Source organism: Megalops cyprinoides, chromosome 11, assembly GCF_013368585.1.
Source record: "Megalops cyprinoides isolate fMegCyp1 chromosome 11, fMegCyp1.pri, whole genome shotgun sequence".
Classification (NCBI taxonomy): domain Eukaryota; kingdom Metazoa; phylum Chordata; class Actinopteri; order Elopiformes; family Megalopidae; genus Megalops; species Megalops cyprinoides.
This window is the reverse complement of record NC_050593.1, coordinates 10574372-10718550: the sequence shown is the minus strand read 5'-3', so window position 1 is coordinate 10718550 and position 144179 is coordinate 10574372. Positions and strand designations below refer to the sequence as shown.

Genomic DNA, 144179 nt, shown 5'->3' with positions numbered 1-144179 from the left:
CATAAATAAATACATCTGTGTGGACATAATGACTGCTATAAAGAATGGCGGACTGTCAGTTATAGAAAAATTAACAGGAATAAAAATATCTCTCTATGTATTTTCTGTCATTGCTTCCAGCTCTGTTTACACAGGGGAGATACTGAACTTGCATTTTCCCTTTAGCACTGTTGCTAAGAATATCTTAGTGTAAAATGCTGCTGGGGGGTTACTGGCTCATGAAATCCTTTCCAACTCATAATTTGTGCCAAAAAGGCACACAGAGGTGCAAAGATAGCATGATGTTACTAAATTGGCTAAATTGACATTATAACATAACCTGTAACATTATAACATCACCCATAAACTCTGGATGAAATGGGACCTCTCTGTCCATGAATTAACTCAACATGAAAGAAGCAATTTTTATCCTGTTTGTAAAATTATGTCATCCTGACAGGAGGAACAGGGAAGTGAGAATATTTGTCTTCAAATTAAAAAAAAAACTTAATATGCTTCAAAACTTTTGACTACTTGTTAATATTAATCTATGTGTGCAGGACCCTGATGACATGAATAAACATCTGTTTACCTCTTGTTTATAATGTGCTGTTATTCCTGTTTGTTTTGATTATAGACCTTGAATATTAGCTTTGCAAGCATGGATTTACTCATTTAAGAAATTGCTTACCTGTTCTGAATTAATATTACTACTGACATTTTAATACAGATAAGAAAAGAAGAGTAAGTGTAGTGATGCTTTATTTTAAATGTAGAAATAGCAACACATGTTTTAGGAGTGTGCCTATTGTTTAAACAGGCATACATTCTACTCAGTTGTACAGTACTTTCCATTCAAAGAGGAAAACCTCTAGCTGCCTGCACCAACCTCATTACCCCCATTGAAGAGCTCAGTATTTTATGCCATGCTGTGATATAATCTTTGCACTTGTTACATGTCCAACATTGGTTGCATGCGGGAAAACATGCCATGGTGATTTATGGTTAGAACATGATGCAGATTCTTACTGGCTTCTTGATGGGCAGAGATGACCTTTACAAACAAGGCTGGGTGGACATATTCAGCAGCTGAATTTGTATATATTAACTCCCCAGCCAATTATCTGTAAAAATATGTTTGGCTGTGTTTACTTTGGGACATGTATCAATTTTTTGTTGTATCAGGAACGTGCACCTTTAGATAATAATAATTTCATTCTTGAGGCCCATCTGTTGATAATGCCATTCCACCCCTTGCAGCTTGTTTGACATTTCCTCTAATCTGAACTCTGTACTGACCTTCATGTGAATGTTATCTGTCTTTAAGTGAGGTCCGGCTTCTCTCACAGGGACGTTACGATTAAGTGTAAGGCTGGAAGGTTAAAGTTAATTGCACTAATCCTCACTAGAAATATTATGTGCAGATAATTAAGATTTGAAAAGGTCAAACTTACATACTTTCTGAAGTGCAGTGTCATTTTGTCAACCTTCAGTTTGTGGTAGACTAACAGGCTTGTATGAATGGGTCTGAACAGGCATTTATGAAACAAAAGTATAAAGCAAAGAAATTACAAAAGAAGAGTCATTTTCCTTAGTCCATCACATTTGAAAGAACTATTTTCATTGGCTATTCAGAACAAAATGGCAAACAAATCTTGATGCACATCTTAATTATAAGTTAATTAATAAAACCACATGGATGACCCTGTGATTTTTATGCATTCAGTGAATTATATCTGAACAACTAAGAACAGGTCTGCTGCATGTATTTGAGGATACGTGAATATATTTAGTGAAACCATTTTAATGCATTTATTCACAGCTCAAATATCTCTGCTCAAATAAATTTTTACAGTTAAATTGTCAAAGAGCACTTTATTGAGGAGTAATAAAAAATACATAATAATAATAAAACAGAAAACCCCACTGTGAGACTGAAAGAGAAACCCATCTCGATCAACCGCTGGAACTATGTCATAATACACATGTTACACGTATATGAGAGATTACTGAGTCACTAAATGGCAGTTGATCTGTCAGGGAGTGATGGGATAGGATGTGGAAACTATGCTCCTGTACTCAGGACAGTGTGTTGATGGTGGAAGCGATAAGGCTGGATAGCCGATTGTATCAGGCAGTCACATACTGATAATGTTTACTCTTCTATGCAAACATAATCTGAAGACTTCAAGTTCTCTCTTAAAAAATCAGCACAAGCTTGAACACACTTTAGATATACTTTGATATGGCTGGTATAAACTGATAATGAAGTGTGAAGAATAAGGCTTGCAGAGTTCACAGGCATATCTGTCTGCTTAATTGCAGTACCTACCCATGTGTTGTTTTGTTCTACTCTCAACATTGCTCTTACTGAAATAACTATCTACTGTATTTGCTAAGCAGCACATAGACTCCATTTTTCTCTTCACTGTCTCATTTAGACTTGGAAATGTATTCATCAAATTTAATTAAAAGAATACTGTTTTAAAGTAGAAAGAGATACATCCAGAGTCAAGAGCTCTGTATTTAATTTGCAAGTATGCTTTAAAAGTGTGTGCATGTGTGTGTGTGTGGTTGTCGATTTATTTTTAAATTTCTTGAAGCTTTTTCACCTGTTTGAAATTGCTAATCATACATTTGGTTTGTTTGAACCAACTCTTGGGACAAATTTTTAAAACATTCATCAAAATTGAAACATACTGTAACTTCATCACAAATCCAAAAGCCTGGGTGACTTTCCTTCTCCATCAGTACAGTGTGCTGTTTTAGTGCAGTATCACACGTAAATCATTACAGCACATGATTAATGTCAATGATTGATCTACAAGCAAACAAACAAAACCCATTTAACTTCACATCACATGTTGAGCATGTTAAAAAATACAATACCATCAGCAAAGTGTAAAGAAGCAATCTTCTCACAGCAGTCTTCTTTCCATGCCAAATCCAACCTGTCCGTAATCTCCGCAGTGGAGACCAAATCTCCAGCTTTGAATTATATTGTTCATTTCCTTCAGAGTGGATTGTTTGAAAGAGGCTGGGGTATATGGGACAGGGGGCTGGAACAGCGATTGGTTATGAGGCCAAGAAGCCTCCTGCCAGGTGCGCAGTATGTGCCAGATGGGTGCGTGCGTGAACAATGGGGACCGGATAAACACACCAGTCATCTTAATCACCCGTCTCCTCGGGTGGCACAGCAGCAGTGCCCGGTGATGACCGGCATCCAGAATGCTGCTGCTTAGCCGGTTCAGAATCTCTCCAAATACTCCCACTTCTTCCCTCTCCTGGTCTCCGTCCATCCACTGGCTACCGGTAACGGCTCACGTCCCTTTCAAAATGCTGGTTGTTAGTCTGCTGGGTGGTGAGGGGAAACACTCTTCCATATCTGTAGACTATCAGCAGGTATAACACACCGGCCAAATCACTCCACTCTGCACTTGCAGGGCACCTGGCCATCCTCCCCACATAGTTGTGTTTTCCTAGCCATTTGTTCCGTTTGTTTTGTGGCAGATGTGGTGGAATGAACTTCTCACAGTGGTCAGAGCTACTGGGCATCTTCCATCGCGGCCTGAAGATCCACCTCTTCAGGCTTCATCATAGCTCCCTTACCCAATCATAAGTCATCTTTCCTCTATTTCAGCAGTCTTTGTGTTACTTAAGGGCATATGGTATTGCTGTATTACATGTTTGAATTTATAGACCCATGTATTACACAACATACCTTTATTGCATAAAGGGACAGACACATGTTTGGGTGTGTTTGGCTGTGTTCAGTACATTCTGCCATTCCTGTCATTTTAGTAGATGCCCTTTGCACTCTCATTTTTCAGTTGCTGTGGATCAGAGCACCTGCTAAATGACTAGATCTACATGCCGCGACCTCCACAATAGTTCCTGCAATGCTGCTGCCTCCAGGCAGCTTTGTGTCCCTCTGGGGGAGGACTCTAATCACCAAAATATAAGCACCCCTGGGCTGCACCACTCCGGTGCTCCACTCCATTACACAGTGGCCAAAACTATTTATCTTTCTCTGACCAGAACAATGTCTCTGTCCATCTAGGCTGAATCAACTGGGCCATGAATATAGTCTCCAGATACTTGGAGCCACATCTTTTAAAGTTAAATCTGCACTTTCAAGTGCAGTGCCTCTTAGAGCTCAGAGAAAGAGTATCCCCAGCTATTAGGCCCTATTCATCATCAGAAATGTATGCCAGAATGACAGTCTGAGTCATTAAAAGTGAATTTCTGAACCATCTGGTCTCATGGTCCACATATCTAATTGACAGTAATGTCTCCATTAATCTTCACTTAAGCACAGGTATCATAATATTGTTTCTCCCTTATGGCCCCAGTGGATCAAGAAATATTCTCTCAATCCAGTTCAGCCCAAATAGAACTTTTCACTGACAGAGAGGAGAAATCATGCCCTTCATTCAGGTCCCTCTGAATTAATATGATGCCATTCATTTACTTTTTGGTGTGTGTGCTTGTATGTGGCTATAGCTGTGTGTGGGCGTGTGTGTGTGTGTGCGGTTGTCTGGCAGGGGGCAAGGGTTGGGGAATCTTTGATTGATCTGTATAATTGGTAGTTTGAATTCTGGTTTCTGCATTTTCACCTTTATTGAGGCTGGTATAGACAAACTATATGCATGTACATTTGCAGAAAAGTCAAAAACTGGATGAAATATTTTTGAGTGCTACCATGAATAAGTAGTGTGTAACTCTTGGAAGTGCACTTGCAGACACATCATCTTTCAGAACCCATCATCTACAGCAGCTGAATGAAAGCTTTTATAAGAATAACTGTTACTTCTGGATGAATGCATGTGTGTGTAACTCCTTTGGGGCTTTCAGCATCAGAGACATTTTTCACCATTTTCTGCAAAGAAAACATATCTGTGACTCATGTTAGAGAAATCACATTTACCCAACTCGAAATCAAACCAATGCCTCATATTCATTTAGCACAATATCCATCTGTGTGACCTAAAACTAGGGAACAACATTTGAAAGGGCAAAATTTTAGAGGCAAGACTGAAAAAGGACTGCAAAAAATGAGCACTCAAATGAGCACAAAATATTAATAGCTTTACTAAAGTTTGGATTCATTTCCCTCGTCATTCTAGCTTTTTAATATCCTCAAATCCTGAGGTGGGAGTGGATAAAGATGTAGCAATCTTCAGTATTCTTATTTACTACTCTGGAATGTTTTGCTTAAAACTCTGACTTTAGGGGGGTTATTGCTATATCTGGTTCATATGCATATAGAACCCCATAAAGCCCTATGAATTAAATTTTGTGCCAATAATTCCTTCAGCAACAGCAGCAGTAACAATAAATCATTTCAGCTACAATAAATCATGCTGTTGATTAAAATGAATCTTCTCCAATCTGTAACTGTAAAACCTAAACGTTCACTTTTAATACATCGTCTCATTCCCATCGTGTTACTGCAGCATATCAGTGGAATATACATTCCAAAAGCATAAGAAAATCTAGTAGGGTCACTGTGGAACAGGTGAGCAAGAGATTGCAGGGAAAGACAAGCTGAAGCACTAAAACCTTCTCCACGTCAAAACAAAGCAAAAAATCCCTTCATGTAAGAATGCTTAAACTGTCTCATCAAAAGGATCATTATGCATACATACACACTTAAGACAGATTAAATGTCAGTTTTTAGATTCACATTTCATTTACTTCCCACTGCAACCTGCGATAATTGACACCGCGGGGCCCAGTTTAGGTAGCAGCGGCAAACACATTGTCAAGGTGTGTGTGAGTCAATTTTGGTATTTTATTACTATTAGCAGACAAGGCACAAGTGGAAAATGACTCAGAATAAATCTTGAATGAGGTGAAGATGTAACAGTGAAAGGCCAGTCAGGATGCCTGTCAAATGACCTTTAAATGTGAATTTGGACCAGCACTGTGGTCCTGCATTATTTACATGTACAATCAAAGACTGTAGAACTAGAATGAAAGTCAGTAATGGGCAGCAGTGTAACATAATAGTAAGGAGCAGGGCTTGTAAGTAAAAAGTTGCTGGTTCGATTCCCTGCTGGTACACTGCTGCTGTAACCTTGGTACAAGGGTATTTAACCCAAAATTGCTGCAGTAAATATTCAGCTGTATAAATGTAAAAACTGTAAGTCTGGATAAGAGTATCTGCTAAATCATAGTAGTAAAATGGGGCTTAGTGCATGGCTTAGCAACAGTCAGTCTGGCAAGAAATGACATGTGTAGGACCTCCCCCATCCACGTGACTGGTGAGACCCCTATCACACCCACTCAGAGTAAGCATAAGAAAAACAAGGACAAAGATAACAACCTTGGCAAAAGTGAAATCTTTACCTGTCTGTGTTGTCCCAACAAACAATATTGTGCAAGCAACCTGTGTTTGATCATGGCACAATCTCTTTCTATGCTCCAAACAGGGCCACATGTGTTGTAAAAGAAATTCTTTATATTGAAATCGACTGATAGAGCTCTCAGTACAGTGAGCCTCATCAGTATTCTGCCTAGAACGCTGCTTTCCCCCATGCATGGAGCAGAAAGGTTGCAGAATGCTGTTGCAGTAGATGACTTGCTGCCAGACATCACTCCTTCCAGGCCTGTTCTGACCATGCTGTCATTCAGGCCAGAGTCCAGAGGTCCTCAGCAACCCTCCACGGGTGGGGGGAGGCATAAGCAGCTAGGGAGACCTGCAAGAGTGACCTCCTGACAGGCAGGATGTGGACGGGGGGGACACCCATCATCGGCAGGGTCAAGGGGGATCAGCGCTGTCAGTTTCTGCCTCCCTCTCAGCCACTGACTGTGGGTCAGAGTAGCTCTGTCTGCAGCTGTTCCTGCTTGCTTTGAGGATTTCATATAGAGCCTGCTGTCAGAAAGCAGGACTCATGGCATACTGAAGATTTTAATCAGATTTTTATTACTTATTACTTATTATTACTTACTTATTAGCTTGTGGGGAATAAAAACCTTGAGCAGTTCACAAAAATGTATTCTTCTACTGTGTGTGTCTATTGTTTTATTGGATATGATATTAATGCAATTTCCTAATACGAAGACACTATTCCACAACATAGCATATACAAACATAAGATTCAAGACAACTACACCTGGACAGAATGATTACAGTTTGAAGTTGTAATATGATTGTAAATTAAAATCAGTAAACACAGCTTCCAATATTAGATTTGATTTTCAGGTGGGACACAAAATTCAGAACTATCAAAAGTTTTCATAAAAGGAAGAGGGGACGCTATTGTTATCAAACTGATGATCCAGCTCCTCTGCATTCTGATAAAGACTGGCCAGATAAAGAAGTTATAATCATGTGGATTCAGTGTGGCTATTTTTGAAACTTATTCAAAAAATATGTCAGCTCAGCTACCTTATTCAATCTTTACATTTACAATCATATTTTGAGTATAGGGTATGGTCCACAATGTCAATAAGGAATATCTTTTACACTTAGAATTTAGAAGAATTAATATTTTCAAATGAGCAGCTTCCTCAAAGTTCCTGACTGCTCATTATCATTATCCAAAGTGTTTCCCATCTGCATCAAAATTAATTAATACAAATACAAGTTCCTCATTTTTGTTTTGGGTAAAGACAAATTCTGTACATTTGTGATTAACTGCAACACTAAGGCTATGGTATGCTGCTCTTAAGGATAAATGTTTAAAATTGTATTTACAGCTGTGTTTTGGAGATGACCGTGTTTCACTCAGTTATTTGGCATTTGTATCTGCTTATTCTCAGTAAGGCATCCTGGACAAGGGTGTTTGCCAAGTAAACAAACACAGTTAATAATGGAGAAAAAACTGATCATTATGAAAATGTAACTGACATGACAGTTGGAACACCTACTTTTAGAGTCTGGGAAAATCCTTTTGGAAAGAATTTTTTTAAATATGCACATTTTGTGTGTGTCTGTGTTTGTGAGTATCTGCGTGTGCATATCTATCAACATTACTTCTACCAACAGTAACATATCTGAGGGTAGAGTAACGATCATAGCCCTCGAAGTAGCAGCACAGCAATTCCCCTCTTAAAAACTAGTGTCACAGAAATGTAGGGCTAGTTCTGTGGAGCTGTGGAGCATATCAGCTGCTAACTCTGAGAAGTAATTAAGAGCTTGCTGGGAGACTGGGAGTTACTGCTTCAGATTAAATGTAGCTGTAGGGTCTGGGGTGGGCAGTGCACAGCTGTAATTTTATAGGGCATTATTTGATTGTGCAGACAGAAATATGAGATTGATGGGGCTGTATAGTGGTAACTGCAGTGAGCACCATGGGAGGCCCGGCAAACTACCCCCTTTTCATTAAACCAAAGGACTGGGATTGATTTGCATGGAAAGACCTTGTGTTATTAGCCGAGAGGACATTCAAGGTGACTCCCTGTCCTCATCTTTAGTTTCGAAAGTAGACTTCATTTATATCAGCTAGGTGTGCATATTATTGGACAGCCAATAGTTGCAGCCATCTGAAAAAAAAGCTGGTCCCTCCTGTGTAAATTTGACAAACACATCTGAGCAGCAGAGCTTGGTTTGTCTCCAGGAGCAGAAGAGCTGGAACTGAGTGAATGTGTCACAGAGCATCTGAGACCCAGTGATTTTGTGGTATTTTTATCTCTTGTGTGAAACCTTCTGAGATTGGCATAATAGTACTGATTGCACTCAAGTCCAGACAAACCCACTGTCCCTCCAGCCATGCATAATTGCATTCATCAGCTCTGGCTGATAGCAAACACATTCGAGGGAATGTTGGACTCCACTATGTGGTTTGTAATAACTCATCCGGCTTTTTGTTGTATTTGAATGTTGTTTACCAGAATATAGGTGTGTAAGCTGTGTAAAATTTAAATTGTGCTGCTGCCTGGTGGAATATTCTAAGCATCTACTTTTTGGAGGAGATCCATTATAGTATGAGCTGGTACAGATATCTCCTCACAAACAGGACTGCGGACATTGAAGGATAGAACCTGGTTTTTGGTCTGTTCGTTCTGCAAAACAAATGGACAAGTAACATATGGATGGCATGCACAACATCATCCTGCTTTTTCAGCTGACTACATGGTTCTATAAGGATGGTTGGCTCAAGTTCATGTGATTTCAGAGTTACAGTATTTCAAGCATAACTGTTACAGAATTACATTACATGCTTTTTAAAGTCAAGTTAGAGAAGAGTAAATCATTGTCTGGCAAATAATCATTAATCAATATGTTGTGTGGCAATTCCCTGCATGATTCTGTAAGAGCCCTTTCACATAAACCAAACCATCTTGGAGGGAGTCCCTTGCTAACCCTGGTGAAGTGGATTTGCCAATGAATTCAGCAGCCAGGGCATTCTTGGTGGGAAGTGCAGTAGTCCATCACCAGATGCAGGAGATTATCTTTCCAAATTACCATGTGGTTATCAAATCTGTGCTTGATAAGGGCTGACGTCTATGGGAAATTGGAAGGTAGGCTGAGTAATCCTTGACAGAAAGACAAAAACAAAATTCCATTACACAGCATAGATAAAATAATAAGCATGGTAGATGTTTAAAAACATGTTTTATAAAATATGTAAAAAGTACTGAGGAAAGACAACCTGAGTTCAGAAGTATACAAGAGCAGACCAGAGCAACGAAGCATCATTGTCTAGTAATGCCTGCATACTGATTTTGCTCCAAGTGCTATGAACAGACACTGAAACTATATATAAGTCATAAATCCAACCCCAGATTGATTAGGGACAACTGAAAAGTGGCCTTCGTGTGATAGGTGGCAAGTTACACCTGTGATCTTCCAATAAATCCAAAGAATAAAAAGATGCAGCTGTTTGAGGAAAATGTGCCCGGGTTCTTCTTTCTCTTCTGATTTTCCCAATACCATTGCAGTGCTGCAGCTGGCAACGTTCTCCTTCACAGGTGGGCTAGTGTCCACATCTTTGTAGTGCACTGAGTGTTGTAGATTGGCAAAGAGCTGCACCGGATTATACAGAAATATCGGAGAATTGCATCGACCCTGCTCTGCTCTCCAGAACAAGTGCTGAGCTTGTAGTGCTGGGACAAGCTTAAGCAGTAAAATTGGTGATTATCAAATTTGTGTAAAAGGAGGAAAAGAAGCTCTGCTGTTTAAAATAGGTGAAACACTGTAGATTATTCTGTATGCCATACGTTAAAAAAGGTGCAATGCACAGGTGAGTGTAATGTGTTCTAGCAGGACACTGCTGGCGGAAGAGACATAATGCAGAACATTCACAATTTTCAGAACATTTGCCTGGGATTCCTGTATACAAATTTGAATTAAACCATATAGGGCTTTGGCAGTTCCAAAAAAATCAATCTGAAATTATATAATTTAGTGCTCTTAGATATTAGTATGTGATTATATTATAGTATGTGATTCCAAGTGCATGTTGAATAGTGAACACTGAAGCGATGCAACAAATCCCTTGGACAGCAATTGAATAGCCTTAACCAAGGTGGAAGGAAATACATATTTCACAAATGTAATTGTCAATTATGAAATAACTCTTCAACTTCCTATTACCTAGGCTTTTCTTTGAATATTTAGATGACAGAAAATAATGTACTGTGTGTGAGGAAATTCAGTCCTTTTATTATATGCATGTCCTCCTAGCTGTGAAGCTCTTTAAATAAATGGACATTTTTCATGCAAGGTTAAAGTAATTCATTGACTCAGTCAATAATAGTGCGTGCACATGTAAATAAATAAATGTTCACATTTAATAGCTGGATAGCATACACGTGGTTGGTCAATAAAGTAAAGCTAAGTATATGCCTGCATATGCAGGAAATAGTGTAAACCTGAGGCAAAATATCTTACTTTTGAACTTTGAAAAATCAGGAAATGACAAAATGCCACCAAAGATGCCTCTGTTGAAGTTTCATCATCATCTTCATCAAGTCAGTCATGTATTCTAGAGACCCCTAGAGACTGTTTGGTATTGCAGCAAAGTTTTAGACATGAAGGTTAGAAACACTGATGCTTTGTCAGATGTTATGATCTACGATGTTAACATACTGTCTGCATTGCTTACTATAGACTTAAGTGCTGCAGCTTGTCTGTCCTTGGGAAGCATTATCATGCCTGGGTACAGTTTAATGTGAAAGGAGGCAATAAAACATAAAAAGTGACTTCTTTTCATTTTTTTTCCCCCAACATAACAGGGCAAAATGAATTCAAACTTTTTCTTTCAAAAATACCATCTAAAGGATGTTAGAACTACATTGATCAAATTATTATGCATGTATACATTATTGTGTATTGGTGTTTTAAATATTTGCAATGAACAGTTGACATGAGATTAACTACTGATACGCATTTCCATACAGTTTAATGTAGTCCATTTGCTCACTAACATTTACTTGTTTTCAATTGCAAGCTAGCTGTGGATCTAGTTGTTTTGGTATGAAGTATCTAAAGTGCTTTACAGAGCTCTGTCTGGAATGTATTTATTTTGAATTGAGTTTAGGGTGTCAGGATGTTGACCAATATACATTCTGCATATATTTTAATTAGATAAACACATATGCATAATGAACAGTGTTACAGTATGGTTCCCATCAGGAGAATTTCAACAAAAAGATCAACCATACAGGAAAGTAGAATAACTTGTCTTGAACATAGTTTCAGTGAGAATTATGACCTGTAACAACTTTCCTTCTTTTTGTTACAGATGGATTGCCGACGCAACTGCTAATGAATTTAAAAGGTTTCGGTCCCAGGGGTTTCATTTTTTTCCGAGGTGGGATCATTTTCGTTCTATAATTAATTTGCCATTCTTCCTGTGACAATTAGGATATATTAAATACATGTGTTGATTAACTGAAAAAAACGTTTCCAGTGATAACCTGACTGAAGTTGGGGTGGAAAAACAATTAGTAACATAACTCCTGCTAATTGCTATACTACTTTTTCTAGCATAAGAAGTGTACTGTACATGGGATGTTAGCCTTCTCTGAGAATTTTGGAAAATTTTCATTGACATATGTGTTCCCTCAGAACAGAGAAATGTGGATAATAATATCTCATGAATTCAAGAAGCACTGATTTATACATCTGTATTGTGTATTGCTTCACATAAGTATACAATTTGTGTTCACTTCCTTACTGGTTACCAAGTACTGTACAATATATTGAATATTGCTCATACTTTCAGGTATTTGATTGAAAACAAGTCCTCATCTACTTATTCCTTCTCTATAAACATGTCATCTGCATGTTACCGACATTTCAGAGAACACAGCACCATCTCTCCCTCCAAGCACAGTACATCAATACCCATCATAGGAAGATTGTTGTAGGGATCATGAGATTGTTTTGCCTCAGGATTAAGTCATTCGGGTGTATAAAAATACTAATGTAGTAGGAGGGGATTAAGCAAATGATAAAATGTATTTGAGTTTATGTGATTACGATCTTGCCAACGCCCTTTTCAACTCATCTGATGTGTAGCTTCCCTGAAAGAACATGAAGAAAAAAACATACTTAGTTAATGTTATTCCAATATACATCAAACTCAATTAAAAATGTAAAGCAAAAGATAAAGGAGCATATTTTATTACCTTGCAAAATCTATTAGATATTTTGCAGAGCACCAATACTCTGAACTCGCACTCTGTGGCAGCTTGGCGTGTAGCTCTTGGAGTCAGGCTGCCTCACTTAGGAACAGTGGCTGATGCAATCATGGTCATGTGTCACCCGGGAGAAGCTGCTCATGTTATGTAGGGGCCTTGGTTACGATGGAAGAATGTCAGCGCTCTGCTCCTCCGCTGCCTGCCAGGTTCTGCATACTGAACAGCGTATGAGGTGATTAGTGCTGGCAGCTCTTATGTACACCACGCAGTCACTATTCTCCAATTTGCTCCCTCTAATGTCAACGTATCTTTGATCTTTGTTGCATGTGTTAGTTTATGATGCAGAATAGATTGGATGTCTGAAGGCCAGCAAAATCCATGCTATCAGGCTGACTGGTTCAGAATTCGTCTACCGTCTACAGACCAACGGTTGCACAGTAAATGAAAAAAGTGACACTTTAGAAACAGGGGGCAGGGAGGGGTCGGGGGGAAACTGAGGCACATAGAGATATGGCTAATATTTACAGATGAATTTTTGATCTCAGATTCCTGGTATCATTAAAGATAAAATGTTCAGCACTACCTGGGGGAAATGGAAGTGGTAGAGTCAAATAATATATTGTATTATTAAAGCAAACAATGCATTTCAGCTAAAAAGCCTTCAAGGTGAACGTCTACACCAGACAACAACAGAATCTCATGTTGTTGAGAGCAACCAAAGGGTATACACAAAACTGGTATGTTGGTATCATTTCCCTGAGCACTGCAGCATAGGCACACTGTAACTGCCTTGCTTATCATTTATCATCCCACACTCATATCACAGTTGTACACTGCCATGCTGCGGATCTGCCCTGATACAGGAAGAGAAAATGATAAATGATAATGTGTTTACAAATATGTCTAATAGCAAGACCCCATAGTGAGGCATGTTAGTTTATATCCAAGAAATCAGAAAAAAAGAAAAAGAAAATGGAGAGGGTATGTTTATGCAAATGTATTAGTGTGGGCACACTGAGCTTGAATACAGCACAGTACCACAAGACAATTGAAACAAAGCACAGCCAATTGTCATGGCTGCATCTGCACAAAACAGCACTTTGACCTATGCCATCAGCTTCACGCTTAGAAGGATGATCTCTGACATTTATTTCATTCTTGGTTTTCTGTAAACCCCTCAGTTTTTCTTGATTTTTTTTGTGCATTACCTTGCTTCAATGTACTTGTTAAACAATTATCTAATTGCACCTCCTCACTCACCTAAGCTGATGAATGAATTACAACTAATTAAACGCAAAATGAAAGTGACTTTTTAGATGTGACACTGTGACGTGTTGAATTCGGCCTGACTATTTAGAACCACACCCATATGTGAAATTGTATAGGTTTTGCAAGGTCGTGTTAGTTTTTCATTCTTTGAAAAGCAATGGGAAAATTATAAAAAAGAAAAAAAAATCATAAATGATTCAATCATATTTTACGTGCACTATTAAAACAGTTAAGAAAACAACAGCAGCAAGAATATGTGAAGTAAACAAATACTCTGGTAGGAGCTGAATGACATGAGATTGGTGAATCCTGTATACACTCTGTAATGTCCCTCTATACAAGGATCCAGGACAAAAAAACTGAAAAATATAATTGATATTTAATAATATTTTGCAGAGAGTATGGGATTTTTCTCAACATTAATGTCATCATTTTATTCTATAAAGCTTTTCATAACGTGAAACTGAGTAGCGTGTAAAAAAAGATAAATGGTACAATTAAAATGAGATGTGTCTCTAATTGTCATTCAAATAGAGTTTATCCATGTTAGGTTTTTCAAGCCTCTTCTTGTTGCTTGTCTTCTAAAGAGGCTTCTTCTTTGCAACCCAGGTGTGACTACAACATTAATTAACATTGAAGATGTCTTTTTGACACTTTGTAACCTGAAAATGAAAGGAGGTTGTTTGCTGTTGCCTGTGGATTTACCATTGGCTCCTGAGCTACATCTCACGACATGTGAACATGTGCAACTTCCTAACAGTGTTGCAACTTTTAACAGTAGCCTAAAATTTCTTAATAATAGACACTACAGTGGAGAGTCAAATTCTCTATAGCCCTCTTCCAACTTGTGGAGGTCATTGACCTTTTACTCACAGTCTTCATTTAAACCATAAGGAAAGAGGAAGCTTTAGGATCTTCCAGATTCTTCCATTGAACTGTAAATGTTAATAAATGTGAGGTGACAGTCTGGGCCCTTGGAATCTCACGCGATCAAATTATAAACACATCTTTTTAGCGCGTCCTATAGCCAATGTCAGCATTAAGATGGATAACATTCTGGAGCTGAGAACTCTGGTTGGCTTTCCCTTTATCATTATAGTGGGCCTCCATCCAGTTCTGGTCATTGTCCTGCTCTGGGTATAGGGGGTGGGGGGTGGGGGGGGGTCAGGCTTGAATCTGTTTCCTTTGGAACACAGCAAGGCCATAATGCTCAGACAGCTCTTCTCATGCACATCCCAAAAGATCCGCTTATGTGCTGCATGTGCTACAGTATTTCAGTGTGCAGAAATTGCGTTTCCCTGTTGTTTCCCTACTGGGACTCCTTTCTAAAGGACTCTGCTGCTGCACTATGCCTGGAATATCTCAGAAGATCTATGACACTCTGAAGGTTCAGTCCAGAATATTCATTATTTGGAAAAAATACTAATGAATAGTGATCTTCGTACAGCATGCCAATGCAGGAACAAAAAGGTAAAAACAACAAAAAAAAAGTTCCATCAGAAAGAGTTTTGAGAATTTTGAAAATTATTCCAAGAGGTTTTTTGTTAGAACTTCACTTTTACCAGCACCAGGCTTATTACTAATGTATAGCCTTAACTTTGCAGTAGTCTTGAGTTTCAGTGCATTGAGTAAAAGATGTGAAATCACCACAGGGTGGGTACAGAAAGGGAGGAAAGGAAAGTCTGAAACATGTCAAACGCCTCCGACGCCGAGCAATCGCAAAGGACCTGCCTGCCAAAATCAAATTTCCCGGGCATGTTGCCATGCACCTTATTAGTATTTGTTAATCTGGTAAATGAGTTGTAAGATTGCCATCATAGCCACCTTGCCACAGATTAATATGGTAAATGTTTATCACTACAATATTTTTCCCCATATGCATAAAACAATTGCCATGGTTACATACCTGTCAGCATTGAGATAAAGCAGGCAGAGCTAAGATATCCAAAAAGTGTTTCCTCCATTCTGTCTCAGTAATTACAGTGGCACAATTCATTGTTAACCGAACATTTCCTATGAATTAAACAATATGGGTGTTCCATACTAAAGTAACTTTCAAGGTTTGTAAATATACCCCACCAGGCATCCCTGATGTTTATAGCCAAGGTCAACTGGTACTGTCTTTCTCAAGACTTCTTGCTAGGTTTATGTAGCTCAGCAATGGAGAACTCTATGGTGTACTCTGAGGTTTCTGGAGTCAGTTCTGATGCCTGATGGCATAAACATGAGGAGGAACATATTTTATTTTATCAAATCTGGCGAATCTTGTGCTGTCAGGGAAAGAGTGGGGTGTCAGTCAGCCAGTTTGAGATATGTCTGTGATGTACTTCCTGCTAGAGAGGGGACATGTAGGCTTTGACCACAAATCCTGTCCCATCTTATTCTCCTATGCAAGAATGTAAGAGCATACATTGTAATTAAGTGGCAAGGTATTCAGCCTAATTAGGTGTGACATGAGGGAGTGCTTGAAGTACACCAAGTCAGCTAAAGAATTGTAGCCAGCTATGCCACCCTGGGAATTTCACCCAGAGAGTTTCAATCTAGTACTTGCACACAGAACACGGGTTCGTTGATACCAAGAAGCAAGAGACGTGATTTCAGGTATAAAATTGAATTTTATTGACTGAGGAGGTAGTGGAATTACTACAAAGCTGAAAGCGTGCAAAAGTACTCCAGCAACAAAACCCAATTTGATAGCAAAAAGTTTACTGTAGGTGAGATCAACCCTAGGTATTACAAACTCAGAGTAATAATTAGGGATTTTCTTATTACATTTTTAAAAAACTATTTTTGTATCTGTACAAAAATATAATAAAATATTTCCACTATCACACAGACAAACAATTTCCCACCATTGTAGCTACGGGAAAAGAGGTTCAGCAGCAGGACTAAGGCTTACCTTGGGGAGGCAGACTAATTGGGAGGTGTGCCCAGGTCCCAAGCCACATGCACACGTACACACACACTGCAAACAGTAATGGGTGAATCAAACCAGGGTGCTCCTAGAAACTCCACACTGTGAGGGGAAAGCTGCAGCTTTAAATAAAGAGAAAATTGTGTTAGCTGGGCAATAGGCACACTAAACCAAATATTATATACCAGTTGGTACCAGGCTATACTTTCAACTAAGCAAAAATTCCAAATATCCACAAACCTGTACAAAAGACAAATAAAGTAGAAAAAGAAAAGACAAAGTTAACTAAACACGGTCACCAAAAGTTATGAACAACATAACCCTGCGCTACATAAATCACAATGCCCGCGCATACACCTCGCACACTGGGCAATATTGAGTATGAGCTCAAGTGAGATACAATGCACGGTAAAGACTGACCAACTAACGGTGCGAACGATATTCAATATGCTGTTCAAGTCGACACATACCTTTCTAACAATGGAGGAGCAGGTGGCGGAAGGGGCAGATATACCGGAAGCAAACATTCACGTAGCGTTTACCTGGGCCTTTCATGCACGGAGAGCTTATCAAATATGCTAATTAGCTACTGACAAACTGAACAAAAATAGATATGAAAAAGCGAAGATGACGCTACCCAGCTGCATAGGCCCATCTTTCTGTCAATAGTATAGAGTGCTTTGATACATTGTGTCAAGCCTGGTCCTGAAACACAGTTTTTTTGCAGCCACTGCAAATCCTACTAAACTATTTCATGTATTTCTGAGTGAAAAAATACTTCCTGATGTCAATGTAAAATTTACCTTTAACTAATTTGCACCCGTGCCCACGTATTCTGCTGACATAACTCCTCAACTATTAGTCTCTGGGGGACAATTTATGAAGCTCTTTAGCGCTGAATTGGAACTCTCATATTGTGCATTTCAGAGGGTTTTCATTGTTTCCCAATTTCTCATTTTCAATCCGTGTTAAGTCTCACTGTATATATCAGGAGCAGAGGTGAGGAAAGTGGAGGAGTACTGGGTCAATAGGAGGTCTTGAACATCCTGATCACTCTGTGGACTTACAATGAAAGACAGTAATACTGTTGGCCATGCTGTCTACACCACTGTTCCTCCTCTCCATAGGTTCTGCCTGATTTTGCCTTTTCAGGCATTCCTGTCTGTTTGCCAGCATTTCTAGGCATCATAACTAATGTTAGCAGATGATACATTAATCAATGTCAGTTTTTCCTTTTCAAACTCTCTTTCCTTTTGCTTTTGATATCCTTGTCATAACAGCAATGTATAACTGTCAGTGACAGTTCAACCTTCACCACTGTAGATCATAGATATCAAGTGAAGGATACTTGCTTGCTATTTATGCTAGCCAGTCGGCCAGAAAGCCACATTATCAAAAGTACATTTTTGTCTGACTTTTATATATCTATACTTCATAAAAATAGGATAAACCAATCTTTAAGCATTTAATTGTGTTACTCATTTTAAATTGTACTTCCCAGACCTCTCAGAATATGGCAATACATTACGATCTCTAGTCATTTTTTCCACACAATGACGTTTTAGATGAACTGCCATTTTTCAGACCTGTAATTTTAGTGCTTCAAGACTTGCAGAGGTAGTCACTCCTTGGTCAGGTGTTGAAATGCCCCCAGTCAACATAAGCAATCTTTTCAAATGGTGAATTCTTCTGAATGTATTTTAATGTATCATTTGCCCATCAATTGCTGCCATTCTTGGATAAAGCATACCGTAATGTTGAGGACTCATCCTTTTTGAGTAAGTCCAAACTCTATAATAGTTTTTAATGAACTCGTTTTGTCGCGGTGGACCTTGTATCTGTGCTTGGGCATTTAGCCAGGACTTGTCATTGTAACCTCAGCACTTAATCACCTACAACAGAGCAACTGATTAGGAATGCCACACAGAATTTGACCTTTATGTGATGCGGTTCCAAAGCACTTAAAAAGAATATAATTAAGGGTGAATTTCAGATTAAATATAAGACCACGAAGCACACATTAATTCAATAGTTGTCAAGAAATCTGATGTTTTTGGTTTAAACTTTCAAAGGTCAGACATGTTTGGGGGGGTTTCATCTTGACTCTCCAGGGACTGTACTTAAGTACAGAGAAAAACCATTGCTGGACACTGACAAGAATTTTTGGCTCATCTGTTTTGGGAAGTACGGGCAGAGAACCAACCTATCTGCTTTGAATTCATGACATGCCTCCCTAATGTCATTGAGCTGGTGGGACAGATTTTGGTTTAATCCTCTGCCTCACAACCCAGCACAAAACATAAATTTCTTCTCTTACATACATTGTTGCTTTGATAGAGGGTATATACATCTTTCATTGGTCCCATACCAGCAGGTCTTACAGCTCTCAAAGCAAGAAATCCCAGCCACCCAGCCACATCAATTACTCACAAATCCCAGCTTTGTAAGCAGCTTCAGCAGCGCACCTCCACTGATTTGTATAACTCACTGCACAGTGTGGTGCCCTTGTTGGTCTGATGGAGGGCACAACACAGCCTGCAGCCAGGCAAAGGAAATCATTGGGTTTCATGCCAGCTCATCATCTGTTGCCATCTAATAACCAGTGACCCCAAAACCAGGTGCGCCCTTTGCTTCACGGATGCTTTAATGGTGAACGGACACAGGTGCGAGGCCGATTCCATAGCGGGAGCCAGTCAGTGCCCTGTGGGTGCAGAACTCTGTAGGAAACACGCCCCCCCCCCCCCCCCCCACCCATACCTGCCAACATTTAGGTTTGAAAATATGGGAGGTTCTTCTTCTTTTGGGGGGGGACTGGGAGGGGTGATGTGGATAGTAAATAAATAATTGTATGTAATGTGTGGATTGTGTGTGTAGAATGTGCTTTATTTTATGGAAACCTGCGCACATCAACAAATATGTGACTATCATCATTACAAAGCTCCGATTCCCCACTTTCTTGTGATATGTGTTCCATATCTATGCAATGACGAGTTCATGAGTAATTCAAACAGGAGTAATAGGTGTCGAGATGGACGCAGAGACGTATGCAGATTGTAACTGATTAAATTTGATGTTGATTCAAAATCATTTTTCTTGCCAACACTTTGTCGCATAGACAAGCAACTAGCATTATTAGCGATGAATACTTTGTAAGCAATTCAACTGAGAAGAAAGGATGTGAATTTGGATGCAGGCTGCATCTGTCAGGCTTTAAGGGTTAAAAGACATTTTTAGTGACAATTGCAAATGACAAATAATTTTTTAAAGATTTTTCCAGAGAGCCCCAAAATTTTGGTGTTGAGGCTTTCAGGGGGTTGCAAGTGTCAATCAAGGGGTCTCAGACCCCCCAAGACCCCCCGTATTTCACACCCTGGTTAAAATGCTAACAGAATGGCGATGCTTAGAGATGCTTTGATTGCCTAGATGTCATTTAGATGTGTGTCAGAGTTGGAGCTTGACCACACAAATATTTTTCCTCTTGTTTGGGTGATTTTAATGTTTTCTTTTCTGCTCTGTGCAACTCTATTTTGGAATCGCCATTGGTATGATGGGCTCATTTCACCACAACACCTCTGCACTTGCGCAGGGGCACTGAGGCAAGCCGAATGCAGTTCTGCAGAACTCTCGCACTGCAAGTCTCACAGCACACTACAGTGGAGTGGAGTGCCCTCGGAGTGCCTGAGCATGCTGAGACGAGGGGACCCAGGCTGCTCAGGAAGACCTTCATGTTTTCCCAGAAGAATGAAACAGTGTCCATAGACTCACATGAACCAGCAGTTATGTTTGGACAACGTATTCATTTCTCACTTTCTGTGCAGATATTCCTCACTGGATTCACTGGTGGGGCAGCCTACGAATACAGAATAGTATCAACCCTTTACTTCTTGCTTGCCGGGGGAGCAGACCAGTTTTATGGGCCTTTGTCATGTCACTTGACAGGGCATATAATGGTCTTATTGACAAGCTGTCTGCATTACCCTCTCGGCTGTCTGGGCTGTTTGAGATGTGTCTGACAGACCTCTGTGTTGGTCTCCTTGAGGAAGGCCTCTGTGACACAGTAGGTGATCACGTTTGAACTGCTCTGCTTCAGCAGTGATCCAGGTCGGACGCCAAAGTTACGTCAAACCAATGCACAAACCAAGGGTACTGTTTTCTATACATAAGCTTCAAGGCACTTTTTAAAGGAAATTTTTCCAATTCAAACTGTGTGGTGGCCACTTCCTTTTTTGTTTTAGTATGTTCCAAAAGTCTTTGTCTTTTTGCCACATAAATTGACATTGGGAGTCATATCAACTTATTTAGAAACTACTAAACTAGACATAGAACACTTCCCAGAAATTCCCTTTACAATTTAAATGACCATGAAATTATTCTATATGCCTTTAAGAAACATAAACATACATTACTTGACTTCTATCTTGCAGCTTTATGGTCCACCCAAGCACTGACTTTACCTAAAATAATATCTCCCTCTACCCCACCCTAATGTACCTAACTTCGATCAGCATCATCCAGACAAGGCATGAGTTGGCAGTGTCCTTAAAGCTTCTTTTCCTCTCACACAGATGCTAATTACTCATCAAGCCTCTCTCAGCCCTGTCCACCCATTACCTTGCCACTGAGAAGGTGAATCATTAGTTCTACATTCCACTGGGTTATCATAATCAAAAATGACTTCTTATTACACCAGTGACAGAGAGGCTGCTTTGAGAAAGTCAAGTTCATCATTAATAATTATGCTAGTCAGCAGAAATGTACAATGCTGTGACTTTGATGCAAAAGTCCCTCTATGACATTTTTGCTAGTTTCTGATACTGCTGGGGTTTGGATATTAATTTCTTACTTCAACAGATTTTTTTTATTACAATGAAACATTTCAGCTGAGGATTACACTACTCCACTACTCAAATATTACTCTGTAATGTGCAATATATAGAAAAATGTATCCATGAAAAATGTATACAGCTTAATAAAGTCAGTTCAGACAGGGGAAAGAGTTGGGAAAAACAGCATATAGGCCAACCTTCTAGGAACTGACTTTTCATATCCATGATTTTCCCAGCAAACATCAGTGATTTGTTTTAAGACACTTATTAATTAGCATATCAGCCAAGAGTAGGGGTGAATTTTAATATGCTGCACCTGTATGCCTCAGATCTTTTAAAAAATAAAAAAAAATGTGACCTGTACAGCATGTTTTGCAACTTGTTGCAGCTGTGATGATTTTAGGTCACTAGTAATCACCCAACTTGTGTCAAGCAAGGATTTACTGAAAGCTTTATGGCTAAAATAAGAATGAACTTTCATGTAAATGGTACAGCTGAGCCCTGGACTTGTATTAGAGAGATTGCAACGGCAACAGCAGCTTCAAGCCAAAACTTTCTCGGAAATTCCTCTAAAGTGTACACTCCTAACATGCAACAAATAAGCATTTTATCTGTAGTAAACATTACAAGCTGTGTTATCGGCCTTGTCACAACAGGGAATAGAAAGCAAATCTGGAGAAGCAACATGCAGAAATGAGAATTTAGGTAGGATGAGCAGATGCAGAGACAGCTAGCAAGCCATTAGGCAAACTCAAGCTGTGAGCTGTATTACCAATTATAGTTTCCATGGCACATACTGAAACACAGCATGCATTAAGCACATTAAACATACCCTAGGAAAATTCAGCTGTCAGAGTTCTGTTTCTCACATATAACAGTAGTGGTGTTGACTTATTTTAGCATTTTATTTTCTTTTGGGCCCCACTTCAACTCCCCCTCTTCTGAGATCTATTTCGTTCAACATAGTGTCCTGCCGTTATATGTTTCAAGTCCCCTGGTGCTCTTCCCTCAGACTCAATTCAGATGTATGTCATTGGTTTTGTCTGTAGGATCTTTCTGTGAGATATTAATCATCAGCAGAATTACAGTATTCTTCCCCTCCAGCTCACTCATCGCCGCCTTTCAAAGGAGGACCTCCAGATTCCACATTTGCTGGATCAGGGGATGGTTTTCCAAGCAATTAAACAAGCGCAATACATCATGCAGACAACATGCGAGAGATGGGCCTTTATTCTAGACAGGTGGCAGTTCATTCAGATCTGACTCCCAGAGATGTGTAGTGCTATCAACGACAGATGGAGTTCCGTCCTGGCACATTCTGTTCTGCTGGAGACAGACGAATAGCAGTTTAAATTTAACAGAGGAGGGTAATACATTGCGTGGGCAAATGTGCAATCTTTTTATGAGCTAGAAAAAAAGCCCTGAATTGCCAGATTAAGAAAATCTTGTTTAATGTTTAATGTTAAAACCTTTCTGCGATTTCCTGTAATCGTGTTGATAAGCCTTCATTTATTTAAATGTGTGTTGATTTTGTTTGCCATTGGAGTTCTGTTTCATTTTTTTTATTTATCAAGCACGCACTTTTAACCAAAAATAAAAAATCATAATATTAATATTCTGAATGCATATTTGGGTCAAATAATTTCCCTCAGGAGGGGAAATTATTGTAAAATAATTGATTGGATTGATTATCTAGGGCACTGATTCTCAATCCTGCTCCTGAGGCCCCCCTGCTCCGCATGTTTTCCATCTTTCCCTGTTCTACCTACCTGACTGAACTCATCATGGCACTTTTGGTTAGCTGAGCACACCTGATTTCATCAAGAGCATGTTTGGAGCAAGGATAGATAAAAGATATGCAGGACAGGGGGGGCTCCAGGAGTAGGATTGAGAAACACTGATCTAGGGTCAAAGTGCAAAGTGCAGTCCATGCCACCGCTGTTGAAACAAAAAGTTACTTCTTGGATTCCTGAAGTTTACAAAATGTTGCCACACCTGGTATCAGAAACTCAGGCCATTTCGGGACGGGCAAAGCCTTACCACCACATGGTGCTGACTTCAGCAGACTTCATGGTTCTCCTTTGAGTCAGGGGAGAAAGCATGAGGTGCTAACTGATTGTTGAGGAACCACAAAGGCACCGCTGGGATTCGAACCCAGGATCTCCTGTTTACTAGACAGGCACTTTAACCAACTAAGCCACGGCGCCCTGTTTTGGCTAGCTCTTACATTTGGGGCCACGAATGATGGTGAGCAACTGCAGCGTAAAGCTTTGACATGGACCTGCAATTTTGACAAAGCATGAAGAGGGCGCTGCGGAAACGTCAGTGAACTCTGTTATGATTAAAGTATGAAGGTAACAATCATGCAAAACCTAATTCCCACTCAAACATTATCCAGGCTGTCTATAACCAATTTAGTTTTCTCAGTGCAGGTGTGACATCAGTTCATCATTATCAAAGGATGTAACCAGAGCTCCAGGGCTTCATTAATGTGAAGTAGACAGAGGTGCAGAGCTGCAAAATAGGAACAGAATAGGATAATGATCTGATAAACAAGGACTGGCCACCATTAAAGGTGTCGATTTGTGTCAGATGTGAGCAACATGCACCACTATCTCAGATCCATAGAGAAATGAAGTCATTGCACACTGTGCTCCATGCAAGAATACAGAGAAAGGGGAGACAAATAATAGAAAGAATCAGGTGTTGTCATTGTCATTTTCTTTGACAGCCATGTGTCACTATTGATGTTTAATAGTGTTTAATGAATGAAAGAATTTGAATAAAAAGATTTTAATTGTAAAAAATCTGTTCATAAAGGCTTACTCATTACACCAGGAGGGACAGACATTGAACGGTAAACCTTGTTTACTCCCTGGAGATGCTCTGGAGTGGCCAGGAGACATTATGAGGAGTCTCAACCCAGCAAAGCACATACAGAATCAGAGAATCTCTCCTGAGAGAAAGAGAGAGAGAGAGAAAGAGAGAGAGAGAGAGAGAGAGATATCCAGCATCTATATGTACTGGAGAAACCAAAGCTGGCTTTGAAACATCACTCAAATTATGAATCAAAAGTGTAGCTGTTACATTTTGATTAAAGTCTATCTCTAAGCAGATCCAATTTTGTGTTTTTCTACACTTTGATTTTGCTAATAATATCAAGTTTCACTTCTTTGATATTATAAAGATATAAACCCTCCATACCTTCCACTCATATCGCCAAAAAAGAAACCTTGAGGGATGCATTGACATTTAGTCATACTCTCTGGAATAATGCTGAAAATAATAATTCAGTATAACTGGCAAATCAAAGTAACACTATTGAATTTAAGATCTGACAGCACAACCCTAAGCAAGATCTCACTGTAAGGCAGTGATGTTGAAGACTTCAGTTGTTCTTTAATGAGATACTTCAGTAATATTAAATTTCTGACAAAAAGAAATGCTAAACAAACTGTGGATATTTGTGAATCAAATATCCAGACCCACAAGATATCGCTGCCCTTTTGCAATGCATGTTTTTTTTTTCTGAATTTTTTTCTTTGCTTTTAGTCAGCACTCTTTCCACTGGCATCTGGGATTTAATTAAACTGCCCTTGTTCTAAGTACTGCTAAATACAACTGTGAACAGTCACCCTCCATTTGTTGTTTTATTAAAAGTGCGTCTCATTGGGGAAGGGAACCTGTGATGTGTGCTACATTAAGTCGATAGTGTAATTTGCCAGTGGTGGTACAGGGGGACACAGCCAACTATTTTAAGCCACTGATTTCACCCCACAGCAAAGAGCCTATACTAGTCAAGTCAAGTTGATTTGTTATAGTGCATTTTTACATGATTATCATGAAGCACTTTACAAGCAGCATGGTGGATTTTGCAGAGGGAATCAAAAGATCTGAGAAAACCCAAGCCAGTTTGGAAAAAAAATGGAAAATTATTCCCTGACCCTGGATTCCCCAGACAGCTGTAGATGAGTTCCAATATACTGGATGGGATATGCATGTGACACATGATGTTGTGCATGCGTGAATACACCCACACTAACACCCACACCCACATTCTAAACAGGGCATATATTCAGTCACATATTTATATGTTCTCACCTTCCAAGATGTAAGTTATTTCTGGGAGGCAGGTTATGAAATGGCAGACAAAGTCTGTGCTCGTCTGTGCATCACACACACACACTCAAATGAAAAATTAACATTATTGCGTGGGGCAAAGCCTGACAACACCCCTCCATTTCACACCTCTGCCAAACACACAAAATAAGCAGAAAGTAGGAAACACCATGATATCCCCAATGGACCTGAAAAATTCAAATTTATATGGGTGATTTCAGAGTCCTAAAATGGAATGTGTTCCCAAAGACATATACACACTATATCCATTGCATGTAAATAAAATATTTTAAATATTGCATGTTTGTTTGGTCATAATCCTCCAGACTGCACAACTTGCCAGGTCTGGCAAAGCTGAATACATGTATTTGTCTGTGGGAAAATTCTATTTATTGTCACATTGCATTGGAAATTGCATTGGTATATTTCTGTTAATGAAGAAGTCAAAAGGTGTGATTGAAAGTATATTCCTCCTGTTTTTCTATCAATGCTTAAGTTGTGTTTCTACAGAGCTATCTCTGTGTCCAGGCATCTACAGCATATATTCTGAGCACTGCAGTACAGCCTGGCAGCACAAGGCTTCCACTGCTTTTGAAGAGTGATGAATATTCATCCTTGTGTGCCTGAGTAAGACATTTGCCCTGGAGAACAAATGTGACTCCAGTCCGGCTAATTCCGCTACTTGACACGCTCTCCAGCCTTGTAACCCCCTCTTGGGGATTCAGCAGCTACAGCCCTGTGGTCTTTCAAAGTCCAATGGAGTTTACTGCACAGTGTGGAGTAGAGGGTGGGGGGGGGGGGGGGGAGGCAGAACTCAGCAACAGGAAACAGTGCCAACTGATAACTATCAAATTCATCCACACTCAATGTTAAATTGACCGTTTCACAGCATGAACAGTATATCTGAACATTGTAAATCATTTGGCTGAATATTGCAATTCCATATTGTCAATTGCTTTTGCTTTGTTGTTTATCTATCTGATGACTAACATAAGACAGAACTTTGAACCAAGTATGCTGTGGTTTTTGTCCCATTAAAAATAAAAAAATAATTGATAATGACATAATTTTTGCTATTGTGTGCTGAAGTATTGCAAAGGTTGATCTCAGCTCCAGAGCCGCTTTAATTCCTAGAAAGTATCTACCCAGCTTTCATATTTAAAGGTGTTAATAAGAGTATCGTACGGCTGAATTCAACAATGAGGACAAATGATATCATGAGAAAATACTGTCCAGCCTGCTTTTGGAAGGGAGAGGTTTTGCAGTACAGTGTACATTTATTCACGGTGTAAAACTTTCTACTGCCCAAGAGATACACACGTGTGCACCTTATGTCTGAATCCTGAAAACTGAAAACATGTGAAGAGTACAAAAAACAAAACAAACACAGTGCTCTAAAGGTGAAATTGGCCCCCAAGTCTCTGTTATAACCCATGTAACTTTTTTCATAACATTTTTTAACCATTAGAATTAGATACCCAGTTGAATTTTTCCCTTTTTCCAACTTACAAATGCTGAAGCAGTTGTGGTTGCTCAATTCATAATGACTGATGGCAACCTGGCTGCACAGTCTTACATTGATGAGACTGATTGATTGCTTTGAGCTGGTTATGTTTGATTCAGTGGAAATGATAGTGTGAAAACCACAAAGAAGTCTTGATCTCGGTGAAGTGTTGAGGTTTTGCAGATCAGGGACTACATCACCATAATTGACGGACTGTGCTTGGTGGTGAAGTCTTGCAAGGTTAGAGCTTTCTGGCAGTGAAGACCCCTGACAGCAAGTGACAAGATGCAGCTTGCAACATACTGATGGCATGAAGCGATTGCGCTCCCTGATAAGGGGAACATATTGGTTCCTGTCTGCGTGTCTCTCTTGATTTTCTCCAGGCTTGACATTCAACAGATTAAATCAGTGCATCATGTGTGCCCCATCATCTCCCTGACAAATAAGTTGATGTCTCGCTTACAAAATGCAACAGTCAAAGTTCACTTGAGCATATCACGGCCAGTCGGGAATGATCAATTCATCAAACTGACACTTACAGCATTTAATCAATAGCCCGAATCTGTATACATTATCTTCATAAAAACATACTTGCATAAACAGCGCGATATGTTTCTTTCAGCGCTCGGTATATGTTGACAGTGCATTTTTAGAGCCAGCCTTGTATCCGGGTGGATAAAGAGGTGATTTAATTTTATCATTACAATTCACACATTAAAAAGGCAATTTGTCACCCTGCTGACTCTGAGTCTCTAGTGTGGCATGCAAAGCAGAGAGCTTTTTCAAGGTGTTTAAATCCTACATCTGGCCTGCCTGGGGGGAGATCTCTGCACAGGGGAAACAGCTATATTCCTCAAAGCAGCATAAAGCTCATTCCTCACTGAGTTTGAGGGTGAGTACAGAACAAGATAAACACATCCTGAAGAGACAAACCTGACAATAACAATATAAATACAAAGCATTTATTGTTTACAATTAGTGTAAGTGGTTTATTCAGCTTAACTTCTGACCAAGTGTAATTTAAACTTCAAAACCAAGGCACCCAACCATTGATGACTAAAAGTGTCTGTCCAAATGCAACAGTCTATTGATCATTTCAGTGTTTCTGCCTTCTTATCATTATCACTTGCAGACATAACGTTAGACTTCCTTCTCAAATAAATATTAAATGTTTATCCTGGCCATGGGAAGATAGTTTACTGTGGTTAAATAGGCGATCGGTGCAGATGCTTGATGAGGAAAATGGCTTCAGGAGCTCATGCAGCACTTGGGAAAATGTATCCTAATCATGTCTGTAAGTATTTGGCCCAAAGTCTGAAAGATTAACATCCAATTTCTCCTTCAACAGTAGAGGGTAGTAGAGAGTATTTGACCCACAAATAAAGAACATGATATCCATTTCACTGTGTATCACTTAAAACTGAGCAAATGAGTAAATGAAATGCACATCATCACAAAAACGTACTCATTTGTAATTTCACCACCACTACACTATCCTTCCTGACCTTCCTCAAAATGATGTGCTCTAGCACTGCAAGGTGATTCACTTTCCAGCCGCTTCAAATTAATTCACAAAAATATGCATGGGAACAAGCCACCGGTCAATTGTGATGGTTTCCTTAACAAACCCTTCTGGGGATCTCCCACAGTGAATGAGTGAGTGTCTGGGATATGAGGTCAAGTAGAGGACGACCCACTCCTCCGGTGGCTGTGCTGTGGGAAGTGAATCTCTCTGATCCCCTGCTGCTGACGGATCTCCCGCGCTGCATTTTGAGCTGGTTTTTCCTCCCGCGGAGTTGGCGAGTACGTTGGATAAACTGCCAGACAGAGTCGCAGGTGTTCACAGCTGCATGTTGGCCAGTCAGCTTTGAGCCAGACCTCATCCCTGCAGTACTGTGAACCTTTAGACCCCAGCTTAAAAGAAACAGTACAAGCAAACACAGGCACACACACACACACACACACACACACAAACACCTGCTACCAACTTTCACGCAAAATGAAAAAATGAAACAAAATATCATGCAACAATTACCAAAAATTGTTGTTTATATATTACTGCATGTTCTAACATCAGGCAGACAGCAGATAAGGACACTGTCCGGCTAATAGGGGGCTCTGCATGCATCCACAACTATTCGCAACCTTGAGGATGGGAATATCTGTTGTGAATGAATAACAGCTGGTTAAAAGGTGGCCTGGATAATCTTCTGTTGCTGGTACAATTTGGGAAACCAAAAGGAAATGAAACTAATAAATTCTACGGAGGTTTCTTTTCATTTTTGCTGTAAATTACTCATTTATTAAAAAAATTGTCTGGTCCCATGAGTTTGTCCCCCCACAGAATTCCTCCCAATTCTCCAGGCTGCTATGCTGGATTATATTTACTACACACATACATGCATGCAGACATGCTTGATGCACAGCCTGTGAAACTGCAAAAGGAAGCAAGCATGTCTAATGTGGCCTGTGAAATATATGACAGAGCCACGGGCTCCATAAAGCATGGCTGTAAAGCTGTGAGGACACTGCATATACAGTATATCCATAAAGGAATTCACCCCCTCTCCTGTAAAAATTGTGCAGCACAATGGATTGAGATTTTTTTTCCCTGCTGTAGCTCTATCCAACCCTAAATCCTCCACACACTCAGCGTGAAATACCCGTCCCTGAATTTAAAATGGCAGACTGAAAACTCATCTGGTCAAACAGCATCCTGCTTCATCTAACTGCAAAACTTTAACATTCATACAATATCACAAATATATTTGCTAAGTAAAAGTACAATATCCTCAAACTCTCTCTCACACCAGCTGTGGTACTTAGCTGAATGCTGTTTTACATGACTCCTCCTATCGGTTGGGACACTGCTGATTTGGTGTCATCTCCGCTCTTAGCCTTACCTTTCTGTATGTATTTTTTTTAAGTCACTCTGGATAAGAGTGCCTGCTATAGGGCTAATTGAAAATGTACAAAGCCAGCAAGTGTTAATCTGAAGGTGATACAGTGTAGTCTTCAGTCCAATTTCCTCAGGGAGGTCACTATTGCTTCTTTTTGCTTCTACTGGCCCAGGTGTCTATACTTACCATCCACAGCTGAATGCATGTCCAAAGCCCACGAATGTTTCCCCTGTTCTCAGAGCTACCTGCCAAAACACAAAGCATAATGATGAGTGTTTATTCAGCCCAGTATTAATAAGTGATGGGATGCTGATTTTTAACATTTTTATTTGATATATATTTTTATTTTTATATTGAATAGTTGTTATACTATTTGTAGGATCTCATTACTCATTAAGGTAAAGATGGAGTTAACATCTTTTTCAAAATATCTCATTTCTGTAAACCTCCTCTAGTTGTTTGAGAAGCGAACATGTTTTGGTGTAATTATAAGTTCTCTATCCGTCCAAGTATCCATCATTATACCCATCTATCTGTGTATGAGATTTGCAGGTACAAGCTATTCTAGGAATGCATGTAGACAAAGAACACCAACTGTTCTTCAGAGCTGACACAGCCAAGGGTGACATCAAGTATATTCACAGACAGTGCAATGTGACGTTTTGAAGTAATGAGGCAGTGAGACACTACTGCTGCGCTGTAAGCTTTGGTAGTGCGACATCTCATTAAATGACTTCATCATTACTGTAAGTAGTGCAGCAATATCTATTCATTTGCACAATCTCCCCATGTTCACCAACACATAGGATTTAACGATAAACTCTAACCCTGTAAACATTTGAAACAGCTTGTGGATGATTGCAGTAAGGAACGCTATATTCCAGGATTTAATTTTTAACCAGCAGAATGAAAATGAACAAAAAAGTAGACAAAAACGTTAATATTAAACTCAATAAAGTAGTATAATTTTGTGGTGTTCTTTTGCCTTTTCTTTGCTGTGATTTGGCTTCAGTTTTCTGAAAGAGCACAATTTCAATATTATGTCAAGGCTGTTGCTTCTGCCTCCTTCTGTCCTCTTAAAACTCATGGTGGTAGCCACAAAGGTACTTCCCTCACTGTCTGCCTCAGCATTCTTTTCTTGGTGGGGATCAATGCGCTAAATAATGTCAAACATGAATGTGCCATCACTTCATGTTCCCGGAACCCCCTGATTGTCCTTTAGTCACATTTTATACCTTTCATTATTCTACTTATTGATTAAAATTTGTGGTATTAACTAACCAGCCAACTAGGTTCCTAGCAAAGAAGGTGAAGTTGAAAAAAAAATGCAGGAGTCAGAAAGGAGGGAGACTTTCATTTCAATTTTGATATTTAATTTGTTTTTTTTATTGAATCCATTCGCAGTTTTCACCCTTCAGACTTCACGCTTCTTAACAGCTAGAAGTGCTGGGTTGCTAGATAGATAATGTGATTAATAAGACAAACCACTGGAGAATCCATTTACAAGGTACATCAACAGCAGAAGCTAATTAGCTTGTTATCTAGATTGACTACCAATGCTTGTGATTTCTGCATCATAACCCATTAATTGCTTTGTTTTTCAGTGGCTTGTAAACTAATGTTAACTATTCTTAGAGGGGCATTTTTAGCAGGATATCAGAACCGCTGTCTGCTCGCAGCTTCCAAAGCTTCCAGGGAGCAATTCCAATGTCTCACATAATCACTTCAATTACTTGCAGTGATACCACTGCTGCTTTCTAGATTGCTGCATTTTTACACAAGTGCATTGTCTTTGAGAGTGATGAAAGAGTGGCCTCATTCCCTCGTGTAATGTGAAATGAAGAGACTAGGTGGAATCTCAGCTAGAACATTATGTATCTGTCCCAGTCATCTCTTACCTGATGGGGTGAGAAGCGGCTTCAGACCCATTCCATGGGAGAAGACAGCTGTGACAATGGAGTTTACAAGAAAATTACCTTAATGACTCCATTTCACTTTCAGTTACAATAGGTGTGCAGAGTACAATTAAAGATATTGCTAGCAAGCAGTGCTGGCAACAAATGAACACCTGTAAAAATGGGCCCCCTTCTTATTTTACACCTGAAATAAGTGGCTTAATCATCAATGTGTCAAATGTCTCTGTCAAATCTGTCAAAATGATTCTGAGCAGGCAATTGTTTTCCTGACTTTGTTCTTGGTTAGAGAAAATTAGAGCCTAATCACTCGCAACATTTTAAAATAGCTCTCACTGTATCTGCTACATGTCTCTCTGAGAAATTGAGCAGTAGCCTACCACCCATCCCTAAATAAGATACAACAAAAAAAGTATTTAAAGTGAAGTGTGTTGCTCAAATGACAGAATGGTTGATGTTAACATGTGAAAACAGTGCCTGCCAAAGCCACATATTCACAGACAACAGTACCACAATAGCTGCCCTTGAAAGATGATATACTTTGCGCTGTAAAGCTGTGAATTGCCATTTTTCCTGCTTTCTGCTCAGCGGCACATTAGTCTTAGACCTTCAGATTAGATTAGATCCTCAGATGCAGCTACTACGGAGAGTTTGATTTGGGGGACCAAGCAGCCAGCCTAAAACTGCAGTCATAGGGAAGATGGATGAGAGGGAGCGCTCAGAGGCAGAGAACTTTCACGTTTAGGCCTGGGTGATAATAATAACGAAGCCCTGGGATTATGCACGATCCATCAAGCTCAGAGCTGCGGCATCTGCAGTATCTCCGCTGTCATGCTGTGACTCAAGAAACTCCCAGGAACACATTGCCTGAGCTGCTGCAGTTTTTTTCCACCCTGATTTTAATTGCCATGAATATCAACAACCTGAGGTTTTATGGGTCCCTGATTAAAAAAAAAAAAAAAAACATTTTAAGTCATGTCTTACAGTAGTAATAAGGCATGAATGTACATGTATAATATGATTCCTTTAATGATAAGAGTTCAAGATAAATCTGATTCTGTACAGGGAACCAAATCACATGAACATGAATATGGGCATTGAGGATAGACTCCTTATCTGAGTAAAAATAAATGTGATTCATGATTACATAACAAATGTTCAATCAATAATAAAGGGGCTACCTAAACTTGCTACCTGTGGATGAATGATCATTATTGATGTCAGTCCTGGCCAGCCCAATATTTATGATTTTTTACACCAAACACAGACTACAGTTGTATTTTTAGATCATGAACTACATTAAAATAATGAAGTGACAACAGGATCCATTTAAATTTAAATTACACTCTTACCAAGGCACCTTTCAAAACATTTCAGAATTCTGTATATTTCAATATTCAGGGAGCTATGGGTATGTGAAGAATTGTGGTTACAAAGCATGCTCCTCTGTTCCATTTTTTAATGAATAATTGGCATTTCTTATGGTTGAATGAATACCTGTCAGACATTACTTCATCATCAGTACATCAGTTATGCATTGGCTGCCTGTGTAATTCTTAGCTAATTTGTAAATAGCACAGAGGACTTTGTTAATTTTACTGGCCACTGTGATAAATGGAAGCATCCTGTTGGGGACAATGAAGAGACACTGCTGTCTTTAACTGACATGTTTCTTTTGCATCTCAAATACCCTTTAAGATGAAACTTAACCTTTTTTCGGGGTGATGTAATCCACTTGGATCAGAACAAGACAGAGAGTCAGAGGAACATGAAGCACGTGAGAATAATACACGGACACTACCAGCACAGCACAGGCATGTGATATTAAGCGGTCTCTCACAAGACACAGCAGCGTGGATGTGTCTCGTTCAATATTTCATTTTGTTGCCTGTTTTATATATTTATTTATTTTTGGGTAGCCAAAATTTACTGTGAAAGCAGTTAAAGGGCTGCTGCTGGAACTTATATATTTCTGTGTCTCAGCAAAGATATTTGTGTATGATCTGAATTACAATGGCTGCAAAGTGCCCTTAATGTGCTCATGTATCACCAAGGGCAAAACTTGCTTTCTCACCAAATGGCATTTGTTTTAGTCACACCACAGCAAGTTTCTGTCTTCTGGACCCTCCACATTTGGAGGGCCAGTGTGACATTTACTCGTGCCTGCATTAGCCTGTGTTTTACTAGTTTGTGCTTTCTCCAAGGACTGATATAATATGCTACAGAGGGAATAAGTGACAGCGTTTGTGGGTGTGTGTTTCAATAACCTCTGCTTTGCTAAGCCAGACTTGTTCCCTGGCAATCAGAGACCTGGTGTATTCTAATTAGACATGAAATTCCTTCTCACTAGCGCACTGTTTATGTCACCTCTAGTTCCTTTCCATTTATTTTGCATGGCATTAATCAAATCATCCAAAGCTCCTTTATGTTAGCATTTAAGAGTTACCTTGCCACCCGTCTCAAATGGATATACAAGAGAAGTTTTTCACCTGTCAGGTTTATCCCAGCAGAAACGAAAGCAGCTGTTTCATTACCTGCTCCTGTCTGTTCTGCAGAGACTAAAAGGGATGCGTGTTTCTTAGTGAATGATACTTCAGTTTTCTTGGAATGTGCATTTGTCTGGAAAACACTATAAGGTAATGTTGTATTGATTGATCATTGTTCAGCTCTGCTGTGAATTCAGTCTTGTATGTTGTAATTATAATGGTTTTAATGATAATTGCCAGTAAAAATGTTTTTATCTTTTTACAATAAAAGAGCTCTTCACCTTAAGGCCTGATTACTGTAATTTTGAGTGCTGGGCACCTGTATTTAGTATTTATCTGTAGTTATTGTAGTCTGTAACAATGTAATTTATATAATTTTCCATTTTCCATTAACTTTATAATAATTTTCCAGGGGGACTCCATTTTGCAGTCCCTGATTTCTCTTTCAACCCCACACTTTAATCAAAGCTGTGGCTCACAATGGATACCCTGAATTCTAAGGAATGATACAAACAAACACTTAGACTAAAATCCAATCTGCACAGTTGTTTCTCTGAAGCACAGGACTGTAAAGTCAGTGAAATACTGGGAATGTGATTTGTGGCCATCCTAATAAGAATGTGACTGCACACAATTTCAGATTAAAACAACTGTACCTTACTTTTTATGCAATTTGTTAAAGCAATTTGTTGAAATGAACAGAAGAGCCATTTGAAGATTTCATTGCTCAGCATAATTTCAATTTCAGCAATTTGGAAAGGAGGCAATGAGAAACAGATGAATTCCATGGTGAAATAAAGAGGTCAAGCTGTTACTGCACATTTAAAGGGAACGCCTCATCTCTCCTGGCCTTGTTGATCTTCAGGGAAGACACATAACAGAGTCCTCGCCAGCTTGTGAAGGACAGTCTTATTTCTGGAGTTTATCCTGGGGTAGTGGATTGAATCTTCCGCCTCTGTCCCTCAAGTCTCTTGCTTCCTCAGTCTCTCTAAGATCTTCCCTCTCCTCTTTGTCTTCTGTATGCTTCTGTATTTTCTACATACAAAAGTAATAACAGTATACAGTATGCAGTATACAGCCATCAGGGGAAAAATAAAACATAAGCAGTGCATTAAGTCAGAACAAACGCAGAGAGGCTTTCAACACCATTGATCAAACAAATGCATTTCTATAAGGTTTTTTTAAATTGGACACCTGTTGGCACCTACAAGTGATGCTGGAGAATGCATATATAACGACCCCTGAATACACATAGTGTAATTGAAGATACAGCACAAAATAACTGTTATATTGACTTACAAGTTGGAAATAAATTAAAACAAAGTGAAACTGAATAAAAAGCATTTCTTATTTTACTTTTTTATCATTGAAGTCATTTACATTTTTAATTAATTGCTTGTTTTGAGTATTGCTTGTATTTTATTTCATTTTATTGCCGTTCGTCAATGTGCATAAGAGACTACATATGCCTTCAGGTAGATGGGTCTTTTATTAATGCTCTTAAATTTCTCACCAACCCACAAAGCTGACAGATAAGATTACCCCCCCCAAGGGATGTTCCATTTTCTGTCAGATATCCCCACAGACAAAAAGGATTAAGAGCCTTTTATAGGATCTTGACTCATAAAATCACAACTAAGGTATTTCCCAGTGAAATCTGAGAGCAGTGTCCTTTTCTTTAAATTTCACACATTTAAGAGAGGTGATAGAAAAACAAAGTTTCACTGTACTCTCAGTTTGGCATACAGAGCAACATTTACAACAATATCCATGTTTACAATATACAGTACAAAATAAATATACAACTTTGAGGGCACCCAAATCTATAGAGACTTAGACAAGAGATTAAACTGCTTTGTCATTGGTGCCAATAGAAATGGTGTCTCTAAGCAGGGGCGTAGGAACCGGAGGGGACAATATTTGTGTGGGCTGTTTTTGTCCCCCCCATCCAACTAGTTCCCCAATAAATTAATTTCTCTAAATGAGTAAAAACATTTGTAGTCATGTCACAACAACCGGCAAATTTAGAATAAAAGTTTAATTTGGAAACGGAATATCATTCTCCCTGATCACGTTGTGTAAGCATGTCGCTTTTACTGACTGGATCATTATCAAAAAACACACAAGAACAATCAACTTGAACACTATTTTCAGTATCAAATTCTCTATAGCCTACTACTGAACAGTATTCTGTTTGAGTATGTTGTAAATTTTCATATATAACGCTAGCTTGTTACTTATTTCGTTGATCGTTAATGAACAAGCTAACGTTAGCTAGCCAGCTGTTTTGTCACTGACATAGGCCTATCACTGAGGTAAAGTTAGTATCAGCTAGCAAGCTAGTAATAGCGGTGGGAGAATTATGTGACCAACTTTGTGAAGAAAACTTCACCACAGTATTCAGTCGGCATTTTAAGTTTTAGAAACTGCAGACGAATAAATGTTTTAATTAAGTTAAACAAAAAAACATAGTGTGTACTGTGCTGTATTTCCCATTATTTCCTGTTGTTCAAGGCCACAGATTTTCATCAATGTTGCACCTGTTTTCCCTGGCTGTACAGTGAGGGAAAACCTGTCTGCTGTGTGTAGTCTATAATTGGCAGTCTTCTGCTGTGATCGGATGGCATGCCATCATTACATCAAAGTGTGACATTTGGTTATGTGGATTAGTGTCATACACTTTCCATCTCCACAAGGAAAATAATTCTCTGACATATAGGCCTAATGAGACACATCCTACTGTTGGGTGACACACCTTCATGTTGGGCAAACTCTGCCCCAGATGTGCATCTCCTATGTCCAGATGAGCTTAGTAGTAACAGAGGTGTGCACCTCTTCTTGAAAGCACTTAAGTGGTGTTTACACGTGCATACCTTCTTATTTCAAGCCATCCTGATATTGTTTTATTCTTCAATCAAGACATATGCTCCTTTAAGGACTTGGATTATGTGTACAGACATAAAATTCATAGCAAGTTATGTCCCCCCCAATATCAAACTCTCTCCTACACCCTTGTCTCTAAGTGCTGTGAAGATCTGACGGCAAACTGTAAAGGTGTACAGTGCTGGCCAAAAGTATTGGCACCCCTGCAATTCTGTCAGATAATGCTCAATTTCTCCCAGAAAATGATTGCAATTACAAATGTTTTGGTAGTAATATCTTCATTTATTTTGCTTGCAATGAAAAAACACAAAAGACAATGAAAAAAAAATTAAATCAATTATCATTTTACACAAAACTCCAAAAATGGACCGGACAAAAGTATTGGCACCCTCAGCCTAATACTTGGTAGCACAACCTTTGGACAAAATAACTGCGAACAACCGCTTCCGGTATCCATCAATGAGTTTCTTACAATGCTCTGCTGGAATTTTAGACCATTCTTCTTTGGCAAACTGCTCCAGCTCCCTGAGATTTGAAGGGTGCCTTCTCCAAACTGCCATTTTCAGATCTCTCCACAAGTGTTCTATGGGATTCAGGTCTGGACTCATTGCTGGCCACTTTAGAAGTCTCCAGTGCTTTCCCTCAAACCATTTTCTAGTGCTTTTTGAAGTGTGCTTTGGGTCATTGTCCTGCTGGAAGACCCATGACCTCTGAGGGAGACCCAGCTTTCTCACACTGGGCCCTACATTACACTGCAAAATTTGTTGGTAGTCTTCAGACTTCATAATGCCATGCACACGGTCAAGCAGTCCAGTGCCAGAGGCAGCAAAGCAACCCCAAAACATCAGGGAACCTCCGCCATGTTTGACTTTGGGGACCGTGTTCTTTTCTTTGAAGGCCTCGTTTTTTTTCCTGTAAACTCTATGTTGATGCCTTTTCCCAAAAAGCTCTACTTTTGTCTCATCTGACCAGAGAACATTCTTCCAAAATGTTTTTGGCTTTCTCAGGTAAGTTTTAGCAAACTCCAGCCTGGCTTTTTTATGTCTCTGGGTCAGAAGTGGAGTCTTCCTGGGTATCCTACCATAGAGTCCCTTTTCATTCAGACACCGACGGATAGTACGGGTTGACACTGTTGTACCCTCGGACTGCAGGACAGCTTGAACTTGTCTGGATGTTAGTCGAGGTTCTTTATCCACCATCCGCACAATCTTTCGTTGAAATCTCTCGTCAATTTTTCTTTTCCGTCCACATCTAGGGAGGTTAGCCACAGTGCCATGGGCTTTAAACCTATTGATGACACTGCGCACGGTAGACACAGGAACATTCAGGTCTTTGGAGATGGACTTGTAGCCTTGAGATTGCCCATGCTTCCTCACAATTTTGCTTCTCAAGTCCTCAGACAGTTCTTTGGTCTTCTTTCTTTTCTCCATACTCAATGTGGTACACACAAGGACACAGGACAGAGGTTGAGTCAACTTTAATCCATTTTAACTGGCTGCAAGTGTGATTTAGTGATTGTCACCACCTGTTATGTGTCACAGGTAAGTAACAGGTGCTGTTAATTACACAAATTAGAGAAGCATCACATGATTTTTCAAAGGGTGCCAATACTTTTGTCCGGCCCATTTTTGGAGTTTTGTGTAAATTGATACTTGATTTGACTTTTTTTTCTTTCTCTTTTGTGTTTTTTTATTGCAAGCAAAATAAATGAAGATATTACTACCAAAACATTTGTAATTGCAATCATTTTCTGGGAGAAATTGAGCATTATCTGACAGAATTGCAGGGGTGCCAATACTTTTGGCCAGCACTGTACGTCACATTACATATATATTGTATATATATATTTGACTCAAGAACAGGCCAAAGTTTACTGTAATTATTCAATACGACACATACTGTACTGAATAATTTTACCTCTGAGATTACAAAGAAGAATATGCACAGTTCACATTTTCAATGACATGTTCCATAAATAAATAAAAGGATTTTTTTAAAAGCAAAGCAAAGGTCCACTGACACATTTAATGCATTTCAAATATTTTATGTAATATAAATTAATAAATTGGCCAAATCATGACCCAAATCCAATGAATAAAAGATTCCATAAACTAAAAATTCCAGAATCGTTTCAGATTGTAAAAATTTGATAGAGACACACTGAAATATTGTGCATAGTAATTTGTAGGACATTATGCCTGAAAATACAACCTTCATATCTCACCTTACTATGAACCTATTCTTCAAACACTGACTGATTGCCACCTGAAGTGGGTGATGATGGAAAAAAAACAACCTACTTTCAACCACAGAATTGTTGAACAGCTCAAGGCACAGAGTATGCAAGGACTTCTTTATATACTCAGATGAAAAAAAGAACCAAATGTGTAATTTAGTGAAACACTGAATAATAAATATGCTTAACCTACTTTAGAACAGTTTGCGAAGACACATCACATTCAGATTATGACAGTCTTTACACCAAAATATTATTCACCAAATGATTGATGAATGATTGATGCAGATGAACAGATTGACGGATCAAACAGAATGCTACATCTATTTCAGTCTGAAACTTGCATCTAAGTGAAGTTGACAACGGTGCATCTCTGTTCGTGCACAGCAATATTGGCATGTACCACGGCAATTTATTGTCATTATTATATTTTAATACATTTTACTAACCCATTCTTAGCTATGTTATCAACAGGTTATAAATAATAAGGTGCGTGTGATGATTTTCCACAATGTGCGCTTGGAAAAGCCAATGGCCATTTGAATTCCAAGCAAAATTTATGATTATCACTATGGCGTTTGACTCAACATGCAAAGTTAATTTAATTTAATGTGTTGAAACTGAGTTGGCCCTAATCGCTGAAAGCACCCCTCTAAAACAATAAGGCATTTCTGTCTACAATGTTACGGTTAATCAACGTTGTGGTTAGTCGGTGCGCAGCACAGCACGTAGCTGTTCATTTTCCTGGTCCTGAAAGAGCATGGTATTGTGGAAAGCAGGTGGGAGAGACTGTGCGCAGCCAGGTAATTGTGACTGATACACCAGTCTGGGGACCGTCGAGTGCCCGTTCGTATGCTGTGCGCATTGAAATGTTGTGTGAAGTGCAATTCACAGTGGAATACGTGATAAACATTCGCAAAACACATCTGCCGAGTCACGCCCTTTAAGAAGAAACAAATTTAACTGCGCGCTCATAGACGTCAATACGTCAATACAACTCTTCGTGTAGAGAATGTATTATCCTATTTTATATGATTCAAAATTCTCTTGAACTGACCTGAGGGAGAGAGAGAGAGCGAGCGAACGAGCGAGAGAGAGAGAGAGAGAGAGAGAGAGAGAGAGAGAGAGAGAGAGAGAGAGAGATGCCTTTAAGAGGATCTTTGGGGGAGTGGTGCCGTTTCATATGTGGCTACCCTTTGTGCAGGGCACAGTGCATGAGCCAGTGGAACTATTTGGAGACATAAATCCTGGAAATATTTTCTTACACACTGAGGATATTACGCAGTCCGGATAGCCCATCTGAGGCGAAGAGATGGAATCGCAAATCCAGTCCTGGTCCTGTGTCTTCAGCATCATTGTGCTGAGTTTATGTAGTACTGTACTGGCAGCTAACACTTGTAAGTAAGTTTGTTACCTCATAATATGCAACCGTCCAAGAGACGTAAAGCTGTGTATAACTAAATACAACTAAGTTGTCCGAATGCGTATTCATATTTCAAAGGTGACTCAAAGGTATACGGTCGTTGGTTGCTACAACCCTGTGCACGTAAATGCCTGTTACTAATAAATGGAATCTACATTGCATCCTCTGCAGTTTTAACAGCAGCAAATGAAAATGATTTGCATGCTGCCACAGTATGAAATAAGTGCTCATTTTCCATCTTTTTATCTCATGCACTGATCCGACTTTCGCGTTCCGCAGAGATAGTAGCCGTTCATAGAGTTCATAGCATTCAACGCACCAAACATCTGAAAGTTTGTTTCTTGAACATACTGCAGTCTGAATGTGTAGAACTATGCGTGATCTAAGAAATGTTCTGTGACCGTCTGAACTTTAGATAGAAAGAACACACTGGGGTATGAACGTACATCCTAAACCATGGCAAGATTGTTATTCTTAAGGTTTCTACTTGGTGAAGGCTGTCGTAATTGCTCGGATGCATCTTCTTGAAAAATACTCATACCAGTAAAATGAGGGGTTTCAATAATTCATTTCGTTAAAACGCTTAGGTTTTGTGTGGGCCATTGACAATCCAAAACAGTTGATCACTTATTTCGTATACGGTACCCTCTAAATAATGGGTGTTTTTTCCCCATAATTTGATGTAATGATATGGAAAATGTATCGCTAGTTAGCAAAGAACACACAGGACGTGTTCATTTCATAAAATTTTATATCTGGTGTCGCCGTCACAAGAGGTCAGTATTCCTCTGTTCTGACAGTTTATATGTTGCATTTATTGATAGCGCTTAGAAGTGAGGAGGAAACAGCACAGTATATATATATATATATATATATATATATATATATATATATATATATACTGTACATATACTATACTATGCTATACTATGCTGCAATGACTAAAAGTAATTTAAAATATACAGAACCTGCCTTTAACGCAATTATATTTGAGTGTAATTGTACAAATGCAGTAAGAACATAAATCTTCTTGGTATAAATTATGGGAGCACTGCTTGCACAGTATATCCAGAGGTCATTTTAACCGATCAGGTCTGAAAAACTTCATGGTATCCTGAGTTGTAAAACAAACATAAGTGCCTGTCAATATTCATAGCCTCTCTGTACACAATAATAGCCCATGAGTGTTTGTACACTCTAACATTTGGTCGTTTTAATTAACCTGTCCATGTGGAGCACCGATTCAATGTTGAATGTTGTCTTTTGTCCACTAATAGTTGTGATCCACTCAGAATGCCCTCCCACTGTAGCCTGAGTTGTTTTCACCTAATCTGTGTGTGGCAGGCATTTATGGTCTTTATCTGGCTGGAACAATGGGAAATGAAAGGGATGTTATTGGTTAATATGGCCGCAGCGACAAGTTGATCCCATCATCAGAGAACGTCCTTATCTGGCACTTAGTCTAACCTTAAGAACATAGGTTACTATAAAGTTTCTATGTACCCAGTGTTTGTTTGCAAGGAATGACATTAAAAGCATTATATTACACACTGTAGCTGCCAAATTCTATTTACAGTTTAACTACACGTAGCTGTATAAGACAATTTATCATAGGTTGTGAAAGTTTAAAAAGACGTTAAGAGAATGAGTGACATATTTCAAAATGCAGCATAAGAGCTTGTATAATGTGTGTGGGTGTATCATGCATGTGTAGTTGGACTTGGCTGCAGGTGTTTAGGAATGATACACTAATGACTAATGCTAAGCAGACAGTGTTTAGTGGCAGTACAATTCTGATCCTGTCTCCAAAATCAAAAAGCGCTTCATTTGCATTTAAGAAGCCTGGAGCATCTGTGCATTCTCCATTGTGAATTGATTACATCTTTAGAGAGGGGAAAAAGACTTCCCACAAGGGAATGAAACATTTCATGCAATTTCATGTCCATCAGTTGAATTATGGTGCATTATTGGCAATCAGTACTTCCATGAGTAATACATGGTTAGGTTTAATTATTGCTCCTGAATACATCTGCATATATCATGAGCATAGGCTTATCCATTACGAGCATCAAAAGATGATTCCTTATAAGCATGATTGATGAATTTGTGCAGCATTTTAATATGATACAAATATGGTGAAAAGTAAATTCATTAGATTGTTTTACAAGGGCAAGCAACCTAACGATTATGTGATAAGCCTTGTCATTCCTGCATCCAAATCACTTACTCTTATAGAACCGACAGTTTATTTGATGTCTTGTGCTTAATTAACAGGGTCAGAATTTCTTCTTTAGTGAAGTAGTACACTTCCAGAGTGCATGCATAGTCATTCTTTTGGCAGGCCTTATCATTCTCTCATCTGGTACACCTGTTTATCTACAGTGAAATGGCTCACAAGTGGAATTAACACTGAATAGTCCAAATCTTCCTGAGAGAACATGGTCTAATTACTCACATACACTTACAGACATACATATATATAGTGCGCACACACACACACACACACACACACACACGATACGATACAAAGATCTGTATCGTTCAGTAATGGAGCAGAATGTCATTCCCCCACCACGGCAAGATCACAAGACCACTGTTTGTAAGAGTGTATGAAAAACAAAACACATACGTGTACTTTGGCTGCTTTATGAAGCAACAAAAACAAAACGAACCCAACTCTAAGGTTTGCCAATCATATAAAACCCCTAAGGGAGTCGGCCGCCCTGCCATTCCAATTTTGTGGAGCTCAGAAATGAGGCTTTCTGATTCCAGAATGCGGGCGGTTCATAGAAAAATTGGATTAGGTCTCTGTTCACCAGCAGTCCCACAATATTGCTTGTTGATTTGTACATTATAACCAGTCAAACAGAAAGGCTAGCGCAAGAACATTTAGATGAAGAACATGATGATGGATAAAACAGTTTGCATGCTAACCCTTTTTATCCCAATGTACTGTTTTGCCAAAGCAACAAATGTCTTGGATGCAAAAATAAATAAATTAATCAGCTGGGACAGTTCTTCATAGGGGCAGTTGCTTAAACACAGTGTAAGAATAGGTGCTTTCAATATACTATCATTCCCTCATGTTTTATTTCAAGTGTGACTGTCTTTTTTCCAAATGCCAATTCAGATATTTCGATTTATGTGCATTTCTCTGTTGTTCTACCTGATAGCTAAGACCCATTAGTTTTTTATCTTTCAGAAGATTATGCTGGAATTTATCATAGTTCCTTTGCAATCAGTAAATTGGAGAACATTAAGTGTAAAAGATGGAAAGTGTTAAGAGGCAATTCAATAAAGAGAGGAGTCTGTCTGTGCAGCAAGCCTGTGCCATCTGGGTGGCTTGCAAAGTAATGTTCAGCCTATTGTACAAGTAACCACCATTAAATTAGCTATGAAAAGTAAAGCCTGTTTCAGACTAAAGTATCCTATGGAGCAGAAAGAGAGTGAAATACAGCTTGCTGGTGCTAACACACTGGGGTCTGATAACTCACCATCATAAGTTTAGATTTATGTGCAAAATTGAAGTCTGAGAGTTATAGTTTATGAATATGATCATTAACTGTCAGGTGAAACTACATTAAGAACCTACTGCATTTATCAGTCTTGCACACATGCACACACAGCATATGCAGGAATGAAATTAAAATTGCATGTTAGTCGTTTAAATTTACATTAGAGGGCTGCCAGTTGGAATTATGCTAGCATTGGCAGCTTATTACCCACCTCGCTGTGATGAAGCCATATTTATGCTCATGGATAAACTGTTTTGAGGACTAATAGAGGCAAGAATGCACATGGCACTTACACTGTTTGTTGAAAAGTGGAGGCTATATAACAGTAAAGGGCTATTCATTTTCATGTTTTTCTAGTGTACTACTTGTGTAAACTGTAATCAAGAAGGACATACTGTTAGGATCTTGAAGGATTCTTCTGGAGGGCAAACAAATGCATGTTCAAAGACTTACCTCCAAGTAACAATAGGAGTATCAAGAAACCCATCCCTGGTGGCCGTGTCATCTTTGTCAGGTGACAAAGGCAATGTGAGCCACATTGTCTCTTAGGAGCTCATCCACAGGCATTTCATCTCAACAAAAGAGATAACAATGGATGTGCTTTTATCTCCTTCCAGTGAGCACAGCTGTCTGTCTCCTGCATTGCATATCGGAATGAAAAATTCCCTTCAAAAAGTAGTCGCAAGAGAGAGGATTTTTTTTTTTTTTTTTTTTTTTTTTTTTGCTTGACATGGAGCAGACTATAAAATGTATCCCATATTTGCATTCAATTCATTCAATATATTGTATTGTCCAGTTCACAGATCTATGCATCAGTGGAAATTTCTAGCATTTTGACCAGAACATTCTCAACAAATATATTTCCTTCAGATTTTTTAAGGGCAGAACTTTCATGATTTAATAGGATGATAACCCACTGAGAAGGAATTATAATTCTGAAGGCTGTCTTGAGCAGAAACAGCAGGATGTTTCATTATAGAAGCTCCCACCTGAAAGACACACTATGACACAGTCTTGTACATGCTATAAATACTATACAAGAAGCTGTGCTTATGGAGAACTTACATGTTAAGCTGCATAGGTAAAACCACACAGCATTGCAGTGTTTCTGTATTGCGCCAAATTCTAAAAAAGTAGGATACACATCTTTACTAACCAAAGAAGTAAACACAGTCACTTAAAATATATGATATGTTGGAAATGCTGTAATGTCCTATTTAGGTAAAATACTTTTACACTTTGTGTTTTACCAGTGAAGTGAGTTACTTTTTGTGCTTTCCTTGTCTTAATGCCTTTTGAATCCAAGGATCTATGCCACAAAGTATTGGACAAAAACTCTTTCAGTGTGCAAAGTTACCCAATGATACAAATAATATACTCTTTGTGTGTACAGTATATACAGTAAATGTATTTGCAACGCTAGCTCTGGCACTGCAAGTATAATTTTCGACTTGTCACTGACAAATTTGTCCCATTGCCTTACACGTACTAAAGAGTTATTATTCCAAGATAATGCTACATAATGTTTCCTTCATTCATTTGATAAATCTAGCCCTCCTGTAGGAGAGCAAATTTAGTATTCATTTACAGATAGTGGAACAGTTTCTGTATAATAAGAGGAATCAGTAGATGTAGAAGAACAATAAAAGTAGTGGGAGGTCAGGACAGTATGCGGAATTGTTGATGGTTAAGTACATCACACAATCTGACGCTAAAGGAAAGACGCTGATGTAGCACCATTATCGTCCGTTTAATTGACAGCGTTTGTACCTCCGCCAGGTTTAGAGATAATGTACATTATTAGATGCCTAAGCAAGACTGCAATCACAGCAGTATTGCATTAAGCACTTGGTTTATCCTATAGCTGCACAGCAAATTACACACAACACATGCATAGCCTCTCCATATTACACTAAAGTGCTAAGTCCCATGACGATCTGGGGCTTTTATTGGAGTATAACATTCTCCACTCTGCTTTCCGGACCACACTCTAAATGCATAGAGTGAAGCTGTTCAGTGTCCAGGTTGTTGATAGTATTCAGTGATTTAATTATACAAGTTGTTGCAGGCATCTGTTCTCCTACACCTTCATCTTAATCATAAATTAGTATGATCTGTAGTATGATTTAACATTGCCTATACCATTGATTTGGTTATGTGATGTACTGTGTGTGATTCTTATAAAGAGGCTGAGCAGACATCAGGAAAAGTCTGTAGGTCCAGTACTCTGATAAAACTATTAAGGGATTGTGCAGTTTGAGGGCATTGCAGTTGTGGGTTTGTTTAGTGTCCACAGAAATCAATCAACCTGAGTTCATTTTCACTGATAACCTGAACTTTCCATCAAATCAAGCTGTTTTTGTGTTAGTTTACTGTGATGAATGACCACAGTGACATAGGTACTGCAGTGAATATATGAAAGGTAGAATTTTTATTCTCTGCATAAAATATAACAAAAGACAAGACAAGTATTGTAGCCTTTTAAAACAGCATATGGAAATCTCATGGAAATAGTAATCAGATGACTAGAATATATTGTTCATTGTCCTGGGTTTAGGCTATACAAAACGCTATATAAATATGACACCAGGTATTCTCGATCCCAAGCTTCTCTCACATTGTGAATCAGTGGCATCAAACAATTGAAGATGACATCTGTGTATCTTTGAACGGTATCATCGTTTGTGTGAATGCTTTGCATAGGATCATCATGAGTGGGATTGTGGTCGTGACAAAATAGCAACACATGGACACTGCGTTCTTGCATTGGAACAAGGTTAGTAATACCCCAGTGAAGCTGTTTTTGCTGACCAGCAATTGTGCCTAATTGATTCAGCGAACACATCCTCTAGGTGATGAGCAGCGCCGTGTTAACATGCACAATCAGCATTGCTGAACTCTGGATCATCACCAGCATCATCTGTATGTGAAGTATTATACACAATAGCTAGAACTGTGCCTCCTATTCACCAGTGTATAATATTGTACACTTTTTGAAATCAATGTGTGCTTATATTTTCAGCAAGCAATGTTTGGTTCTCAAGGCTGAAGTGAGCAATCACAGGCGATGACCCCTTAAAATACATCCAGTATTATGTGTTCATATATGGATTAGCCAGAGGGCACAGGAAGATTACCTTGTGAACTACACTGGTGTACCTCAGGCTTTGATCAATACTCAGGCAGTAGAAGATAGATAGCACAGGTTGCATTCTGGAATGTCCTTTGCAATGATATGTTTTATGACTGAGTTTCAGAGAGCAGAGAAGCTAGCGCACCCTTATTACTGTGTTTTGTGCTTTATTTATTACAGTTGTTTCCTGTGTGGGGTAAGCATCTTTTTTATAACTTACAAACTGAATTTTTACTTGGTCATCATTAGGATCAAGATAACATACAGGGCCCCAGTTATACAGATGCAATGCCCAAACGCTAGATGCAAGTGGATGCAAAACAGTTTTGGGGTGGAAGAATCTAAAATTTTGTAATTTGACAGCATTAGCATTATGTGTTATCCAGGTGCAAACCTGACACTATTACTAAATGGGCTGGGTGAAATGACATATTTTGTCTAGGTTTGGGCTGGATGTTGTAATGTGACCAATTTTCTCTCCTATTTTCCCCTTTGCTTTTTTCAGCATGGAAGAGGTGTACTGAGACAGACTGAATTCCCTCAGTTAGATTCATTCATAGCAGAGGAGGAGGAGGTGCTCATGAGAGAGGTCACGGTTACGGCCATTTTCTGAATAAGGCGTTTGCAAGTATGACAACCGATCAATGTTTCTTTATTCGTGGTACTCAGAGTATCCCAAATAAACCCTGTATGGCAGTGTTTCTCAGCCATCAGTCTGTGCACTGGTGCCCCTTCTTAGGGCGTTGCTGACTACACTCTCAGTGCCCCTTTCTAAGCATGTAACCAGCTAGCAAGGAAGCTAATATTAACCAGCTGTATGTTATTAATGTATACAGTACAAACAAGACTTCAATTTAGGTTTAACAAACAGCCTCGCAGACAGTGGTATTCTGGTTGTCATGGCAATGCAAGCCAGTGAGGGATGCTTGGTTCGTATGAGAGGCAAAGCTCAGTCACATCATAACATGTGATAGTTGACAGCTAGATTGTGAGCCAGCTAGCCAACTTTACTTCCCTTTCCCAGCAACGATCACTTCAGCTACAGATTGATTCAAAAGGCCTGATAAGCAAAGGGAAAGCATTCCAGATTCTGAAAAAAAAAGAAAAAAAAGAGCCACTGTCACTTGAATATATCACCCATCATACATCAAATATAGTTTTATTTCTAAAAGTTCACCGGGTGGGTAGAGCCACAGGGTGAGAGAGAGAGAGAGGGAGAGAGGGGAAGAGAGAGAGAGAGAGGTAGAACCAGGGAAAAAGACAGGCGTGAATTTCACCATGACAGGGAGAGCAAGGACCTTGTGTACCAGCCTCTGAATCTACCGCGATCAAACGACAGATGTCAGCCACAGCCTGGCAGGGAAGATACAGTGTCCAAAGGCGATGGCCGAGGAAAGAGGGTCTTGGCATGCAACACGCTGCTGCCAGCCTCGCCTGTGACAGCCCATCAGGATATTTTCCATATTAATGTTTAAGAAAATGTTGAACGATCTAAGGGTTTACAGACCAAGTAATGAGCATGACACATACATATGTAACAACGTGCGGAAAAACATACTGAATGGTTATCTTAGGAGATGTTGACAATGTTGATGCATTCTCATTCAGGCTAATGCCGTGCCCTGATGTGACTCTCTTATAAGTCTTACTTTACCACAGTACAGCATTGATGTTGTTGTTTGCTCCCTTAATCAGTTGGGAGATGAAATACAAAACACAACTGTTGTCAGTGCATCAGTTTGTTGCCTACCATTACGATGTGTGAATGTCATTTTCACAAAAATGCTGCATGCTGTTGTTTTTGCATTAAAATGTCTTGCACTTGCGCGAAGAGGTAGGTGAGGGTGTTATGCCCTAAGCACGAAGCTGGCACTAAAATATCACTTTTCACCAGGCTGCACTCTCGTTTGCGCCGGACTGGTCCTCTTTTCCTACACAGGGCAAATGCTGGGATTTTTGGATAAGGAAATGGCTACACAGGCACAAGCGAGACATTTCTCACACCGTGGCCATTTTTGGCAACTCGCTTGTACTTTACAATAAGCGCTCACTTGCACCAGCGCGAAATTAGGGCCCACAGTGTGTAGAAGTGTGAATTTTTTTTGTAATTGGGTCTGCTCTCTGCCTGTCATGGGTGAAATGAGAGGTGGCGGTGTGCTGGGAATCAGTCTGAGCTGGCCGCGCACAGGCTGCATGTTGGAGTTGAAATCAATCAGCTGGAGCTTTTCCACAGATCCAAGAGGAGTGAAAGGAGAGGAGCAGAGGAGGCCTTGGCTATTCACAGGGGCATATTGCAGAGGGCAGATTCCCACAAATGGGGAAGTGCACACAGTATGTATGGATAATATTTATGTGCAAATGGGGAATTTGTTCAAGATACAAATGATAACGTAATGCTTCATAACTAACTGATGTATGCGAAATAAACATACAGCATATGGCAGTATAACAAGAGCATAATCACACTGGGTGGAGTTTGGGGGGAGAGTGTAGGTGGGCATAGAGCTCAGCAGCCTGGCCTCGGAAGGGATTGTGAAGACTGGGGCTGGGAGCAATGCCTGATGTGAGCATTCAGAACAGAAACATGCAAAGGCATGAATGGTCTCGTCTAACAGGTCTCCTCTAAGTTCCCTTTTTAAATTGTAAACAGAAAAAGTAAAAGAGTAACCACTACTCTGCACAAAATGGTTGCTTCAGCCAAGCCTACCTGGTCTTTGTTTGAAATAAGATGTTTTTTTGAATGTATGAGCCCATTATGGTTTTCTCATTGTCCAAAAAATCTGCTTCTGCTAAAACAAAGAAAACACCAAGTATTGATTGACCAAGTATTGCAAGTATTGATTGTACAGTAAATACTGGTGTATGGAACAAAAAATGTCTGCAGCCACACAACTGACAGACCCAAGCCAGGGATATCAGTGTTAGAGATGAGAAAGACAGTGCTTGGGTGTGTTCCTTAAAGAGGTCCACCATCACTCAGTGATTGATGGGTGGGTTTTAAGAATGGGTATTGTGTTTCTGAGCTATCCATGTAATGATGATCATGGTTATATTGATGATTGTATTATGTTTCACATGAAACTATGGCAGTGGTTTGCCAACAAGAAAATAAACCATTGCTTCTTAAAGCAATGTCCAACTTGATGTTGCCTACTTGTAAATTCAACGTCAGTAAATTTGAAAAATTGACATTACAATTATGTTATGACCTCCAAACAAGACAGGCAAAAACAAGCAGTCAGTATTTTCAGATGAATAAACTCAATATTAATGCACTCCAATATGATCAATGTAGTAACATGATTGATAATATTCCATTCATAATTTGAAAAGTTATCAGTGCATTCCACTTTTCATAATCTTCTGTCCAGCAGTTGATTCATAAAGCCTGAATTACAAATTAATGTATAATGGACATTTATATTTTCCTTTTATTTAACTGAATAATGTCCCTAACCAATTTTGTCAACCATGGAAGAAAATCCATTTGAATGTACAGTGCATCTTAAATGCTTTACTAAGTGTAATTACATTACATTACAGTAATGAAATACAGTGTTAATTGTTTGAATGTCATCCTGCAAAATACAAGCATTCGTGTGGGCACAGTCACTGTTTAAAGTAAATTATTTCAAACAAAATAATTTGACTCATTAATTATTTTTGAGTATCTCCATGGTAATTACTGTCGTGTAGGCTGTCTTAATCACAGGTGCTGTGCAGCTTGCTTTCATTTTCTGTTCCTTTTTTCCTCATCTAGGCTGGAATGTGCAATGTTTTATCTGCATTGCTTTGGTTTGTCTTAAGACTGTTGGACTCAAGAAGACAATCTTTTTAATAAATTTAAAGAGCATTCAGTGTTGTTATAGACCTTTCTATCATGCCATCCATGTTTCCATACATGCTTTCCATACATGCTTTTCAAGTCAGATGATGGTAGCATTGGCATTGGTTCACTTTAAGGTAAACAATGACAAGCTAAAGACAACCAACTGAATGTGGTCACAACTATGTATGTTGTTGCATTTTGAGTCTTTAGGCAAGTTGTTGTGAATGAGACTTCAGCCACGCAAAAATTCTCAAAACATGGATGAGGAATTGGTTTTGTGGGTGCATTTTTGCATTGATGCCTGCTGACAAGCTGTAGAAAGGCTGAATTACATTAAAAAGTTCAACTATCGGACAATTGCGTGATTTTGTGAAATAGAGAGAGGCCTTGACTCTAGACCTCAGGAATGTGACCCAGAAAGGTTTTAAGACTGGCATTGCCGTATCCCTGCTAACCCTGCAAGTGCTCATAATGTGAATAAGTGCAATGACATGGCCAGTGCTGGATGGTGGGAGGTTTGTAAATGTATACATGGAGACTGTTGTGGAGGTTTCCCTGGCACAGTATGTCAGTAACACTGCTGTGACGCATGTCAGAAGCTTCTTTTATCTGGCATTTCCTGGATGCACAAATGACAGGTCACCTCACAGCAGTGAGGGTTAATATTGGGCAAAGCTTAGAGTGAGTCTTGCATTTGCTCTTCCCACCTGGTGTCCAGGGACTGAAAGGATTATCAGTGATTCCAGAGCAAAGAGGCTCTAAGCAAAACCCTGGGGCTCCCAAGCAAATTGTTCCCTTATTCACAGGTACGGAAATTCACCTCAGTGGCCCCACTTTCAGTGCATTAACTGCATGGGTTATTGGCCAAGACTGTCATAGCTTTTCAAAAGTAGTCAACAAGGAAGACAAGTATTTGTTTTAAAAATTACAACCCCAACCTGTGCCCATGGCATGTTAGATTACTGCTTAAATGTAGCAATGTAAAACCCACTAAAAAGATAGTTTTCATCTATAGTTGGTAAGTAGGAATGGGGCAGAAAAAGCCTCACCTTTGTCAGTTTACATAAGCTTTATAGACATCTGCTGACAGACAATTAGATTAACAGATTAATCAAATTTGATTAAATATGGAATCCGTTTGTAAGGTCTTACATACACTGCCCTCCAGAATTATTTATAGCCCTTATTTAGTAGGAACAGAAATATGCTATAGAATTAAAAATGTAAATATTGGGTTTAAAAAATTTGCATATAGAGATCTCCAACAATACAAACAAATGGTGATTGATCTCTACAATTTGGGAGATATCACAAAAGTCACAGGTTACAAGGAAGAAGCCTCTTCTGAAGGCAAACAACAGCAAAACCAAAAGAAAATATTTGGATAATTATCATCATTTCCCATCAGTTCCAGTTAATTATTGAAACATTTTCTTTTGTGCACTTTCTTATGGTGTGGCACTTGTTTGCACCGGAGCACTTCATCAGTCTATTTTTGCATCAGTAAGCCTTTGTTTGGACCTTCTTTCTTTCTACAGTGTGTGAGTTTCTTCTGTTTTGCCTATATTTGTTGTTGGAACCTACACACCTGTAACTGATAATTATGCTAAGGAGTTTCAAATAACTCTTCCAAAACAACAAATGATTGATTAACTAAACAAAAAACAGTTAGAACCTATAGCAATTCTTCCAGGAGGAAGGGTCAGATTCTCCTCAGAAGTGGCACAACCTCATGAAACTCTACAGGATAAGTGTAATCCATGTCAGAGGAGGATCTACAAAATATAAACTGCATGGGTGTGTAGAAATGTGACCCTCAGTTTTTCAGGAATAGGAGTTATTTGGAGACAATATAACTTCACTCTTTGCAATGATATTAAGGTGAAAGCAAAACAAATAAATAAAAATAAAAGTTGGAAAATGATACAATTATGTACATATTTTTCCATAATAACCTTTTTGTATTCTGTTCAGTGAGGGGTATGAATAAATACGGAGAGCACTGTAAGTGCAACAGATGAGTTCGGGCAATCTTCTGAATATCATTGTTTACTCGACAACGTGTAATTACCCACTGCAGATGTTGCGGTGACAGCAGTGTGTTGGTGTGAATACCAAAAACCAAATGCTTCAGGAATTAGATTTCTTACCCTATAGGTAGACAGCATGCAATTCTTAAATAAACAGTATATCATAACCATGTCCTGAAATGCTTTGGTAAAACTAAACCTTAGGGTTCTGAATTTTGTCAGGAAGCAAAGCTGTATGTTGTGGGTGATGATGAAAAATTTCAACCACTGTTATTGCGCTTTTAAGCTGTTAACACCCTACATTTTTGAGCTGTTGAGGTCATCCTGAGAATCACCTTTTAGTTACATATATTTTAATTATATGCACAATGTGGTGGAATTCTTCAATTCAGCATCTATAGAGGGGTCAGTGCTAGATAAATAAATCATACCATACTATACCTTATAGTATACAGTATAATACAATATAAGTATGGATTTGGAAGCATAGACAAGGGGCATCATTGCAGTTTTTTGCCAATACATTAGAAAGACATGCATTCTTTCATGGTATGTCCTGTGCCAATTCCAACATAGTATTTGATGTTAATGAAAAGGCCTGAATTTATCATGAGCTGGTAGACAAAGAATGGGTTGAAATACATGTTGGAGCACTAAGTGATTCGGAATTATGACTCAGTTTGGTTTGACATACTTGACAACTCTGATCATTATTTAACATAAGGACCCTGGCTTACATAAAGACCAGTTCTCCTTTTTCTTGACTGTTTTCTCCCTTTTTCATTCTGTTGCAAATGCTGCCTATTCACATACTTTTAAATACTTGCAGAATGTAAGCACTTGTAAGGATCGTGACATGTAAAAAATGGAATGCTGAACATAGTTATTTTTAGTAAATGCATGAAATACAGTACAGCACATTCATGGATATTGATTTAAAATGCTAAAAGGATTTCCATAACTGTGACATTTGAAATGTTTGTGTAAAATTGATTGAAATGTTTTGTGCGTTTGATTGTGAGGCGATGTTTGCCAGCCTTTTACAACTCTGCCATTAATATTTATTGACATATTAAAACTTTTGGCTGATCTTGCTCCAACATGCTAGCTGGCAAGCATGGAGAATAGTTTAGGGCTGCTTAGTGATGTCTACATCATTACAGAGTTATTACAAGAAACCAAAGCAATTAAAAGTTATAATAGGGCAAGTCCAAAAGATGGCAGTCCATCAGCCGTACTATGCTGGTTGTAGAACAGCCAGAGACACACAGAGGTCAACTCACAGGGGGTGAGGCAGACACAAGCCATGGTTTCTTGGAACATGTGAAGGAGATTTCCAAGAAAGAAGCCTGTGGTTAGAGGATGGTGAGGTGCATCAGGATTCTCTCGGGACATGTAATATTGGAGTCTAACATGAGGCAGTACTCTCTTGGAACATGAGAGAATGAGAGAGGGAGTTCACTCGAGGCAGGGTGCCTGGCAGCTTCAGTTGATGCTGGTTCGCTGGAGTCCAGTGGTCTCTTGGTGATCATGTGACAAGGTCACAGTTTCAGTGGAGGGGCAGCAGTTAGCAAAGTCAGACAGTGAAGTCATAGTGTGGGCGCGTCCTTTTTTGGCTTTGCCTTACAGAGCTAGTGGTGAGTGAAAGTGGTGGTTGCTGTTATAGGGGACAAACACTACGTCACAGCTGGTTGAGATAAAAACATCAGTTTCAGAGAGGTACCCTCTTATTGCCAGGTTGAAGTAAGAACTTGTTGCTCCTTTTCAGGTAGCCAGGCAGAGTTACCTTTCTTCTTTCAGGACTGGGAATGCAGGGCAAAGAGGTAGCAGTGATCTTCTATTCCTCCTGCTGAACCTATATAGCACCACATCAAAGGCTTGGTACGTCACGCGGGCTCACAGTTTGGTCACTGGTTGAAAATTTCTGCCACACGATCTGGTTGGGCAATGGAAGCCTGGGTTAATATTGTGTGATGAAGGATGTGAAACCCCTCTCGTAACGACTGGGTATTCAAGACTAGACATCCCTCCTTTGCAGTAACAGACACAGCGGAGCTGTTGTGCATTGCCTCTGTACAATATCCGATTATAAGGAATCTCCAGGATCATCGTCCTCTTGCATTCAGAAGTGCTGGAGAGACAACTGGATTTTCTGTGGCCAGATCGGCTATTTGAAGTTGACGCACAAACTGGTTTGGTGCTGAACAACCAGCAAAAGGCAACACATTGTGCGTGGGCATATGGACATTCTAACAGAAACTGGCTAATCATAAATTAACACAATGGTATTGTCACATGTCCCTGGTGTCTGACTAAGGAGTGATTTGATGGGAGACCACAGGTAGTTTCTTTCAGTCTGCTGATTGGTGTTTATTGTACTGTTTAAACAAGAGCAAATAAGCCTCCAAAGCTCAAATTTATCCAACAAACAATAAATAAACTAAACAGAAAAGGTTGAATAGAGAGAACAGACAGAAAACTGGACCCCCTTGTCAGGGAGTGCTGCAGTCACAGGAAGAGGTGCCATGTTGTGTTCCACAAGAGGATTAGTTTGGCAGGACAGGTGTGATGGTGGGAGCATCAATATAACATTGGTGGAGGTCACCTGGTGGAGTCCATTGATGGCTGCTTGACTGGGCAGCACTGTCAAGACAATATTCTGCCACCATTTGTAACATCTTTGCACAAATCCCCCCCATGCTCAAACTGATAATTTCACCCCGTGCTCAAACTGATAATTTTTCAGTTAATTTCTGACAAAGTCTTCAATTTCACAGTTGGGATGTTGTTCAGTTTGCACCACTTGTCTTAGAAGTCTACCCCAGAGACCTTTTTGAAATTTTTTTGTGGAATTTACAGTGCTTATTCAGCTTATACAGTAGTTCAGTGATAGAACTTGGAATTACTGTATTTGATTACTTGTAGAGAGCTGGCTATGGGGGTTCACAGTCTTTTCCTGCAGTTTTTGCTTCCATGTCTTAGAGAAACACATACTGCTATGGTAGAAGCTACTGCTCGCTGCAAGTCTTTCTCCTTCTGTCCTCTCTGTTCCCTCAAACTCTCAATATCTTTCCCTGAGTCTGTTAATGTGATTGAAAGGAGTTCTTTTTGATGAGAGAAAAAAACCTTTCAAAAGGTTAATTGGCTGCATGATCATCTTAGAGAAATGAATGTGGAATGAAGGAACTACAGATATGCTTCCAAGAGACTGTAGAGTGAGAACATTCATCTTCATTTGCACAAAACCCACTATCACTTCTGTGCAAAGCCAATGTGACAGCTGTAGTCAAATCTGCAGTGTTCTCTGTACAACTGACCATTTTCTCAGTGTGTTGGAAATTAGCTCTGTTAAAAGTTGTGATTAACCCCTTTCAGACAAGTGTTTAGTATTCCTTTTTTTCCAGTGCCAGATTGGTTAATCTGGGTTAATCACAATTTTTAACAGAGCTAATTTCCAACGCATTGAGAAAATGGTCAGTTGTACAAAGCAAGAAGATGAGAGTTAAGGAATACTACATATGACATATAAGAACAATCATATCCTATAAGAAGTATTTTCTATCTGTAGTCATTTAGTTTGTTCACCACAGACCTCACTGCCACTGAAGCAACATATTACTGAAAATCTCCAAATAGACTGCAGTACAATGAATGTGCAACTACATATGGTTGATGGTTCTACTCCATTTTTCATTTCTCTCTTAGAAACATCACCGTACACATAGACACATTGAGTATCTGATGAATATTCATACTAATGAATAATAATTTTCACTTTCTGCCAGTAATGGTTCTCAGTTGTCTCAGCGGTCGACTTTCAGAGTTGATTTTTTCCTTAGTCACGCTAAGTTGTAAAAACAATATAGATCGTCATGTTTAGGCTATAATTTTAAATAATACAAAAATTATTTACAAATGATTATCCACAAATGAGTAATTTAGAAGTAGAAAATGGTGATAGCAACTTCAGAACTATTTTCCAATAAAAGCATGCGTACCCTATGAAGCTTACCTGCTTCAGAAATAAATAAAAGAAACCTACGTGTAATAAATGAGTGGGGTGAACAACCGCTTTCTAGTCTTTGATACTGAGTGCATTACTAGGCCACACTATCATCAGTTAATTGAGTGAGATTTGGTGGTAGGGCACTCACTACATGTATACCACAGAATGTATGGATTGTACAAATCTGCTACACATGCTCAATTGAAATGATAGAAATCTTCTTTAATTTGATTTGGCTTCAGTCCAAACAGGATGTGCACTCACTGCCTGATTGAAGCCGGTGGCTCATGTTTTGAAAGAATGCAATGATTTTTGATTTGATTTGGTCAGAATGCAAATTAGAATAACTTCATAATAACAAATGAATTTTGCTCTCTATCCAGCATTTTCCCCCAGCAATTAAACTTGCAGATTGATTCGCTGTATGGTTGCTCTAGTGTTCTCATAAAGTGTTTTGTCATGGAGTAATATGCTGTCAGTGACCTTTGTTTCAATCTCTTGCAGATAATTGCGATGACCCGTTGGTGTCGGTGCTTCCCGATTCATCCTTTGAGAGCTCTTCAGCATTATCAGACAGTCATTCCCCACGCTTTGCCAAACTCAACAGAAGAGACGGTGAGTGAGATAAGGGATTCTTTTAGCTTCATTCACTCACTATAACCTAATTTGTTTATGTTACAGAGAAATCATGTGGAAATACTTTTCTGTAAAGCATTGCTATTGTGGCCGCACATATGCTTAGGCTTATTGATGCTGTAATCTTGAGAGGAAAAAAAAACTACCACAATTTCAGCTCAAATGAGGATCTTGCACAATTGTCTGAAAACATATGCTGGTCAATATAGATTTGCCTGTATGGTTAGAATGGGTAACCATTCCCAGGTGAATGTATATTTTGTGACTGTATTATTATTATTATTATTATTACATTGAATTATTTTATTTTCCCAACACATTAATTTTGGCCATAATATCTGTAAGGTCACAGAGTTTATGTCAACCCAATATTCAAAGAGATAGTTATACATCTATAATGTTCATTGACAGAAATTGAAGCAAAGACCCTTATCTGAATATCAGTACTCCATCCTTCTCCTTCTGAATTCCAGGTTAATTTTAATCATGACCAAACTCTGCTGACAGCGTATGTAATAAATAATGATCTCACTCCTGGGGGGACTCAATTCTTCCTCTGTGGTGGAAGCATCAAATTGATTCTCAGCACTCAATCATGACACCGAGCAAATGAACTTGTCCAGGATTTCTGTGGGCTTGACAGTTTGTTTTGCCCTCATTGCGATTTTCAGGCAGCATCTTGACATCAAACTAAATATTTTTATAATTACATTGCAGTTTGCTTGAAGTAACAGTGTATTACTATCAAGCAACAGTTAAGCATAAAGGTACCAACTGCAATATATCAGGTATACTTACAAGGCTATGTTTGCCATTTTGTACAAAGTGCAGCAGAGAACCTGCGATGAAGCGAGGCATGCAAATATTCCTAACAAATTGCCCTACTGGCTTTATGAAAGTTACAATATATTCAGAAATTCTAACGAAATTGTAAATCCTTCCTGAAGGTATAGCCCTTGCAAAACTTTTGCAAGACTCTCTGCTGAGGTTTGACGCAGGGATCTCCTGCAGCTTAGTCTCCATTTACATTTTCAAGGTTGTTCTCAATTTCAATAAAGATTTCATTTCAATGCATCAGATCTTAAACTTGGAAATAGGTCTTAAAATTGGATTAAATGTAAATTGTCAATTAACTCCACTTTGTCCTCTACAGAGGACACCAAAATATCCCAGAGTTAAAACTGTGGATTCTACAATTCTCTCCATTCAATGGCATCACAAGCTTAGGTCTGATAATCACACTTGTGTATCTGAAAGCATTATCATTTGGAAAGCTCAGTACTGAAAAGAATGTTTGCTAAATGCAATATCATGCATTTTGAGTAAATGTTTTTCCACTTTTCTTTCAGTCATGCATTTATTATAAAGCTAATCATCATTGTCAATGATACAATGTATCAGTGCATGCTTTGATGCATACCTTATGTCAAAACTTTAGTTTTATTTAAAATTTAATTTATTTAAAACATTTTCTTTTAAATAATAGCTATGTCCATAAGTCGTGTTTGTGTGTACAAAAACCTGCTCATCTTGTGATCTGCGCATCATATTAACAACATGCCATTACAGTTACCTCCTGCCTATGACTGCCAAATAAATCTACATTTCTATAAAAAGAAAGTAAAGGCAACTGCAGACTTATGCCTTAGCCATAAATTGCAGCTCCTACATAAAAATAAAAGCCTATACACTTTCAAACATGACTGCTTTCGTACTGAGGTCAATTTCGGTGAAATAGGGTGTGAAACAATTAAACTGTCACAGCTGACTGACTCATATCACAACCTATAATGAAACACTTGAAAGAGGATGTGTCGTGGTAGTTTGCTAGCAGTTATTGACAAATAAACATGTGGGTAAAGCTATAAGATAAACATAAAGATAAACTTAATTCTAAATAATTGTCTTAACAATTTTGATCCATTTTGGTGAAAGTGGGTTCTTAATCCTCTAATAATGTTGACACAGCCTCACTTCATCTATAAATTCAATGTTTTATTGAGTTATATTATCAGGCCAATTTTGTAGCAGGAAATTAATCCTCAGGTTTAGACCACAAGTCCACTGAACCCTGCAAAGGTTGTTCCTAATCTCATTTATTGACAACACCTGTTCCAATTCTAATAGAGTTCAGTGGTCTAGTGGTTTAAACCCCTGCTATGGTTGTTTCAGTTTGCCTATTATGCTTTTGAAGGATACCCCTACACCTCTCATTGAAAGAATTCAAATAAACACATTCCTTTCAAAACCATTTTAATTAGTCAATTAGTCATTTGTATAGTGAGTGACTGAGGTTAATCCTGGTTTAAATGTGAATCCTTATGCTCTAAGTAACATGTTGACAATAGACATGAACTACTGGTACATAAATTGCACTTAATTAGAACAAAACTTGATATATTTCATACAAAATCTATGCAAAATCTGTTTTTTGTGCATGCTTCATTTGCTATCAAAATTAGTTGAGGCAAATGTATCTTTACAAACACTGGACCTTTTAGGAACATCTAGAAACTCTTCCCATTTATATGCTCTCTTTAAAAGCAAGTTTGCCTTTTATGAGAGCACTTCACACGCAGACTACCAATGATATTTTTTATTTTTACCCACTCACCTGAACACATCCTGCAACGAAAATAAGAGAGCCAGTCATCATAAAAAATGCAAACTGAATGGTGGTGGACAATCCCATTCATCACTCCGTGTGGTGATCTTTTGTCTGGAACGCCAGCAATAAATCCACCCACACGGTCTACAGAAGCGCCGAGATGCCTGCTGCAGTGTACATTACAGGCCAAGCCCTCTGGCTAGAGGTTATCTTCACCCAATGCAAGCCTCACATTAGAGTCGCTCAGCACTGACAGAATGCTAAATGCCCAATTCTCAGCAAAGAGCACCACTTGTTTCTTTATGTCCCAAGTGATAAACTGATCCCCATTGATTAAACATTCAACCATAAAAACCAGACTCCTACCAGCCCTTAATCAGGTGCTACATAGCACAGGTCAGCTGACAGTGGGACAATCTTTCCAGCACCCCCTTGTTTATTACTATATACAGTAGGTTCCGCTCACCGAATCGCAGAAGCACACATCCATAAAGCACCAATAAAAGAGCAAAAAGCAATCTGAAGGTCACCTGGATTCTGAAATTGCTAAAGCAGCATAGCTATTTATATTTGCCAGACTTTATTCCAAGCTATCAACCTGGCTGAAGGTAGATAAACAATTACCAGAGGGAAGTTACCACAGATTTTTTTAGCTGTCAATGACTCATTGTCCACAAAATGGACTCTGTTGTTAGGGACTGTGTGTAACCATTAGGGGAACAGAGACAAAAACAAAAAACAAGAAAAACTCATGTGACTGTTTGCCTTATCATAACCATTTACAGTGTCACAGCAGGTTTTGTGCAGTATCTCACAAGAATAGACGTATTGAGGAATTTGTTACTAAACTCGCAACATTAATATGCACAATGCACCATTAACATGCACCATGGTGCACAGCAAGTATGTCACGGGCCAGTAATTCCTTGATGTCCACAAACTCTCAATATTTTTGCTTGCTAAGAGCCATTTTTTCCCATTAAACATATTGTATTACAAGACTAATTTGTATCTGACCCTTGGTCATGACTGACTACACATTAGATGGCGCCTGTTTGGTGGCACAGGAAGGGAAAATTGTATTAGTTTAACAACAAAAAGCTTTTCTCAAAAGCATGATATTGAAAGGAATGAGCAGCTAAGGAGCAGATCCATTTTTTAAGTGTGGCCATACCAAGGCGAATCTACAGTTATCCTGTGTGTGTGGATTTAGCTAGTTAAAACATCCTTTTTAGCCCAGCCCCACCCAGCCTTACCAGACTACTTTCTTGAAGCAACTGAGCATGTTGTAGATGATGCAGTAAGGAAACACTAACATATTGCTGTAACACGTGTTCCTGTCTACTTGGGCCAGCTTTGCTTCCCAAATTAAAACATCTTCCCTAACCTCTCCCTCCTACTTCTGCCACCCAAGTGCTCGTACCCATTCCTCACACCTCATCACCTGATTGCTTATGAGTCCTTTCCTAGAGAGGAATGCTATCTTTTTGCTTATTAATTTATGTAGTCAGATTCAGAAATGAAAGAAATGTGACCTGATGAGTTATACTTTGTTATGTCAACAAAAAATCAAATCTCATCATTTACATTACATTTATTCATATGGCAGATGCTGGAAATGTTTGCTTTAATGAGCCCCAGATATGAGATTATTGCAACATTCCGCCCTCAAAGCTAAATGCTGTTTAGTGGGAAATTCATCATCAGCTTTAATTTCCTGATCCAGGTTTCCATTTTATGGTTTTGTCTTGTCACACCTTGTGGATGGGTACCAGTTCTCCATAACCCATGTGATGCTATGCATCATGTGTTGAATCTGTCTGGGTTGTATGCGAGTACCTTTCTAGTGTTCAAAGCTACAGTATCTTCTGTTATTCCATATCACATCTTTCTTTGGAGTTACAGCCTAGCCACATGAATTGTGAAGCGCTGTATATTTTGCACTAGCTTATCGCTACCTGGAGTGATCCAGCAATGTGATCAGTGCCATTCGCTGTCTCTCCCCAGGAGGGGGAGGATGGGCCCCGCAGCAGACAGACAGGCACCAGTGGCTGCAGGTGGACCTGCGGGACAGGATGGAGGTCACGGCCATCGCCACGCAGGGACGCTACGGTAGCTCTGACTGGGTGACCGGCTACCTGCTGCTGTTCAGCGACACAGGTCGGGCATGGAAGCAGTACATACAGGAGGAGGGCATATCGGTAAGTCCTGCCACTGCTACCCTGCATGCACCCCCAGCGGAAGCGCCGCTGTTCCAATGTGTTTTTTTACTGTCAATGTTTTCTGAACAGAGTCTCTAGGACATTGCTGGCCTTTAGTTAGTAATGATTGGGGAAGTGGAAAACTTCATAGAGGATGAAACCAATGTCTGAAACTAATCATAAAAGATGCCAAGGTTATAAAATAATGAAATGGCATAATGAAAGATGACAACCACAAATAAGAGTTAAGAGATAAATTTAGGTTAAGTGTACAGCTCTTTGGGGTTTCAAACAGTGCTCATTTTGCTTTTATTTTTACATTTTTCTTCGCTGATCTTTCACTCCTTTTGTGAAGAGAAATTTGAAAATTGTTACTGAGAAATTGTCACAAATGTTGTCTAATGGGTTCGTTTTTTAATGCGTTACATGAGTGTCATTTAACAGGCACTGCTACCCAGGGCAACTCACATAGGTTATAATTTGATCTGTTTATACAGGTGGATATTTACTGAGGCAGTTGTTGGTATCTTGGCCAAAGGTATAACAGCTGTGCCCCAGCAGGAGATCAAACCAGCCACCTTTCAGTTATAAGTCCTTACCACTACATCACACTGCTACCCAACACACTGTGTGGTCAGCAGAAATATGCTGACTATAAGTCTAAGTTCAAGAAGGCAATTGAAAGTTGAGTTTGTTCACAAATAAATCATTTTACAAGAAGTGAAACACATATGATCTTAATCAATTGTAGAATTGGAAATTTTAGGACACAATATGCATATCCGTACTATATTATACATTCCTGTGTGGGGAAGAAAAAAATCAAAAACAAACAACAACAGCAAAACATAATCAGATAATGTAACTTGAAAGGTTTAGCAATGCAAACCTAATGTGAAAGTAAACCATGTTTATTTTCTGTCCATTTAAGTCTGGGCAGGCTGCTAGAAGCCGTTGCTGTAGCTACCTAATGGCTGCGGTCGTGTCAAACAAATACTTCCTGCTGAGCAGCATTCTAAGATGTCTGTGCAGTGAGATGCAGAGAGGGACTTGATTCCCTCTGGGCAGTTAGCCAGTTTGAAAGGTCAAATGTGCATTTTGTTGGTATGTTGACACAGCTCACTCTACTCTAGATCTTACCCTCAGTATTCATCTTGTGCTCGTCAGACTTTACATCAGTGAAGTGGCAAGAACCTGAATTTCCTCTCTTAAGTTTTGCATGTGGAGATATGGATCTACAGGTGTATTTATACCTGTTATTATTCATACCTGATCAGCCTTGATCATATAGCCATACAGACATCTCTTATACCTGGTGTGTGTGTACCATGTGTCCCAAATGCGTCCCTGTTATGCACAATCTGATTAGATTTCTCACAATATTTACATCATAGCCTAATGGGTAGAATGGTGGGCTTAGTTCGTCTGACAACGTTAAATGAAGTAGGTTATCAAGTCAACTCAAGGCAGATAACATGATAAAAACCTGACTACGTTTACTATCAATTACATGCGTCCATTTATTTCCTACAGATTTTAACCAATACCAATTTAACCAGTACCAATTTTCTCATTAGTGAGGAAGAGTCTGGCTTCAGACATTAACTATATACATACAATGAAGATGTAAACAATACAAACATAAGGTGCTTATGGTGGCAACCTTAGTTAATGCCAAAACAGTGGAGAGAAGCTTGTGGGTGTACTCTAGAAGCCAGGACTGGTGAGAGCACATCGTCCTCGATACATTTAATGACAATGACTGGTTTGCCAATTTCCAAGCCTAGATAGAGCTGTTGGTCCATAGCCAGCAGCCTTCTCTTTTCCTTACTGCCCTAGGGATGAGCATCCTCCATGTTAATGCACTAGCTAAATATCACTGGTCAGTTTTATTATATATGGGACTGGTAAATGTGGGAGATTCTCAAAGGGACGGGCTTTTAGGGTGACACAAATTATTAAAAACGGTTTCCAGAGCTCAGAACATCTACACATTCCCTCAGCATGGCCACAATGCATCATCTCTATCAACTGTCTCAGGAGGTGGTTTGGCAAGTCTGATCAGAATTAAATTTGTCTTTTGAGCATTTATACCTGCCCATCCACATCCGATCTTGCTCAGCATCCAATAGGGGATGCTTTTCAATAACAGGTATAAAGGGGTTCTACTCTTCAGCACTGTAGTTGCTTTACTTAAACCCCATGGTGTGGGTCTGAGGTCTTTTGTATCAATAGACAATGGCAATTGTAAGTTTGGGAGTACAGTATTTTGAATTATGTATTAGTGCTTGTTCCTATGTATTAGTGCTCATTAATACTTTACATTTGTGTGTCTTATTGAGATTACTTTCTGCAGCAGATAAGCTTTATCAAATAAGAGAAAATCCAGTTACTAGAGTTCACTCAATTTGTTATTTTCAAGCCTCAGGAGACATGACCTTGTTGTCGTGGTAAAATCTTCCAGGTTGTTTGGAGCTGTGCTTGTGTGGAATTACACATGAAGGGAGATAAATGTCCTGACAGCATGATCCTCATACGTTTTTGCAGTTGTGTGTTTATTTACTCTTCCTCTTCAGACGCCTTCCGAAAACTATTTCTCTAAATCTAAATCTTTGAGTGTTACAGGGATTCATATCCCTAATCAGAGCCTTTTGAGCTCTGTAGACATTCCTCCAGCATCCTGGCAATGTTACTGTAACTAAATATTAGTAGTGGGGGGTCTAATTTGAAAAAAAAAAAAAAGGACACACAGGAGCGTGAATGTCTGGGGTGTGCATAGGTAAAAAGTGCAATTCAGTGTTGTTTGTGTGGGACGGCTCAGCTGAGTTGACTGATGTTTTCAATGTGCGTATGAAAGAGTCCTAGGGAGTTAACAGATGTGCTCAATATTTCCTTGTAAAAGTCCCTACTGAGATTGTGTTCAGTTTGTATAAAAGCACAGAGCAGTGACTTTTCCAGTCAGTGGGGGAGAGAGTCACAGGAATGTGAGGGGTGAGCTTCTGTTATTGGCTTCCATGCTGTGCTAAACTGAGTGATTATAATCTGTTGGGTTTTGATGGGCATCAGATGGGACACCTCTCCATCGATTTTGACAGCGGTGCTGATTGAGCTGCACTTATCAGTAGGCAGAGGTAGCTTTCAGGACAAAAATACAGATTCTGTCATATTCTTAGCCAATAACGCTCTTATTTGGTTGGCTTTCTGGGGGATTATAATGTGTGTTATCATTGTTTAAATACCAGGGTTGATTCGGTCACACCTTCTTAATAACGACATTTGTACCTTGCGACTCCTCTATGCTGTAGGAAACATTAAAGGCCTCTAAAATAATACCTTCTAATGAACCTATCTGGTTGCAGGAGACTCATCAGCAATTCTGGTGCCACTTTCTTACAGGAAACTGGAGGTGCACAGTTGATAGGAAGGTGCAGAACGCGTAGGAAGACCTTCGATTCATGCTTACCAAAAAACGATAATTACAGTTTTAGCCCAAGCCTGATGAGACATAGCCAAACAGTCTGGTAGCATTTGGATAAGTCAGGTCTAGAATTCTTCCCCTGGTGTTGTAAATTGAAAAAGTTAATGAGCACTAACTGAACTGACAGCTTGTGAGGACGTTCATTTGTGTGGCCTTTGCATCCAAGATGTTATCTCACCAGCTGCTACTGCTTTTTTTCCCCCGTCTATCTTCTCAGCATTCATATGCTCTCAGACGAGCTCCCAAACCCCAGCTCTGCCAAAGAAGCGCAGAAGGAATATAAGGCGGGGAAAGGTTAGATTTGTATTCAGAGGTAATTACTGTCAACGTTGCCACATCCCAGAATGATGGGGGCACCTAAAGAACAGGATAACTGTTAATGAACCCTTTTACTGACAGTTTTTCCTCACCGTAAAGCGGAGAGTGGGGCTGCCATCCACAGGGTGACTCTGTGCAAGAACATGCCAGGTCATCAGCTGCACAGGAGAAGTTCCACTGCATTCACTAGCCAAAACGCAATGACCAGAGCTCAAAGGCAGCACATGTGACCCATTCATGGTCATTTATGCTCACCTGTCCTTAAGAAGGTCAAAAAGATAAAGAATGAAAATATCGACTGTGATCAATTTAAAATATTCATATGAAATAATTTCTCTGTTTTGAGAAAAAAGAAAATAGTCATAGCAGCATACATTTTACCAAATGATGCATGGCCTTAGTATTTTAAAGGAGCTTCTGAGCTACTTGCATGTATAAATATATGGAAGGCAGGGTTTTGTACCTTATATTCCATTGTACCATGTGAGCATACATACACAGATACACACGCACACACATATATACATATATGTATGCGCTCACATTTTACAATATGGCTTCCTCAGGTTTATGTGGGAATAAAATGAACATTTAACTTCTGGCAGCCTGGGAGTATCAGTGTCCTTTGGTGGGGAACTGTGTCCCTGCCTAACCATCCTCAGGAACATCTATCTGTCACATAGTTTTAAAACATGAGCATGATGTGTTCATCAACCATTCAGCCCCAACCACATCTAACTTGGAACTCACTGTAGTGCAGGAGCAGTACTTTCATTTCCAAATCACTCCCCTAGGTATGCTGCAGGATGCCTTTCCAGGGACCCATCAGTCCCCCCCCCCCCCCCCCCAGTGTGCTAAAATGTTATCCCTTATATTTTCAGCATGATGCATTGTGGGCGGAGATTTGCTGCTGGCACTGTTCCAGCGCTCCATGTGCCTAGTTTTTCTAAATAGCTTTTTTTCTTCGGCTGTTTCCTGCAAGAGTAGATCAGTTGCTTTGGTCTGTTTAATATGTTTGAAAATGCCCATAATGTGTTGAAAGTAGAAGATGATCTTGTGCACGTACTATATTTGTGTGTGTATATTTTTTTGGAGAATGATTCTGCAATAGCTTTATCTATTGACATTTTTTCCATTTTCATTTTCCCATTTCCAGTGAGTGAAGACTTTATTGTATACAACCTTGTCAGAATAGTTGTCTCAAGAATTGTCTCAAGCAAAATGATCAGGATCATTGAAATTATTCCATTTTGACTGTAAGGATAAGACACTGTGATGTATCTGTACTTTAATGACTTGTCTTTCTGCACCTTTGTAAATGTGTAAGTAAGTAATATAGGTGGTGTATGAACTCATATAATAATACTTCAATGTTTGTCCAAGAAAATACCCAAAAGCAGTTTCTCTTAGAATCTCATTGCAGAGTCAAGTGTGAGTGTCTCAGCTCTGAAGTCACAGTCAGTCACTATGACACTCAGGTGTGTTTCATCTCTCCAAACTTTCACAGTGTCTGTAGTGGTGGGTGTCATGTAATAGGCCCTGTGTGCTAGCTATAGGAACAGTAAAAAGGCCATTAAGGCGGCTGGAGGTTACGCTGAAGCAGCTGGTAATGAACCGATAAACCCCAACTGAAGGCTGAGAGAACAGCCAGCATAGATACCTTCCATGGATGATGGCTCTCCAGGGTAGAAGTAATGAGATACTAATCACATATTTCTCAAGTCTATGCTATAACGATTGCAGTCATTATGATTGTTATGCTCCAGTTCATACATTGATGAAGCATAGTGTAGGCATTCTAATGTAGCTGTTTATCCATAGATTTTAATGACATTTGTAAAAGAGCTAGCAGTGAAAGGAGTATCTGCTAGTTGTGTTTGTGTTGTGTTGTGTCAGTGTTACTTGCAATATACTGCATACCTCTATATTTAAAAGTTCTGTCAAATTTCAGAATTGTTTGTAGGTGACACCAGATATAAATTAAATGCCTCTTAATTTATGACTGGGATGGGGCTGATCAAAATAGTTGAATCTATGCAGATCAGAATAGAACATTTCATCTGTCATGATCCTGAGATACCAAAGTTTTTTATGAAGAAAATTGCAAATAACCTCTTTTGAAGAAAATCTACAGCACTGGAGATTTAAGTCTTCTTTGAACACAGTTGTGGTAAACAATCAGGGATATGACATGAAATATCCATGTAATTGTGTTTCAGAAATATTTTAATCTCAATTATGGTTTATGGTTTGAGGCTTGCATCTTTAAGTTTCAGAAAAAAAAAACCTGCTACTTGGCTTATAATGAGCTGTGCTTGTGTTTATGACTTACTACGAAGTGCCCAGTAACTGGATTGTTTTCAATTTAAGCTTAAAGTGAAGGCCACATAAATGTCTATTCAAAAAGAGAATTTCTCGAATTGTGTTTTGCTGTGATTTAGTTCACATTGATGTAGGTGTCTGCCAAACTATTTGAACCCTCATTACTTAAACCCTTTGTTTAAAACTCACCAAACATACAGTTATCTGCCAATTACATTTTATCCACCATCTATTTCATCCTTGTGAGGCCTTCAACATATGCTTGGTTTTAGTTTTACTACTCAGTCTGAGTACAGATTTTGCTGTCAGGTCAGCTGGGGTGCCTTTTTGAGTGAAGCATATGGGCTTTGGTGCTGAGCTGGGTCATTACTACATGCAAAATAAATCCTCCAACATCCCTACTGCTTCTCCCTGTGTGCTCTCTAAGTCCCACATTTATTGTGTTGTAAATGAAAAACATGCATAGTTTTCAGCATAGGTGTCTCTGAAATGATGCAAAGTAATTAACTCAATATTGTGCTCGCTTCGTGGTGTTCACTGTGGACTCATTAATTGTATAATGAATTCTCTTTTTTCTCCGAGACACCTTTTCTTCAGAAACACTGTGATTAGCATCACTAATATTAACAAAACAAATAAAGCTCGATGAACAAAATGAGCGTGGATAACATTTAAAGAAGGAAAAAACTTACAAAAATCTCTACATTTACATTTACATTTATTTATTTAGCAGACGCCTTTATCCAAAGCGACGTACAAAAGTGCATACAGTAAGTATAGCGACAGTATGGGGACAGGATGTGTACAGTTCCACAATGAGACAGTTCTCAGCTGAGAGCAAGGTCTGTTTGAGGACACAGTACTATCAGATTTGTACAACTACAGCGTATAGGGCAACTAATACGATATACCTTCAAACAGCAAGCATCAACAACTTCAAATGCGCAATGAGTGTCAGGGTAAAGGTGGCGACAAGAAACAATTTAAAAAGCACAGCAGTTTACGACAGCACTGATTGGGGGGGGGGGGGGGGGGGGGGGGTGCAGCAATTGTGTGCTGGGTCAGTCCAGGTAGAGTCTGAAGAGGTGCGTCTTCAGGCCCCGTCTGAAGGAATGGGGTGAAGGAGCTGTCCGTAGCGGGACAGAGAGTTCATTCCACCACTGGGGAGCGATGTAGGTGAAACGCCGATGTCTGGCAGAACAAGCACTTCCTGCCTTGACCATGCAAGGAACGAGGCGTCCAGTTGCTGCTGAGCACAGGAGTCGGGCTGGTGTGTAGGGCTGGATGAGTTCTTGGAGGTAGGTAGGGGCTGTCCTGTTGACAGTTGCTTCTGCGTGTTCTTCTGATTTACTTAGACCTGCACAAATTGCAGGCACAGTAAGGTTGGCTTTAATTGTTGCGATTATGCTCCTTGTGCTGGTGCTATATTTAGGTGGACTGAGCAATTTGCAGATTCTGGGCGTCTTGTTAAAATATTGGCCTATGTTTCTACTGCCTCTCTGCCTCCCTGCGTGGTCTTGCTTATTCAGCATGACCCTGTTTGTTGATCTTCATATCTTTCATTAGGTGTGTGTTTCTAAATGTTGGTTTTGTCTGCAAGGGTAGCAAAAATGGGTCAATTCTTCACTGAGCTTACATGATAGTTTGGAATCATGTAGGAATGACCTCTGGAAAACCTAAAACCTGTGTCACCCATTATGCATCATAAAAGGAACACTGAATAAACACAAAGCTGCCTTTTGTAAAACTTGAACTTGAGGAACACCCTATATGCATTTACCATAATGTGTAACTTACGTTAAAAATGTCCTGCTTTTCCTTTGGACAGTATTGATTTTCAATAGCTAATACCATCTGGTTTTGTGATACCATGAAAAAAGGCAAAGGACAGCTAGCTCGTCTGCTCTCTCATGCTGAGGTGAGAGTGCTGTACCAGTTTATCTGTTTCTCACTATTACTGGGCTGACATTGCATGCATTCAGATACACAGAGAAACTTTTCTCAAATGGATTTCCATTTATGTTTACTTATGCATACAGTACAAGACACTCTGAATGCTTCTTAGACCTGGACATACTTTCGCCAAAGCATTCTAAATACCTAAAGCATTCTATAGAGCCGCCCTGTACCTCAGGGAGCTGTGGCTTAAATCCTTTCCATGCTGAGACTGCATGGTATTTTGAGCAGCATGAAGAAGTAAAATTAATGGTCTGCCGAGGGTTGCAGAGCCCTACCCACAAGAGATACAGTGAGGAGAGTCCAGCTGTCCATCCTACAATCCATCTCTCCATTAATTTATAATACATATCAGTATTGATTCGAGACGTCACCAGCCTGGAATCCATTATGATGGAGTAGTGTCCAATTCACCTATTCCAATTCGCCTTTCTCTGCTCACTCTCTCTTTAGATTCTAATACCTGCAGTATGCATTACAATTAGATCTGAATTCCCTGCCACACATAGTCATACAATACAGCTCTCTGAAGAGTTATACCCTTTAATTACAAGAAACAAGGTTTTTCTTTCCTCATCAAAACAAAAATCGGACGCATTGCAGTGGTTCCCACATTGATCATGCTTTTCTGATAAAAATTTTTTAGCTTTCTGCCTGAGGATGAAAAACTCATTGGAATTCCCTTGGCTTCCCCAGCCTTGGTGGCTATGCCTTTGATGTCAATAAAAGAGAATGATCCTAGGATAAAATAAGATGAAAGTTCCTTAGATCGAGTGTCCTTTGCCAGAGTGTTTTTCCTATGTTGTTTTCATTTTTGCTCCAGCAAGGTTTTTGGTCTTTTTTAACATACAGTAATTAAGGACATAAGCCTTAACTGTTCACTATGTGGGTAAACATGTAAGATCTGCTGCCTTGAATTATGATAAGAATTCTTTCATTTATTGATAAAACATGCTTCTGTGAATAATAATGAAATGTTTCATTACTTGCCTTAGTTGCGATAACATTACAAACTATGGTTTTCATTTTAAAAACAGGAATATCCCTTGTTATGTCTAATGTAAAGATCATAAAATGTAAACTGTTCATTATTTTGCAGTATTAGTTTCACCTGCATACAGCAATAGGTTTGTATTGAATATAGCCTGAAGTTAACCTCCTATTTGATTTATGCATCTGTGACTCATCCCTTGTTAAATGTGTATTGTTATAATATTTTACAGTTTGAGACGGAACAGGTGGGGTGGTTCATCCTCAGTCATGTTGGTGATTTATACCTGATGATATTAATAAAAACAGCTAAAACAATGTGCATGGTTCTGGAAGGCGTGAGTTTAGGGAAGATAACAGGTTGAGAGATGACAATAGTGAGAAAAGAAAGCTTTATCTGCTTTCTCATGCTCTGTGGGATCTGTGGAGCTGGAATACAGGAGAAAAATTTCACTGCACTGCTTTGCCTTCAGACACTTCTCAATTATCACATCAATGTCATTGTAATTGCACGTGAATATATTTGTCTTATGTCTTAATCTGAGATGCAGTGTTGATTTTTTAAAGTTATTTACTTTTGTATGTGTATTTTATTTTTAAATGTCTGAGTGCAGTTTTTTTTTTTTTTGCTTTTACTTCACTTCTCACCCCTAGCTCTTAAATAAATATTATACCATTAATTAAGCATATTTGAAATGAGTCATGTTGACCACCTGGTCAGCAACCAAAGGAAAACTCCAGATATTGGGAAAAAAATGAATAATTGTGAATAAACACCACTGGAATGGATTCCATATCCAGGAGTGGCATGTAACTCTTCATTCCATGTATGTTACCAGACATTCTCGGGGAACGCGAATACAGACGGTGTGGCCCACCACCGGTTCCCCCACTCCATCAGAACCCGCTTCCTGCGCTTCGTCCCCCAGGAGTGGAGCCCCAGCGGCGGGGTGGGGCTCAGAGTGGAGGTGTATGGCTGCGCATACAGTAAGGACGGCCCTGGTGGCTTTCTACTCACCTGTCCCTGATAAGCAAAACATCGAACTGATCCATGGCTACATGTACATGTTGGTTTTGTCTTTGTGCTTGTCATGGTGACAGCCTTGAAGTCATTTGAATGCAGACATGTTCAAGGACCTCCTTTTGAATAGTTATCAGGCACTTGGACACAAGAGTCTCCTTTTGAACTCTGGTGTACTATTCCTTTCAAAAGGACAAAACTCTTTTGAAATGTACAATTTAATTAACCCCATATACTGTTGCTTGACATAGCCATGTCGTGGTCTCACCTGTGTTAATGCTACAGTGAATAAAGTAGCTTGACACTGAGGAGATAGGGATGGTATCCCTGATATAACATGCCAAAAGTGACTACTGACCCTCTAGTGTGGTCGTAACAGGATCACATTTTGAAAGGCTCACCAGCTGAAAGCTGGCTTCTGTCTGGCTAATGCAAAATAAATACATGTCAATCACCTTGAGGCCACTCACCTGTATTCTGAAACACCACTAAATGAATCAGTCCATGAATTACTGTTCTGTAATGACATTTATAATTATCCCTTAGCAAGAACATTCATTATGCATGAGGGTTTGCACAGCATGATCCTATATTAATATTGGCTGAATGTGTGCTTTGCTAATAAATTCTACATGAAAAGCGCCTAATTGCAAGTCGCTAAAAGCCATAGATGCCTGAAAGGGCACAACCAAGGAGCAGAGGAGTCTGCAGAACATTTAGAGTGCAGGAAAACCCACAGCAAAGGATCTCCATGGAAATTGTCTGAATGCCAAATATAATGATTTTGCATATTGTGCACTTTTCAAAGCACTGACAGGTTGATTAGAGGCATGGCTTGTGAACTCTGGCAGGCTCCTTAGAAACTGCAGTGAGTGAGGCGCATAGCATGCCATGGGACTGATGAAGCACAAAAGGAGGATTTCTTCTGGTCAGTGTGTGCTTTCCCACATGGTGCTCATTAAGGCTTCACACTGAACCTGCTCTGTGGCTTCCATAGGGGCCATTTATGAGGCTCTTTGACAAGGCTGAGTTTTGAAAAGGTGTGATACCGAGCTGAATAACCTGCTACAAGAGATAATAAAGGTGTATGCTCAAAAGTTTATTGTGGCACTAAACCAGACAGAAACGCAGATGCTGCTGCTTATAGATATTCAGAAAAAAATGTGTGCCTGGAGTTTCACAAAAACCGTAACAATTGTAGTTCTCCCATTCCATTATTTTCAATATTTTTCTATACTTTTATCAGAATTACACATTTAAAACACCACAACACAAGCAAAAAACAGCACAAGCCCCCCTTTAAAAGGCATAGTTTCATTAAATTGAAGCAGGTCCTACAAAAGTGGCCAGCTTTGCACTATGAAAAAATTGTTTATCTGGTGCATGTATTTGCATTAATGTGCATTACCAAATGTCAGTTTTCAAGATAATTTACCATTTGCTTTTGCCGTTGTGAAATGTGTAAGTCTTCAGTGTGTTCTGAAGAATGTGTTGGTGTGTATAAATACAATTAAATTAAATAAAGTAATATAATTTATAACAATATACCCACAAATAATCACACTTATGTTGAGCTCAATTGTAAGCACGACTCTTTGACATTTAAATGTACCATTTTCCCATCTTACTCCCATTACGTTATCCCCTTTCATTCTTGAGGAAAATAAAATACCATATCAGATTTTGTACTATTTATCCAGACATAAATCCCTCCAAAGGCGTAATTTAATTTGCAAACATAATATATTAAGGCTCCAAATAACTTTCAACATGCCAACATGTAATCCCACTGATGGCATAGCACTTCCTCTCCATCTGAGCCCCTGTGGGCTGCCTACAGTATATACTCAGACAGGACAAAGTGATGTATCCAGACATGGGCCCATTAGGAGGTAATGACAGCAGTTACCTGAACACTTCTCCAGGTTTCCTGCATTCATTCCCCATCATGCCCCTTTATGCTTTTTGGTGTTCAGAATCTGATGTGGCAGACTTTGATGGAAGGAGCTCCCTGCTGTACCGATTCAACCAGAAGTCCATGAGCACGGTGAAGGACGTGATCTCGCTCAAGTTCAAGAGCCAGCAGGGGGAGGGGGTGCTGGTGCACGGGGAGGGCCAGAGAGGGGATTACATCACTCTGGAGCTCCACAGGGGCAGGCTGGCCCTGCACCTCAACTTGGGTGAGCAAGTATGTCAGGGTTCAAAAAATGGAGTCAAAGATCAAGAGTAGGAACAGGATAGCTTGCAAGCTGCAACAGGAGAATTTATAAAATAATAGTCTACATGACCGTGTCAAATGTTGACAGGAGTCAGGCGAGCTGTCAATGTGTGTAGCACTGTGTATATTTTCCCCTCATGGCATCCAGTTAACACAGCACCTGATTGACATTAATTATTGGGGGCTAGACTTAAAAGTAGTGTAGATTTATGAGCCATGTATGTGAACTATAACTTAAGATGCTTATTGAAAAAGTAGGCATGTTAAACCTAGAGTACTGATAAGATTCCCAAACGAGCTCTCTGCATCTGGCCACCCACTCATCCTTCTACAGTCGAGAGGCTACGCATGTCATTGCTTTCCCCAACCACCTTGACTGACTAGGTCATTAGTGTAAATGAGAAGTGTGTTCTCGGTTGTCCTTCCTGGTTAAATAAAAGTTCAGTAATTAAGTCTGTCCCTTTTACACTAACCTCTCTGCCCCCCTCTGCTATCACCGTTATCCTCCTCTTTCCTTCCTTCCCTTCCCCAATGTCTCTCCATCCACTGCACCATTCCTCCATCCCCAGACGATGCCAAGCCCCACTCCAGCAGCAGCCAGGTGTCAGTGACTCTGGGCAGCCTGCTGGATGACCAGCACTGGCACTCTGTCCTCATCGAGCGCTTCAACAAGCAGGTCAACTTCACAGTGGACAGGCACACACAGCATTTCCGTACAAAGGGTGACGGGGACTCCCTGGAGGTGGACTATGAGGTGGGTGTCTTCTTGTCCCCTCAGCTGAGCACCCCCCCCCCCTCCCCCCACCAACATTCATCTAGTCACTCTTAGTTCAACCTCCTCTGTCCCCAACACACACACACACACACACACTCAGGCTGCTAAAGCTGGAACTGATGTACATCATCAGGGGAAACATATAGATTTGATTTTATTTAAGATTTTTTCCACATTTTAATGGGAAAAAGGCCAACCTTTTGACAAGGTTTATTTGGAGTATACTTCCCAACACACCTTTACAATTATGGAAGGTTTTATATAACCTGTATGAGATTTGAAGCCATATTTAGTGAAGCAATAAAGTAATATTGATATTAATACTATTCTTGCCACTCATGTTACTCAGTGGAATTACTTCTCAGAACAATCCTCAAAATTGGTCTGCAATTTTGAATCTTTGTTTCCTTTTCACTTATTTCCTTCACAAAGCTCAGCTTTGGAGGAATCCCCCTGCCTGGTAAACCAGGGACCTTCCTCAGGAAGAACTTCCATGGGTGCATTGAAAACCTGTACTACAACGGAGTCAACATCATTGACCTTGCCAAGCGACGCAAGCCCCAGATCTATAGTGTGGTAGGCCTTTTTAATTTGCAACTAGCAAGGTGATCAACTTTACATTACCGGGTCAATTTAATATGTAGTTACATATCTAAGGCATAATAGAAAGGTTTTCAGTGGAAAACGGTTGCAGAATTTAATTTAATTGAATGATTAACTGGGGATACTCTCCAAGGCAAAGCTGGTTCTACATTCAAAGGCTGTGGACTTCTGATAGGGCTCTAATAAACAAGCTGTCTTACATATAGAGGAAAAGATCTTTTTTTCTTTTCTGTTTTTCCCCATTTCACCCAATCGGTTGTGTAAGCTCATCACCACCTCAATGACAATGCAGGGCGGGGGCGTCGCTCCACTCCTATCCCATGTGGAGCAAAGCCAATTTGTTCTGCCAATGTTGGGGCCCGGGTCATTGTAAGCAAATGACATGGCCCGTTTGAAACCTGAGAACCGGGGCTCATCCTGTACTGGAAACGAACGCTTTTACTGCACAGACAATATCTTGATACGGCCCTTTTTTCTGAGGAGGTGTTTCTCCTTGACACATTTCTTATTTGAGCAGCTCGCATTTTCTGAGGAGGCGTTTGCACTTCGGGGCCACTGTACATATTCCTACCCTTAAATCAAAATATTTTATGCTGCCTTCTCTTGTACGGAGGAGGCGGTATTTAGGATGACTCAATACCTGGATCTCTGAGCTCTCACCATGTTGAGTGAAGTTTAACCCTGCAGAGAAGAAAGGCTGAGAGTTCTACCGACATGTGCATCGTATCATCACAGGAAGACCATTTATGCATTCATTATCAAAATCATAGCAACAAATTCTCATCTTTTAAATCTAGCCAAGCTTTGAAGGCAAGGTAACATTAATGAGAAACTCATCAAACCCGTTCCAGGACTGCAGTGAAAGAGATAAAAAATTTAAAAAAACCCCAGATTAATTAGTAATTAACTGTCTTTGAATTACGATGTAAGATCCCTCCTCTTGTCATTGAAGTCTTTGGAGGATGTAATAGCAGTTACCATCCAGTTTTCTCAGGTAATGACAGATTGCTTCTGTATCTTTCATGGGAGTGGATCTTAGGAATCCTTTAGTGTCCAATTAGCAGCCGGTGGTGAAGCATAAAGCACTACACTAAAACCAGTCTCTTCTCTACTGGGAACAAGAATATGTGATAGACAGACTACAGCAGATACTGAGGGGGGCCTGGGGCAATAGGTTAGAGACGAATGAGTTAGAAAGACTCACTGTGCTGTGGAAGTCTATATAATTAAAGAGGATGTGCATCATAAGAGAAAAGATCCGCAAAATGAAGTGGGGGATTGACGAGAGTAAGTAGTAGTAGCAATAAGCCGGTTAAAATACAGGGGGCGGTCTAGATTGACAGCCATTTTTTTCATATAAGGGTAAAGGGAGACTGCGACTCTAGAGAGACTGAGAGGTCAATAGAAGTTGGCTTAAGCGCAGGAAGAAAGAAGATTTAACAACAATATGTATTAGATGGGGAACAGAGAAAAAGATAGAATCAGAACAGATCCTTGGGGGTATTCTGGGAGAGACAAAAATGATGAGCAGAGGGAAAACTTCCACCAAAAGTGTAGATAAATGTAATCAATAATGTAAAAAGAGTTTGTCAGAAATTCCAGGATTAGTCAGATTTGAAAGAATACTTGAGCACAGGATCATAAGTTGAGACAGATAAAGAAAGACTTAAGACAGAAGGAAGTGAAGCTTCACGTTCAGAGAAAAGAAAGGAGTTTGTTACAGATGGAAGAGCAGTTCCATTTCCTGATTGGAAAGGTTCAAAAGATATTTGATAATCCTCAATGTATACACAGGTTTTGAGCAGATGGAAAAAAGTAGAATACATAGGGTAAAGAGACAGAATAATATGTGTTCATGTTAAAGTGAGATTTTTTGAGCTTTTGATCTTATATTAGGCACAGGGGTGGCAAAATAAAATGTAGATGTTACGAAAGAGCTATAACTTGCTAATGTGTAGCTGTGAAGGGAAATAGAAGCAGACCTGCCAAACCAGTGAAGCAAAGCACAGGTGAACTCATTGACTCTTGGGATCTCTCGGCCAGTGCTGTCCTCCAAGCTCCAACAGCCACTGGAGCCACAGTGGTAGGTTGTTTGACATTTATTTTATTTATTTTGTTTATAACAATGACACAGAGGTGGCAGTCAAACTCCCAGCGCAGTGTCTGTGGACGTGGTGAAGGGAAAAGGGAAAAACAGAATACAGGCAGCACCACAAAATTCTTCCCTGGACAAAGGAAACAGAAATAAATGGAAAGGCTAGGAAAACAACTGGTTCCTGGGAACTGGCAAGGGGGGTATGACTCTGAAATGCAGGGTTATTAGCCCAGTGACAACAAACAGTCTCAGACAAAAAATACCCGGCGCTTATACTCGTTGGGGGCCCAAACGGACGCTGTCTGCTGGTCTCACTACAAAACAGCACTTTCCAGGCTCCACAACAAAATCAACAAAGCAATCTGCATTAAGCTTGTCACCAACAACCTCCTCAAGGTTCCTCAAACCACAGGTTCCTCAAACCACAGGTTTTCTCTTTTCTCCTTCCTGTCAGCAATTCACCCTTTTATGCTCACTGGAAAAGGAGGATGCATCTAGCTGTGTGATAGTGACAGCAACACGTGCCAAATAACAGCAGAAAAAAAAAAACAGAGAACTGTGTCTGTGTCTGATGTGTCTGTGGCCTAGTCCTAATGCAGCAAAGAAAGAAGTTGAAATAGGGATTGTGTTCATGAGCGAGAAAACTTAAGGGCATGAGATGAGGGAAAATGACATGGAAGTGATGATAAAAGACAGGGTTTTTTCAGGCACATTGAGGTGGGAGGGAGGGTGGAGGATTGAGGAGAGATGGGAGTAATGCCCTTGGGTTGTTAGTTGCAGATGGTATAATAGCTTGAAAATATGAGGGTTTAACAGAGGTCGGTGATTAGGAGACTGAGAGATAAGCCATTAAGTCAGATGATTTATCAAGATAAGTACCATATCGCTCTGCTTTCAGCAGCGTGTAGAGAAGACCAACCTTGACAGCGTTGACATACACTTTCTGCTTACAGACAGTGTTATATACAGTTAAGTAATAAACAATTTATGTTTTCATAAATACACAATCTGTGCTTACTGAAAACAAATTCAGCAAGATTTTTTTTTCTATCCACCTTTTAATGAAATTAATAGTGCTGTTCCATCTTACAGTCTAGCCTATACATTTGGAATGCAGCTGTGTGGGTCCAACCTTGAAAAGTTCTGTTGACATGCACCTGAGCATGTTTTACTGAGAAGGGAAGATAGCTACAGCAGAGAAAGACATGTGTGAGCAGCACTAGAGGGAAGGAAACAGAATCAAAACAAGTAAAGAAAGGGTTGGGAAAAAAAACAGTATCACCTGGAAAGGAAGAAGAGGACATCATATGAGTCAGAAGTGAAAGGGCAGTGGTAGTAGTGGTGGGAGAGGTACTAGTGGTAGTGGTAGTTTAGCCAAAAATCAGAGGCTTTGACAGGATACAACAGAAATAGTACATATATGTCTATGCATGAAGGGGAAGGCACGTATTGTTCCTAGGGTCAGGGAATAATTTTCCAGTTTATTTTTCAATAGTTTTCCAGCACCATAGTGTGCTTAATATCTTTGAAAAATAGTCCTAGGTAACATGCGAGGGTATTAGAGGATTGCATTTGTTACACCCCAGCACTCCTGCACAAGTGTGGCTGTGGTGAGATGAGCCTAATATATCCCAATGTCAATTCCTTAAAGAGCGTTGTTTAAATGTGAAAAAGGAGACACATGGTGCAGAAACTCTTGCCCTATTTGATTTTCTGCTTTAACACCTACAGCTCGTTTTTCTAAACCTGAACTTGGAAGTGACACAACTGGGACATTGCCTGCTTTAACTGTCACCTCTTCTTGGCACATAGTGCTTTGTGATTGACTGAAGTTACAAAGGCAGGAATTTAAAAATGTTTGATCCTTTGTAGAAGACTAAAAGTTTTGCATTGATCTTTTTATCTTTCATGCTTTGTACCAGAAATTGCTACTTTATGATATTAGTTCATGTGGGAGCACAGAATACCATATAAATCCATTCCAATATAATATGATGCAATAATTACATTTATGGTTTAATAGTAATTTTCCATACATTTGGCCTACATTTTGTTTTTTTTAAGCACCATTATGTTCCAGTTGTGGAAAAGAGAGGTGCTGACTGTCGAGAACGCGATCTGTGAAAGTCATCCCTTTAGGTGTTGGCCACGACATTTACTCAGCATGTCTGCTAATTTTGTCACTGTTAAGATGATGATGAAATGTAAAAAAGTGAATGGCAGCATCAGCAGTGATCCTTTAGAGTGCAAAGTGGACATGCAGTTTCAAAATCTGCTCTGCCCGGCCATTTCTGATGAGTGCACGATGCCCTGACCGGTAGTGATGAAATGAAAAAACAAACAGTCATTTTTAATGCAATCCGCTCTTGTGTTTTGAGGTGGAGTGTAATGGCTAATCCCCTGTATCTGTCACTGGGACTGAGGGATCGATGAGGCCTTCACATAGGTCCCAGTGACTTTTATGTTAGTGTCTAACATGTCTGCAGTCAGCATCTGCTCTGCTCTTTACAGTGAGTGCAATACTGGCCATGATATTCCCCATTGCCACCCAGCAGACCTGTATGACAGTAAATTCAGAGTTGTTTCTTCAGAGAGGAGACAAAAGGGGGCCAACTCATGGGCCTGCGTGTTAATATCTTCATGTGTTTAACATCCTAATTGTACGCTCTGTGTTATTGTTCAGAATAGGTGAGTGCCATTTCAAGGTGGTAATCACCCTAATGATACTTTATACTCACTGATATATTTGAGTTTAGAAAATGGTTATGATCCCTCCCTTCATTTAGCTTAATACAAACCTGGATATAATAAAAATAAGCCTATGTAGTTTCTTTGTAATTGTATTATAAAAGCCAAGTAACCTCCCTGATGGAACATAATTTACACAGTAACAAAAGGTTGAAAAGGTTTTGAAAATGTACACCAGTGTGCATAGCTACCACTCCTTCTAATTTAATCCTGTTTTTAAACCTAATTCTGACCTTAAATCAAAACCTAAATTTGGATTATACTTATACATGCATGTACTTATATGACAGTAATCACCCCACCCCAATCTCTACCGCCTGCTCTAATATGTACCTCTGCCTGATGTGTCTTTTCTAATGAGTGTGCTCTGCCATCCAGGGCAACGTGACCTTCTCCTGCTCGGAGCCCCAGCTTGTGCCCACCACCTTCCTGAACTCCAGCAGCAGCTTCCTGTTACTACCGTCGGAGGCTGCAGCGGAGGGCCTGTCTGTGCGCTTCCAGTTCCGCACCTGGAACCCAGACGGGCTGCTGCTTTCTACTGGGCTGGCCCAGGATCCTGAGCACCTGGTGCTGCAGATCAGCAAAGGCCAGCTGCAGCTCAGCCACTACAGATCAGCCCTGCAGAAATCAGAGATATCCACCAGTGAGGAGCGAGATACATTCTGCAGTACAGCTCTCGTCATATCACTGCTTATGGGCCCTAGGACTGAGAGAGGGGCTTCTATGCAGCAATACAGTGATTCAGGCAGCTAATGACAATAATTTGCATAAATTAGTTTGAAAGGTTGTGACTACAAAGCTGAAAGAAAAAATAGTATTTTCATTAAAAAGACAGAACCTGTGCTACCTCTTCTCAGACACTTTGGCTGTTGCAATTTGTCATTAGATATGAAGAGTCAAGATAATTTTCTTTTGTTTTTTTTTTGTCAAAGAGGAACAGGCAGAGTGTTGAGAGGAATGACACCTAGGGAGAGGGTTATGAGAGGGTTTTCCTGTTAGTGAAGTCAGTTGTGAAGAACAGGTACATGGGTGGCTTATTTTTGGATCATATTTTGCACTATATTTATGTATCTACAAGATGTTTCTCTGTTGGTTTTGTTCAGAATTTTGTGCAAGCATTTTATGCAACATTTATTTATTCATTTATTTTTCTTTCCTTGACAAACAGAGATATGGCACACTTATACACATTTTATAATAGAACTCAGACTGTGAGCAGATGGTAAGCACAGAGGGTATTGTAGAAACACAGCAGACATACACAGCTTGGGTCAGATTCAGTCTAAATTTAGACCCATCTCTAAATGAAATTCTGCGATACCAGTGTTTGTAATGTGATTTATTTTAGGCAGATTTACCAGACAAAGAACAACTGTCATTGTTAGGTGGTGCAGCAGCATGATAGCACTGTTGTAAAGACTGCGTATTCTCAGTACTCTGGTTTGCTCCCCCAAAGACATGCTGTCTATTTTTTAATTAATGACTGCTTCTAAATTGTTCCCTGTGTGGTGTGGGCATGCATGTAAGCATGCGATTGGATATGGATTAGCTTCATGTATTGGTTGTGGTTCCACTATGTGCCCTGTGGGTGGATAGATAGATAGATATGTAATATGTAATATATGTATTCTCCGATGTGATTGTTCCACATATTAACCTAGCCATTGGATCAAAACAGTTAAATCAAAACCTTGGAAATATAGGGTACAACAGAAAAATCACATCATAATCACAACACTTTATTCATCATTTTTCCACCAAACCAAAGCCGCGTCTTATTTCGTAGGTCACAACATTAACGATGGACTGTGGCACTCGGTGAGTCTCGGTACGCGAGGACTGCAGGTCTCTTTGACTCTGGACAGTATGCCAGCTGCAACTATGGAGCTGGGAGAACATATTGACTCAGGCAACAGCTTCTTCTTCGGAGGTATGGACACCTTTCAGCTTTTTTCTCTTCAGGTGTAATTTACTCTTTTATGGACAATAATCCAGCTGTCAATTATGAAATGTGTGGGTCGTAAAAGAGATGCTTAGAGTTGTTTATATTGAACCTTGGGAACTTTGCACTGTGGCTGTAAATACATTAAATAATGAAATCCCCTCTTTATGGTTTTATGGTTTGTGAGGTTGATGGATGGCAGCAAGGAAGGACAGTGCTGGATTTATAGTGGCTGCAGAGGAGACATGTTATCATGTAATACAAGCCTTGAGATTGCAGTTAACTGACTTTGGTAGTGGTTATCAGTGAATGGAGACTGAAGAATAATTGTCACTACTTTCACTTGCAAGGATTTCTGCTGAGACAGCTCAATTTGTGTGTGTGTGTGTGTGTATGTGTGTGTTATGTGTGTGTGTGTGTGTGTGTGTGTGTGTGTGTGTGTGTGTGTGTGTGTGTGTGTGTGTGTGTGTGTGTGTGTGTGCATGTGTGTCTGTGTGTGTGAGAGAGAAAGAGAGACAGAGAGAGAGAGGGAGAGAGAGGGTGGTAGATTCAGAATTCTGGGAATAATTAATATTAATATGACAGGTATACCGCTCTGTTTAATATAGTACACAAAAACAGTGGAACAACATATGGGCACAGTTAATGTTCACAAATGAATCTCACTGTGCCAAAAAATAACATGCTTAATTTTTCTGTAAAGCAAAATTATGTTTTATTATTGTTGTTATTCACTCTGGATTTTAGGAAAATATCTGTTATTCTAAGGACATGTGAATGAATAGCCATCTGTGACCTTTTTGTTCCCAGAATTTAGCCTGTAAATCTTCATAAAGATGTTTGTCTTAAAAAAAAAAAAAAAAAAAACAATCTTGCTAAGATGTTATAAGCTGCTTTTAACATATTTAGGCAGACTGTGAACTGAAAGCTTGGCAGCTGTTTACTTAAGTGATTTAGTAAAATAAAAGAAGTGAAAATGTGATCCGTCTGTATCACCCCAGGTTGCCCCATGGCCTTGAGCGACCCAGGCTGCATGAACCCTACCTTAGCCTTCCAGGGGTGCATGCGACTAATTTTCATCAACAACCAGCCAATGAATCTGCTCCATGTACAGAAAGGCCTGCTGGGTAACTACAGTGAGCTTCAGTTTGACATCTGTGGCATCCGTGACAGGTAAGGGGCCCTGGAAACCTCACTTCAGCGCGGTCAAGATGACATCATGCAGGCATGCTGCAAGGTTGATATGATATTCTTTTCAACCAACTTGGTGCAACAGATGTCAAAGAATGCTGTGGCAGAGTCCTGGGTCAGGTTCAGTACGGGCGGGTACCCATGGGAGACCCGTGTGTGCAGTTGTCTGAAGGTGTATTTTAACTATGTTCTAAATGTGCAGTTTGGGATGTGGTCCAAAACAAAATAACCATGTGGCAGGTTGAGCTATGCATTTCATCAATTCAAAACTTGATAACCTGGCTTAATATTAGTACTGTCAATCCTAATAGCACATGGAAAGATAATTCTGGGCAAATGAATAAGTTAGTAGGGAAGTGGAACATTATTCTTTGCAGTTTCTTGGCAGGGAAACATAACGAGGGAGTTACCTTAAATGTAAACAACAAAGCATGCCAATGGACAAGGTGAATATGGTGTACAATAATTTAAGAGTAAAGTCTGATTTTTGGTATTATGACAAAAAAGAATGTGTGGAGGGATATTCTACCTGTAATGTCAAGTATGAGAGGTAGGCCAATGTGTTTTTCATGAGCAATGTTGGCTCACATGACCCAAGGTTTGCATTTGTGGTTGCAGTGGGTGCAGGGTGACTGCAGGTTGTAAAAAGTGGACCTCCACAGGATTCTATGCAAAGGTTTGGGGGGTCTGGAAAGATATACAAAACAAAAGGTCTTTAAACGCATTCTATGAACGTTCATAATTAGAGTCAGCATCATCACAGGTGCAAGACAGTAGGACATTGTAGCAAAAACCCACTAAAACCCTATTTCATATATATTTTTTTTACCTTGGACCGTTTGGTGTCTTCATGCATTTAACAGTTTAACAGGAAAGCACTCTTCTGTTTTCCTGCTGCTCTTAAGGTTTTGTTGATGAAATGGTAATGTATTGCTGTGACATTTATTTTAATGAAAGCAATTCATTCAGTATCATTTTAGTGATTGAAACTTTTTGCTTTTTACAATGAGAGAATGCCTCACAAAATCCCAACTCTACCCCCTCTGCAGTGTATGCTATATGCATTAAAGGATTTTTTTTAATTATATGAAAACTGAGAAACACAATGCAAACTTGATAAGCCCCTTGAGAGACAACAGCACAGACACACTGGAGTCTGGAAGCCGTCCAGATGCCATCTAAACCCAGAAAAATGTAAGCCTCTGAGATTTCCATGAACATCTTGGTCTGACTGGTTCTCTCAGAGTTCAGTCTGTCTTACACTGTCTGAGGTCATGAGAAGTGGACTGGGGACTTCATTTAAATGGTGAAAATGGTATAGTAAACATTAAGCCCTAGAGGCCTACCTTCAAGTTATGTCCTGCGCTATGCTGCATCTCTAATGTTTGATGTCTGTGTAGGTTCTGATGACTAATTGATTAAGTGCCAAGAGGAAGCCAGTGAGCCCCCACAATGAGTGTTCTTCAGCCTTTTAATTCATTTTTCTATAGCTCATAAAATATGTTAATGACAAATTTAAGCAACTGTCAAGGCAGAACAAAATCATTGGCAAAGAATCTGATGGAAACCCTGTTAGTCATAGATGAATGTGTGGATGTGTAGGGAATATATGCATGATGTACTTAATTATACTCCCCTCTGTTGTAACCGAACCCCCCCCCCCCCCCCCCAAAAAAAAAAAGCATACATATGAAAAAATAGATTTTGCTGTTTTCATTAAACATCATGCATGAAATTTCCATTGGCAATGTACTGACTCATCTGCATAAAGTGACCGATGCTTTGATGGTCAGATATATTATATATTATATCAGATATATGCATTTATCTTCAGTGACTGTTCTTGGTGTTCAAGTCAGTCACAAGTGTCAAGCAGCATGTTTGTAGTACTGTATCCCCAATGTCAGAGAGACCCTGGTCTTTGTGAGGCACATAGCGGGAGATAAAAGCAACCGCAGAAGAAAGATGGACTGAAGGAATAAAGGCCAGGACGAGGCACTTCTCCCATTCTGGTTTTATGCCCCAGCTTTTCCTCAGCTCCTTGCTGTGATCCCCACAGATCCTGCCCGGGAGGACACACGCTGGCACAGCCGTGGCACACTTTGTGCTTAGCGTAATGCTCGAACCTGGCATGGGCAGGAATCGAAGCTGGCAGTCGAGAAGCGGGACGGAGTAAATTGTCAGAATGTGGATTGACAGTTCAGGCATCTTAGAGTCTAGGGGAAGGCAAAAAAAGCTGCTTATTATCGTAGGAGTGCACAGAGCTCTCCCGTGGTCACAAACATCCTCAACATGAGTCAATGGTGGCCCATAATGCCCCTGGGGCTGTTCTGTAATATATGCTTGAAATGTGTGCTTTGGTTTTTTTGCCTGTTTTCAGTATTTGGTTGTTTGTTTTTTAAACTTTTTCTTTTCTAAAATGAATGTTGAAGTAAGACATGCATTTGTGTAATCAGAGATGTCAATCAGGCTGTCAGCTTTTTTTGGCGGTGCTATAATCATAAATTACGGCAAAAAATTCTTCATTTTAATGGCTATGGATACAGCTTTTTATGTCAAGTTGGAAGTTGCGGACAGCAAACTACTATGCACATGGGCTCCTCTTGGGGACTGACTCCCAGCTGTAAATCATTCATGACCAGCTGTCATCATCCTGGCATCAGAGAGGTTCCCACAGAGTCTGACAGGTTCACAGCAGTCGATACCAGCTTAGGCAGCGGTCTGAAGGCAGAGTGCTCTCTCCCACTGCCCTTGCCCTGTGGAGGCCATGTGATTTCAATACGCTGGCTGATGGAAGCTGAGATCAGAGGCAGAGTGCGGCTGGAGCAAAACCTACACCATGTGTTTCTCCCTTCTCCCCTGTGGTTTGCATATATACATATTTTGAGAAAACATCGCACTGATACTCTTTTGAATGGTAGGAGTTCTGAGACCCTGGCATGAGTAGAGAATGTCATTTGCATTTGTGAAGTGTGAGGTGAGGTCAGGGGGATTAGTTATAAGGTATACAAGGGGAAATGACACCCTACCTCCACATCCAAAGCTAGACAGAAGCACAAGGCCACATATGAAGGTATCTGCTGCTTTGCATAGAAAATAGAATCGGACTTGTCCTTTTTTGTGGCACTCCTGGCACTGCACTTCAAAGGGTATGCAAATAATAAGTTGGAAAGCACAAGTGAGTTCAGCATTTAATGTTGCTATCAGTGTCCCTATGGTATTAACATTGATTGTGCAGTTTTTTGAAGTCTACCATTGTCCTTCTATGCAGCAAGTGTCCTTTTACGCCTTTTTAAAATAATATTTTGTTCCAGCTCATTGTCATCATTCTTTGTTGCGACTGAGCGGTTTTCATTTTTCATTTTACCGACTGTGTCTAAATGTGTTTTCTGAATAAATATATGGCAGAATATTCCATGGCCTGACTTATTTAGTCTAGTCCATCACATATACCCTGTTGACTGTGAAGCACAGAGTGAAAATCTTGAATAATGGGTTGTTATTAGTAATTATTCGTCTTGCTGTACATGACCGTCAGTGATGTTTTACATAATTGATTTCAGAGCCAATAAAATGAATGAATATGCATTGTGAAAAGCTTTTAGTGTGTGCTGCTCCAGCCAGTGTGCATAAAATTGTTTGTGGGCCCGGCTGTGGAAACGAAATGCTATAATGATTGAGGGATTAAAAATAAATCACTGATCACAGAAGAAAAGATAAAAGTAGGATTTGTCAGTAGAGCTCAGTTAATAAGAAAAAGAAATAAAAGAATGTGAGATACAAGAGATTGCTTATGGTCCAGTCATGGACCTCCCATCCTGGAGAAGTGCCACAGTTTTGACAAGCATGAAGTGAGGGCATACAAAATTCCCATCATTACACAACCAAATTAAACATGCTTTATGAAATCTGTTGAAATTAGCATCAGCTTTATACGCCAAAAGAGACACTGTTTTTTTTTTTAATCAGGTACATGGAAAACTGCAGTCTTCCAGAGCTTTTCAGATTTTCCATCTAACTACTCTGTTTGCCTGATGACCTTTTTTTCTGTGTGTCCATTAAAAGTTCATGATCCGGTTTATTCCAAAGGCACTGTTCTGTAGATTGGTCATAGTGTGAGTTTTATGGTCCATAAGAGCTCCCTGACGAACATGAATTAGAATAGCACTGCAATAATTAAGCCATTCTATGGGGCATTATCTGCACTGCAGTTGGCTCATTTCATGACAATTAATGGCACTTGAAAGGTCTGTGTTATAAGTACAGCTCTGCTATAATGCTGATGTCATTTGAGTCCACTGAGATTCATGATTCGTAGGCGAAGATAGATGAAACAGTGTGAAACAATGTATGCACTCTTAAAAAGCTTGTAATAGTGAACATTACAGAGGCTTGAAGAAGATGCTTGTTATTATGCTATTAAGTAAAACATAAAAACTGACAGTTGTCTTCACAGACCACATACTGTGGAGTCCCTGGCTTTAAATAAATCTTTTTAAACGGACTCTTTTCATAGCTGTTGGGTATTCAAGACATTTGTCCGCCACGATAAGCACTGAGAATGGTGTGCCTCTTTTCTGTACAAAATTAGGTCATGGTACATTTGAGTCCTCGCTGCCCCATCCACACTTACACCCGTTCATCACCGTATTGACAGGCATTTGTTTACCACATTCTCTTCTATAACAGCAGTGGGACTGTGGGAGCTGTGCTGGAATAGCTCCAGTTCATTTGGGATTAATCTTTGGCTCCATAGATTTTAAACTAAAAATAAGCAAGGAACTGAAAAAAAAACATGCAGGAAACATGTCATCTTATTTCTTGAGCTTTTGGTTTCCAGACATTGTCCTGGTAAGGACTGAAAATGAAAAATAATAATTTCAGAGGAACAGTTTTGTATCATTAATAAAAATTTCAGCATAAACACAAAGGATGTTTTTTTCCTCGTTCCTCTGCCACAGTCCTCGTTCAGCTGCAGTTCCCTCATGTTTACATTTATGTTGATTATTCAGAAGCTTTTCCTCATGCCATTACTGCATCCACTTTCAGTGGGCTGGAATTGCTTATATTTTCATTGTTTCATTGCCATTTGACATCCAAAAATGTATTTCTTTGTGGGGAAAGTAATAATATTTATGCCAGTGAAGATATTCCTTTGTTTTCCAATCAAATCTGAGTGGAATCATTAATTTATTTACTTTTGCATATCCTACAAAAATAACAGGGGGTATAATTTGTATTCTTTATGTGGAGACTTTTCAGTTTGAGTTTTGGGGAGCGTATTAATAAAACCTACAGCACTTCAAAGACTATAGGCCCTTGTGTTTATCACCAGCCGGGCAGAAGCAATAAAACTAATGGGTTTTCCTGTGTACATAATAACAGTGTAATACATTGTTGGGTATTGTACCCACTGCAAAAAGGTGTCAGCGCAATCTCACTTGAAAGGAGGGTTGAAATTGCAGGAATGAAGGGATGACAATGCAGTCTCCTTTTCTGGCTTTTTTCTTAACATTCAGTTTACTAGAAGCACCTCTCATTTCCATCCTCTAAGTAAAGTCCTCTATTCAATTCTCCATACTGTTTAGCGGGCCTTCTGCCTTCTGCTCCTGGTAAAACCAATCTCTCACCCCCAGGTGTTTTGAATTTTTTTCCTCCCCATGAGGAGTTCAGAGTCACACGGTTGTGTGCCTATGTTGCAGACTCAAACCTCACAAAGCCCCAAAGTGTACTGAATACGCATGGCGGGGACGCATAGGTCCAGAGAGTGTTCTGTGTCCCAGCTGTGGTACACTGGGTGTCCAGGACAGGGATTATCTGTCCTCTGTGAGCACCCAGCACTCTCACCAATAGTGAAAAGCACTGTTCCAACGTGCTTTTCATTACTCGATGGATTGTGCTGCCAGACACCTCAACCACTAGTGGCAGAGATGGATTTTTGTCTTATTTTACAGTGCTCCCATTGTTTAATCAATGGACCCATGCAATCAACTTAACTGTCTGCTGTGCTTAATTATACAGCCAGAGCAAGATGTGTGAGTTTTCTCTCCTCTCCTCTCTCTCTCCAGTATCAAAGAACATAAAAGCAATAGGGATACACAACATCTAAATATGGAAAGAAGACACAACCTTTCCTACTCATTCATGCTGTTTATAATTCTTCAGTATGTTCTGTTTGTGATCATCTTTTAACAAGATATCCCCTGTTTATTGGGCAATTTTTTTTTAAAGTGTGTTTATTACACCCCATCTGTTGGAGTTTACTTTGTTTAACTGTTCACCCAGGGGAAGTCTCTCCTTTACATCTAGGTGTCTGTCTCTGGAGTGCAATGTAGCCATAATATTCTTAGTGATAACTTCCTCTAACAAGTCAGATACGGTAACAAATAACAGCTATGCTTTTATTGTTGTATATCCTTTTGATGGTTGTAAATGTTCCTGTTCCCAGATGTCTGCCCAACTTCTGTGAGCACGGAGGGCAATGCTCCCAGTCGTGGAACACCTTCTACTGTGACTGCTCTGGGACTGGGTACACTGGAGCCACTTGTCACAACTGTGAGTCATTGTGATCCCTCTCACACCTCAAAAAAAAAAGCCCATGCCTGTCGTGCCTCACGCCTCTCATTCTTTTCACCTGCTCCAAACTTAACTCTGGCTTCTTGCACTGTTTAAACCTATATAAGCTCTCTCAGTCTGCTTCAAAGATGCACCCAACTTTCTAACACAATACCCACACCAGTTAATCCCAGCTGTAAGTAACTGTGAGTCATCTTGGCTAATTTAAACACCAACTGTCTCACTCTACACCCTAAACCCCCCATATCTGAAGCCTGCTCAATATCCACTCAACACTGCCAAATAATTGAAACCTCGGATATTGCACATGTGAAGTGCTTGGTTCTTTTGTACTGCGCCCATGTCTGATGTATTTAGGCGTCAGAGGAAGAATACAAATGCAGGGTTGGTATACAAAGGGATATTTTCTTGCGGAGGCATGAATGAATACACAATAGATATGGCTTCATGCAAATACACTATTATGTATTATTTAATCACTACTGTCTCCCCAGTAGGTGTAATTGTTCAATGTTTAGGTAATATAAATCCATTTATGTCTTATTCTGAATTAGTGTTCATATGTAAGACATATTTGGGTTTTTGTGTATACCTCTGGGTCTGTCATTTCAGGGTTTCAGGTCCCAATGAGGTATGTACCTCAGTATCATTCAAAATGCAATGGTTCTATGATGGATCAATAAATTACAGTATTATTATTATTTTAAATATTTTATGCCTTTTTAGTGAAGTAACAATTATCTATTGTATGTTGGTTTTACTCCTATCTAGATGATCTGGATAATTTGGGCTACTATTTTATGCATTGATTTTCAAACATCACACATTAACAAAGCATTCTTACACAAATCTCAAGATGAGAGTTCCCTGTCTCTTCTCTCTACATTAGCCGCCTGCCAATTAACAGAAGTTCAGCATCCCATGCCACTAATAGAATTTATTGTTTTGACAACATGTTTGGTATCCAAAAAAAAACAAAGCTGAAACAATCTTTCATTAATTTATGGGCTCTTTATCAAATTTGAACAGAAAAGCGTAACAGATCAAGAAAGATTTTTTGTCTATTTTAATAATTGAAAGCACTAAAAATACTGAGCACATGCAATGAGGAGCATCTGTTTTCAATTAGTTGAATGATTTTTTCAGTCCCTACTTTTTGAGAATAAGACATGTTTTGACTAGTGCCTGTAAGAGAAAAGATGTGTGGTTCCTAAGATGGGTTTCAAAGTGCAGTGTCATCAGTTTGCTTCAGAGCAACATGATCCCTGTAGGTGCGAAGTTTACCTGTATGTCGGAGGCTGTGTTGCTTCCCAGCATGTTGCTCATCTCCCAGCATGTGCCCTTTTCTGACTTTCTTCAGCTATCTATGAACCTTCATGCGAAGCGTATAGGCAGACTGGGGGCTCCTCAGGATACTTCTCCATTGATCCAGATGGGAGCGGACCACTCAGCTCAACACTGGTGTTCTGCAACATGACAGGTGAGCTCCTGCTCAGCCTCTGGTGGTGAACATTTTGCTGTCAGGTATGCCAAGAGCTCTGGCATTTTATCACAGGAGGGAGTAGGAGTTCTGCTCAGGGTTCAGATCATGTCACTTCCTGCATCAGCCCAATATATTGGGAAAAATTGGGATACAGCTCAAACAACAAAGCCTCAGAACAGCTTTGAGTCTTACTCAGGATTTCTGCTTTGTTTTCACAAAGTTCCAAACAGAACTTGACAAAAATCTATTTCTAACCACAGTGGAGATCTGAAAAAAAATCTTTATGATCAGATAAAAGGAATTGGTTATAAATATACAATTTCCTTCCCCGCATGAAATGAAGAACTAGTATTTTTTCCAAACATATCTGAAACAGTGTGATTAATATTTAATTGAAATGTTTTTCCTCCCTTCTACCCCAGAGAAAATATCTGTTGAGACAACAGAAAAAGTAAAGGACAAAAACATCAAAAATATAATGAAAAAAAAAGTTTTGTTAAATTTAAATTATGTCTGTCAGTGTGTAGTGTATGGTTAATGTATACATGCTTGCTGTATTATGATATTTATGATCATATTGATTTGATCAAAATGATCAAAAATGACAGATCTGACACTAAAATATGTGGATTGATGTGTTAATTACGTTTTGATTGCTGTTAATTGTCACGCAGTGACATAAAGACATGTGGACTGGCTCTTTACCAATGGCAAGGTTCGTGTAGACGAGCACATCATTGTTTTCTGTGGCAGGGAATGTCCGGCCATAACTTGGGTCACAGACTCATGCCCTTGTGGGTTTGTGGAATATTTACAAAATTCTCCCCATCCCCACCACTCACCGATTGTGCCTCATTTGCACACTTTCAGTACATTTCACCAGATTGCATGTATACTTCTTAAATAGAAGTTAAAGAACCAATAAAGAGCTATGGTGGGTATGTCAGAATGTGTTAGGAGGGAGAGAAACTCATTAATTATATGTGTCAACATCCTTAAAAAAAGACTGATAGATTCATCCTCTGTGACTATAATAAGAGGCTTATTATATTGGGATACTAGGTAGAAAGGGATATCTGTAAGACCATCCTAACTGGTGTCAAACCTGTGTAATATCATTGAAGATATTACTTGGCTGATTTTCAGAGCTTCAGCCTGATTTGTTATATCTCACAAATCCAAGTGTGATTACATGTAGTGAGTTAAGACTGCACTCAATTAAAAGAGCTTTTAGAAATGTAACTACCACTCACTCACTTAACAAAAATCACACATCAAGATTCAGATTGCTCAGGTTAACAAGGCAAACTAACATCAACTGTATCAATACATTCTTTTCCAAAAAGTGATAAATAACCCAACACTGTGGAATTAAAATGATTCCCCACATTATTTAATTATGTAGTGTTTTGTCAAATAACAAACCTTAACAGCCACTCCCTGTGCATCAGAGGTATGGCATACCTTGATAGGCTGAGATCTCTCACGTTTGATGTGTTTTGTCTGTAGAGGACAGAGTGTGGACAGTGGTCCCCCACAGCAACACTGAACCGGTCAGGGTGCAAGGCTCCTCACAGCAGAGGCCCTACATCATGCGATTCAATTACAGCGCCTCACCTGAACAGCTGCGCACACTGGTGGCTGGATCCGAACAATGCCAACAGGAAGTGGTCTACCACTGCAGGAAGTCCCGCCTTTTTAACACCTGGGGTAAGTCCTGACAGGTAGACTCCCTCTCTTGACCCCAGATTTGGAGTGCAAGTCAATAATTTAAAGCAATCAATAACCGATAAAAAAAAAATCAATCAAGAAAGTCAGTAATTGGAGTGGTAATCAGCATAACCTAGTAGTTTAACTGTAGCTGTTCTCAGATTAAGTTTCTCCATCACAGCATTGTGTTTGTTGCGTCCCCAAACTGTCCTTTCCTTTCTCCCTTTGATCGCAACTCCCTGCACAAACAAAGTTTGTGTGCTGTCACTGAGGGAGTTGAGAAAGGCATGCTGAAAGTCCCCTTCCACTCTCCTCTTGTAGTTTAGTGAACGTGTTTTACCAGGCATTCTGCATATGCCCTTAATTTATGAAACACTAATGTGGCAGAGTCCCCTAGAGATGTGCATGTCTCTGTAGGCAAACAAACAAGTCTGTTGTCCTCTAACAGCGAGATCATGAAAGGCAAGAGAGTACATCAGACTCAATAAATGTACAACATGAAATTAGCAGCTCTGTTTACAGGTCTGATGTTGAAACCCGCTGTGTCAGTACGACTGCTGAAATGCGTTGAGCAGGAAGTGGAGCCCACATGTTTGAAAGCATTTACACAATTACCGTTTACGGTGCGCATTGACCATGATGACTGTTACCATTCTCCGCCCTTGCTGACGGCTGTAGCTCTGTTTATTTACTGGCCCCGTTGCCTCACCGTCCTGATTGGTTGCTTGTGGACCTCTGTTGTTCTGTCATGCGTGCCGTGTTGCAGACGGGATGCCCTTGTCCTGGTGGACGGACAGAGACGGGGAGAGGCGTACATACTGGGGAGGGTTCCTGCCTGGGGTGCAGCAGTGCTCCTGCAGCCTGGACGAGAACTGCATCGACATGAACTACTTCTGCAACTGTGATGCAGACAGGGACTCTTGGTAAAGATGCCAATGTCCGTCTGTTTTGACTGGCACGCTGGTTGTCTTTGACGGGCTATCCCTCTGCCTTGTAATCCTGTCCGTCCAATTGCCTTCTCATTCTCATTTGCTCTTCTGCACACATGTCTGGTGGAATACATCCATTGGATTTCTAAGTACTATTACTGTGTTCCAATTAACTTTTTGCCATCTTAGAATAGGTCTTACCCTCTATTAGTGTTGTACAAGCAAATTTTTTTCTAGTAAGTGAGACATGGTCATGGCATGTTGATGGCATGACTAAACCTGCTTTGTTTTATTTGTGTCTGTGTTTTGTGTACAAACACATCTTCAGATGCTAAGCTCTCACAGCAGGGGCATCTACAGGGTGTTTGAAGTTTATAATAACTGTGTTACAGTATTTTTGAGGATACATATTTACAAAGCAGTGCAAGTCAAGCATACCTGTCATCCACGGTACATTTTTTCCTTCTCATACAGACAGAGTTGAAGTCTCCTCTCTAGGGAATGTTGAACAAGGGGAAAGTGGAGATGAGAGGAAAGAGCAGGAAGTGTCCTCATTATATATTTCAGAGATCACCTTGGCTTTGTGTGTCTGTTTACAGGGCGAATGACACAGGGATCCTTTCCTTCAAAGATCACTTGCCTGTGAGCGAAATAGCAATTGGAGACACAAACAGAACTGGGTCAGAAGCTGTCTTCAGAATTGGATCCCTGCGCTGTTATGGGGACAGTAGGTTGTTTGCTTTTTGGAGGGAATGTAACTTACAGCCAAAATGCTTTTTAAAATTTATTTTTAACATTATATGCCATTCTTCCTATTTATTTGCTGTTATGTATTCTCAGTGTATATTAGGTATTTCTTTTTGATTGAACTGTAGCACCAATACTAGAAAAAAAAAAAACAAAGGTTCTCAATGCATACTTCCCTTTTTCTTCCTCCAGGATTTTTGTGGAATGCAGCCTCCTTCTATCAGGAGTCCTCTTACCTCCACTTCCCCACCTTCCAGGCAGAGCTCAGCGCTGACATCTCCTTCTATTTCAAAACTACTGCATCCTCGGGAGTCTTCCTGGAGAACCTGGGCGCTAAGGACTTCATACGTTTGGAGCTGAGCTGTGAGTCAGAGTGTTGGACAGCATGATCAGGGTCAAGGTGGACCTCCTCAGGCCACAATGAGATTTTGTCTCCACGCTGATTTTAGATGATTATGTCATTGTATCAAGAATTCCTTTAGACAAGGTTTGCACAGTGAAATAGTTATCTGGACATGTTATCCTGATTAGTTCTGACTGAACACTGCACAAGATTAATATCAGATGATCCCTTTCTGGCAGACATAGAGGTGATGTCTTGTCAACCTTAAACTGCATGACCATCCATATTCCTGATACTTTTGACATTGACTGACACACAGTGTATGCAGTATGTAGCATAACTCAAAGGAGCATTACATCAAAATGTATTGCATCACTAAGGACTAATAACAATAAAAAAGGCCATTCGCTGAAAGAACCCCATCTCGTCTCTGTGTGACTGGATGTCCCTCTGTCCCCTTAGCCCCATCGGATTTGACGTTCACCTTTGATGTGGGGAATGGGCCGGTTACCTTGGTAGTGAAGTCCCACGCCCCCCTCAATGACAAGCAGTGGCACTACGTGCGGGCAGAGCGCAACATCAAGGAGGCCTTGCTACAGGTGGACCAGCTGCCCCTGCGTTTTGTAGAGATCCCGCCTGATGGACACTTCCGCATGCAGCTCAACAGCCAGCTGTTTGTAGGTAGGGGCACCGTGTCTGGCTGCTCACATTGGGGAGACTCCTCAACATGTTGAAGGTTTTTCCTCATCTGACCTCATTCCTCATCCTTGTAAAATTTAAAACATATTTCTGAATACTGTTGCTTACTCTGTAATGAGAGGAACCAGGTATTTTATCAAAATAATATAAAAACTAGCTTTAGCTCTGAAAGGCATCGTTTTGTGTATACTAATAACAGTACCTGTTATCAGTATACAAAAACCCAGCACAGGCTACATTTTTGATTGAGAAAAGGAACATACGATGTGTATGTTGAATAGCATCGCCTACAGATTTCCATAATTTAGAAAAATGACACTCATTTAATTTTCTCTATAAATGTTAATGCGTAAAACTGGTCCTCTGCCACAAGGTTCAACCTTAGATGCCCAAATGCTTATTTTTTCTACCTACTTCTCTACCCTCAATTTGAAAAAGAAGGTTGAAGGTTTCAGAAATCTAATTCTATGTATTTAGCATTGGCAAAGAGGAATAATTATTGCAAAAATCTTTTAATCTCTGACATAATTATGATGGCAAATAAAATAAAGGTTCTAATTGGCCAGTAAAATCTGATTAATTGGGTGCCTACACAAACCTGAGAATAAACCACCCATGCACCCTGCTGTAGGAGGAACGGCGTCCAGGGGGAGGGGTTTCCTGGGCTGCATCCGGGCGCTGAACATGAACGGGCTCACCCTGGACTTGGAGGAGCGGGCGAAAATGACGCCTGGGGTGAGCTCCGGCTGCCCGGGCCACTGCAGCAGCTATAACAACCTCTGCCACAACCGAGGGAGGTGCATCGAAAAGCGCCACGGCTACGTATGTGACTGCACCCTCTCTGCCTATGGCGGGCCCAACTGCAAGAAAGGTACGTCACAGAGACAGGACCCCGCCTGCACCAGCGTGCTGTGGCCATTACTGATGAAACACGCACTCTACATTTCCCTACATTCCCAATATCTCATATATATCCTCAAAAGGCAGACAGAAAGTGATAATTTTGTAAGGTTTCCCTTTAAAAACAACATGTTCATGAGCTGTAAGGTGAAATGAATATAGAACAATGGACATGAACCTCTGAGAATACATGGAAAGCTGTTTGTTTGTAAAAAGCCATTAATATGAACTAATGATAAGATTTTCCTCACTGACTCATGGCTTGGAAATTTGTGTACACATATTGGAGCATTGGAGTAGCTACATGAAACATTTCGATCACAAAGGACAACAAATTCATGAATAACCCAACCATCCTTTCCCATGGTCTGTGTAATAAATCAGATTTAGTGTTTTGGAATCTACTTAAAGCTTGATGAAGTCCTTTGTACATGGACTGTGTTTGTATCATATGGTTCTGCATTGCTAAGATTGGAACATTCTGATGTTCTCATATGTAAAACATACACAAATCTTGTGACAGACACATAAAACACATAATCAGAATATTCTATTTTTATGCAACCAATCAATTAAACAGGCCTAATGTTGCAAAGCATCAAATATGATAATAATTAGCTGAATGTATCGCAAAACTAATATTTTTGCCAGAAACTTTCTACCATTGTCTGTCTTTCCCTGAAGTTGAAGACAATGTGTTCAGAAGATTTTCAAAGGGCTGTTAGGGATCCGTCTGAATGAGTGATCAAAACATGAAAGGAGCAGATGAGAGGTCCTTTCTATTCTGCTGGCTCTGGCCTCTCCTTGAGGTGTCCGTCTTTTACATCCGCCCAAAAATCTGGAGATCTGTTGTCGTGAGCCCTTCCTGTCTCCATGGCTGGGAAAAATCTAATTTTAAGCAACAGGATTCTGGCTCTGACCCACTGACACTCCTGGCTGCTCACCACCCATCATGTTAATGAGAGAATTCACTGCTGTCAGCGCAGACTCTATCTCCACAGACCTGATCCTTAGAGATGATTGGCTCCAAACCTATTCACAGTTCTGTGATTGAAATACATGATTTGCGCTTGGCAGTGCAGAAACAGGGCTGTTCCTGAGCCCTTTAGCTTTTTGTCAGGAATGGTTGATAATGATTCCTTTAAAGCTATGCATATTTTTGCATTAATATGTTATCACTGTCTGCATTACTACGATTATGGTTTACCGTATTACTGAAGATGGTGAAAACTGCAGATAAAGCATTTCTGACAATGTGCTCAATCTGTGTCTGAGATCTTCCCTGCAGCTGTATGAACTATTCCTCTCTCTTTCTCCCTCTGTGTTCCTGTCCTTGTCTGGGTTCAGAGGTGTCTGTGTCCTTTGAGAGCGGGTCCTCTGTCACCTACACATTCCGGGAGCCTTTCTCAGTCATCGGCAACAAAAGCATCCAGTCCTCTTCCATCTACGCTGAGAAAAGCAAGTCCCGGGAAAACATCGCCTTCAGCTTCCTCACCACGCACGCCCCCGCCATGCTACTCACTGTCAAGACTTACTACCAGCAGTACATGGCCATCATCCTGACGCACAATGGTAATTTAGCATTATAGCTCACAACAGAGGGAAAGCTGGCTTTGAGGGATTGTCGGTGTTGCTGAAATATGTCAGTGAAGTGGTTCTAGGGGGTAAATTTTGCTTTGTGGCAGACATAAATAATGGTGTGTCCTCTGTTTAGCATCTACTCTTTTCGGCTGCTGCCTTTGATGTCCTTTGTTTCTAAGGCAAAAAAAAGTTAAAAGAAAAAGGCCTTAAAAGTAGTTTATTTAAAAGTAATAATTATAAGCAAATAACTGAAAGATTATAAAATTGTTAATTAACATTATTTTAGGTCACATGTACATACAGTGTATCTGCAATGCCAGGTGCAGACTGCAGTACTGTCTAAAGATCTCTTGAAATCACATAAAGCCTGGCTGGGTCTCAGCTTTTACGGTCTTGGACTGGGTCTTGGTCTCAGTACAAGGTTTCTGATGAGAACACAGTCTCATCATTGTCAATAGCAAAAAAAATTACATGGTCATCTAAATAAAAAAGCCTTGAAGCTTTATGCTACAATTGAAAACTTTTGAAAAGGTTTGAAAAGTGCTGCCAGAAACTTTAATGTGGTTGAATTAAGTAATGTAAAAACTTTTTATTTGTCTGGTGTACTTTTTGCATTGTTCATCCCAACTCTTTATTTATTCTGCGTACAGTCAAAAGAAAAGTTTTTCATGGCTACATGTGTTAGTTTTGCATGAATGTTATAAATAAACATCTTTAAATCTTCATTGTTAATTCTTTTATTGTCTGGGCCTGTATTAAGTCTAAATCTTGCCCTGCATGCTCATGCCAGTCTTGGTCTTGCTCCCAGCACTTGGTCTGGTGCTCCAGAGGCCTGGTCTTGGCTCCAGCTCTGCTCACTAGACTTATTGCTTGGCATGTCCCACCATCACGAGGTCAAATGGAGTGAGTGTGCAGTTAAATCTGTAATCAAGAAGAAATGCATTTTCAAAATTACCTGTCTGTGCATGCCATTGGCCATCACTGTGTGTGATTTGCCATGACAGTTTTAACTCAGTGACCAGCACATTTCCACATCTGTCTTCCTAGAGAAACGATTTCAGTTTGGTATCAAATCCCATCAACACATTCCGCTTTTCTCTTTTGCTTAGAATAAGCTGTGCACCATCTCTTCACAATCGCAGAGGACATTGTATTTTTGACTCTTCTCAGTTCAGCACTTTCAGAATCTCCTATTTCCTGATTCGGTGGCAATTCAGATTTTGTTATCCTCAAGTGGCTATAATCGTATCTGGCAAATCTCTCAGGAGTGTGTGTATCAAGCATCTACAGTAGTGATAGAGGAAACAGGGAGAACCTTTAAGAAGAGAACAACTGCTGCTTGTAACACATTTGATTGTATTGTATTCATACATAGAAGTCAATTCAGTTACTGTATATTTTACAATATAGCCATAGCTGTCCCTTTCTGCCTGAACACTACCCGAGACTATTAATGTGGCAAGTCTCATGTTTGTAAGCAAGTTGCTATTGTGTTTTAAATAACCAATAACTCAATAACCAAGGAGTTTACCATCTCAGACTATTTTTATCTGAAGTGCCCTAAGATTTAGAATATTTAGAATTTAGAATATTACTCCAAAACTAAATGAGAAATCACAATAAAATCTTATTTGCTGGACAGTTCTTTTTTAGTCTAATCATCAGATTATTTTATTGTCCTAGGAAGTTGCTTTATCGTGTAGCAGTCCAGAATTACAGATCACTCAAAAGTGAGTGAAATTCCTGACTCATGTTCTGACTTTGGTCTCTCAGGGACTTTGCAGATCTGGTACCGGCTCAACAAGGAGAAGAGTCCAGATGTTTTCACCCCAGCTACCCCCAGCCTGGCTAATGGGCAGCTCCACTGGGTCCGAATTCACCATGAGGGGAAAGATATGTATATCCAGGTGTGTGGCCTTTGCTTCCAAATCCATGATATCCAGTCAATTATTTGTTGCTTAAACAGCCGGGCATCTGTGTAATTTCAGCCAAGAAAATATTATAGTAGTTTTAAGAATACTGCATGCTGGCCAAAACAAGGAAAATCATTAACTGTTTAATTAAAGTGATATTAAATACCATTGTTGTAGATGATCAGTAATGTAACTAACTAACCTATTTTTTTGCCCACCTTATTGATGCTGTCATTTTTCTCATCTCACTGAAGTAGGCATATATGAGTTAACAGTCTCTACCAAGCTCTCATTAATATTGTATAAATCCTGAAAGAATTCACGTCAATACAAAATTGAGTATAGGCAAAAAATTAAAGGGCTTTAACAGCGGCTTAGCAAAGCAGACCTATAAAAACACCCACAATACAACCATAATACCAATTGATTTATTGGGCTGGTAATGACTATAAATTAATCTTTCATTGGTTGAAAGGCATTCTTTAACTTGTTGCTGTAATAATTTATTTTTTGCTTATAGATGAACAAGGACATACATCTAAAATACAGACTGTCATCTGACATAGAGTTAAATGCCATTAGGTCGCTGACTTTGGGCAAAATAACAGGTAAGCTGTCCTGTGGATTAACACCCTATATATGAAATGCATGAGGGAAAAGTGTTAATACAATACAATAAAGCTTCATTTTGAGCTTTATTTTTTATTGTATTTATTGAATGAAACTCACTGTTAATTTGATTTTTAGAAATGCATCAGTTCCATTGGCGCATTACTCAGAAGTGTTGCCAACTCATGCTAAATAAATCACAAAAAGCACACCTGACCCTTTGATTTGCCCATAATAATACACATACTCTGATAAGACTCAGCTAAAGTGTGTCAAGCTAAGTATAAAGCTAAGATGGCATTTGTCAAGGACAGTGTTAACTCAGCTTAATGAACTGCCACAATCAGCAGCCTGTGGCTTGGGAAAACTGAAACATCAATGGGAATAAATTCACATTACAGTGATATTCAGATGAGTAGATCTACTAAATCCCTGTATCAAGGGTCACCAGCTATTAAGTTTGTGATAAGGGGAATCCACGTTGTACTCTTGACTACTTAAATAGTGGAGTAAAAGTGTAGATGTGTAGTAAATGTAAGGTTTACAGTGCCACATACAGTAGATATTCATTCAGGGGTAGTATGACTAGTTCACAGTATCATTTACCTGCAAAGCTTCCTGTTACTAAGGCTAATGCTGTTATGCAGGTAAATGAAAAGGTGGCTTCCACAGTATGTCTGGTTCACCACGTCAGTGAACACCGTGTCCAAAGCCCATAATAATACACATACTCTGTGTATTATCAAAACAACACTTCTTACAATCTCTGCTGTCACCTCCTTAGTCTACTAATTTATCAAGCAATGGGGAGAAAATCAACTAATTTTTTGATCTCCTAGCAGCCATTATATTACATTCATTCAATAGAAAATGATCAATGGGAGGCAATGAACTGTGTTACCCTTTTAATATCTGTATGCTTCAGTGCTGAGAGAGTATTGTATTCTAATGCTTATTGTGCATAGTGCCTTGCCAAAAGTATTGATCTGTGTCCGCCTTCATTATTAACTTTGATTACATTCTCAGTTTGATACTTGCGCGCATTATTCACATTCAGTTTACCATTTATAATTTTCCCTTGACAATTACAGGAAGTGAGGAAATGGATGAAGAAGTTATGCAGGCGGGTTCCAAGGGCTTCATTGGCTGCCTGTCCTCGGTCCAGTTCAATCAGGTGGCTCCGTTGAAAGCAGCACTGTTTAATCGTGACAGCTCGTTGGTCAGCGTGCAAGGTCATCTGGTGGAGTCCAGCTGCGCAGCATCAACCGACATCACCACTTCGCACTCCCTCTCAGGTGAGCCTGTGTACCTTTAGATCTGGAGCCATCAATGTATCACGCAGCGTATAAAAGCAGTACATCTTTTTATCTTTGGTGAGAATTTTGAATGCTTGGATGTGCGATGTATTTATGATCATACATCGGCAGGTTGTTCGTTGTCAGTATTTCAGTCAGAAGGCTATTAGCTGTACCCACATTTGGCTTTTGTTTTTATGTAAATGTTGTGAATCAAGCCACCCGTCATTGTTTTCATTAACGGTATTGTGCAATAGTGACTTTTTGTTTATCAACAGTATATATGTAGAAGTAATACAGTAATATAAAGTGAGGTTTCACTGGCTTTTTTAAGGTAGCTCTGTTGCATACATTGTTTTTTAATATTTAAGTTTTTTGAAAAAGGTATAAAAGTTCCATTGTAAACAGTTTTCACCATGTAACATGAAGTATCCATAGCGTTGTGCTAATCCGAAGCAGTGTGACAACAGGTTGTTTAACACGTTAATAAGATAATGCAATAAAAATGGTAGTGTAGGTAGAAGTGTCATTCAATTTAATTTTTGCACTCAGAGTACCTGGTTTCCATGGAAAGCTGAATATCAACTGTGACTCTAAAGCAGTTTGAAATGCCCGTGTTATATTCTGACACTTCAGTGACTACACTAGCAAAAAATCAACTATGAAAGTAATTCATTCCAAGTCCCAGTCAAGCTTTGAAGAAACAAAGCAGTTGCCTTTACACACACATTCTAAACTTCTCCCAAAATAGATGTAAATTCTAGTTTAGCCCATCCTTTAAGCTTGTTTATTTTTGCTCAGTTTCCTTTATTAATCCCTTCTATTGGTCCACCCATGTTCAACTAAGTGAAAGTTCAGGGGTTTATTCCGCACATAATTATTTTATCCCCTCTCTTCCCTCACCCATAGATCATTCAGAGAAAGCTGACAGAGGCAAGGAGACAGTGCAGAATGCAGAGCAGAATGATTCAGCAGTAATTGGAGGTGAGTTTTTCGGCTCCGTGTTGTTATATTGTTCAATTGCTGAAGTCAGTCGGCTGTGAAATAAACCCTTGCGATCTCTGTCTCTCCTCGGACGAACGGTCCTCTGTCGAATCAGGATAATGTGCCACGCTGAGGTTCCTCCTTTAGACACACCTCCAGACAAATTTGCCTGAAGCACCATAATTTATAATGAAAAATGACAAAAGTCTTGTAAATTGAATTTCCGTCAGGTTTGACTGCATGTTGTGTCAGGGTTTTTTTTTTTTATCACCTTCATAATGTGAGAAGCAATTTGTCGCAGGGTGCCTGTTAATATGACCAGTGTTACTGCATAACCGAGACTGGGTTTATAAGATAACATTGATTATGTAGACCAATAAACACATATCAATAGAGCCTACTCCAAAATGAAACCACCCCATGATTAAAGCAGATTTGCGCGGCTCTCCTTCAGCGTGGCTGTCCTCCTCTGCCCACAGGCGTGACTGCAGCAGTCGTCTTCATCGGCCTCTGCATGGCGGCAGTCATGACTCGCTTTCTGTACCAGCACCGTCAAGCGCAGCAGACGGACAGCATCAAAGAGAAGGGTCACAGGCGCAGCCTGGAACAAACCTACGGCGCGGAGCTGGACTTCCAGAGCTCAGTGCAGGACAACAGGAAGGAGTATTTCATCTGACCGCCAGGCCCCCGTTGCGCTGGCAACACCAGCTCCCAGCCTTCCCGTCCTCCTCTGCCTACTTTGTCTGCCTCCCTGCGCGGGATGGGACAAGGTGGATGGCAACTGGGGGGAAGAGCTGCGGTGGCTTTTTTTGAAAACTTTCTGGGTTCTCAGTACAGCGCCCTTCTTCCTGGGCATTATGGGAAGGGGTCAAAGCCTATCTCTTACTGTTGCAAAACTTTAGGTAGCGGGTGAGCCAAGAGCGGCTGCACAAAGTGAGATCTGTAGGCTCTCGATGGAATATAGAAAAGGGTATTGTGATGGATGGAGAAATAAGATTAGTAGAAAACGTGGTTAAAACATGTCTCTATAGGTCTCTTGGCCTAAGTGGGAAAATATCAGTGACTGGAACCAGCTGAGAGCCTCAGCGGGTCCCACCAAGGGAAGAGTAATGGCACACTAGTGTCACGCTAGACTCCCTTCCCTTCCTGTGTTTGTAGATGGATATAGCGTAATAAAAGCGGGACACTTTTACCCGCAGCACAGCCTGAGGGGTTCCAGCTGTTCATGAGCTTCCAAACTCAGACTGAACACATAAGCTCTTGCAACCATCTTGTTTTCAGGTTTCTCTGAGTCTCTTTGTGGACTTGAAATTGCTATTCTGAATATCTAGACCAGAGTCAATAGTTCCATGCTTCTCGTTACAGAAAGAACCTGCTTCAGAACAGGGCTGTGAGTTACCCAGTGTGGGTGCTGATGGCGGAATTGAGGACAGTTTTGTATTTGGTCAGGACTGTCACTGCCTTACCAGTCGTTACACTAACACATCCCATACCCCAGTAATCCTGAGCATGTCATCAACCTGTAAACACTGGCTTACTATGGTAATGCAGGAATCATGCACAGAATGCCCATGTGACGCTACACAAACATACAGAAAATCTGTCTCGCATACAGTAACGGTGTGCCAAGTTGCAAGTGTAGTTTCAAAGTATTTCAATTTGCAAAGTATGCGTGCTGAAACACTAAGAGGTGGTTCACTCTGAGCCAAAGTCCCTGCAGATTATGTTATTCATAACAATATTTATCATACAACGATGAAAGGCTGCTGCTATGTTTGGCCTGTACTACCCACACAAATAAGAGATGTAACACACAACCATGTGTGCTACAGGCACATGTATACCAGCAAAACCACTAATGACCACCTCAGATACAACCATTTTTATCATGTCTTTGTTTATTGTGATCATGCATTTGTCTGTTGTGATCTGGAAAGAGAAAAAACAGCTCCATCCCACTTCCCAGTTTTCACACCTGTACTCTGGATCTGATAATCACAGGTTTGTAATGATGTAGCATCTGCCAAAGCATCTCTCTGCTTTTGACAGCGTCTGAACATCTAAAGCACATCTGTTCATGTCCCTTGGCAGAACAACCCTGCAGATTCTAGTGAGGCGACTCTGCCAAGAACTGTGGAGCCTTCAAAGAGGCCCACAATGTTTTCAAAGCACTTTTATCAGCCCATTGACAATTATTAATTTGTTGCTCCTATATTGCTGTATTTTTGTTTGTTTTTGTGCGTTTGTGATCTCTTTTACATTTTTAGTTATTTTCTTCAGTTTATACCTTTACATGATGAGCTATTTCCTCTCTTCATTTCGCACTTACTGATTAATCCAATTGTATGTCATGTCTCTCCGCTAGAACATTCCGGAATGATGAAAACCTTAGTAACACCCCACAGGAAAGCCTACATCAAGGGGAAAGAACACTGAAAATATTTTCTGGTAACCATTTTTTCTCTTTTCTTTTTTAAGTTGCCTCTGTCTTCTTATCCGCTGCAGACTATAATATTACATTACATTAAGTTGTATTTTTTGTTATTATTATTTCCTTTCATATATTTTAACAGTATATACATGCTCATCTCTCTGTACTGTTCTTCAATAAATCCCCCCAAGACAAAATGATGAAAGAACAATTAAGAAATGTATGTAATTCTAATTGATATGAATGTCCCTTCAGTAACAGGCATTATGATAAAATTACCTCAGGAAATAGGAATTAGAATGGAATGGTGAGACAAGAAGTTAACAGAAATAAGCAAAAGATCTGCTTAATTAAAGAATTCAATCAGTAGACAGATTAAAGGTCCACAGGGCAATGTATATCATTGTGGAGTACAGTGTACTACATATATTAAGGAACTGATGTGAGTAAACCATTGAAAGGAATGCAGTCAAGATGCCATATTTGAAATGTACTAAATAAAAATCAGATTATGTTAAACAGCTCATCATGATATTGCACGTGTGAAAAACGTACTAATCAGTGTGTTGATATTAATTATGCCTGAAAAAGTATCCTCTGGACCTTTAAATGATAAGAAAATGTAGTCATTCCCTGGAGAGTTTGTCCTTTATTGGTATTTAACATGGTCAAGTACTGAAGTGTTTGCGAGAGCCTTATTGTAGATAGCGCTATTGTCTCTATTAGTCTCTGAATGAAATTCTACTGTTTTTACTACAAGCTCCCTGCTGTTTTTCGAACAGAACAGTGGAAGCAGACATGTCTGGTAGTACAGGCAGCACATTCTGTTCATAAGCATTGTGGAGCAGTGCTTTTCAATGGACTGCTGAAAACACGGATGAAGAGCATAATCAAAAGCATTGTATCATATAGTCATTATTGCTCTGCTCCTCATTTTCAAATCCACAGAGACCTCAGATAAAAGTTTGATGCAACCTGTGGACTGAGCATGTTCTTTTGAAGTGCATTATGTCCCTAAAAAAGTTGTACAAACCTCTGAGACTCTTGATTATTTTCTATGGATTTTCTGTTTGGGGATTGTTTAATATTGTTATAATTGTACAGGTATATTGAAATGGATGTATATTTAATAAATAAAGAAGCCATTTTTACAGCTTTATGTGCTGAATGAATGTATTTTACATATTTTATTCTACCCGGGAAAGAGGTAAGGCTTTTGCTAAACCTTTGCTGATAGTTTGATTGTATGATTGAGTCAATTGAGTCACAGAATTGAACTGTTGAATTGAAGTGACTATACTTTGAATGTAGGGTGACTGAAACTCCATTAAAAAGGATATGCACCACCCCAAAGTGTGTGTGTGTATGTGTGTGTGTGTGTGTGTGTGTGTGAGAGAGAGAGAGAGAGAGAGAGAGAGAGAGAGAGAGAGAGTGATGCCTGTATGTACTGTATATGCCTGTACTCTGTGTTAATAGGATAAGATACATTTAATTACAAGCAGTGGCAGTGAATCATGTCCTTCTTTCAAAATTATAATTGGAAATGTGATACAAAATAATATTCTTTTCAGTCAGACCAGTGTAGTGTTTAATTACACTGATTCTGAACTACAGCTGTGGAAAACATGTCGTATTTAACTGTATGGTTTGCCTGAGCCCAGTAGAGAGAAAGAGAAATTAATTTTGTATGACTCCAATTTAAATTAATTTCTTTGGAAAAAAATATAACACTACTACTTTGGAATTAGTCCTGAAGATAAAATACAATAACATGCCTGGTATGGAAGGTGTACATTTATATCAAGTTAATAAGCAGATTATTTTACTTTTTTCCCAGGGTATGCACCTGGTATCACATTATCTTAAAATAGGCTGTAAGAGCACGCTCATTATGGTGACCTTAGTGGTAAATGTGAAATGCTGTCAGTGATAACATGTTTGTGTTCTCTATTTTTCAAGCATTGAATGTGTTTATTTCTGCATAGCTGTCTTTAAATAGTGTTTGGGGGTTGGGTGTTTACTTTTTAATGACTTTTTTTTCAGTGGATGATTTCATTACAGTGATGTGCTTGCATGTTGATGAAAAGGTCAATGCTGGAGGTGTGGGGAAGCAGCATGCATGCACACTAAAGTAGCAGTCATAAAGCCTCTCTGCAAGAAGCCCAACCTCCACTGCAATGATCTGAATGATTGATCAAACACCAGGGCCAGCTCAAACCTCCTATTCCTCTCAAAAGTACTGAAGAAAGCTGTTCTGTTAGTCTTTGACTTTGCTCATTCCTGATCTCCAGTAACATCTTACAAGTTTTTCCATCAGGCTGCAGACCTCATCACAGTACTGAAACAGTTCTTGTCAAAGTGCTTATTGACCTATTCCTTTCTACTGGTCATGCCTCCATACATGTGCTGTTAGATTTAAGTGTAACCTTTGACGCTGTTGATCATCCTATCCTCATAAATACTGCACACCTGAAAACCTTGTCAGTCTCAGCAGACAGGTTCTCTCATGTTTCACATACTACCTATCAGATTGATATCAATTGTCCACACTAACAATAACTCATGGGTAACATATGGAACACCCCAAGCTGGACCTCTGCTTGGACTCCCAATATATGTGCTATACCTCTTGGCAGCGTTATTCATAAACTTTGCATGAGCTTTCATTGTAACACAGATGACACTTGTATATATCAGTCAAGCCCAATGTAGTTGTGTCTACCCTCAATGGAAGCCTGTCATAAAGATAGGAAGAAATAAATGCTTTACAACTCCCTCCTCCTGAACTTGGGTAAAACTGAGATCTTGGTTATCAGGGCTAAATCGTCCCTAAGAAGTAAATTGTTCAATTATATTTTAAATCTAGATGTTTAAATTTAGATCTCACTGGCTTCTGGTACTACCATTAATGATGCCATTTATCCAGATCTCTCATTTTAATCACATAGAAAAGGAGTTGCTTTTCGCCACGCAGGGAACATTGTTCAGAAAAATTCAGTTGCTATATGATAGCAGAAAAGCTTTTTTATTACTTCAAGATTAGACTACTGCAATACTTTGCTGTCTGCATGTGCAAACGCCTCTCTGTAAGGTCCCCAATTAGTTCAAAATGCAGCTGCTCACATTTTATCCAGAACAAGGAGATCACAGCGTATAACCCCAGTGTTACCTTCTCTTCAGTGGCTACCTATTAAATTCTGAACTGACTACAAGATACTTCTCCTTACTTTTAAGGCCTTAATTGGGCTTTTACCTCTGTATCTCTGTAGTTTTCCATATAACCGCTCCCCCTCAAAAAAAAAAAAAAAACACTAGATTCACAAGGTGCTAGCTATATTGTTATCCCAAGAGTAACAGAAAATATTGCAGGTGGTTGAGCCTTCTTCCGTCAAGGTCTTGTGGAACAGTCTATCTGCCCATGTTCAGCATGCAGACACTCTCAGTTCTCAAGTCTAGGTTTAAAGCTTACCATTTCAGTGAACACCTTAGCTCAGCGATGGAGGTTGGAAGACTGACACAAGTCACAGAGTCTCTGGCAGACTGAGCTGTCAGTGCTGCTTCTATATCACGGCATAATGGCGACTCTGTATTTAACAGTTCCAGTCTGGTGGTGACAGCATCAGATCTGCCCGCATGACTCTGTGTCTCATCCCTTAGTTATGCTGCTGCAGCCTTATTCTGTTGGGGTGTTCCTTACTGTACACATGCTGCTCTTCTCGACTCTCCCTTTCCCACTTCAGAGCACAGGCCAGTGATGTACCTTTAGCCTGTGTGTGTGTGTGTGTGTGTGTGCGTGTGTGTGTGTGTTCCACGCAACTGACCAAACATGAAACATGCAGGGAATGGGGAAGGGGTTTCAGACTGTCAAGAGAGAATTTTTACCGCATTGTCCCTTACCCACTTGTTCTGCCCTTTGACTATATTGGCATGTTCATGTTATTCCTTTCCTTGCAGTTTATTTTGCAAATAGACTGCAATAAATAATCTCTGGAGCAGAGAACTCTCCCATCAGTTTCTCAATTTCTTCTTCTGAAGCATCAGCACACTACAGTCCCCTGTTCTATGAAGTGGGAAGTGAGGCAGGTACTCAAATCCTGAACCCCTGTCAGTATTTTTCACTCTCTGTGTTCTGTTCTCAATATTATCCCTCAAAGTGTGCTTAGTTGACTGTTCTGGACCAGTTAATCCATTTATGTTTTTATTTGGAAGCTATGTTGTAAGGTTTCAGCTGAAATGGACAGTGATTGTGTCTGCTTCCAGTTCCCAGCAGGTATTGTGAGGTAGTTTCTGCCTCTTCTTTCCATTTGAATGTAAACTGCAACTACAGTTGTTCATGAAACCACAAACACTTTTGTTTTAAATAACACAAAAATATTTATTGGATTGGAGTCTTATTATAATGAGGGTGAGAAACAACACATGCATTTAAAAAATATGTTATGCTTCAAAAAAAGATAAAAATTCTTATGCGGATTCTGGAGCTGTCTGACAAACAAATGCTCAAAAGTACTCCTGCACATCATATTGTACTTAAGATCAGGATCCAACTTCAGGCAACATGCAATTGACCCTTTGTTTCATGCCCTGGGTCAGCAATACCTGGGATGAATCACTGTGGTATAAACCAAACCCTCAATCTTCCCTTTCCTCATTTACATGTTCCTGGTGGTTTCCCCTGTACTATAACTGGATATCTTTGAATTGTCAAGGAAATCAAGCTGGCCTTTGGCTGCAATTCTTTAGTCTTTTGATCGTCTGGGTTGGCCGAGTTGGTCTTGTGAGCCAGAGAGGAGGCAGACGAGATCTCCATTACTTTGCTGTCAGGGTGAATTAAGACGGACAGAGAGAGGGAATGGATACAGGGAGAAATTATTGCAGTGCCTTAATGGGAGAAGTATTTCATGCTACTGGCTTCTAGACACTCATTAACCTATGTAAATCAGGGCACATTAGCTAGCACCTTTTTCTTTTTGAGTAAGAGGTCATACATGCATCTTGAGTGATATCTTTTGTGTGTTTTGTGTTTGTATGGGTGAATGTTGTCTAAGTCAAATTAATTGTGTTTTTAATCTTTTATCTGGCAAAAACAATGCCATGATAGCCATACACCATTTTCAGTTTAACCAATATTAACTTTTCTGTGAGAAGACTGTCAGAATACACTATAGGTTGTATGTGCTGTGAATCTGACTACAATCATCTTGGATTTCAGTTGTTTTTCTACTTTGATTAGATGTTGTTTATTTGTTTTTCCTTCTTAATATCCTCTTTTTTCAGTTTGACTCACTGTAGAGTCATAGCATTTATTTCTGTAGAGGATCATTATCCCACAAGACAGAAATGTATACCTAATGTTAAGTTTAAATTATAAGTTATTTCAAAGACTTCCCTGAAAGAGATTATTAAAGAGCACACTTCTAAAAATGGTTGATTAGATCTACAGCATAGTGTGTGGGTTAGTTCTTTTCCTGACACTTTTTCTGTTGTCTTTTTCATTTTTTACTTGCTAACTACTATTACTATATTCTCTATAATACTTTCTATTTTAGCCTTTCTTTAGACTTTCTCTCTTTATTTTTGTTTTCAAGTTGGCTTTGGTAGAGTCTGCAAGCTGTGTAATTATCATATTGGCCCAAAAATAAGGCAGCTGTTTTTCCCCAAAACATACGTTTTAAAAAACGCAACAAGCCCTACACTCACCAGCTAGCCAACATTGCTAATGCTAAGGGATGAGAAGCAGAGCAGGCGACAAAACTAGCAAAAGTGGATAGAGCATTGTCTTGTCATAGGTGTGTTCTGGTTCAGGCGTGATCAGACAGGCGTGATCTTGCTAAAGCTCCCCTCGCGGGTCCGTTAACAAAAAATAATAAACTAAAGAAATCAAGAAAAAATGAACAAACCGCAACCAAAAACACTCTTTTAAAGGATTTTGATCTTTCTTTTTCTCATCCTTGCCCTCGCCCTCGCTCTCGGTCACTTGTCCTCTTGCTGCTTCTCCAGGTCCTACACTGTAGCGAAGGGCGAGAGCAGTCACCCCACCCGGCAGTCAGAGCGCATGCTCAACTGTAGTGACAGCACTCTGTCACATACACTGTCTATTCAAAAGGTCTTTTATGGCGAATGCCCCTGACAGAGGTCATTACCTCAGAGCTTCCCAGGTGCGCCAGCACCTTTGGTGCCCAAGAAGGCGTGATTGTTTTTCCCACGCCTTCCCCACAGACATATGAGTGCCACAGGCACATTTAACCAACATGACCATTTTTTTTTTCTTGTCCTTTTTTACATTTCCCCTATTTCACATCAAATTTAGCATGAAACTTGCCATAACATGACACTTTCCTGCTGTTGCACAGGCCAGTGCTGAAGTTAGATGTGAGCCTGCACTAATCCTCTGGTGTATTTTCACAAAAACTGATTTTTCTTATGCTCTAGACCTTAGGGGAAAAAACACTGTACATTTTCTTACCACAGAAAGTGTCAGCAGTTCAGTAGAGCTTCTGTTTGCCATCCAATAACACAGTCTGGAATCCAAAACGCCTTCTAAAGCCATTTATATATTTTGCAAAGATAAATACTTAATTTTCATTGTTAATTGAAAAATAAGATCAAACCATCAAATTGTCAAAAGAGGTATCTGTCATATCCTCATGAGTTGCTAAGTTATCAGTGAGAGTGAGAGTACACCAAATTCTGTGATCCTCATTGACAATCCTGTATAAGTGATGTACCAAAGGATTGAACATGTCTTGCCTCCCTTACAAGTACAGAAAAAAATCCCACTGACTGCTGAAGTTGTATTTTTTTGTTTGATAAAGTATACTTTCTAATCTATTTCTTTATATTTTTTACATTTTCTTCTTTGAAAGGAGAGGTTGCCTTATGATCAGCACTGCTCTATATTCCATATATTTCCAAATGGTAAATTGCATCATTCTGTATTAAAACTTGGTTGGTTCTTGGTTTGTTAGTACAATGGAAAAGCAATAATGTCATAATTGCTCAGTCTGATGTTGCTTCTGGTAAAAACAGCCTGGTTCAACTGGGAAAGGGATACCAATTGTCCCAGGTGAAAGCTGAGTCTGCTTTTGAGACAGCTGCTGAGCTCAGTGGTGGGATACGCACCATTATTGACATGGCCATCATGCTGTCTGTCTGAAGCTTCTCCACCCGTTATTGGCCCTGGGTTTTGCAGCAACTAATTAATTTTACATCACTATCTGCACCAACATTTCCTCCTGTGCATGTCTCAGCAAGTTCTACTCTCGACCATAATTACTCCCTAACCTGAATGGTTTCTTCATCCGGATGAAGTAAAAAAATCAATGATATATCTTACTGGTGCCTTGATTTTGACAGCTGTCTGTTTTTCTTCGCATTGGTCAGCAATACAGTTATGAACTTCACAGAGAAAAAGCTTAGTCTGTCAATATCATCCCCTGTCAAATCAACAGTCATCAATAGACAGAGATGGCAACTCAAAAATACAATGCTAACGATTTCCCATACAACCTTAGAATTTCCCTCTGATCAAAGAAACACAAATTATACATGTAGGTATACTTTATACTATTCTGACTGAATGAACATGGAGTTTGTCCTTGGTATAAAAAATTTCTTCATTAGTGAATTTACACATTTCTACAGCTGGCACACTTGACATAAGAAAATAGGATGGTAAAACATCCTATCCTGGCAATTCATTGACCGTTAAGGTATAGTGAATCTATTACTGTCCAGTTTTCTGAAGCATCCTAGCGTCATCATTTTCCTTTACGTATGCTGCACAAAAAATGCCCAAGAACGGAAATCAAAGCAACAATGAAGTGCCGCTCAGATCACTATTGGGAAAAAATCTGTCTTCTTCAAGCACTTCAAGAATTTCTTGCCTACCAGACGTGAGACTCATTGTTGCAATACCTTGCATCACATCTTGCATGCACATTCATATCCAGCATGCACTGCATGCAGCTGAAAGTCTATCACGCCACAATTATTTCTGTGTATTGCTTAATATGATCATAACTTACTGATCTGGATGCGTATTTTGCACATTTGAACTCTTCTCTCCACATTTCTGTGATCGATCTGTGATCCCCAGGTGCAATGCTATACGTAAAGTAAATATTTTGCAAAATATTGAGAAATATGCTGGTTGGCCCAAGAATATATTGCAAATATAAATAAAGTATATTAAGACAAATCAGAAATATATTGCAATATACCAAAATGCAATAATTTAGATATTTTAAATATATTTAGTTAGTTAAAATATATTCTCAATGTCATTTTTTGTCTGGGACACAGGCTTAAAGATATATAAAAAAGTATGTATATCTCCTACATAAATACACAAGATAGGGTATGTACTCTAGCAGCTGCAGGATTTAATAATTTTAGGATTAAGCATTTGTGGCAGGGAGGTCACACTGTCGTAACTGGTGATGCTGGAGCACCATCGAAAGCACGTATTTAATTATATTTTTGACCATGTTAACAGTAGACGACACTCACAAAATCACCATGAAGAGACATCTGTGATCACAGAGACATTTAAAAGACATGCAAGCAGAAAATTAATGAACTGTGGTAAATGCAAAACAAGCAAATATGGAAACAGAGTGCTAAGAAGGTCAGAAATGTATAATTTAACCCATTATTTTATCAGCACCCAGGGAAGCACAGCAAAGAGGGGGCCCTCTTAGAGAATACAAACTCTACACAGTGGAATAGATGATGAAATGGTAGAATATTAAGTAATTTTGTCATGCCACTGTCATCACAACAGCCACAGGGCATATTTAGTGCAAAGGACCTGAGGCATCCCTGTCACTTCCCTGCCAGATGTGAACTGTGTGTCCAGTATGACACTGGCATGACCCATTTCTCTCAAGGGCTACAATATGCCCACTTTCTGAGATCATCCAAATAAATGCGTAATCCTGCAATTTAGTAAAATCAATTTCTATTCAAATTGGATATGACGCTGCCTCACTGCTGACTTGTTACCTGCTTTCCCATCACTTCTGTCAGTTTGAGTCATTGCAGCATTTTAATTTCCCTTCACACACAGCCCTTCACCCCCACCATGAACTCCACACAAACACATGCACACTTCCTGTTTGTGACATGAATTAACATAATTTATATTTGTACAGTCTAGTAAGTTCTTTGGGGAAAAAGTGCTGGCAGATCACATTTGTGAATAATGATCTTAGAGAGTGATGCTGTGCTTTTCTTATTACCTTTAAGGTAATCTTAAGGTTTGGGGGAAAACCTACCCACAGTCTGCTGAGAAGCAAGGTGGCGGAGTGATTGAGATGGTTAATCGGACTAATACATCAGAACAGATTTAGGAGGCCCAGTTCTGCTGTGTTCCTGTGATGCAGTAAAACATCCTTTCTCGTTTTAGCCCTGAGCATCACACTAATTAAAACCCAAGTGCTGTTATTCATGCTCACCTTGGTCGTGCCTCTCACTGTATCATGTATGCCTGACACTTCCATTTCCTTCAAAAAAAAACAAATTTTCTTCTTTCCCTCTGTCAATACTTGAGGCTTTTTTTTGCCCAATGTTTTTCTTTATGTAGTGGGTGCAGAAAAGACTGTATGCAGAGTGAGCTCATCTGAACGTTTTGTTGAAACGCTTGGTTAAGCATTTTTATATTTAATTTGAAGGGGTCTGAGTTAAGCCCACATGTTGAATTTCATATTAACTGGAAAATTAAACAAGATTATCTATACACTGCATTGATCTCACTTTTGACTGAAATATTTCACTCATCTTTCAGAAATGAGAACAATATTCACATAAGCACATTGATTAAGGATACGGCCTTGTATAAGTTATGCAACTGAGAGTGATCTCTGTCCTCGGTCCTCATTTAGAGTAGAGAAAACATTCCCTAAAGACATGTCAATGTCACTTGGTTTCCTAATTGTGACGAGACCCCTAAAGATGAATGATTGTTAAACCAGTCCTGATTGGTGATCCTTCAAAAGCCTTACGAAGAAGTTTGGGGACACCCAATACACTTTTGAGTGAGGGATGAAAAATGATGGTGATTTTTTTATAACACCTGAAGGTGAGCTGGGTGACATTCGAAAGACTAATTCATCAAGGACTGCTGAAGGCCGGGTCTGTATTCTGTGCATATACTTCTGTTAGGATGATGGGGTAAACTGAGTGAAAGCAAAGAGCAACACATGTTACTAGAATCTGCACCCTTCCTCCCAGCTGAAAGTATGAGTTTATCAGCTCTCACAAAATCCAGTTTGTTTGCAGACATATAGGTATGCATATGCATGACTCCACTGGTTTCCCACACGTGTCAGTCTGATTAATTATAGATAGTTAATTCCACCCTTATGGGACTCAGTAATGGCTTTTTTCTATCAGCCACATTAACCTTCGACAGCCCCAGCACACACAGGTCCCTTTTTAAGAAGAATCTGCATTTCGTTGAATTACCTTGAGGCGTAGTTATCTATAGAATCATGTCAGATGTATCTGACTGCAATCTAGGTAGTTTGAAACCTAGAATTTGGTGACTAGCAGCTAATAGCTGCTGTACTATTTGTGACCCACTTTCAACCCCATCCCACCTACAGCTGGCCATAAGCAGAGAAGGCCTTTTTGCGTGGCCTCAATTTGACTGTACTTGAATGTGGTGGATCAAAACATCCTATAGTGCTTTCATGCCTGATGGAATTCAGGTTTCGTCAATGGCATTCAGATTTAAAGGAGATTTGAATTTTAAAGGAGCATTGTTTCTCTCATACGGGTCAAGGAACCAAAAGGAATTATTTTCAGCGCTAGCTTGTTTTCTCAATTTTCTTATTTCTTGCCAAGCATATGTAAAAAGAATATGTCAAATCTTGGAAAGTGAACCATTCAAACACACTCAGAAATACATTTATAAAAATAAAATGAAAACACAGAGTCTGCCAACTGCAGGTCATGGGCATGATCTGTTCTATACTTTTACGCTGTCCTATTTACATATTGTGGTCCACAATCCATATTGTTTACTAGCTCCAATGCATTTTCTAAAAGATAAAACAGACATGATATAACGCCGGGATCTTTATTTCTGTTTATGCGTAGTGATCTTTTCCATGTTACATTCTCAATTAAACGGTAGCTAGATAGTCCAGTCTAAAAGTACGCATTCCCCAAACACATTTTCATTTGGAAGAATTGAATTGCATTTATTGTAAAGATTCTGTACTCATCTTATGAGTAGACAGGAGCTAGATTTAAATTACATTGTCCAAAAGGTCTCATGTTCACTCATCCTCAAAAAAGTCTTTCTTTGTCAAGTCTTTTTTGTGATTTAAATTCAAAACAGCAACCACAACAACAATTACTGTTCAGTCACAGATGTGAGGTACTTCAGCTTCTGTTATGATTGCAATTGTTGTGCACTACTGAGTTGGTAAAAATAGTCCCTGGAATGACAAAAAGCTGTAGGTTGACTGACAGACATGAGGAAGCCTACAGAAATGTGACTTTTTTCAATAGCTACTTCTTTGCGTGGTTAACACAGTCCTGTCTAATTAACCCATCTCAGTCGATAAGCTTTGTATCGGTTGTTTTTCTGTATTCCCAAGAGCATTGCATTACTCCTTCAGAGGTCTCTGGGAGCACCAGCACACCATATGCTGTAGGAGATGTAAAGGCAGAAAATCTGTAAAGGGCAGCTGTGTTCCTCCTTTACGCAGTTGGCATCCTGATAGTTTCAGCACTCATACTTGAGCAAGCGTTGCATGTCCAGGTAAGGTCTACTCATCACCACATACATATCATGTGTATGCTAAATTGAGGCCGGTGACATACGGCTATCATTACGTTGGATGGATAAATGTATTTGGGGTGGGGTATGGTAACTTCTTCTTAGACATGGGTGACTCCACCTGTTTCCCATGTACTTCACATATTTCACTCTCATTTCAGAGTCATCAAGTGTTTTTTGTAGATTGTTGTATTTGGCTATGCAATTAAATATTTTTTGTTTGCCTTTTGCTTTTAAACAAAACCAGAGGCTTTAATTTCACAGGCTACTGGTCATACATCCATTTTACTGCAAAATTATTCAGATCAAATGGAGCACGATCTCGCTACAACAAAGTGTTTTAAAACTGTGAAGAACAAAGCATCACATCATCACATTTTCTTTGAGTAGAACTGTATAACCCTAAAAATACATAAATAAATAATACAGGGAAAAAGTATTTGTTAGTTCAGCTATTAAATAAACTCCCCATCCAAAAAAGACACAAAGGCAGCAAGTACAACATGCGTGCTAGGGAGCAGGTTGTAAAGTCTTCAAATACATGAGCAGTTAACAATTAAAAGAAAGGAGCTGTCAGCAGTCTGATGGCATTTTACATTAAACAGATGGGATGGAGAAAAAACACAGCAATGCAGCAATATTGTCAAAATAAACTTGGTGACTTTTTGTTCTTTACCAGGCTCGTGGATGTGGATGATTCTGAGATGACGGCGGGGCATCATCGTCTGCAGGAATAACATCTGTTGTGTTGTTTGCGTCTGCATTTTTCCTTCCAAATCCATCCCAATGACAGCCCTTTACTAGACTTTATGATGTCAGGGACTAAGAATCATTTTACTCTTTGCATGTAAATAAAGCTATTACTCATTTTCTGAGGAGCCCCTTAGAATATTTTGCGTATAGGAGGCATCACAGTCAGACTTCAGCCTTTAAAACAGATTCCCAAGAGGTTCACTGGCTGAAACATTACTGAATGTTCCATATGTAAGTGCTGCAGAGTTTTCAGTAGGAATAACCCACAAGCTATGCTGTTTTACTAGAACAAAGCCCTCTGGAGTGGTTAATGCCCCAGCAGCTACACCTCAGGGCCACATCACACCACCCTGTGCTGTTCCATACAGCAGCACAGTTCATTGTGGCCTGTTCCTTAAGTAAGTTAGCATTCCTGAAATATACGATTTACAGTCAAGATGCACTATTGGTCAGTTTGAGTTGTTCATGTTAAACGCAGTATTGAACCATACAATACATTGGTGTGCTCCTGATATTGGAAAAAAATAAAAAATGCCATGCAATGCAATCCAGAGCCTTCCACATTGCATGTAACCATATATACCCCCACACAGTTCATTGAAACTTTGGATGTAGGGGGGGATTCATTCTTGACCTTTCATGCTGCCACATCCCTCTTGCACGATGAAAATCATCCCTTTTGAAACGTAAGTGGTTCTTTTAGGAAGGCAGCAATTGAACTCCACTATGTAACATTAGTATAAGATAAACAAAGATGTCTCCAAAGCCTGCTAATAACTGGTAACTTGTCCATTGGGTAGCCACCAAGGCCAGCAAGAGTACTTAGATACTGTTATGTACATTACTATAGCAACAGTATTCTAACAAGCTGGGTACTATTTCCATTGGCAGTTTCATGTAACCAATATAACTTGTCAAATTCAGTCCCTTTTTTTACTTCATGTAATTAAGCAGTCACCTTTCGGTTAGTTACTTTTTTTCATTTTGTGAAAGCAATATGGCATTTGAACCTGTAGAACCTGTAGAATATTGGCACTTCGAGAGCATTGATATATGGATATGAGAAAGACAAAGAAAAGAGCTTGTTCAATTTCCTATTAGCATTATTGGTCATTAAAATATTGTATTTGTAATAATTTTGTACTGTGACATCCATTTGATGAAACATATTGTATTGTTAGCTGAACGTATCAACTAATGCCTGCTAGCTGACATAAAAATCAAAGTATCGGTGACAAGGCTACACAAAGACAGACACACACACACACACACACACACACACACACGCACACACAGAACTGCACATGTGAATACAAGGGGCTTCTGTGCTGGAGGAAAATATAGAATTTAATTAAATCACCCCTGATGTGTAGCCAGCAACCTTGCTTACTGGATTGTGGGACTAGAGTTACTTCAGTTTTTGCATTGCATCTTTGATAAGTATAAAAAATGTAGCTTTTTTACATTTGAAGTTATAAACTCTGCTCAGTCTGCTGCCAACCAGAGCTCACATGCCTCCACTGTCGCTTATGCCTGCTAAGTTAATAGACCGCCAGGGCCTACACTGATTTCTTATGCAAATTTGCTGAATTCTTAGCAAATTGCAGTAGTCATGGCTGATAAGGATTTGATTGCAGGGAATTATAATATACATGTAGACTGTCTCTATGATCTATCACCAAAAATGGTCTTCATGTCAACTGTTGTCTCCATTGGCTTGGCTCTGTCAAACAAGTAGCTAAACGTGCATTATTATAATCATATATTAGACCTGGCAATTACCCTGGGTACTGACATAAAATTGGACTTTTTCCAGGGCTGTGGGACAATTCAATTTTCATAAAGCGCTATAACAAGTCAATTTTTGATTCATTGACTGATAAACCACATTTACTGCAATATCAAGACATCAACAGTGGAGGCATATACATTTGTGCAAAAAATACCCTTAACAAATTCTGGTCTAATGGAGGGTTTGCGTTTGTTCTCTGAATCCCTGTCTGTATGTGCTCATACAGAGGTTATGTGTTTCTTGTATGTATCTTGAAATGACATGATTCACCTATGTTACAGCAGTGTGTATTTTTATACACTATAGAAATGTACAGCATTTTTTAAAATGTTTTTTCCCCTTTAAGCAAGCCTCTGATACACTTGCCAAAACAGCCAACAGCTTTTTTTCTTTTTTTTCTCACATTACAAGTCACACAGTACGCTATGGTGGAGTGGGCTCTCATGCATATGTTTGTGTGCGTATGCCAATAAGCTACAGCTTCACCAGAATGAATTCCATAGTGGTGTTCTGAAACAAGTGATGATGTAATGTTCCTGGAAGGAGTCAAGTGGAGCGTTCTACCTCTTAATTCCATATCCGTCCAGACCATGGCCTTAGCATGAGTCAGCTCTGACAACCGGGATGGTGGGGCGTGCTGTGTGTCCACACCTCATTGTGGAGTTCCCACTCCTGTCCCCGATGGAGCCCCCCCTGCAGGTCTGAGCAGCTGCAGCACAGGCCCGGCTCACCAGTCCACCAGCTCATCCTCTACGGGGGTCTTACTGTGTGAAATCAAGTGCATGAGAAAGCTGGGATCTCGCCTTTCCCAGGAAGTGGCACATACCTCCGGGACTCTGTGCTTTGGTGGGTGTGTGAGATTATGTCAGATGTGTCTCCTCTTCAGAGTCAGGGCAGCGTGGGAACACATTGAGCGCATATGAAACTTTCAGCTTCAGTGCTGATATTATATCCAAAGACAGTCTCGCTTGTGGTTAACATCGGACATTATTAAGAGGACTTTCAAATCTTAAAACAGTAGTAAAGTTTGTATCTGCACACGTGTTTGCAGGTGCCAGACGCTGACCTTTAGAGGAGGAGAGGGGGAATTCACTGCGTTACTGCCATCTTGTAACATTGAAACTTTATTTGACAGAGCACATATGGAAACGTCAGTTTCTGTGTTGCGAGACAGCAGTGAAATAATGAATTCCTCCTCTCCCTTAATCTTAAAACAGTGACAGTGTAGCCCACTGTTTGCCACCATGTGAACACTATGATATTAGGTAATGTTGCCCTTATATGGGTAATTCTTAGGCACTTTTTGTCATTGGACTTGAGGATAATTGTCAGACATTAACTGCGTACTACAGCAATTCCTCCTGTGTTCTTGCATTTTAGTGTAGTTTAAGTGCTGATGTTAAGTCAGGGAAATAACCCAAACATGGTCCAGTTCTATAATGCATACCTGCTTTGACATGCAGTGCACATCGGAGGACAAATCTGAGAATGATAGCTGTTCTTAACTGGTATGGCAAATGATCCAGCAGAACATTTTTAGTCTCCTGAGTTATGTATTCTTGTCATGCTGTTCAGAATAAACAGTCTTCTAGAAGCGTTAAAAAAAAAAAACACTTAAATGAAATTTGGAAGTTTATCCAAAAAGCAAACATATCAAACAAAACTGGTCTTTGGTTTGTATCCATGTTTTACATAAATTGCTTTGAATCTGCCTGACCAGTAACAGGTATGACTCTGGCTCTTAAGCTGATGGGAAATACCTGTTTTAGTAATTATAGTGACATACCTTAAACAATAAATATAGTGAATATTCCAGGTTTGCCGGTGATTTTGTTACATCTACACCATTGTTCCCATGTGTGGTAAAGAAGCGTGACCAAAGTGGCTTCTGGTCCATTTCTGAAAGAGCACCATGGAGAGAGTGGCTATACAGCCATTTCAAGATGTATTATTTTGGAGGTTTTTGTGCCAATGCTTTTATTGCAGGCATTAGGGATCAACTTGTTTCTGCTAGCATAAAACAGTCATCAATTTAACCTTAAAATTCAAAAGTTTACAAAATAAAATAAATTGAAAAATGTCGGTTCTAGTTTCAAACATGATAAAGTCTGGATTGTAGTTGCTTGGCAACCAGCTTCAGGAATACCACGGGAAGTGAAGGAGGAAAGCACAGGCAAAGATTAGAGGAACTGTGGAACATACACAGCTCTATAAGAAATCTCTTCCGCCTCACCCAAATTGAAGTGCTGACAAATACCAGCTCAATACCAGCAGTCACGGCAGCTGAAGAGCCCTTCACTTGACCTGTTACACATTACACATAGTTTCACTGCAACAAAATCACATCTGCCCATTAGTCGCACGTGTTACATCAGCGGTGTATTGCATATTAGCATCTGTCTGTAGATTCAGCAAACAGGTGATAGCCTAAATTAAGATCTGTTACACTCACATTGTGCATTTTACTAATGTACGCTAAAGTAAAAAGAATGAAGGAAGCAAGGTATTTTTATATTCCTATATTCAATATTAAGTTTTAAATAATGAGCTCAGGAATGAATGCGGGCACACACGTGGAGTTTAGTGATTTTTAATGCATCCTTCCTCAGCTTGCAATCTGCTTTGTACCTGTTATTGATTGTGAATACACTGTGACACCATGGAAGGTAGGCCCTAGGAAAGGGTGTGGCACGTATGATAAAATCCTGACATGCACAGCAAATGTGGTCTCCCCAGGAGAAACGGCTGGATGTGTCTACAGCAGCACAATAAAACAAAGAAACAAAACAAAATAACAATTCCTACAGCTAGGCTGCTTATCGGAAACACTCACACCGGAACAGGCAAGAGAGTAGTCAAGGCATAGGTCAAAAGGTCAATACAGAAATCAGGTAGTCATCCAAAAAAATAGTCAAACACAGAATTTAAACTTCAATTTTACACAGCAAACTTTATCCAGCGCTTGTAATTTCCCACAGCCAATACAGCTTCCCAAGGTGTTTTATCAGTCCGTAAGAAGCAGCAATTGAGTCCAGGCATGGCTGGTCTGTTGCCCTTGGCTGGGAAGGTGTGTAGGCAAACATGCAAGAGGTACCACCCTTCAATGACAGCAATTGCATCACTCTGCCTAAAATTTCTCATTGCATGAATGAGCAAATAGGGGTCTAGTAAATTTTTGATCAAATGGGTCATGAGTAATAGGCTTCCTGGGCCAGGTGTACGAGTAGGATAGTGCTTATTGAAGAACAGTACAGTGCTGACTTTTTGTATTTGAAATACAAAATCGGTGGGTTTATTTATTCATTATTTATTTATTTATTATTTATATAATTTGTTTGCCCTCACCTGGAAAGATGTACTTTGTAAGTGCTTATTGAAGCAGGAATGATAGGGGTATGCTGCCGGCGATCAAGGCTATGAACAGTCTCATTCAGTTGAAACTCACTTGTTCTCGATAGTCATGTTCTCCGGTGATTTCCATGGTAGACAAGAACTTTGTTTTACAGTATGAACAACTCTGCTGTTCTTAAAACTGGACATCTTTTTGCAACCACACAATTTTTACAAAGCAAATGAAAGCCGTGAAAAAGCATTTAAACCACCCTGCTCTGAGCAATTTATTTATTTATTTATTTATTACAGGTTGTGACTCTCTCCAGATGAAATACACCTGTAAAACATCTATTGAAATTGATGCGCTTTCATTTTTGCTTCATGCATTTGGTTATAAGCACTTCTTTGTTGCCTTGAGCTCCACAACAGTAGGGTGGAGACTGTTGTTATTATATCACAATTTAGTCTCATGCATGATGTGCCCTCCTCCACAGAGGTGTTGTGGCTACTTAGAATGCCCTGCAGTAGTTCACTGTAAGATACTGTATTTATCACAAAAAAAGAGTGAAATCTTAGGACAATAACCCTAAGCGACAATTGCTACACTTGTACAAGGTGCAAAAACATATACAATACAATACAACTAATTCCTTAGCCTTGTTGAGTGAATCAGTGTGTCCCTCTTTAATTTTTTTACAGAATAAAAGTCAGCCCATATAACCTGTTCAGCCCATATAATCTGTTGGAGAATCTCATGAATGAAATGGAAGCTCCAGTTACATCCAATAGAAGTCAAAAACCCTGTGTGGCTTTCCTCTGTGTGTCTCTGTCTCTGCGATCATAAACCACTACCCTTAAGAGGCCAGCTCAGTGAACATCCTTGCTTTGAGGAGAGGAGACAGTTTTGCATGTGACGGAATTGATATTGGCAAGTGTCAGGTTTTATGTGAGCTCAGTTAACGTGAGTGAAAATGGTAAATAACACCTCTGTCTGCCTCAAGGTGAAGGCAATTCTGTCTCCTTTCAGACGCAGTTTGCATGCATAGCCTGACAGTGTTCTCAGTATGTCGCTGTCTGGTAATTAGATTCTATTCTGAAATTAAGGATTTATAATCACGTTCTGTTGTTATTTTTCATTGGCCCAAGTCGTAGGCCACCCAAGCAAATAAATATAATTGAGGGTAATTCCAACCACAACAAGAGAGCTGTGGTAAAAATTTGATTTAATGAAGGGACACCATTCTGTTAATTATTGGCACCAACTCATATAGTATTAAACGGTTTAAATTTCCACTGAAATTAATTTTATGTCTGTACAAATCGATGGATATTTTACATGCTTATACATGCTTATAAATGTGCAGAATATAGCATTCGCCTGTAGAATTTAAAGTTAGGGTTGGGGTTAGGGATAGGGTTAGGGTTAGAAATTGATATAATGTCAAATATTATGCCAGATTTACACTTGAATTGTCATAACAAGGAAATGTACCATTACAAATACTATTCAAGTTCTACAGGACAGGAAATCACAATTATACTGTGTAATGTATACCACATTGCATGGCTTACTTGTGATCTTTTAGTTGTGTACAGTACAACAGCGGGTATTCTGAGACTGCCCTTGTGTAGTTGTAGTTGGATAGGACATTATTACTGATCAAACAAAATATTCTGCTTTGACTCCCATTTGTGCATTAGACAGAGATTCATTACTAATTTGTGTCAAATACAGGCTGCTGTTCTGAGGCCATACATTATAGTTGATTACTGTTCTATTAGAATAGTACTAATTACAGTACTATTTAGATTGTCCAACAAGAATTGCATGTGGTTTTCTGCCCCTTTCAGTTTGACAATGCAAATTTCTTATTCCTTATAGTATTCAGCTTTATACAGTTTATCATAGTCACTTACAAAGTGTGTCCCTTATGTGTAAATTATGCAGCAATGTATGACTGAGACTGAAGAGACGTAAGACTAAAAAGGGAATTAAAGAAGAAGAAACAGCATGAACACTGGAGTTGCATTTTGTAATGTACACCTCCAACACCCAGTTGCTTCATCAGCCATGAAATCAAATAGACCCATCCTTGTCCCATGGGTAATCAGTTCACCAAGTTTTATCTGAAACCATCCAGAATGGTTTTAGCAACTCTGTCCAAAGACAGACAGGCATTCACGCTTGGGCAATCACAATATCTAAGGAAAGATAGTATATTTAGGAAGATAATCCAGGCTCTCAAAATGTAGCAAATAACTAGTGTAAATGATGCCATTTATGAAGGAAGATTCCATGCTGGTATCAGGCAAAAACATTGACAGAGAGCTGCCAAACTAAATGTAAAATATGCCATATAATCTGAAAAAGTACAATAAAAGAGGGGGGCATGAAAGAAGTTCTTAATATTAAAGCTTTATTTTTAATGTATTTAATTTTGAAATGAATTTTACAAGAGTTTTTGCTGTTTGATAAAATGTAGAAATTGTAGGTAATTTAACTGCATGCTGAAAAAGTTACATATCTGATGATGTCATCATCAGTGGCCCTAAGAATAAACTTGGCATGGATATAAGCTAACAGTGCCAGTTCCAATTACTTTTTCCAGTTGACAAAATAGGGAAAAAGAAAGACAGAAACCATTGACTGCTCCAGGGACGTGCTGGTAATGAAACCATCTCTCTTTTGCCAGCTGCCGTGACAGCCTGGGAGATAGAAATGATGGAGACAACAGCAAATTACTAGAGAGTTTTATCTCCCTGCTCTCAGGCGGAACCTGATTGGGTATTATGTGAAGCAGTGATCACTGTGGGCAACTCTTTTATATGCTAAAGTGTTGTAACCTCCAGGATGGAGATTCATTCATTACCGATGCCAATACGATTCAAGCAATTACTGAATAAGATATTCTGATTCCAACAGAAGTGAAGCTCTCACTTATCATGCAAAATATTGCTTCAAAAATAGTATTGCTAGAATCGCATGATGAATTGAAATGTGGATTAAGTTATTTCATATTCACAACAGAAAGAAGCCATTCATGCTTTTGCTGTTGAGAGAGGTATAATTATAACTGAGCATTCATAGAAGATGTAACTAAAGTGTTAAATCAGTCAATTAAATTAATGGTTATTAATGGCTATTACCAATGATGGCTATTTCTGAAAACATTTGTGAATGTTTTCAGAAATAGCAGATAATAGCAATAACAGATGAAGACCTACCTCTTCAGACTACACCCCAGCCCTCCTACCTAAGCATGATCTGTTGTCCCCTCTTTTGAATAATTATGTTTTTCTTTGAAATGTACTTCAGAGTTTTATGTAATTGGAAGTTTATGTGAAGGTTTACCTTTTCAGTTACAAGCCCTGCTCCTTAACCACAATGTTACACTACTGCCCCTTTTTCATTTCCAGTGATAAAGTCTAACAGGAACTAACAAAAAAGCTAGTCAGGGTCATTTCAACCTTACCTCCATAGGTTAAATAACCTCAATTAAACTCCCCCCAGGACCAAAACAATGAACACATAGGACTGTGAAGGACAGCCTTCACCTGTCCCTTCGCAAAAATCACATTGACATTGAAAATTTGTCAGGAATTTAATGGTGTTTTAAAATGTTAAATGTCTGCATAAACGTGTTAACAAGATCCCTGTTTATTCAACAATTCACCAGTTTTAAAGGTTACATATTTGCATTCCACCAGCTTCATTTCAAACAGGTTAATTGTAATTGTCTGTGTGTGTGTGTGTGTGTGTGTGTGTGTGTGTGTGTGCGTGCGTGCCTGCGTGCATGTGTGTGTGTGTATGTGTGTATGTGTGTGTGTATGTGTGTGTGTAATAGTGTGAGACCAGCATTTGGCTAATGAGCTCCACCTGCCTGATTAGAGGCCTATTAAATTCTTGGGTTAAGTAGTTTGCTGTGGCAGTGTCAAGGCTGATTTTGTTGGGCTAGTTTTGTTTACATAAATTATTAGTATTTCCTTCCATTCTCCTTCTTGCATTACTTTTAGTGAAGTGTATGGCCAGCACCATTAGAAAGAGAAGGGCACATCAATTAGGGAAATATAAATGCATATTTGTTACCATGAATTTACTCCATAAAATGTGATTATCATTTTTAACAAGTATAACATTTTATTCCTAAGCAGGAAAAAGGACACACATTCGCTACACATTCTCTCTTATAATATGTTTTTGTTCTCCCACCATGCTACCACAAAAAAGAACATTAAAAGAAGCTTTAATTTCTCTGGCCATGATGAATGAACCTAATTAAGGAGAGGTGATTAGCTTCCACCAATATATCAATTCCAAAGGACACAGATCTAATGTACAATGACAGCATTGTAGCAAAGCCTGTCTGATCACTCTCTGGAGTTGGCCTTTTGTAGGAGCTGGATTTAAAAGGATTTTAAAGATGAAAACAGCAAATTTTTTGGAATAAAATATCTCCAGAGCTTCTACTTTCATGTTTTCTACTTTCCTCCACATTTTTTGTGCTCCTATCCCTTTGACTACCAAGAACAAGTTTCACAATAACTTCTAAATTCTAAACATGTGCCTTGATGACCAGTTTCAGACTCTTTTTGGTTTGCCCTTGAATGCGTATTGTTTGGTCTCTTGTCTTCAGACATGGTGAATGAAAAAGATGGAACTTAAATGCTATAATTGCATGTTTTGTTATGAAGAAGAACAAAGCCAGCATAATGGGTAATAATATGAGCAATTTGCTCCAATTTAATCACTTGTTTTGAAATGAGGGCTCTCAAGAACACTGTTGTCAGTGGAATCACTAAAGCTCCTCATGGAAGCTTAAAAGAGGGAATCTACTTCCAGGCATCTTTATTGTCGAATCTGTGCTCGTGTCTTACTCACACCTCAAAAGCCTCCACTCATATAAAAAGGGTTCCAAAAGGGTTCTTCTTGTAGGGTCCTAGATTGAACCATTAAGGGTGCTGTCACGTGCCCTCTCACGTGCCCTACGTGGCTCTATTCATAACCTTTTTTCAAAAGAGTGTAAGGCTCAAGTGCGTGAAACATATTTGACAAAATAACAATTTCGGCATTTTCAAGTATGATAAAAGATGACGGGAGCCCAAAACCTCAGAAAACAGTGTTCATAGGGTTCCAGAGGTTTTTACACCAATTGATGTCATACAGAGCAATGCTGCCTCTGTCTTGTTTTATGCATGGTAAAGAACACAGGAGGCAGTCCTTGGTTTGAGTTATCTCCACTGAAGCACGTGTGAAATGAGCCTTGGGACATACGGTCTCTGTTTTTGGATTTAAAATAGGGTCTCTCCACCCAGAGAACTTGTGCTGTTCATTTTTTATTAATCTCTTATTAATCCCCTTAAGACACAATGAGCAGAGAGATTATTGATGCCTTGGTAACGCTCATCACATGCTGTGGAACCCATAACCCTGTGTTTTGGAGTTCACGCAGTGGCCATCCAGGAGGAGGTTGATGCTAGGCAGGAGGTCATTATCTCAGGGGCACTATTAATCCTCCAAGAGTCCCCACCAGCCCCTATAATACCAGCGTGATATTATTAAGACCTGCTATGTAAGTCCCAATTATATGCCCCCAAAATATTTCAAAATGACAGAGGGGAGGGAAACGGTAATAGCAAAAATCTACAAGTGCATTTTCTTTTCTCCTCATTAAATGTGCTCCTCTATGCCTTCATACCCCAGCCTTCATTTGAATTCACTTTGCTTGTATTAGCACTCATGTTCATGTTGTGACTGATGTCAGCATTCTACCAGTGACTTAGCTGATTCTGATTTAGCTCTACAGGGAGGAATAATCCTGAGTAAAGCATGCAGATCGACTGCCTTGTTATAGCAGAGCTGCTACAATCACTGGTAATTACTTATGATACCCTGCCTGAGCAATTCAGACATTGACTTGTGATCTTAAATGGGACATTGGAACAAAAAATTGTCTTAACTCAGTTCCAGTGTATCAGACCTATACAAGCACTTAATTGTTCATCCATCATCAGTTTGTTTCCAATTAGAAGAGGACTGTTCTTTTGCATGGAGTAAAGTTTTTGTTTCTTCAGTGGGAGAAGTCTGATGTTACCTCATCACCTCACTGCAGTGAATAAAACTCAACAAAATTTGCAGTTCACCATAAAGTTCAGCAACAGTCAGAGGCCCTTTGTCAAATGATTCTTTATTCATTAAAATAAAAATAGCTGAATCGTTCAAAAGGCTCCTGAATGATGGTGAATTATATGGGGAGCTGAAGACCCCATGTGTTTCCTCAGTACATATGCATTTCCCAGGACATGTTTACACCATTCAGGTAAAAAGGTCAACTATCTGACACTTGACACCTGACAGAGATTTGACAGATGTGTCTGCTCTTTATTTGGTATTTACCGGATGCACAGAAATAATCACTACTGCAGTAAGGCTGAATCCTGAGAAATTTACTTCTCTAATTTGTCAAGTAGTGAGCACATATACAGTATAAAATGAAGCCTTGTATAGTATAATACAATCAACATATGTTTCATTGTACTGTACCACAGTATGTATTTTGGTACTATATGTTATTAGTTATAATGGCATTATGCAATGACACTATGCAATTGATGATGCAATCCAGGACAGGGACACGGAATACATGTTCACATGTTATTATCAAGCTAGCTAAATAGGGACATATCTAACTCACTGACTGAAAATAACATTAGCTAAGTAATAAGCTGGCTAGAAAGCTAGAGTAATCCATTGTTAACCTTATTTGCTAGCCAGCTGGTTAGCAGTCTTTTTTTTAATTGGAAATCACAGGGAATATGTTTTAAATATTTCTGGGGGTCTGTAGTGTTTAGACTCTTATAATAGCATCATTTGTAATCTTTGGTTAGGAGCTGAATGTGCTTGATAGCTAGTTTTCATGCACAACCAAGATCAGAAGTAATCTATTTCTGTCAAGGGCAGGAAGTGTCTCACTACTTGCTGAAATAAACAGATATGGCAATTGGCTGAATATGAGGAGAGATCAATGGTGAGATACATTGGGTTACCAGAAAATTTTTTATGATGTAATGTGGGAGGGAAATTAAGATGGAGAAGCAGAAGAGGAGGCAAAGAAAAATAAGCAAGAAAGTTACAATGATTAATGGTTTGGCTTTTATTGTATGGCTGAACAAGATTATGCCCACATTCCTCTTGGTTTAAATGAAGTTATATTGCACAGAACATAAATTAATGTGTGTAATGAGTCAGTTATAATCATTGTGGTTATTTCTGTATATCATCCTACAGGAGCAGGACCCTGTTGCCAACATGTGTCAAAACATCAGCTCAGCAATGTTTGTTCATGTGTTTTTTAATCATATTTTATCTTTCTCTGCTACACCTCAAAACAGATGTCCTTGATGTACCTCTTGCTTTCCCCTTGTGTTTCCTCATGAATTACCCCACACTAAAAATAAAAGCAGTAATTGGATACTCAGAGGTCATTAAAAATTCAGACCACATAAAAAGGTTGGGTGCTCTTTCAACTATTGGAGCAGTGGTAATTCAGCCAGAAAAAAGATACAGATCTGGACAATTCAATCAATTTACACATTACTGAGCATGAATGCTACATGCCCTGTGCCATAGAATGCTTAAATGGTACTCTGAGTACTTGAGACTTGTTTTTGTTAAACCTGTGTTTGGTCTCCATGATTTTTTTTTTTTATCTTTTCATTCAAGTAAACATTTCATTATATACACAGAACCAACCTGAATAGTCTTTCTAGCTCCCTACCATCTGGAACAAAACATATGTAACCAGAACTGAAAAATGTACAGTACCGCCAATGTCAAAACTACACTACAAAAAACACCATGCTGTGCCCAGTGCGTAACTGGTAAATGACTTGCATGCTAGATTGCTGAAAGTGTCATCATCACTTACTGACAGCTGTTTGGCTGGCAGATATTGTAGGCCACCTTCTCTTTGGTTTGCTGTCTGATGCTTTGCCATGTTTTCTTTAATTTAGGAATGGTACAGTTGAATTGGCTCACAGAATTCCCTCTGCCTGCAGTTTCCTTTCATGTATTTCTCTTGTTAACAGCAGTTTGCATAGGTGTTTGTCCCTGCAAACAGTACTGCTAAGTCCTATATTGAAATCTTCCACTTTAATGCTCAACTGCTGTTGTTGCATGTTGATGGGCGTGTTTTAAATAGCCCACCATGCAGCGGTTAAGTGAGCCAGTTTGTGGTGATGTCATTTAGCTTAAAGAGTTGTAGGACTGCAAATCACTCACAAAATTTATGAAGTGCAGCCGCCCCCAATTAGGACATATGGCTGCAAAAGAGCACAGGTCTTAGTACACTGGCCCCTCTGTGAAGAGATGTTGTGGTGCTATGAGTGTGTTGCAATCATGTATATTGATATTTGCTATTTTTTCTGTTCCTCTTACATAGGAACCCCCTTGAATCCGCTCAAGATTGCTATGAGTGTTGTCCTTACATTTATCAGCTTCTAAGTAATGAGTGTGTGGGCTTTTCTAAAGCGTTTCACAATTTTCTTTCAAGCACAGACGCAGGTCCTCACAGTAACTTTTAATGGTCCTCAGCTTTAACTTTTAATGTGAGCAAGAGAATAGTTGGGCAATTAAATGTGTTTTTCATTTTAATGTGTATTTAGTTAATACAGTTTCAAAGGAAAAAATAAAACAGGGTGAAACGCAAGGTGAAAGCCCTTAGCCAGGATCCTGGCTAATATATATCTTTCTACTATACAGCTATATAACATATGTGAGAGGAGGACAAAGTTCAGATACTGGGGGAATTCCACAAACAGGAATCAGAGCAGCATTTGTTTTAATTTCTTCCTATTCTACATGCTGACGTGCGCAGGTTCCAAAATGAATGCATGTATCTTTTTCATGGACCTCGGTGGGTGCATCACATGGGTACTATACATACATTAAATTTGGTTTAAATTCCTCTTAGGAGGATGCCTATTTGCAGTCCGCTACACATACAGTAGATATCAATCTGTGACTCTTGCTTCCGGACAAATTAACGTGTCAGAACATCTTGAGGGCATATTTACATTTCAAGCACTTTCCGTACAGTGTGAATGAATCACTTTATGAGCGATAGCTGATCAAGCTCTATCCCACTTTCTTTCTCATACAATGATAAGGATATTTAACACACAAGCAGGTGGAGGCTAAGATCTGGAATTAGGCAGGATATGGGTCACTGGAGAACCCAAAGAGGCAGTTAGGAGGAAAGTACTGACTCAGACAAAAAGTGCATGATTATCACAGGTGCCTCTGAGGATCTGATTAGATTAGATGTAGTGAACGTGTTCTCGATACCTATAATATCCCTGCAATCCACTGAAGCACATTTATTGCAAGCACTGATCACCTCTTCTTTCTTAAACCTTTAGTCCAAGGTACTGCAAGCCCATCTCACCAGAGTGGTTCTTACTGTGTGATGGCCCATTTTAAGAAATATCAGTGGCCAAATAGATATTTTTCCTATGTTCTGTAAGTAATACACTTTTAGTTTCTACAGTAATATACTTCATTGGGTTATACAGGTTTTCTAATTTCAGAGGACACATCTGCAGTTGCACTACTAATACTTGGATGTTTGAAATCACTTTATTAACTCACACACTCTATCCTGTTATTGCAGTAAACAGGAAGAGTGCCAAATAAAGTGGGCTGGGCTGTGTGCAAACCAACAGACTCATGTGAATCCTGTCCTGTTAAAAAATGATATGTTTCATCATGCAAACAATATGGTATTTGGGCAGTGTAGAATATAATGATCATCAGCCCTAACCTTCAAGCGGAACATTTTCCTAGGCATAAAGTCTACTTTTACTTGCTACCCATGACTTTAACACCTCATTTGAGAATATGTAATCCTAGTATTGCCACAGCATGATACTTTTAATAAAAATTAAATGTAAACATAAATAATAATCAAATAATAAAAATAATAATAATCAAATGAAAAATAAGTACAAAATAATTTTTTTAAGGTACAGAATATTGATTAAATCTAGTCCTGGAATGAACTGAAATGCTGGAATAAATGTTCGTGTGCAATGTGCAATGACGCTTAACTGATAGATGATACGGGCAGTCATGACCGACTTTGATACCCTTTTGGGCATAAGCTTGTCGTGTTGTTCCGGACGAAACCATAACTCTTGACAAGACAGCCATTTACTCCCCTTTGACCAAAAACCTTCCATCAAGCTGTTCAGCATTAGATTGCCATGTGAAATAGCTTCTTGCCTCATTCGCCAGAGGCTGAGGTGGGAGATTCTTCTGTGAAAGCAGATATGAGCCCCTTCTACAAATAACTTGTTTTGAACATAATATTTCTGTTACAGGAAACTAACTGCAAGATGTTGCAAATTCATATTTAAGAATTTTAACTAGATGCTCTGCTTCATATCTACAGTCTTATTTATGAAATAGTCAATTTAACACATATTGTATTAATGTCTCTTTAATCAGTTCAGCGGTGTGTAAAGATAGTTTAGGGAGCTTTTTCAGTGAAGAATCCAATCTCCTTCATTTTAAAAATTCATACAGCATTGCTAAATCAAATCTGATGAGTGGCCACAGACGCAGTATCAACTAAAGAATGCCTAAAAAAATTGGATGAAAGAATTATTGTTACTATCTATTATGTACTAGACCGTGAACCTATAATGGCCATTTAAAAGTATCATTTATGTTATGTATATTATGTATACTGTATTTATGTTGTGTTAAATTCATTTTTGTAGTTGTCAATGATGGAGACTAATAGTTTTAAATATTTTTGGGGAATCTGTCTTGTATAATATGTTAGCATGCTTCATGGAATCCAGGGCTTAAAAGGTTTCAAAATTATTGAAGCAGAATACTTTGTCTGTACGTTGCAATTTTAAAAACATTTTCATTTTCGTTTTCCATTTTCAAGTCAGACTGCAGAGGCTGCATAAATATTTATGCCCATTTTAAGACTAGTAAGCTATTTCAAGTGCATTAATAATTCAGATTTGCCTTTTAACTATCATCAATAATTTCATTATTTTATAATTTGTTTATTTTTGGAGACTGAAATGGGAACGAAAGGGAAGTTCTATTAAGACCTCTTTGCTGTGTTTTCAGCATTCACTATTCCTCATGCTGGCTCCCTCTGTGCCCAGTAACTGTCAAGGGGCACAGAAAATTGTTACCTGGGTACTGGCTCCCAGCTGCATTTTGATTACTTTGCCCATGTTCAACTGCTTCCACCAGCTTACCTGCTTATATTTGCATGGGGTTTTGGGGCACTTCTTAACCTCAGCACCCATCAGGCAGCTAGATTGATGAGACATGGGTTCTAGAAAGTTAAGAATTTTCCTGTTTAAATTAGGGTTTTTATGGTAGAAAACTAATTTTGTTGTAATAACACGTTATTCTAAAAAAAGAAGACAGAGTGGTACACCACATGTTAGTTTAACATGAGTATGCATCTTTTCAAATCCTCCTGTTGTGCTGTAGGTACCTGTTTTAGTTAGAAGATCAGCTGATCAGGAACCATATAAAACACAACAGACTAGAAGCCATACCTGGGTGAAGCACATCACAAATGGCCTTGAGAATGCCAGTAGGTAAAATTATGTTTAACAAGAAAATCTTGGAAATAAACCATTGTCTGCATGCCCATATATCACCTAATAGAGCCTTTGCTCACATATTATGAAGGTCAAGCTAAACTAAGCCCCCATTTGTGAAAGCCTTTATGTTAATAGGAATTGGTCCCCAGTCCAGTGGGCTTGGATTTTGGGAGATAAACATGATATAAAAATGAATGTTTGGCCATGAAAATTGGTGAAAGGCTGTGTCTGCTGAGAGGTATTGATTTTGTGATCCATAATCCAGTACTGTATAAAAATGGCAAGAGAGTTTTGTAAATGTCAGGATATTTGGGTAAGCATTGTTTACCACATGGTTCAGACTGAGGAATTAAGATGAGCCTACTGCAGGGAGCACCAGTGCAAACCTGGTCAGAATTAAATGCAACAGGAAAGAGTAAAGTATTGCCAAAATGGCCTGATGCATGAGACAGAAAATGTTGATATACAAATTTCAACCATTTCCCAGAATCTTTAACCTGTATTTGTAATAGAAAATATTGTAGAGTTTAATGTAGTGAAACATTTATCTGATCATCAGACTAAAAATAGTGTCAAATGGAACAGTGTTGCATAGTTTTCTAGTCATTTCAGGAAGTTAGTCAACTCATTGCTATAGTAATATGTAGTCTGTGAAGCAAAAGGAAGAGATTCCAAAATAAATACAATACAAAAAAATAACTTCCAGATAAAACATACATGACTGCAAATCATGAAAAATAGATTTATTTGACCACTTTGATTTCTGCAGAAGCATGCATGGCAGAGAACTCACACAAGCCTTTGTATTTCCACAAAGTAAAAAAAAAAAAGACTGTTACATGGTTACAAACAAACATGTGGGTAATTTATTTCATAAAGTAGACTTATTTAATATTCTGGGTCACCAGAAATGATACAGTTTGGGACTTTGTCTTCCAACTGCTTCAGTCCCAAAAGACCTTTATTGCAATCATGATTTTGTATCAAACTTCCTTAAACACTTGTGTATATATCCATATATCTCTTGAAGACGTGAGCCATCCAAAAACAAACTTCCTTCAATATTAACAACCTTCAATGTAAGAACATATTGATATGTTTTGAATTTTTCTCACTGCTGTATGGATGTTGAATTTGAACATTTATGCAATTCCTCTGAAAAGGTTTTTCTCAGTTCAAATGTTTAAAGTCACCACATTTATAATATAGAACAACCATGATGCATAGGGGTTCTTGACTATCTCACCCATCACGCATTTTCATAAGAAATTTGAGGTTCACTATTGGATCTGTACATTCATCTATTCATCCAAAATACAGATATAATTGGTAATCATGTATTCAAGGCTCCTGGGAATGTCTCCTTAATCAACTTCTTTTGGAAGGCATAATAAACCATTTATTATGAAGATTATTATCATTTGGAATATTACTCCTGCTCTATGGGGTTCAGCTAACTTGAGAAACACAGTGTAAGATGAAGGAAAATTTGCATTATATATTATATAAAGTTCAGTGGATAAAACCTCTGCAGTGGCTGAATCAACAAGGTGTTCTTCTTGAGTGCAGACTGAGCCCTATGGCCAGGGTTTGAAACTAGCTGTGTCATCTGCTAGTAATGACCAGGAGCCTACAGTGGTGTAACAAATTGACTTTTGGGGTGGTTATGTTGGTGCCCTTGTCACACTGCTTTCACACACTCTGAAACTGGTCAGATACCTACAGGTGTCAGAGGATGATGGCATTGGTGTAATGCCTATCCTACAATTAACACCCTCTTTACCAAAATGTGTTGTTGGACTTGTAGTTTGAAAAACATCCATTGCCTGCATGCAAGTGGAGGATTGCATCTGTGTCACATCAGTTATCCTGCATAATTACAGAGGTTATTGATGTGGTGAAATGAATTTAATGTGAAATTAGCAATTCCAAAAAAGGTTGCAAAAATGGGAAAAAAGCACAAAAAAGTTTTTCCATTTGTTTTTCATTCGACAATACACAAAATAGAAATGTGAACTTGTGGCTAATGTAACTCTATTGACAAGCACATAAGATGGTTTGTCAATTGGCTACACACTGTCACAGACAATCTCCATCAAACAAGCATTCATCTGGTAGCCAAATTAAAGAAAAGTCACCACAGAAAACATATCCTGTGAATTTACTAATGTTCAACATTCAGGTTCAGACACTGACAAGACCAAAAAACAACACATACCACTTACTTGCAAACCAAATATTCACGGCAGAAAACATCACCTGTTGAAAGGCTCGTAACAATGCACATTGTGTGACTGCTTCAAACACAATCATTATCACGACAATTTGAACACATATGTTTTGTGTGCTGTCAAAAAACTGTTTGGTAAAGGGGAATATATGCCAAAACAAACCAAAGTTGTCTGCTGCTCCCACTACCTCCTCCTCCTCCTCCTTCTCCTTCTCCTTCTCCTTCTCCTTCCCCTCCTCTTCCTCTTCCTCCTCCACATTAGTCTCATTCATAGCCCACTCCACATTTTTGGCAACAGGAGGAGTTGTGGATCAATAGCATGCATCCTTCCACATTTTTGGTGTCACAAAAGTGAAAGTCAGCACTAGCTTGTAGTTCACTGAAAAAATTATAGCTCAAATAATCGAAACTTGCTAAGTAGCCATTTGAATGGCAATTACACTGACGACGAGCAGAGTAAAGCTGATCAGGCTTTTATGTGAAAATCAGACTCTTCTATTTTTTCATGTATTATTTAACCTATTTAAAATGTATAGTTTTCATAAGGCATCTCATAGTACTATAGCTCATAGTATAGCCAATGAATGAATAAATGAGTCCAATTGTGTCTCTGATTAAAGTCATTGGTTACAGTGATATGACAAATGTGTTTGCAATAATGAGTGGGAGAATGATGTTAAAAGGGAAGAGACCTAACACTGACTATTCATCTTGGGTAATCTGCTTTACACTTCATGGTATTTGAAGTGAGAGAGGAGGCGGGAGGATGGAGGAGGGGTAATTGACAAATGAATTATTGAGCATCCAGCAGTCAGTGTAAATCACATTAAGTATTGAACGTCTGCTAAGAAAAGTTACTTCTGCATGTCGCACTGTTAAATTCCTCACAGGTATTGTAATGGGGCTATTGATGTGATTTATTGAGGCAAAAAAAATGAAACGTGACGTATGATATATGCAAAAAAGAAGAAGAGAAGGAAGGGTCAGGGGGGAGAAGGGAAAATAAATAGTATTGTGATCTATAGCCTTCATCTCATAGGGATGTCAGCTAACCTTGAAACATCACAGAAAGGAGTGGGAAGTAATCACAATGACATTTTAATGGGCCAGTAATGACTGAGTATGTCTATTTTGTGCCCAGAAATTTCAAGTGTTTAGATTCACACCCACATGCTTGCTGTGAAATTACCACGTCTGCTACTGACATGCAAAAAATGGCTTTAGACATAGGAAAAGACCTTTATACGGCAAGTCTTATGAAAGCTTTTTGAATCAAATTTTGATTTAACTGTCCCTGTGGGTTGTGCTGAGCAGCAGTGATGTATGTTTGCATTTCAGCTATGGGATATTTTAGGGGACCTTAGTGCAAATGCCTCTTGAAATGTAAAGTATGTGGATTGTATCAATGTTTATTCTTTTCTATTCTGAGTGTGAAATCAGCAGTACCCAGAACCTCATCCCTTGAGCCATTATCAGCCAGAGTAGAAGATATCTCAGACGCAACAGAAATCTCTAATGTGTGCAGTTTAGCCTCAAAGTTTGTGTAAAAAACTGTCTCGCTTGGTTAACACATTACAGTATTATACCTCTACAGCTGGTCCTATTGATAGAAATTAACATCAGCCAAATGAATCTTACATTTGTATTTTTTAGCCATTAACTGTAAAAATGAGCACTTCTATCAATTAATTCAGATAAGGGTTTGGGCATATTTTTATATATAATTCTGAACCTATCTACTAATGAAGTAAATTTGATCATAATTTACCATGAAATATATTTCTGAGTTTACAATTTGTCATCTGAACCTTATTTAATGCAATAAACTGAAGTATCTCAAATTTCAGTATTTCTTACAATTTTTAAAATTGTCACCTACACAAATAAATTGGCCATTGCAATTGCATTATTGAAAAGATGTTTTAGCACACATATCATGGCCTGCTTAAGTCAATGAAGAGAGTCTGTAAGCCAACCTTTTTCAAGAGGTCTCCCTTGTGGCCTGCAAAAGGCTTCCATGCCAATGTTAAAGAGACAAAGCATGTCTCTATTTGAAGCATTTCCTTGCAAAAATTAAGTCATCCATTAAAGACCAGTACTAGTTTATTTTGAATAATTCAAAGGCTTGTTGCAGCAAAGGGATTTACAATTGATTTCTTTTTCCCAAAATGTCAGCCTCAGAGCAAATGGAACATCAACACTCTTACAGTATTTATCTTACATCTTTGTATTACAATGGTAACATTTTATACAAATGACTACTTTGTCAATTCAGAAAGTACTGCACATGGTATAGTAGGAATCTGATTTTATTGGAAAAGGTGCTTAATAATTTTAGGTACGATTTTGATATTTTAAAATCAAAACAAAATCCATGAACAAAGAAGGGGGTAAGTAGAGTGCAGAGCACCAAAGCAGTGCAGTGCAGTCTGTAGCCTTAATGAGACCACAATGTTCTCCCACTAAGCTCAATACAAGTGCTGTCATCCTGCCTGACAGGTGTGATCACTTGTCTTTATTAAAGGAAAAAAGAGCAGATATTAGAAAAAATACAGGAAAAGTAAATTGCATTCACTAAGCTGTAACTACACAGACAATCAGAAAGCAAGGAAAAAATTTATGCTGTTTTGTTTATTTGAGGAAAAAAACCATAAGAAGAGTGAAAAGGTAAGAGAAATAAACACTATGGATTTCCAGGTTCTAGGGGTGTGCATTGGAAATGTCACCACAGTTAATATACATTGAAATATAAACATTTCTGTCTCCATTGACTGGAATTTTCACTCTACATTATGCTTATTTGGTAATGTCGCATTGGCCATTTTAGCATTTCATAGCCAGTACCTGAGTCACATGAGTGCTATCAGGGACTGTTGATGGAGTTCGTGCTGTATAGTCTGAATACGGTGATACTATAGTGCATCGTACCTGAAAGCAATTCAAACCCATACTCTATTATTATACAATTGAATTGCACGTAAAAATAAAGATGTTTTTTGTTGTGCATTGCCATCTCTATTATCTGATGGCTCTTGATTATGAAGGTGAATCACATTGTGATTTGATGAAAGTTACTTTCCCCATTGATTGGGTTGACGCTATCTGATTGCTCTCCTGCTGTTTTTTAACCTTCATTTGAGGCAGTGCTTTGATATGGCATGAGCCGGTAATACAGGGAACAGCTTCTTCGAAGTGGCCCCCTGTTGTTGCATAAATACAACATTCCAAAAGCAATATGTTTACAGTGGTTAAATCATTCATTTGTGTGATTTGTACACCATACATACAAAGGCACTGTGACCTCTTTTTCTTTTTTTTTTCTTTGAGAAATCAGCCACCGCTTGTGTAGCAGCCAATGACAAAGCAAGCATCAGTCCTGCTTTAAATGAAAATGAAAAGCCAAACTTTCTTTCCAGACAAGGTGTCTCCATTGGTGCTTCTCAATGCTATTGCCCTGGCAATGCATGGTGTTCGTTAATTTACATCCATGAAGAACACTCAGCATACTTTCTATACCCTTGGCATATTTCAATCCAACAGACCTGGACAGATTCCATTCATTTGGAAGGTGACATGATGATGCCTTTTTCAGAAACACTCACAAGGCCACCAATCTAGAGAATCAGAATCAGAATCAGAATAGACTTTATTGTCATTGCACGGTGGGGGTGCAACGAAATTGTTGCGTGCGCTGAAGTAGAGAGCCTTGAGCCGCTGCGTCCGTACGCGCCGCCATCTTTTATACCTTTTCTATGATAGCTCTTCACGTTTACCACTGGACAGTGCAGATTTATCCAGACCTGGTGTTCTTTTTCATGTGGGCCTTGGTAAACAGTATGTGATGAGGCTTTTAGTGACCGTGTAGTCAAATGTACACACAGTATGCAAACCACTAGCAGTTACTCCCACGGTGCGGTAGACACATACTATCTATACAGCCATTTAGGTGCAAGAGAGAGAGTGTTCCTTCTTCCAATTAAGGGACACCAAAATATTGTCATTACGGGCTAAGAAGTCAATCAAGCACTGAATTGATTGAGGAGATGAAAGACAGCATTGCGCCTGCTACACAAAGGTTGCATTCAATATCTGCAATTTTTAAATGAACACTTCATGTGCTTGTGTCTGAATCTTTGCACATAATTGTTGCTTCTATGTCTGGCATCTCTCAGCCTTCCATAATCAGGTCAGCATCAGATGTTTTGAGGTCTGTTGTTCTCAGAAGGGAGACGCACATGTCATTCCCAAGGAGCATATTGAGAGGAAGAAGTGTTTTTAATATCACTGCCTTCCCTAATCTTCTCAGTGCAATTAACTGCACACCCAATTCCATCCCCACCTTGGGAGAATGAAAATATCTTCAGCAAAAGGAAAACATGCATATTCACCAAATGTTGGAGTCTTGCAAATTATTACAAACATAGTTGTCAACTACACTGGGTTGGCGCATGATGGCTTCATCTTCCAAAACAGCTCTGTTTACAGATTTAAGCACAACATGGGACATACAATTTGGATTCCTGGACTGCTAGGTAATTATATAGTGTAAAATAATGAACAGTGGTTATCTAACAATAGAAAAGGATGCTTGTGCATAATCTGTGAAATAACGGGAAGAAAATAACAGGATACAATCAGGCACACATCCATGCACATGCTGTGATCAAATGCACCATTGGCCTTTTGATTACAGCAGTGTTTTCTGCGCTTCGCTCAACAACACCTACATTTCTTGGTATGATTTTAGTTGTTTGTCACCCTTTCATCTCCCATTCTCCACCATTGGTTTATTTCCAGGCAATATGACCACACATAGACTTTGTGCAAAGCGGTCATTTATGTGTTTGTGTCAACACTTATTATGATAAACTCCGAGAGTTTATCATAAAAGTTTTGGGCAGATAGCTGATTCGCTTAATTACTTTAGTGAAGCAGTTGTTAAGATGTGGCTGATAGCATTCGCAGCTAAGGAAAAAAAAAATCTGTGATTTGTATTCATTGTTAGTGAATTCCCCCATCAGAGTGGTGTGAAAATGGATCATTACTTTGCTAATAGAATTGTGTGAAATGGTAGGTGCCAAAATATTTAGATGCCCACCAATAACAATGTGTAGTACTTGAGATGAAGGCCCTTCACAGCACTAAGCACAAGTCTGTTTTTGTAAAATGCTCTCAGGACAGAAGGGCACTTATGTCACCTCTAAGCATGGTATTAAGCTTTCAGGAAAGGGCCTCTGGTCCTGGCAGCACAGTTTAAATCACTATCATTCACCTTCTGCAAAAATATGCATTCCTGTTTTCCCACAGAGCAGCAGTCAGTCATCTGGGCAAAGTAAATTTCTTGCACTCAATCAGTCAATCAAACTTTCCTTTATTATACAATGCAGTTAAAAAATAATGACCACAGAGCACAAATACACAAACTGATTAGAATGAGGTAATGATGACTGAAAACAAATCTACAGAAACATACCAAGGCCACAGTGGATTTTATTGTTTTGTTTGTTGATATGCATATCAAGCTTAATGTCAAAATATCTTGAGAATAAAGTTGAAATATGAAGGGCTGAGAGTTCCCAATTCCCAGTGTTTAGATGCAGCACCTGCAATCATCTTCACACCAAGGAAAGCAACTCTATATCCACTTTGGGAGAGTAAAAAAGGTGAGTTTACATTAACTTACTTGGGCTGTGGCTAATAATGCCAATTACGAGCATAGCTAAGTGCTACAAGAACAAGTGTTTAACCAGTACTTATCTCTACAAAGTACCTAACATTAGTT

At 39.3% G+C, this 144179-nt stretch overlaps 1 protein-coding gene and 1 non-coding gene across 2 annotated transcripts; one reads left to right on the top strand and one right to left on the bottom strand.

Moving 5' to 3' along the window:
• Nucleotides 1-23715: 23715 nt before the first annotated feature.
• On the bottom strand, nt 23716-23789 carry trnat-agu. The gene has a single exon. It is a non-coding gene; the product is annotated as a tRNA-Thr (tRNA).
• A 17065-nt stretch (nt 23790-40854) lies between these two features.
• On the top strand, nt 40855-105147 carry LOC118785436 (contactin-associated protein-like 5). Its single transcript, XM_036540061.1, has 24 exons — nt 40855-41020; nt 58064-58174; nt 62811-63004; nt 72908-73055; nt 75066-75269; nt 75877-76061; nt 76515-76658; nt 81907-82171; nt 83315-83458; nt 84472-84643; nt 91110-91216; nt 92598-92717; nt 94230-94430; nt 95197-95353; nt 95959-96086; nt 96299-96469; nt 96912-97130; nt 97780-98019; nt 99396-99620; nt 101403-101536; nt 102063-102150; nt 103243-103446; nt 104356-104430; nt 104910-105147. Exons 1-24 carry the CDS (start codon nt 40936-40938, stop codon nt 105104-105106), a joined length of 3918 nt encoding a protein of 1305 aa, XP_036395954.1. The 5' UTR covers nt 40855-40935; the 3' UTR covers nt 105107-105147.
• Nucleotides 105148-144179: the final 39032 nt, after the last annotated feature.

What these genes read in the sequence shown, in the direction of transcription:
- LOC118785436 (XM_036540061.1), top strand. Translation starts at nt 40,936, where the DNA reads ATGGAATCGCAAATCCAGTCCTGGTCCTGTGTCTTCAGCATCATTGTG. An exon ending in GGTGTATGGCTGCGCATACA is followed by an intron (nt 73,056 to 75,065) that starts GTAAGGACGGCC and finishes TTTGGTGTTCAG; the next exon opens with AATCTGATGTGGCAGACTTT. An exon ending in TGATTCAGCAGTAATTGGAG is followed by an intron (nt 104,431 to 104,909) that starts GTGAGTTTTTCG and finishes CTCTGCCCACAG; the next exon opens with GCGTGACTGCAGCAGTCGTC.